The following is a 109,346-nucleotide window of genomic DNA, read 5'->3' on the forward strand; positions in this document are numbered from 1 at the left end:
ATTAAGAGCAGCGCTCGGCCAGTCCCGCTTAGCAGCGCCCGCCAGCATTTGCCCCGAGCTAAATTCCCGCTGCTCACAGCTCCAGCATCTCCCCGCCCCGGGGCAGGGGTAAGCGCAGCCCGCCCTCCGCCCCGCCCCGCCCCGGGAGCCGCCCCGCGCCTGAGGAGCCTTGGCAGTGCCCTGGCCGTGCCCAGCCCTTGCACCGGGCCCCGCTTCGGGCCCGACACTGAGACCTAGACGGCTCCTCGCTCAGCAGGGGCCGCCCGCTGCCCGGCGGGGGAGGGCAGGGCCGTAAGCCCGCGCCGCTAGGGCGGGGAGGACGGCCCATATCCTCGGAGCGGAGCCGCTGGGGCGCAACGAAAGGTGACGCGTCGCGTCCCGATGACGCCCGCCGGCGGAAAGGGCGTGATGCCTACGCAGCGCTGATTGGTTCGGCGAGCGGAAGCGGCGGCGGCAGGCGGAAGTGGCGGGTGGGGAGGGGGCATGGGCCGGCGGCGGTGAGCGAGGAGGGGATGGCGGCGGCCCGCGGCTGCCCCCCGGCGGGCTCCGGGGACCGCGTCCTGGCCGAGCTGCTGCTGGAGTTCTCCCGGGCACAGTACCGCGCCAAGGACGGCGGCGGCGCCTCCGCCGCTAAGGTGAGGGGGCCGGGGCTGCGGGGGGCTGGGCGGCCGGTGGCGGCGCGGCGGCTGCTGACCGGTGGTTGTCCGCAGGTGGAGCGGATCGAGCGGCGGTGCCTGGAGCTCTTCGGCCGCGACTACCGGTACAGCGTGATTTCCAACGTGCATGGCGAGGTTTGCGCCCACTACCCGCGGCACATCGTCCTCCTGGAGCGCGACGCCGTCGCCGGCCGCGACCCGTAAGGCTCCCCGGTCCCCCCGCCCGCCCCCCGTCCTACCCGGCTGAGAGCTGCTGGAGGCGGCTTCGCGTTTTGTCCCGAGGAGTTTCCGCGCCTGCCGGGACTCGCTGCCGCTCCGGGGTTCCCGCCAGCCGGGGGAAGCCCCGTCATGCAGCGCCCTGGCTAATTATAGCCGGCGGTGTCAGGCGCTGGGTACGCCGCTCCCGGGGCACCCCTCGCTGCCTGCCAGTGCTTCGCTTCCTTGCTGAGCTCCCGCGGGGCTTCTCTGAGCTCCCCAAGTGTCCTGGGTTTCCTTGGCGAAGGCTGCTAAGCCAAGCCTGTGATCCAGGGGACAAGGAGCAAACGGGGAGCCCCAGGGCAGTGCTAACTCTGCAGCATGTGGTCCTGGAGCAGACATGAGCACGGCGTTGGCACCCAACAATTGCCGTGCTGTGGCTGACCCAGAGACTTGAGGGGTCCCTGGTTGGGAGCAGGACTGTGTGATGCTTGCTCTGCCTCGAAGTGCCCGTGGTGTGGCTGGAAAGCCTCTGATTCGAGAAGTTTTAGTCTGGAAGGCATCTCCAGGGGGGTCGGGGGGCTGATAGGGGCTGGACAGGTAAAGTAACCTTGACAGAAAGTCTGTCCCCAGCATGGTAGGTGGGGCAGCAGGCACTGAGGTTTAGTGAGTGAAGGGGAAAGGCTTGTAGTGCAGTGCGAGTCTAAACCAGTGTGTTTCTGGACTTTGACCCACAGGCTCAGAATCACATTGGTCTTGCTTCTGGCTGAGCATTAGCTGCTCCCTGTGGCTCTAACCACAGCCTCTCACTTGTTATTTTCTTTTCCAACAAAACACAATGCAGTTTTTCAGTCTTAACTGTGTCTGTGACAAGAGTGACATGTTCAAAAAGACGGTGGTCACCTTGTTCCCCTCACAGGAGTGTTGTGTCTGGCTGCTTTGCCAGAGGAAGGTAAGCCATCAGCTGCCGTGCTGGCGTGCAGGCCAGGTGCTATAGGAGGGGTCTTGAGAAAACAGCCCCAACTGATTATCAGGTGGGAGAATTTCTGCTTAACCATTAGACCAGAGTAGAAAAGATTAAACCTAAAAAAGGAGGGGGGGGGGAAAAAGAGGAAGCTGAAGCATGAAGCTTCAAATGTGACCATGACTGTCTTTCAGGAAGAGAAACTGAATGTTTCTGCCTTTCCTGCTCTTGTAAGAGCAAAGGGGGTTTAACTTTTCTGATGAGTGTTCAAAGCAAGTGTACTGACACTCAGTGTGTCGTTGACTCTCAGGACTTTTGCAAGCCAGCAGTGGCAATTGCACTTTAAATATCGATGCTTTCCAAGTCTTGATGCTCTCCCAAGGAGTCATGGAAACAGGCTACCCTTTGCATCCCTCTCCTGACTTTTGGGGGGTAATCTCTCTAAAAGCTGCTAAATAATTTTAGATGAATGCAGGTTTTAGTTGTGTTGCTGTGCTCTGTGGAATAATCATGAAGTGGAAACTGTTGCACTTCCAGTTAACGGGACACTGGGAGTGTCTTTGTCTGCCTTTCATCTTTCTAGCATTCTTAATCAGCTGATAAAATCTGCTTGAAGCTTGCACAGCACCTCACGCTCCTGGTAATGAGTTTTTTGGAAGCAGTTCTCGTTTATACCACCTCTGTGCTGCCCGGTGGGTTCTGCTGGTACAGCTGCTCCTGAGCTGTGTGGGGAACCACCAAAAAAATGGGTGTTCTCAAGCCAGCTGGGTTTCCTCATCCTGTTCCTTCTGTGGCTGGGCAGCTGGAAGACAGGATGTTGCTTCATCGAACTTTGCTAACGGCATTCTGAGATCCAGGCAGGTGCAGGAGGTAGTGGGAGGAATTTGGTGTCGTGGTTTTGGCTATGGGCGAAAGAAGCCGTACACCCCGCGGCTGGGTGCTGCTCGGGAGGAGCCACGGGAAGGAGCAGAACACATCCACCAGCCAGGACTGTGCTTGGAGAACTCTGGTGTCCCCCCTAGAAGGGGCAGGCAGGTGCTGCAGGGAGTGGAAACGGGGGGATGTGCTCAATTCTTCGTTTGCTGTGACTGTGCCTAATCAAAGTCTCCAGATCTCAGGCACCCACCTCTCTGCTCTCAGTTGCAGCTCCTGTTCTGGGCCTGCACCCCAAACAAATGCAACTACAGTCGCACCTATTCTGACAACATGAGAGGAACCCTTGGGTTCCAGTGCAGTTACAGCTACCCAAAGAGAAGCATCTTTGCTTCAGGTCTGTGTAAAATACACACTTGCAAAACCAGGTGCTTGCTCTTACAGGGAATGATTCCCCGGCGTTTAAAAAGATGAATTCAGGTTTTGGGGGCTGATCTGGTGGAGAGAGCTGGGGGGATTAGGGCAGAGGTAATGTTGCCCAGCAATATCTTCTGGGGAAAAAAAATCTTATGGAGGAAAATAAACCTCTCTAAAGAAGTCCAGACAAATTAGTTAAGGTACACGTAATTCCTTCTACCTCTTTCTCTACCTTGTTCCAGGCAGCCTTAATGATGTTCTCTCCTCACACTGCTGAAGAGCTGTTTTCTGAACCTTTTTCAGTAGGCTTTACTCCTGCTGATGCTGCACTGAATCCCCTGTTCTTCAGAGCAGCCCTTCCTCTTGCTACAGAAGTCTCTGTTTACTTGCCATGTTTACCTGTGGTTCATCTTTAGTTCTAGCTCTACAGATCATGGTTCTTGAAGATCTTAGAGCGCTGTTTGTGGCAAAGCCATGATGGATAGCAGAGCAGACTTCTGGCTTCCTAGGGAGCAGGCACAGGAGCCAAGGAGAGGGGTTCATCCTTTCATGTGCACAGTGGCACACTGGGCTTGCCCTGTGTCCCAGGTTCTACCAAGCTGCTTGGACTCACTCCCCAGTGCTGTGATGCCTGCTGAAGGCAGCATAGTTAATGTGCTGAGAGGAGAAACCTTCTGGCTTGTCTCCACTCCTGGAGATCTTCCAGGCATTTATTTTTTAGAATCCCAGACTGGTTTGGGATGGAAGGGACCTCAAAGCCTATCCAGTCTCACCCCTGCTGTGGGCAGGGACACCCTCTGCTAGACCAGGGTGCCCAAAGCCCCATCCAGCCTGGCCTTGAACCCTGCCAGGGATCCAGGGGCAGCCACAGCTTCTCTGGACACCCTGTGCCAGGGCGTCACCGCCCACACAGGGTAGAATTTTTTTCCTTGTATCTAATATAAATCTGCCCTATTTTAGTTTAAAGCCATATTTGCTGAATCCCATCTTCTGGACTGAAGCTGCGCCACAGGCCTATTCTGGTAACTCTCTATTAAAGTTCTTGTTTCCCTCTGTAGTTCCTTTTAGAAAGGAAACATAAAGACAGCTGGAGCAGAGTGCAGGATGCATCTCTTAGCAGCATGTGTTCCTTCCAAAGCAGCCCCAGGAACAAATCTGTACGTCAGAATCCCCGAGTCTCAGAAACCAGTTTGGTGTTGGGAGTTGCAGGCCGAGGCGCCTCTTCTCAAGCTGCTCGCGGGCCGTCCCTGCGGTGCGTGTGTTCCACGTGCTCTCTGTGGAGGGAGGCAGATGGCAGCGTGGAGCTCCTGGCTGTTTGCAGTGGCAGCCATGGGCAGAGCTTGGATTGCGTCAGTGGGGCGCGTGCTCCTCTAGCCTGGGCACAGTCTCACCTGCTCCTTTGCGTTGGTGTTTTCCTGCCTCTGCTCTGAGGGCCGTCATGTCCACAACATGTAAAAAAGGTTAGTTTGGGTTCTTGTTCATTAAATTCTGGTATATACCAAAGCTCTTTGGAGCTGGACAGCCAAAGTAGTTGTGTGTGTAGGGAAACGTTAAAAATCTTGAGCCTCTGCTATGAGCTCTGAGAATTGAGGCCTTTTTAAAAAAAAGGAAAAAAGGAAAAGCAGGGTTTGAAGGTATTGTGTGTCCTTTCCCTGCTTCTACAGGCACCGCTTTGTATAATCTTTTCCATAAACAGATCAATTTCCCTGTCAATAATAGATGAATTTTTTAATCCTTCCCAGAGTGGCAGCTGCAGGTAGATTGCTCCACACTCACAATGATCCTGAAGCTTAGCAACTTTCTTTTGACTTCCAATGTAAAGGTATTCATTTGTTCTTCGGCCAGCATCGTCCTTTGCCTTTGAGTTCTCCTCCCTCGCCACTCTAGGTTCTCTCCTTCACCCTAATCGCATATTGTTGTGTCCCCACTTCATCTTCATCCCCTCTGCCAGTCAGCCTGTGATGGTTTCTCTTGCAGCATAGACCCTGGCCATCCTAATCATCTTGCCGTGTCTTTTCAGGCGTGGGTAGGTCACTGGAACCAGGTGCCTTAGCTGAGATCTTGTGCTCTGCACAGTGATGCTGGTACTTCTCCATCCCAGTAGAGAGTTTCCTGTGATTTTACTTGTCCCTTTTTTCATATCTAGGTGTTGATAATGCACGACCATCAACCAGTTCATCCAGGCTCTTGTGTTGAGCTCTGCTACTGGAAAGGGCTGACTGGAAATTCCTGTTAGTCACCTCTGAGTGCCTGACCAAGCAGTCTTTTATGTCCAGACTTCATCTGGTTTCAGTCATGTCAGTCTGTGTGTTTCTTCAGTGCCTTGTGGAATCTGTAGTCCTCCCTGCACTGACGGTTCTTCCCAGAGGTCTGTGTAGTTCAGAATTCAGTTTGGATTCCTATCGAATGTCAACTGGTATTTGGACAAATTGCAACAATTTTAATGTGTCTCCAACTCAGAACGTGTTTCTGCTTCAGCTTTAACCAGAAAACCAAACAAAATTTACTTTGCAGATGCAGCTGATGTTAATCTAACTGCTCTGCTCAACCCACCAGCTGATTCACACATAGTTGTCTTAATTACCCAGCAACACAAATGCTCAAGTGACCAGAACTAAAGTCCATTGACTCTTCAAGCTTTTATTCGCTGCTTTTTTTTTCCTTGCAAAATGATCACTCTGTGAATTCACCCTGATAGCAGTGCTGAGCTGCTTTTTGGTGGCAAAGTGGTGGGGAGAAAAGCAGAACACATGTGTATATATATTTCTGTAGACTCCAGCTCGCTCTGGTATCCCATCATAAGGAATCTGCATGTTAGTCTCTAGCAGACCGCTCTGACAGTACTCACGTTGCCAGCTCCTGAAGATGCTTCCTGTCAGGTACTGTGCAGCTGGCCTTTCAAAATGAAGGAAAGGAAACAGAAAAGCCTCTGTACCTGTTGTACAGCAGCAGAAGCAATTCTTAAAGAAGCGTCTTCTTGTTTGCTAACTGCAGAGCTGGCTTCTAGGTGAAAGGGATGGGGGTTGCAGCCCAGGGTGTCTGCTGCGGCTTCGCTGAGCGGCGCGTGAGAAGATGCTCTGTGTACTGAACCGAATCTCTGTCCACTAGGTTTGAGAGCACTGTGCAGGTTGGCAAACTGCAGGACCTTATCAACCGAAGTAAGATGGCGAGGTGTAGAGGACGATTTGTTTGCCCAGTCATTCTGTACAAGGGAAAGGTAAAGCTCCACGGGTTACCTGTCTTAATGTAGAAAATGACCTTTCTCCCTGCTGTTTGAACTGTGCAGCCACGTCTTCAGGCGGTTGTCACCATTCTGAATGCTGTAACAATCTGTTCTTAGGTACAAGCAGGCAGCCTGTAGTAGTAGGTAGCATTTGCTATCTAGGCTGCAAAAGTCATCTGTGGGGGCTTCAGGCTGTTTCACCCCACCACGTCATGAGCATTGCACCAGAGAGCTAACATTTTCTCCACGTGTATGTTCCTTCTGAAGGACCAAAGTTATTTGGTCTTTGAGAGGGGAAAGACAATTATTGTCACTTTCTGCCCCTTCCTCTTCCCAGCAGTGAGCTCCTCTGATTAACTTTGCTCTCTGAAGTTTCCCTCGTCGGTTCCCTGGGGAGGCAAGATTGCATAAATGGTCTTAGGAATGTGTGGGCTCATCTGCAAGGGGATTTATGAGAAAGTGAAATTACATTTGTTTTTATGTGGATTACTTAAACTGCATTGAAGCCCTGTAGGAGTAGGCTCATTTAGAATTTAAGTAGCTTAATTCAGTTTTCTTAGTTCATTTTAGAAACACTGTATGAACAGCAAAATCATACCTGTGACAATTTTAATCTAGCTTGACTAAAGCCATTATGGGCTGAACCTGCTGACCCTTTCCCACAGGAGTGAACTGCCTGGAGTCGTACTGGGACCGTCCATAATCTTATCCACAGGAAAGTGGCAATAAGGCTCAAGCAGGGTATTAACAGAGCATGGACGTTGCTAACTTGGCAGGAACTGGCTGTGTGAGTGAATTTGGAGAACTGGAGATGAAAATGTGATTTAAAAACTAGCTACAGATAAAGTCATTTGGCAGTTGGATGTGTTTGGAGAACTCGATCTGGACCAGGGTTGCAGGGGAGGCTGTGGAGAGGTGGTAGCTGTAGTTACTAGCTGTCTGTGTGCAACATGACAGCAGATAGGTCAGAGAGCTGGTAAGGGAGAGACTCCTGGAGCATGTGTGGTTAATAACAGAATCTTCCTCCAGCATATTTGCAGATCAGCAACACTGGCCGGATGGGGAGAGCTCTATGGGCGCACTGGCTACAACTATATCTTCTCAGGTGAGTGAGGAGCCCTCTGACCAGCTGCCTGGCTAGGCTGGAACAGTCTTCTAGCTGGAAGACCAGGCTATTCCTCAGAGCAGGTGCAGAGTCTGGCATGGACCCGCATGTATCAGGCCCTGCTTAGTAGAGCAAAGACTGAACTCTCGTGTCCATTTCCAAGCACCATACTGAAGGATAAAGTGCTGTACCTCTTAGGAAGCAGCAGCAAGGGAATTAGAGGGTGAGGAATGAGTAATGGGAAGCACGTAGGCAAGTAAGGCAGCCCAAAGGAGTCAGGCTACTGATCCCCAGACATTGGAGTGGGAATAATTTAAGAAAGGCAATAAGAACTTGCTGTTGCCTGGCTAATCATTGGGAATCAAATCCTGCTACTGGTGAGGTGTACTGGACTCTAGGGAAAGCTCATCAGGGGAGTGTTGGTTGTCTGTAGTGTGGGAGCTGAAGCTTGGTATAGCAAAGCACTGTGCAGCACTATGGGATGTCCTTCTGGCTATCAGTCATGGGTTTGATCTGCCTAGATCCTTTGCAATGACATGGGAAAGATGGGCTACTTAGAAAACAGGCTCTTCAGAAAGAGATGTGGGGAGCCACTGAGAGCACTTACATGTGGAGAGAAGACATGCCAATCCATGGCTTTTCTGGTCATGTGCATGTCTTGTCAGATTGGGGGTTGAGTTGGTTTGCATCAGTTTCAGTTCTTAATGCCTTCTTTGCAGGGGGTTCTGATGATGCTTGGGCAGATGCAGAAGACATTTCAGAGGAAGATTCCGCGCTTAGGTTTGTATGGATCACTGGGATAAGGAAAAGGGAGTTTGGGCCACAGCTGCCTGGCTCAGCCACTCAATTCTGACTTGGCTGGGCTTTGGGTACAGGCTTGAGACCGTCACCAAGCTTGGAGTCTCATTTCCTTGCTTTTTCAAGTCTTGAATGCTAGTCCCTGGCTGAACCAGTCAGTGTAGCTGGAGCCTGCTAAACTATTGCCAGAGGGAAAGGCTGGAGACAAGAATTTATAGAGCCCATTAAAAAGGTGTTTGAATTGCACAGATGTGTTTACTTCATCAAAAAGCACATCTCCAGGCTGGAGAAATTGTTCTATATCTTATGTGCTTGTTGCAGCACAGAATGAGATGTGGGGAGGGACCTTACCTAAGCATGAAGCTTGTGCTGTCATTTTGCTGCAGGGTCTGACTCTGACCTGTGGAGACAAGGCTTCTGCTGTGCAGCTTAATGCAAGAAGCAGTTCAGGGAAGAACTGTGGCAGTGTTGTGCAAAGAATCAGAATCAGCATAGTCAGGCTTCCACGCTCATCTTGCTTTGTTTTGTCCTGTCTCACAGGAATGCAGACTCCCAGCTGTTTGACAAGGTCAGAGGGCATGACATCAAACTGCTTCGATACCTGTCTGTCAGGTATATCTGTGACCTGATGGTGGAAAACAAGAAGGTGAAGTTTGGCTTGAAGTGAGTCTGGGTTCCTTTGTTTTTCTGCAGGCTTTAGGTTGCAGCTAGCGTAGCCCTTCCGTGGGAATTCTTATTGGGCATGGACTCAGCAACCTGGGAGTACTCCCTGGAAGAGTCCTACAGCAGGATCAGTTAGTGTTGTAATGAGAACTCCAAGGTTTTCAGCCAGAGAAGGCTGGGTCAGTGGGCAAGATACCTGCTTTCATCGGTCTTCTGCAGTCTGGGTAGATTTTTCTCTCTAGAGCCTGCGGTGATGTGACAGTCACCCCTTCAGAAAGGGGGAGAGCAAAGGAGCCCTCTGCTTGTGTATAGAAACAGATAGAGGTATTTTTCCTTTTCAGAGGAAAGCTTTAGTATTTTGGGACTGTGCTTGTTCGTTTGGATGTGTTGAGTAAGTTCTGCCTCTGCTTACTCCAAGTCAAGTCACTGTGCAGTGAGATGTGACAGGTAGCTTTTCACATGCTAGTGTCTCCATGAAAGATCCTTTACAAATGCCTGTTTTCTTCTTGTCCTGCACAGTGTGACATCTTCTGAGAAGGTGGACAAAGCTCAACGTTACGCTGATTTCACGCTTCTCTCCATCCCATATCCAGGTACAGGACTGATGTCCAGAGGGACTCCCAAGGGACAGGTGACAATCTGTTTCTGCGGACTGGGAACTACCTGTGTGTGTGGTGAAATGACTGTGGCTTGCTGAATGCTTCCTATGCTCCCTCTGGAGAGAAGCTCTTTTAAACTGAGAGCAGCGCAAGGAATGTGGATGCTCTGGCAGTGTGAGTCAGCATTAGGCACCCTTTGAGGTTACAGAATAATTTCTCAGTGGTTCTAATCAATTCAAGTCCCAGAGGTGGAGCCAGGGTTGAGGTGGCCTTTGACACCCCCGCAACTCCAAGCTAGTACTTTATGCAAAATATATAGCTTGTTCTCTGTTATGTAAAACCCTAATTCCTCAGAGTATTTACTAGGCCTGGTGTTCCAGAGCACCCCTGGAAGATATCCTCAGTGCTAAGCAGAACTGTTAACCTGAGCCAGCAGTGTATGGCTGAGATGCAGACCACTCCAGCCTGTCTCCCTGGCTATATTAGTCTCTGTGCCTAGCAACCACTGCTGGGTCACTTGCTGCACTCTTCAAGATGAGCTGAATATTGCTGCCTGCTTGCTGATGTCTGCCTCAGTAGGGTTGGATAAGAGAATGCCATGCTCAAGGTCTGTCTGCAAAACCTTGCACACAAAGAAAGGGAGAGGAGGAGAAAAATACCACCCATCACTCCCCCCCAAAAAAAAACCCCACCCAGAATAATCTAAACCCAAACTTTTTTTCCTTTTTCTTTGTATTACTAATTGTTGCCCTTTAAGCAACTCTTTTTTTTTTTTTTAAGGGTGTTTGTCATTTCATGCAAATATCAGTGAAAATTTGTTGAAGCTGTGTTAAGATTTCTGTCGAGTTTGCCCTGCATATTGCAGAGGAGTACAGAAATAAGAGAGTTCTCTAGCATGTGGCACAGGTGTACGTTGCTGAGTATGCCTCACTAATCTTCAACCATGGGAGAGAAGAGCCTATGTAGGTCTTTTGTAGGGTTTGTAATGAATGAGGAAGTAGTGACTCTGAGTTAAGCTGTAGAGTTGTTGCTGTAAGAAGGTTCTGTACAGTTGTTAGTCTCTGGGGATCTGCATGCTGTATGCAGTGTTCAGTGATGGTGCTTCTTGTGTGCCACCTGGGACAGCTGCTGTATTTTAGCAGCTCTTCACTGCTATGCCATAGGTAAACCTTACAGGACTGGAAATTTTCCCTGCAGATGCTGCCTGGTTTCAGCAGTGCTGGTCCACAGAGGAATGTTGCCATTCTGTTAAATCTCAGGCATACACATCTAAGGATCAGCAGCCCCTCTAGTGACTGGCCAGACGCTGTGATACATTCTTACTGGTGTTTTCAGGTTTGCATTGAAACAACTTCTGTTTTGTAATCTGCCTTTAAAGCTCTCCTGAGATTCTGTTGTTCAGGCAAGTGAGGCAGTGTCCAGATATGAGTGTCTAGGGTGGAAAAACTTGGGTTGAGGTGGGGTATCTGTAGCAGCTTTAGTGCTCTCCAGCACAGAAAAACCCTCTTTTCCATTTGACTGGTGGTTGGTGTTTGCAGATGCCAATACTTAGTGCCATAATCCCCCATTCTTTGCTTTAAGCTGTTGTTTAATTGGAGTTAAATCTCATCTGACAGATTGCTTCCTGACTCTGAGATTTTGAGGACTAGTCCTGTCCTTGTGCAAAGCTCATTTCTTTTCCGCCATTGTGACTTGCAGGGGAGGAATCTTCCCCTGCTTTCCTTCGGTGTCTGGCACAGGGGTGTCACCTGCTTTCCTTCAGTGCCTGGCACAGGGGGGTCTTGGTAAGGTGGGTGCTGTGGGGCATACACACAACGTTGGGAGAGGTGTTTCGCGTAGCCTGCGGGCAGCCGCAGTGCTAATGGTGCTGCTGAGCTGTGACTAAGTGACTGCAGTTTGCTGCAGAGACTTCAAATAGTTGTTTGAGGAGAACAGAGCTGAACAGTGGATTTCAGGAGGGAGAGGGCTTGGGGGAAAACCTTGGAAGTGGTTGTGTACCTGCTTCCTTCAGATAGGGCAATTCACGTGTTTGAAAGAGGAGACTTAAATGTGAGAGAAATCACAGCTGCCTCTGACAGAGCCCCTTCTTGTTACATGTGGCAGATGCCCTGTGAAAGTTGGCTTTCCCCAGGGCTCTGCCAACACTTCCTTTTGCTGGTTCTTTCTCAGCGTGCCAGGCTGATGCCTTAGATCTCTGCAAGAAGCCAGTGGCCCTGGAAAGTGCAGCTCCTTGGTGAAACCTCTTGTTTACAAGAGAATAAAACCAGTCCCTCAAACTCCATGCTTGCTGTGTGTTTGGAGTTTCCCCTTTGCTGTGTGAGTGCTGAGTTCTCTGGGTTGCTGCTGCCAGGAGGCTACACTGCACGCAGTACTGATGATTGCTGCTCTTCTCTTCCTGCAGGCAGCAGTTTTGATTGTCTTGGTGCTCTGGAGCCTGGGGCTGCCAGCACTTCCAGTCCCACAGGGCACTTCAGTTGTTAGGTATCAGTCAGGTGAATGGTTGTTCGTTGTTTCTTTCTTGCAGGCTGTGAATTTTTTAAGGAGTACAAAGACCGGGATTATACAGCTGAAGGGCTCATATTTAACTGGAAACAGGTATGTTACAAATTGGAGAGCTCTGGGCTTCAGTCTTGCCTCAGAGTTCCTGACTGATGGTGTGTGTGTCATGTGCTTATTTCTGGTCACAGGGAGGAAACCAACAGGTCAAACAAAGCAGATAGAGAGCATGCTAAATCATTCACTGTAAAACTTGTTTGTAAAACAAATGAATCGTTATCCTGCAGTCTGGGATACTGGACCTGTCTCAGGAGACGTGGGTTGCTCCTGTTTGTGCATTTGTTATCTTACTGATAGCCAGTGTGCAGTCCTGTCTTTGTATTCAGTTTCCTGCTGAGGGAGGCAGTTGAGCAAAGCAGCCTACAGGAGTTCAGAAACTAACATGCCTTGTCCCTGGCTTTCGCTGTTAGGAGCACAGAAGAGCTCCCCTTGCCCCTAGTCCTCCTGAGAGGGTACAAGTTCAATCTTAACCACTGCAGGTTTCTGCATTCAAAGACACTTTGCTGAGGCACTTTCTTCTAGATGCACTGTTTGGTGCTTGTTTTGGTTTTTTTTTTCAGGAACTCTCTGCCTTCAAGTCACGGCTTTTCTCTGACCAGTTGTTTGTGTTTGGTTTTTTTCAGGATTATGTAGATGCTCCATTAAGTATCCCAGTCTCTCTGACCCAATCTCTCAATATTGATTGGAGCGAATACCAGGTGAGCGATGTGGGTCTCTCTGTGGGAGATCAGAGATCGGGTCAGGAAGGATCAGTAAAGATCAGAAGTCTGACTTGCAGTAATCTGTCTTGTTTCTTACTGTTTCACTGGGAATGGGGCTGCAGGCTTGAGTGTTCAGAAGGGCAAAGGAAATTCTCTACCCAGAAGTTTCCTGGCTTGCTGTGTCCCAAGGCAGCTTACCGTAACATCAGATCTTTTTCTGTAGCTTGTGTAAACTTTGCAGCCCATTAGGGAGTCCTGCCGGTAGCAAAGATAAAGGACGTGCCAGCAAACACTCGTATTGGTTGTCCACAGCCTGAGCTGCAGTGGGCAGGCATCCCTGGCTGCGGAGGGTCTTGAGAGAGATCAGCCTTCCCTTAGGTGAGCAGCAGTCAAGTGACTGGGGCACCTCTTCACGGGCACGTAAGGCACCTGCCCTATGGGAGGAGAGTAGAAAATCACGACTGACCACAGCGTGTCTCCATTCCTCGTTACTGTGGCAGCATCACAGACAATAACTGAACACTTAACATTTGCCCAAGCTTTGAGTTTTACCTTTGTTCACACCAGGAGCATCACCATGTACTGCTGATTAGTGTGCTCCATTTCACACATCGGTGCCCCTACCAATCTCCCCAGGTTTTGGGATGATTGGCTGTGCCGGAGCACGTCGTGCTCCTGTGTGCTGTGGCTGGAAGCACCACAGGACTAGCAGAGCTCCCTGTGCTGGGTAGAGCTAATGGGATCACAGCTTGTTTATGGCTAGAAACTTGTTCACTAGAATACTGAGCAGACGGTATTTTAAAAAGGATATTAAAAATTGAAGAGGGTGTAATAAATAGATGCAGAAATGATCTGAGGACTGGAGAAGGTGCTTCACATAAAGCTGAAGTTCTTAGTCTGTTTAGCTAATCACAAAGGTGATGGAGGGTTGACTTGATTAATGTGTAAGTACGTTTGCAGGGAGAAAATACTAATTCTAAAGCACTCTTCAATCTGGGGAAGCAAGGCTGCGCAGGAAGCAATATCTGCAGTCTGAAACCAGACCTTCAAATAAGGAAAAGCAGTCCTGCATGCTGTTCTTGAGGATGATCTGTTAGACCATGGCTGTTAAAGGAGCAATGAACTGTTGTCCCTTCTTGAGGTGCTTTTTCTGGGCAGAGATGTTGCTAAGTGTAAGCTTCAGGCTATATTTGAGGCAACTGAACAGAACTTTCTGGCTTGTGATATAGAGAGATCAGACTGGATGATTCCTTCTTGCATAAGCACAAGATTGGGTTGACTTGGGCAGATAAAAGACTTTTGAAATGTGTTTGGGTTTTCCTGCCCTGGTCTGAGTGTGTTCCCCATTTCCCTACTTTTTTGTTGCTGTGCAGGCGTCATGGCAGAGCAGTGTGTTCTTTGTCTTGACAGGAGTCATAAGTGTGTTTACACACACGCATGTGTGCACGCAAGCACGCAGCAAGTGTTCTGTTGCTGGCAGTCAGGTGTCATTTATACCACTAACACTGTCACAATGAAATGTGTGTCCCTCTCCTTGCCTCTTCCTTGGCAGTATGATCCTGTTTTCCTAGAGCTAGTTCTGGCTCTGATCAACCTGCTGAAATTCCCTGCATCTTCTCATGACATAGTGATGGAGAGTGACAAGCTTGAGCTTGTTCTGAGGTTTTCCACCTGCATCTTGTGTAGTGCTGGAGGTCTCTGAGTTCAAAGCCCTTCTGCAGTGATGCTGCTCCTTGGGTGTTACCACACAAGTCCAGGGCCTGTCCAGAGCAGCTGGGAGTGGGGCAGCCCTCTGTGGACAGCCTGCTGGGGCCGTGTACAAGAGCCAGCGAGATTTGAGCTAAAGGCTGTGCTGACCTGGGCCTGCTCACCCCAGTGCTGCTTGTATCGCGTACGCAGCTGTAACGTGGCTGCTGAGCCATTTGGTGAGGCACACGCATGTATGCAGGGGTATGGGGGGTGGGGGGGGGGCTGCAGAACTGGGTCAGTGCTCTGCAGGTGTTTGCTGGCTTGTGTCAGTCTCTCTGAGCATGGTCTGCTTAGAGCTGTGGGGCTGTAGGCAAGCAAGTTCTGTGCCAGACAGGCAGACAGGAGAAATAGGCTTTTTTTTAATTATTATTTTTATTTTTTTCCTCCTGTCTGGTTTCTCATCCTGGTGTCCCAGAGGAGGGGGGCATTGATTAGAGCACCAAGGGAGTCTGTCATTCTGAGGAATGGCTGCAAGGGTTACTTCTGCTTTGCTCTTGTTCTGGATAGAGAAGCCAAAAGTACAGTGGGCTCTGAGCCGCTGAGCGGCCTTTTGCTGTGGGCAGACCCTTACCATCAACATTTCTCTTTCTGCAGAGCTGGGACCTTGTGCAACAGACACAGAACTACCTGAAGCTGCTGATCTCTATCATCAATAGTGATGGTAAGGCAAGCTCCTTGCTCCCCGTGGTGTAACTGGAGCAGTTGCCATATCCAGAAGAACAACTGATGGTATTAGTGCCACTCTTTGTAGGGAGCTCTTACAGAGAGCTTCGCTTGTCTTCCTTCAAAATAGGGTGATGTTCCTAGTGTCTGAGGGCTCTAGCTCCCTTTAGAGAGGGGCATGAGACTGGAAATGTGTTCAGGTGGAGCAGGTTTCTTTCTGATGTGGAGATAGATTGTGATAGTGGGTTGCAACTAAGTAGGTGTATGTTCTGGGTAGCAAAGTGATGTTCATACCTAGTGACATCATGTCCTGAGCAGCTGTCAGGAACAGGACAACACATCAGCTGGGCTGCTGACAGCCCAGGACACCCTGAGCAATTTGTGGGCTGCCGTATTCAAGACAAAATGTTCTTACTTGGTGGCTGAGCTCTCTGCTCTTGAGGCTGGGCTGTGGGACGGACAGTGCTTGTCTCTGCAGATTTGCCATAGAAGTCATCGCTGTCGTTGCAATATCCTTTTTTTTCCCCTTCTTCCTACCCTTACCTGGAACAGATGACAGCGGGCTCCTGGTGCACTGTATATCCGGCTGGGATCGAACTCCTCTCTTCATCTCCTTACTGCGCCTCTCCTTATGGGCTGTGAGTACCTGGCCAAACTGCTCTGCTCCTGGGGGTGATTGCTGGGAGGGTGAGTGACTGTGTTGCCAGGAGATGGTGGTGGAACACTTAATGAGGGTGTGGATTGGCTTTGGTGTGGAGCCCAACGTGCTGTCCTGCCATCAGGCATGCTATCACACGCAGGTAGAGCGCGTTGGGCATCTTGAATCACCATTACTGTTTTCAATAGATCATGAATCCCCAAGTCCCGATCCCCAAAGCTGCTGCCTGAAAGTTGTTCTCATTTGCTTGGCAGGATGGACTAATCCACACATCCCTGGAGCCATCTGAGATTCTCTACCTGACAGTGGCCTATGACTGGTTTCTCTTTGGGTAGGCACACTTTTTTACTCACATACGCACCCCTGAGCAGGAAGGAAGAAGCTTTCAGGGGGTCCATCTTTGGTGTTTGCTCACAGCCAAAGATTGATCTTCGGGCAGCTTCCAGTGAGAAGGCTGATGCCTTAGCTTTTTTTACCTGGAGGCTCAGGCATCTGGCTGTTCTTGCCAGCTTGTGTTCTTGTGCTGATTGTGGCTTCCCACGTGTGACTGTGCTTTCGTTGCTCTCTTTACAGGCACATGTTAGTCGATCGACTCAGTAAAGGAGAAGAGGTGAGTGTCTGCTCTGGGGAGGTGGATGAGCATTGCTTTATGTTCTCAGGGTACCTATTCACGGTAGCAGCATTCGCTGCCTGCTTTTGGTCATACCAGTGGGCTGGCTGGGCTCTAAAAAGATTGTTCAGGAACTGGAAATATGAGGTAGGAGCCTTGCTCTGTCACTTCCTGATGCACGAGGTATGAGAATAGTACAGCTTGGTTGTTGAGAGCCAGTCCTACCAGTTCGCTGCTGTGGTGTTGGCATGCAGGCCCCTGGGAAGAGGGGGCCAAGGGCTCGCTCTTCAGTCCAGCAGTGAGAAGAGATGCTTAAGGCATGTGACTGAGACCTTGGAAATAAAGCTGTATAGTCGTGTATTTGTCCTGGGTGCCAGCCCTGCTGCTGGGGTGCTGCAGCTGCATGTGATTTGCATGTAATCATAGGCTCGTGGAGCAGCTTGTGCTGGTTCCAGGGTGTGTGTGTTCGGTGGGGTGTGTCTGTGGGTGCACAGACGGGTCTGGAAGGCAGTTTGGATTAGCAGAACTAGCTCTCTTCGAACGTTTCACCGCTTAACAGCAAAAGATGATTGCTCTGACTGTAGCTGCAGTACAGTGCAAAATCGTTTTTGGATAGAAATCAAGAGGTGGGGAGCATGTCTAACCCTGTTGCTAATCCCCTGCTCCTCAGACTCTCACCTCTCTAGGGAATCCCCTGCCTCTGAACAGCAGAGCCAGGACCCCTGGCCCATTTTTCAGGGGTCCTGGACCCCAATATTAGTACCACTCCTCCCATTCATTCCTTTCCCAAAGCTTTGCTGGCTTGAGCCTCCCAGCTTTCCTCTGCTCTGCTGCCTCCTTGACTAAGGACAGAGTCAGAAGCTGCAGCAGGAGAGGGAGCACATGGCTGCCTTTAGCGCTCCCCTCTGCGGGAGGAGGGGAGGGCTCAGCGCTGTGCAGGTAGCTGGGGTGAGTGCCGATGGATAGCAGGGCAAGAGCTTGGGACCACAGAAGCTGCGGGTACCACGTGCTGCCAGGTGTGATGCAGCTGTGGGGCCGGGGCAAAGCATGTGGGTCTGAGCCTGCTGGTCCTGCTGGGTTTGCTGCTTACCTGGGTGTATAAGCAGCTGCCGGGGGCCGTCCCTTTTCCACTCGGTGCTGATGGCATAAGTACCTGCCGAGTGCTTGCGGCATGTGTGCAGCACGTTGATAAGGAGACTTGTACAAGTTCCTTTCTGGGCCTCCCCGTGGCAGGGAGCAGAGGGTCAGGTTAATTTGTAAGAAACGGCCCAGGATGGGATGGTGGCAGCCCATGGCGTGCTGGGGACTGGTAGCTGCGGATTTCTTGCTATCTCCTTCCTGCCAGCTCCTCCACACCGAGATAAGAGGCTGCATGGAGCCTCGGGTTCGTTCCTGAACCACTCTTCTCTCTCCCTTTGCTCAGATTTTCTTTTTCTGCTTCAATTTTCTGAAGCACATCACCTCTGAGGAGTTCTCTGCTGTGAAGTCGCAGAGGTAAGAAGCCTGTGCCTGCTGCTGCATGGGCTGCAGAGCCAGGAAGCTTGTTAGTGCTTTTCCTTTGGGGAGATGGAAGCCCTGGTGTCCTGGCCCAGTTTTCTCTTAATTTATTCTGCACTCTGAAGGCTGCAAAACGGGGCCGAGGCTTGTGAGGTGCCACGTTGTGCTCTGAAAAACTGTCCATGCTGAAATGTGCTCTTTGCTTAATGACTGTCCGTGGCTGCTGAAGCACAGATGAACCCAGAGATGTGTGCTCTCGCTCAGGTGGGCTGCCCAGAAAGCTCAAAAAAGCACTGCTGGGGGAGTGGGGGGGCTGGATTTTCACAGAACAGCTAAATAGTAACCCCTTCCTATTTCAGGAGGGGTAGAAAGAAACAAAGCCCATCCTGCAGGCTCTGAATAAGCACTTGTCTGCCTGCAGCCTGTTGCAGGCTCGCAGCACAGGGAGTCTGGGCTGGGACTGCTAGGAGGGTCAGATGCTGCACACCCATCCTGTCCCCTGCCCTCTGCCCCTGCACAGCTGATTCCTCTCTGCTCTGATCTGCTGTGTGCTACAGAGATCTGGCTACAGCCAGCCTCCACACAGCCCTGTAGCCTGCCTGAGGTAACCTTGTCTCTTCTTCCCCAGAAGGAAGAGTTTGCCCCCTGGCTTCACCCTGGAAGAGATCTGCATGCTCAGTGAGTGCTGCTGCCAAGCATCAGCGCCCCTGGGTGCTGGTAATGGGGATAACTTGAGGGCTTGGGTTACTGGCATCAAGGTGACTACAAGTGGGTGTGTTTCCCTTGGGACCTTGAAAAATGTGGTCCCAGGGCATCTGGGAAGTGTGTTGCCTACAGGGAGAGAAAGTGAGCAAGACCAAGCTGGTCTTCAGGCACCTCTGTTTTGTTTTCTCTAGAGCAGAGAGACCGAGGCAGCACCACGAGTCTGAGCAGCGACTTCTCCCTGGGGATAGAAAGTTCCCCTGGAGCAGCTGGGAGCTTCACCTATGAAGCAGTGGAGCTGATGCCAGCAGGAGCACAGGCTCAAGCAGCATGGTGAGGAGATAACCACTCATTGGGCTGCAGAACAAAAGGGGCAGGCTCTGTGCAGATAGTTCTGAAGTCCCTTGGCCTCCAGGTCTGCTCTCTGTAGCATGGGCTCTTTACAGTGAAGGGAGGAATTTGGCTGTCAGAGGCTTTTCTGCAGCTTGTGCTACAGAACTTCTGCACCAAAAAGTGGAGACTACCCCAAGCACAGGGCTTGCCAGGCTTCTGCAGGGGTGCTCCTGGAGTTTGTCCTGTGCTGAGAGCAAAGCAGCTTTGTTTCATTTTCATCAGTTTTTCTGTTAAAAGTAATGAAATCCTTTCAGGATGAAGTTTAAAAGATGATTCCAAACTACCAGAAAAATGACATTTGGCAGCAGCTTCCCCAGGGAAAAGTGGAGATGGTTTAGCTGCCCTAAAATAAAGCTTAATCATTTTACAGAAGAAACTATACAGGGGAGTGTGTGCAGCTAGTGGTTGGTGGGCTGGGTGGCCAAGAATCCCCTCTAAAGTTTTGCTCTGGTAAGAGCACAGTGTGTGCAAGTGGGAAGCAGACTGCTGCCTGCAGTGCTGCTTAGAGATACTTTAGGGGAGAATATGAAATTTTCAGTGCTCCCCACTGATAGAGGGTCACATAGGACTCACCTGGGGATGCGGGCAGGAAGTGGGGACTGGGGAAAGTGACTGGCAACTCTGCTGCTTTGGGATGGGGTTTGTGCTTGCTTGTGGAGTTTCTGGTGCTGTTTGGGGATTTCAGAACCTTGCTGTAGGGTTGCCCCTCTCAGTTTAATTTTTCTCTCTTCTCCCTTAGCACATGTGAAGATGCTATTTTATATTGCAATTATTTTAAATTAAATCTGGGTTGTGCTGGAGGCAGTTGGAAGTCCTCTGGGACCGAGCTCGCAGCCATGCTAGTGGCAGCAGCCTTTCTAAAGCACATTACGATTCAATTTATAAAGTGCTGAAGAGGGGATGAGAGAATCTTCCTGCAGAATTGCAAAATGGAGATGGGGAGTCCTAAACTGTGTCTGCCAAGTGAGTAGCACAGCTCTCTTCAACACACAGAGCCCACCCACCCACAGCAAAACGACCATAGCAAGTAGAGAATAACTTTCCGCTTGTCCCAACTGCAGGGTAGTAAAATGGAAACATTTCTGTTGCTCTGAGTGCTCAGGATGTACAGACTAGATCCTGCAGAACCAAAACCTACACCTGATTTTCACAAGGTGGGAAGTGGCCAGAGTGTGTTGGAAGAGATCTGCTGCTGCCACAGTGATGGTTCAAGCCCATGCTGAGGGGAAGAGAAGGCTGTGAGCCTTGCCAGGAGGGCTTGGGGAGGGCACTGAGCAGAGGTGTCTTGCTGCAGGCTGTTGTGGCTGTGTAGGCTGGAGAACAGGGAAAGCTGGTTACCAGGTGGGTAAGCTGGCCTGCATGAATTGTGAGGGGGAGAGGATGAGATGTGTTTCATTGTGTTGTCCTGAAACAGGTGGCCTCTAGGTCTCCTTGCAAGGAGAGGCATTTAGTTTTCAGCCATACAAGCCTGTCTCCGCAGGCTGTGCTTGGAGATGTTGGCAGCTATGATAACATGAGATGAATAATGCTTGAGAGAGGCTGTGGTGTGATGTTTGAGGGTGGACACCCTTCAAGAAGTGAAGAGAGGATATCGTGCTTCCCACTGTACAAGGAGCCTGTCTTTAGCTGCACTTGCTGACAGTGCTTGAGATACCAGTCCAAACGGCGCTGCCCTCACAGATCCCAGGGAGAACAGCATCTTTTCTCCTTGAGTTTGTTTGCTTCAGACTTTTCCTTTTAACTTGTGTACATAGGGAGGTCTTTGTCCAGTTCAGCATGGTTATGGAAGGGGAAAAATTCTTGGGGGTCTTCCAGAACAACAAAAAAGAAGTGGTGTAAGAAAGAAAACCTGCACATGGAGCAGTGGTGATGTGAACTGGTCCCAGATATGTGTGCCTGGACAGTACTTTGAGCCAAGGCCTGGTGCGGCAATGGACAGTGAATCGTGCCCCTGTCAGCGTGCTGGCCAGAGAAGTTGCTGGCTGTCAGCACAGAGAGAGGGCTGAAATGCACCTACACCTAGAGTGACTGTGAGCTGTGAGCACAGGGTCAGAAGTGTGGTTGGTGGTGCCTGAAGGGAATCACTAAAAGGGAAAATAACACAGGCATTGTGTCCCTGTCACCCTTGTCAGCGTGTGCGAACACCCACCTGGGCGGAGCTCGAGGCTGATATGCTCTGTATTAGAGCAGATTGAAATGGTCTTTCCCTGCTGGGAGGCCCCTTGCTCGAGGCGTTTTTACAGCTAGACTAAACAAAGCAGTGCTGTACATGTGTGGGCTGATGCATTCTCCTGTCTCTGATTTCCAGGTCATGTGGATGCTGATCTATAGAAGAACGGGCTAAGATGGGTTGAGCTCAGTGTACCCCTGTCACTGAGCAGTTACCCGTGACTCATGGCTCTGTGCGAGGGAGGAGGGCAGGTTCAGTGGGAATAAGAGCTTCCAGCTGCTGGGGTAAAACTGGGCTTGTTGTGGAAAGGCTTCCTAGTTGGAGTATGTGGGAAAGCCAGCTTTCTCACCCAAGTCCTCCATCCTGCAGGAGGAAGAGCTGTGCATCATCACCACAAGCCGTGCTCTGGAGCAGGGCGCAGCAGTCTGAAGACAGGCTGCCTTCCACGGGGATGGTTGAAGTGAAGTCCTCCAGCTCCTCCTCGTCAACCCATTCTGATAACTTCCTGAGGACTGGAAGCAGCCCCCTGGAAGTGCCCAGATCCAGGTGAGATGGGACAGAGTTTCTCAGCAAAGCAAGTGTCTGGTAAAGGGAGCACAGGGCTGTGTGGCTCTAAGAGCCCTGGAGCATGCGGGTTTGTACCTACAAACAGGCCTCAGGAGGTCAGTTCCTCTGTAGCCTGAGCTTGTGTGAAATGATGGCCATTAAACACACAAACTCCTGCCTCAGCCCGATAAGAGAAGCAAGGAACCATGCCGATAACAGCTGGGAGCCTGTTCTGCCTGTCCTCAGCGCATGCCTCAACACCACGAGCTCTGGCACCTCCGCATCCTGCATGCTCGGAGTGCACAGCACTTTCTCTGTCAGATGCATCCAGAGGGGGTTGAAATGGCTGTGCTGTGTGGGGGAGGCAGCCTCTCAAACCAAGCACACCTCACTCTACATCTATCCTGTCCCCTTTTCTGCGTTCTGACCTTCCTCACACTGCAAGGGTGGAAAACTTCTGGGTGCTGGTGGCTTGCAGAGGTGGACTCTGCGGGGAGCAAGCTGTGAGCGTTGTGCTGGCACCAAGGATTTTGCCCAGAAGGTTGCTTGTTCCCGCTGGGCAACCGAGGAATGGGGACCCTGGGCCTGAGCCTAATCTCATGCCATAACAGGGGATATTCTGGCACCCTTCTGGAGTCTGATGCTGTGGTAGAGCAGAGCAGTGAGCAAAGCTGGGGAAGAAAGGACAGAGCCTGTGGAGCAAACACCATGTGTTTAGGCCGACAGGGGATAAAGAAGCTCTTAGATAAGAGGTTGCTGTTAACAGCATCAAACGCTTGTGTAGTCTCTGCAGGTTTTCTGATGAGTCTTTTTCTAGTGATTCCCTTCAGAAACAGCCACCAGCTAAATTTTAGTGTTCTCTCATCACAAGGAAAATGAAATGACGAACAAGTAAAGCATTGAAAATTTATAAGACTTTCTTACCAAGTTTCTTGATTCCAGAGGAAAATCACTGTCTGACAGTTTTCATAAACGATGCTAACTGTTCTCCATGGCGAAAGATCAGTAGGATGGGTTTGAGTTGTTGCAGGGGCCCACCTCTACATTCTCTGCAAGATGAAACAAATCTCCCAAGAAGAGAAGAAAATACTGTAGAGAAAACAGCTTGTCTTGAGGGGCTGCTTTTGTTCACGACAGCAGTGCCACAGTTCCTGTGTGTGGTCTCGTGCCATTCCCAAGACCTAACAGGCTGTTCAGCACTGGGCTGGTAGCGAGCTTGCAACAGTGATCTGGACAAAGTGGTCTCTGAGCCAGACTCTGCTCCATGAGAGTGAAGAATAGAAACAGAGTAGGCAGAAGAGCACCGTGGAATGGAACTGAACACGCAGTCTGTGGGATTTGCGTGCCAGGGGCTCAGTGTTGGTAAAGCCAGCAATTGCTTCCTCTGGCTGTGCCTGGTTGAGATGTCTGGGAGCTTTAGGATGATTAGTGCAGAACCACATCCTCGGGTCTCAAGGCAGCAGGCAGGTGCGGTGGGGAAGCTTGTTACTTCCAGGTGGGGAGGCTTTTGCCTATGCCCAGTAAATGTCCCTGAGAGGGAGTTGCAGTATGCTGCCTTTGTAAGAGGTAAATGCTCTGAATTCCACTATAAACATTTTTCTAACCTTTATGATAGCTTCTGCTATGGCACAAAGTCTTTGTAACCCTTCAGCACAGCAAGGTCATAGCAGCCGCTCCTGATCCTTGTTGACTTTGTGAACGAGGCACTGTGAATCATAGAATGGTCTGGGTTGGAAGGGACCCTAAGGATCATAGAGTTCCAACCCCCCTGCCACAGGCAGGGCCACCAACCTCCAGGCCTGGATCTACCAGTGAAGGGCTGGGCTAGGAAAAGGTACCTGATGGGGAAAGTGGGTAAAAGGAGAGCAAACGCCTTTTATGGCCTGGAAGCAAGGGGACAGGAGAAAGGGAATCAGTTGTGAAGCCAAAGTGGTGAAATCAGCTGCACAGAAAGATGGTTAACCTGCTGCACTCATGCTGGGTGGAGAATGTACAGCTGTGTGCTCTGGTGTTGCCTGGGATTGCCCTGCTTCTCTGTGTGAAGACCCTGCAGGGAAGGGGTGGGATTGCCAAGGCAATGGCTGAACTGAGCTTCTCTTTCAAACCAAGTCTTCTGGCACGTTTGTGCTTCTTTGCCTCCTAGTCCGTTGTCAGATCAGTCAGACTGTGCCCTGCCTGTCTTCCCTGGGGTAACACTGTTAACAGCTTTGCTGGGACTTGAACAGCATGTTGCCGTGTCACACACTGACATGGCAACGTTTTGGGACCTGAATGTGGTGTGTTTTCTCCAGAGAGAGGGGTTATGTTGCTCTGCTTGGCTTTGGTCTCTCTGTTTGGACTATGTTAGGCCACATTTGTCCGGTGAGCTCCATGCAGGTAACAGGTATCACAGTACCTTTGGCCACCATTTCCCATCCTGAAGGAAAGGATGAGTCCTGCATTGGGAGGGGGAGGAGTGTTATCTTTGATGGAAGGAGGAGGTAAATTCTGTCACTTCGATCCCTGAAAGCTGGAGCACAGAGACTGATCAGGATGCCAAAAATACCTTTATCTCCACAATGCTGCTGGCAGGTTAACACCCAAGGCTTTTAAAATGAAGAAACCACTGTCCTCGACTTCCTGATCCTCTGGTTGTGTGGCCATAGCAACAAAGCACTTAACCACTGCAGCAGCACTTGAGGAAAAATGGTTGCTTGTAAAATGCCAGCAGGCACCCTCCAGGTAGTTCAGGTAAACAGCCCCATCCGGCTGGCAGGCAGGCAGGGGAGCTCCAGAGGGATTGTGAAGACAAGCCAGCAGAGAGCTGAGCAGGGCCTGACACAGAAACTGGGGTGTCCTGAAGGAAGGTGTCAGCTGTTGGGAGCCAAGTCCCTCTTATGGCAGGGCCATGTCAGCAGTCTGCTGCTGACACTGCCTCACCAAGCCATCTTGAGTCCTGCTCTGATCCAGAGGTCCTGGGTACCTGTAAATCCCGGGATGGTTTTTGATAGGCAAAGCAATACAAAGGCAAAGTCGTAGCAGTCTTTCTAGCTCATGGTGAGATCACATCAGCTGAGGGCTGATGAGGATCCTGCATAGGCTATTTGCAGGGTGGTACAAGGTGCTGCTTGTTACACAAACTGAGAGCTCCAAGTATGGCAGGTAGTGTGCATTCAGGTACCCTGCAAGCGAGTGGGTAGCAGCTTCCAACTCATGTCCTGTGTTTGCATTTGATACTAATAGCCAAAGCATGCCATGACACTGCAGAAAACCCCTCTATCTGTGTGAGGGATTTAGCGTGTGTACACATAGCACTAATGTGGATTAGCAGCTGGATAATCTTTGATTGGATGTGCTTTTGCTAAGTCAATTAAACAAACCCCAAAGTGCTGTGATCTGAAGAGTCAAGATCTGCAGGAGTTAAATCGTGGATGATCTGCTTTGGTCAACAGCCACAGAGATCTCCCTCCCTTAGAGGGCTGCAGATGGTTCAGCTGTGGGTCTGGAGGGAGCAGAGTGAGCTCAGAGAAGCTGCTGTGCCTTGGCTTTGGGCGTTTTGTTGATAGCGACAAGGCTGCACGTGGACCATGTGTCTCGCTCCCACCTGGCTTGAAAGCTGTGCCTGCGATGTGACAGCTTGGGATAGCAGCCACAGCAGGATGGGAATTATTTACAGGAATGTTTTCTGGAATGATTGCACAGCTATGCCACAAGACTGGCTTGATGGCCAGCACATGACTGTGCTGCAGTCAGACGGCTGTGCTCGCAGAGGACCGGGCTCAGGCTGTTATGGCACTGACACAGCCTGTAGATCGCAGCCAAGGCTCAGCACAGCTCTCTGCCAGGTATCCCTTGCCAACACTTCCCACGCAAAGGTGGGAAGGGCTGCCCTTTCCTCCAGGTTGCCACAATCTGCCTGTGTGTACAGTACCTACTTAACACTTCGATTTGAGGCACGGAGCATATGCTGGCAAACGAGCTGCTTCCCAGAGCCCTGGGTGTGTAGAAACACGGCGGGTGGGCGGGGGCAGCGCCGTGCAGGATGAGAGCCTCGCTGCTGGCGCTTGGCGCTCATCTCGGTTACGTATTGAGGGAAGGAGCCCTGACTGTTGCTCTGCCTCCGGTATTGGCTCTTCTCTGGTAGGTGAGTGTCCGTGTGCTGTGAAGTACTTTGTCTTGTGCAGCATGTTGCATGGGAAGCACTGACCTATTTACAGGGAGCTGTTTCAGGCTAGGAGTTGCCAGTTTACGGCCTGCTAGAGGTCCTTCCTTGTGTGAAGGAACAGCTTGCAGCTCATCTCTGTTTTGCTAATCTAATTTTGTCAATCTTGCACTTTTGAGGGAGTTCTTCCCACTCGTGGACCTGAAGAGGTGGGTGTGTGAAGCTCACTTTCATTCTCTTTCTGTCTGCCATTAGATGTCTGTGGCAGAGACAGTGACTTGAAGACCTGCTGTATCTCATCTCCCCTAACCATGTCAGCTTTCTGTAGTCACCCGGCTCCTTCCCAAGACCCTCCGCGCTGTTCACACAGCTGGTCAGCCTCTGACATGGCTGTAATGCATTCCAAATGTGTTCTTACAGGCATGAGGACTGGGCCTGGTGTCCCAGCAGCCCCAACTCTGGGAGCCTCCCTGAAGCCTTCTTGGGGCTTCTGCAGCAAAAGTTTACAAGGGGTCTTCAAGGGTAGAAGTAACAGGAAGACTTTCACCTCTGGCATTGACTGGATTGCACTGGCATGCAGTCACCTTAAAGATCTAGTTTTGGTCTCAAGCCAAGCTCAGCTTTTAAGAGGCTCTGCTGCCTTTGCAGTGCCAACATGAGATTCCTTGTGCCACACCTTCCCTGCCTGTCTGGCCCAGTCTTGGCCCCTGATGTCTCCCAAGGCTGTTCAAGATGCTTGTGGGTTGTGATGTTTCTTCCTTTGGGAAGGTATTTGGGCTAGAGGGGAAAGTCTGCCACAGTGTCTCAGTTCTGCTGGCTGGGCTCAGAGATCTAAGCCAGGAGAGACAGATGACCTGGACTTGTTGCAGAGTCAGTCAGTTTATTCAATTAATCGACAGGTGTTTATTCTGCTGCCTGGAGGTGAAAGAGAGAGAGAATTGGCTGCCTTGAGCTCTCAGACTCCTGTGCTATTAGGTTAGATGTAACTCGACTAATTCCTAGCTACCTGGAGCAGCCTGACAGCGAGGAGCAGTGCCTGTTCAGCACTGATAGACCCAGGCATGGTACCTCTGGGGTCTCTGCTTTGGGATCAAGTTCCCCATTGCTGCAGGTGGACCTAAAACTCAGGCGGAGCCATGGGAGCACGTGGCCCTCTTTGCAGGAGCAGTCACAGAGCCGTGTTCCCTGCACACCTCCACTTCTCTGCAGGGTGGCCAGTGCTGAGATGGGCTTGCCCTGTTCGCGTGATGTTTCAGCATTGCCAAGTCTGCGTGGCTGCTTGACAGGGTCAGGGACCCCTGGAGGGGTTAGAGAACCACCAAGAGTCAGTCTTGCAGGAGGTAAATGATACTTTTATCAGCTTGTCCAAGAAAGGATTCAAGAGGTGACTTGATCCACCTTCAAGACATGGTGTAAGATCAGTCTAACCCTAGCTGACAACCATGGAAGGTGACCAGCAGCTGGAAGCTGAGGCCACACACCCAACACAGGAAACGATTTTCTGCTCCCCACCTTTAGCACAGACTCATCTGATGTGTGGTTGATAATGCTGGAGAGAGGGGAGGGACACTTTTACTGTCCATGGTGCCGTGGTTCATGTCTTGCTCCTTCACTGGCCATGTGGGCAGAGTCCTTTAGGCAGGCTCTGACACTATACTCTCCCTTGATGAGAACAGCAGAGCTCTTCTTGGTTCTCCTCCCTTGGAGACCCTGCTATAGCTCAAGCCCTTCTCTCCCATCCAAATTTACCTTCTTCAAAACTTTTGTTTCTGCCTGGCCCCAAACATGTCCTCTCTTCTGCAGCTCATGACTCTTTTTTTTTTTTTTTTTCTTGATAGCAATGATGCATTGGAGAGCTCTTACCTGCTCTAGCTCAGACCCTTTCCCCTGTGTGTGACACTCCTATTTTTCCTGCCTGGCTGTGCTTGCTGTGTTCTCAGGGAGGTGACACCATTCCCTTCCCTCTGTACTGAAGCTGTGCTCCTCTGTGCCTCTCCTATGCTTCTCCCTGGCTTCCTGCACTGTCCCTGACGTGCTTCCAGCATGGCATCATGCTCTGGCCCTAAACACTCTCCCTGCTCTCCTCCTCCACGCTGCCTTCCTCAGCTTTTATCTTCCAGAGGCAGGGAGAGGGGATAGCTGTTGCTGAAGATCCACTCCCTTTATGAATTCCTTGCATCCCAGGGAAGGTTATCCCTGGCTGATCTCCAAAAGGTCTTTCTAAGAGTATATGCTGCAGTTCTGCTTTCAGTGGCGTGCCCTCGTTCCCGCTGCAGCATTGCGTGCTCTAGGAAAAAAGCCCCTTCCAAGGAGGAGTTTATGCTCAGCACCTCCCTGAACCTCAGCTCCTCAAGCAGCCAGAAAACGAGAGCTATACAGGGCAGTCAAAGCTCTGCTCTTCCCATTACCTGCTGTGATGTCCTCCTGGAGCCTGGATTTCCAAACATTGGTGTTACCCCCAAACTGCAGCTGCAGGAGCGTCAGCACTGTGATGGGAAGCTGACATTCAAGGAGCTGTGTGACTTCCCCTTCTCTGCTTGTGCAGCCAGCTCAGGACCACATTTCAGACTTCTCAAACATGGCCACATCGATTGGGCTGGTTAAATGGCAGGCTTGGAATTAGAGAGAGATTGCAAATAGGTTTCCTGCTGTGCATCTTCCCCCACCCTCGCCTTCCAGTCTCACGGAGGTCCTTCTTGCTGTGGGAGATCCTGTCTTTCTAGCTGTTCTCCTGGTCTCTTGGGGAGCAGCTGCAGTGCGCCACTGCTATTCTTAGCTGTGAAGACAGTGTGCAAGTACCTGGCCCAGCAGAGCTGGAGCTGGTGCGCTGCTCTCTGCCCAGCAGATCTCAGATAAATTATCCAGAAGATCTTGGTAGTGTGTAATTGGGTAGCTCTGCCACAGGCTGTGCTTCCAGCTATGTACGCTCTGCTGTGCAGCGGGGCACAGTAATTGCTTGCTCCCTGGAAGCCAGGAGCTCTGGGTTTGTCTCAAGTGATTGTGCTGCCTTTGAGATTTCGGAGGGACTCCTCCGATTCACTTATCAGATTTCATGCTTCCTCCTTTCCTGGTGGGAGGCTGCATGCATCAAACAATCATCCTCCTTTGGCTGTTTTTCCTGTCCTAAAGATGTTTTGCCACCTGGCTTCTGGCGCAGTCCATCCTTCTGACACAGGAATTAAAAGATCTTCAGATGCTGGGGGAGGCGTGCCCTGGGGTGTCTTGAGCAGTGACTGTCTCTGTTCAGATCTGGAGTTAATGCCTTAGGAGTGATCTGCTTTCTAACGGCTGCTGGACACAGGATCTCTAAGTTTTCTTCAACACTAACCAATTCACAGCCTTGATTCTCTTTCGGGCCTTGCTGCTGCCCTGGGATGTGCTAACAGCTACAACAAGCAACAGGGGATGCCCCTCACGCAGCACAGCATCCACATCCGCGAGGAATTCGGGGCAGGACGGTGCCGTTGCATCTCGCTAACAGGTTTCACAGTTCTGCATGGCCATCTGCTGCTCGCTGGCTCTGTCCCGTCCGGCTCCCGGTGTGCTCCTGCTGCTCTGTCAGCCCGAGGCAGCTTGGCTCTCCCTTCGCTTTCAAAGGAACGGCTTGGCCTGGGGCCCAGGCAGAGCTGCATGTTGCACCCTGGTCCCTGAGTGTCGAAGCTGTTGGCAGAGGCGCTGCTGGCGGCCAGCCCGGCGGGTCCCTGGCACCGGTGTTAGCGACAGGCATGTGGCTGAATGACCTGACTGATCGCGCCGTCTCCCTCTCTCTCTGCCCCAGATCGGCCGACCATTCTCTGCCCGGATCTTCCGTTTCCACAGACTTTGGCAGCTGGCAGATGGTGACAGGGTGTGGCAGTATTCGGGAGCAGGCAATCCTGAGCGCAGACGCCTCTCTCCCTTGCAGCTTCCCGGATGAGTTCCCTAGCACTTGCCTGTAAGTGTCTCACACACAGGATCTCTCCTTGGGTCTCTCGCCTGGCTGCGAGCACTGGAACTTTGTCACCCAGGCACTTTCGAAGAAGCCTGGGAGCGCATAACAAGCTGTCCCCTCTTCCCTCCTTTGATGCTTTTCATCCACAGATTCAGTCACTGAGTGCTCTTTGCTGAACTCTGAAAGAAACCAGCATCATCTCTGCCTAATGGCGGGGGGGCACTTTGCTCTCCGTAGGAAGAAGAGGCTTTTCTCTCTTCCCTGAAGACACAGAATTTGGGCATAATTGAGTGCATTTGAGGATGCGTGCTTGTCAGGGCAGGACTTGTAACCCAGATTCTCTTGCTTTTGGATCTTGCTCGTTTCTGTCTTCCTGCTGGGGTCAGATCCTTGCTGCAGTAATACAGGGGCTTTCCATCACCCCGATTTTTGTCTGCCCATTTTGCGAGTGCTTTGCTGGGCCAGTGCACAGCAGCAGAGACCCTGCATCCTTCTGCATCCTGCCATGTAAAATGGCTGGGAGGCAAATGTTCCTCCCTAGATAGAAAGTCACCTCTGTGGGAGCTTGAAAGATGGGAGATGAGCTTTTATTGCTGTTAGAAGAGAACCTTGGCTTGTGCCTTCAGGCTGCAAACTCTTGACCAGGAAACTGAAATGGCAGATGAGGGGCTGCCGCTAGCTAGCTGTGCTAGAGTTGCGCTGCCAAACACTCACAGTCTCTTAGCAAGGGGTGAGTACGTGCTTTGGAGGCAGAGGGCAAGCGACATGAAAACCAACATCTCCTGTGAGACAGGCTAGCTGCCCTGGCTCGCCTTCTGCTGTGGCTGTGCGCTGCACAGCTGAGCAGAGCAGCTGCTCCCGAGTTATGATTAAGCCACAAGACCCATGAATTGGCAGATTGAAGAATTGCGAGGGATGTCGGACATGGCCTGGCTGGGATTTGCTCTCCTCCTTTCACAAGGACGTGCTGTGCCGCTTCTGTAGTTGTGTGGAGGTAGTTAAAGGAGTAGACGGGACTGAAGGACGGGTGGCTGAAGTAGTGACTGCTTTAAGGTGCACTGAACCTGGCAGTGTTTGGTGTCTGCTGATTACCGGAAAGTTGTTGCTGCCCTTGGAGCTGGATCTAAGGTCAGACTAGGGAATTCAGTAGAGGGAAACACCATGTGAACTTGAGCTCTGAATCTGTTGGTGCTGAGACCATAGGCTCAGGTGGTTTGGAGTCTAGCTGCTTAGGACAGCTGGGTTCAGAGGGAGGGGAACAGCAGTGGCATTTCTTCCTTGGGTGCACAGCAGACACGCTGTGGGTGCTGGGACCAGGCGTTGTTTGGAAGGGATGAAGAGTTCCCAAGGATGTTGTGTTGAGCTTGACCCAGGACCTCAGCTCCCTGCTCTGCATCATCTCTGTTTGCGCAGGAGCCCGTTGCGGTTTTATCCCAGTTTTTTCACAGCCCAGCACAGTACAAGTTTTTGAAGAATTCCATTTGAGTTCCCACTTTACATAGCTGGCAGCAGCTCGATGAAGGTACGCTTTTCACAGCCCACTTCTTGTGCTTGTGTGGGGCTTGTCAGGGCTTACTCTGAGCTGGGGCTTTGACAGCCTCCTCTCATCCTGCACCCCAAGCTGCAGACGAGCGGGCAGGCTGTAGGAAGTGTAGTGGGGCAGAGCATTTGGCAAGGAAGTGCAACCTGCCTCCCTGGATGAAGTGCTCAGAGTGCAACGGTGCAGCCAGTGTGCAGGGCTTGGTGTTGGGCAGCAGCCACCTGCTTCACCCTGCACCTTGGAGTCTCTTGGATCGCGAAAGCAAGATAGATATCTCAATACAAACCCTGCCCCACAAAGAGGTGCGAGAGCCAGCAGACACGGGACCTGACTGCTGCACGACCTCACTTACCTCGGTGTGTGACATTTAAGATCACTGTACTTGGGTGCAAGTAAGTCCTGCTTTCATGCAGCTTATTTTTAATGCTAGCAGGTTTGCGAGTTCCACATCCTAATTAGGTTGCCAAAAAAGCATCTTTTTAATGTGTTTAGATACGTTGCCTTTTTCCTTTGCCCTCTGGCTTCTCTTTATTATCAGACACTGTAAACAGCGGCCTGGTTGGCTGCCTCGGCATCGCTTGCTGTTTATAGGCCTCCCACCATATCCTCTTGCTGCTGTTTCCGGACCGAAGCTGTTGGCTGTGGGTGGTTAACGCTTCCATTCAAATGAGCTGTGCCAATTTATAGCCAGCCCAGGCGCTGGAGAGATTAAAGAGAATTTTTTATGGGGAAGGTTCGCGCTGTGCCCTTGGAGTGACCTTTGAGGAGCGTCTTATTCTCTCTGGGAACCGCCAGCACGTTGCAGGAGCACACAGCAAGGACCATTTCAGGCTGGAGTGCTTGGAACAGCTGCCTCTGGACCCTAGTCTTGCTTTTCTCTGCTACCTCTGCTGAATTATCACCTTCCCTCCTCTCTCTTCTCCCCCACCCCTCACCAGGTGCGTCGATCAGCTGGAGAGGAGAGCAGGTCCCGGGGGTAGCAGTGCCCTACTCTGCGTGCAGCCCTCCTGCTTCCAGAGAGCTGTGCCGGGGAGCAGAAGTAAAACACTGCTCAGCCCTTCTCTTTCCATGGTGGCAGCAGTCCTTGGGGTTTTTGTCACCTTGTCTGCCCCCTGTCATCCCCCTTTCCCCAAAGCTCTCTGGTCTGAAGCCAGGGGAAGTGAGGGACAGGCACCAATAGGGTGAAAGTGACTGTCCAGGCATGGCACGTCTGTGAAGGCTGTGCAACGAGGGGAGGGAGCTGGGCCAGGGGCTGATCTCATCCAGCACGTGCTTGCCGAAAGCAGCACTTTCTTTATGAACTGTGGCTGTGGGAGAAACTTGGGGTGTGGGGAGGAGGTGGTGAAGGGGAGACCGAGGGGAAGAGCAGCAGTCTAGGCTGCATAGGCACCATGGGAGTGTGCTGGGTTAGGCTGGGCAAGGAGTCAGCAGTACCAGCTGCTCTAGTTGGAATTTCTTGGGGTGCTGCCTCTGCCACTGGAGCCAGCTGAGCCCCCGCCCCAGCTATGTGGCCAGCCTCCTGCTCCACTTTCAGGAGCAGGGATGGGGAGAGAGGTGGCTGCAGGTACTGACCTCTCCCTTCTCTCTTGTAGGCTGGTGTCAGCGAGCGACCGTGAGTCCCGGCTGGAGGAAGTGCGTTCTGCCTTTCTGGCCAGCTACAGCCGGACCATTGGCCTGAAGGCCGTGCCCCCCAGCCCCTCGGGGGCCATCGGCGGCCTCCTGGAGCAGTTCGTGCGGGGCGTGGGACTGAGAGGCAGCAGCACGCTCTAAGCATGGCCTTCCCCAACGGCTGCCTGGAGAACCAGGACCTGGCGAGTCCCCCCTCTGTGGCCAAGCTGGGCCCCCATTCCTGGTGCGGGCACCTGTGGCACCCGATGCCCACTGCCGGCCACCCCTGCCTGGGGCTGGGGGAGCACGGGGTGCTCCGCGGCGTCTCTGCAGTAAAGACACCCGACCTGTGCCCTCCTTTGCCTCCTGTCTGGGCTGCGGGTGGGGGGGCGGGCAGCAGGGCTGAGCCGGGGGCGGCGGGAGCTGCTCTGCCGGGGGCGCCGCTCGCTATAAATAGCCCGGCCCACGCTCCGGGAGCGGTGGCACCGAAATAGCACTGAGGCGGGACCGGGAGGGAGCCCCCGGCGGGGCGGGAGTCAGGGCTGAGCCTCTGCCGCACCGGGCTGGGGAGTGGAGCTCCGGACGGGAGGTCCCGTTGGGGCTGGGCCGGGACGGGACGCGGGCCCGGGGCTGAGTCCCCGCCGTTTCCCCCACCCCTCACCCAGGACGAGCCGTCGAGGGTCGGGCCGGTCCCCGGTACCGAGCCTCCTCCGGTGCCCGGGGCGGCGCCGCCGGCGGGGCCGGAGCCGCCGTGCCCGTGCCCGTGCCGTGCCCGCCCCCGGGCGCGCCCGCCTCGGCGGCGCGGGAGGAGGCGGCGCGGAGCAGCGGCGGCGCCCGGGCGGGGATGGCGTCTCCGGGAGCGCTGGAGCCGGCGACCGGCAGCGTGCCGGGCACCAAGGTGGAACTCACCGTGTCCTGCCGGTGAGCCGGGAGCGGGGCGAAGGAGCGGGCGGGGACCGGCGCTCGGACACGGGTGGGTGCGAAACGCGTGGGGCTGCGTCGCGGGTTGCCGGTGTCCCGCAGCATCCCGCTGCCCGCCGGTCGGCCCCCGGCCCCGGGGGAACGGGCTGCGGGTCCCCCTCTCTCCCGGGGTAACCGCTCGGTGTAGCGGTGGGTGCCCAGCGCCCTTCTGCTCGGCGGAGACAGGTACCGTCCCCTCCGCGGGGTTCCGGGGGATGCTGGCACCGGGCACGGCTCCGCGGCTTGGACGGACTCGATGCCCCTACACGGGGCTGGGGTGCGGGCCGACCCCGCTCGGCGTGATGCATGCGGGTCGCAGTTGGCGGGACGCAGGGTGCCTGTGCTGCCCGGCTTCGCGACCCCCCGGCAAGGCAGCAGAGCCGGGAGCGGGTCAGCGTTGGCCCATGGCGGGACGGGGGCTGCGGGAGAGGGGCTGCTCGGTGCCTCCGGTTCCCGGTAGGGTCTGCGGGGTAAGAGCCGCCTGCTGAGCCAATCCGTCTGTGGCTAAATATAGCCCGGCCGAGACCGCTGCCCTCCTTCCCCGACCGGGGGGTCCTGCCTGCAGGTACTGGGCTCCTGGGCAGCAGCAGATCCTGTATCGGAGGGTCAGGGACAGCCTGTGGCTGGCCCCGCGAAGCCCCCTGCCCGGCTGGGCAGCTCTAGTGGGGCCCCGAGCTCTGCAAACTCCGGTCTGGGCCAGGGGCTGCCGTGCCCCCTCCCTGCGGCTGAGCCCCTGCCCTCCCTGCCAGCCCCCTTGGGCAGTGGGGCTGTGCGGCCTGGCATCTCTGGGCAGGGGGCAGGCTTTATCTTTGCAGCCCCCCAAGAGCTGACCCCCTTCCAGGGCTGCTGTGAGAGCCTTGGGGGTCTCTCCCCTGTGCCCCCATCCCTGTGCGGTGGGACTAGGGCAGCTGGCTGAGCCCCACAGCCCCCTGCTGTACCCTAGCCCACCCTGTGAAGCCACCACGGGGGTGCAGGAAGGATCCCAGCGGAGCTGGCTGCAGCCCCCAGCACTTCCCAGTGTCACACAGCGCACAGAATGAGGATCAATCGCTCTGCTGGTGACTGTGTTGGGGGTGCGAAGCTGGTCCCCGCCAGCTGCCCAGCCCCTGCTCTAAGCATCTCCTTCCTTCTCGTTTCTGCACCCCGCCATTAGCCACGCTTCTGCTGCAGGGGTGCGGTGGGCACTCAAGCCGGCGCTGGCAGCACAGGAAAGGTTTCATCATCTAAATGGGTTCCCTGTCATGTTCAATCATCATCAGCGCTGGAAATGCTGCTCTCTGCTCACCCCGCTATCCCACCAAACCTTGCAGTGGGAGCCAGTGCGTCTCCCTGGGGTACCGGGGCTCTTGGCCCTGGGTGCTGGCATGGCCTTGCCACATGGTGCAGTCCTCTGGTTGGTGGGGAGGACATGGGGACCCACTGCAGAGTCAGGTGGGTGGTACCCAGGATGGCTCATGCCTGGCTCTGTTCCCCTAGGAACCTCCTGGACATGGACACCTTCTCCAAATCTGACCCAGGTGGGTGATGGGATCAGGCAGGGGACATGGCACAGCACAGACACAGCACGGCACGGGCACAGCATGGCAGTTTAGCTCTTCTCCTCTCTCCGCAGTGGTGGTCCTCTTCGTGCAGGGCTCAGGGAGCAGCGAGTGGAAGGAGGTGAGCACAGCCCCTTACGCTGGGTTCCTGGGGAGGCTCCCAGCCCTGTGCCGGGGGTGCTGCTGCCCCCAGTGCCCCCGTTCCTGGCTAATCCCTGGCTGGGTTAAACAGGCCCATATGGCCACTCGTGTCCATGCTAATGATCCCTCCACGTCCACGCTAATGATCCAGCCCCGCCAGCAGTGCTAATCCCCCTGACGGGATTAGTGCCGGGGCCGGATCATGTGAAGGGGAGGGGTCCCGGGGGGGCCACCCTCACCCCTCTCCCCACAGTTCGGGCGCACCGAGGTGATTGACAACACCCTGAACCCCGACTTCGTCCGCAAGTTTGTCCTCGACTACTACTTTGAGGAGAAGCAAAACCTCCGCTTCGATGTGTGAGTAGGGCAGGTGGGGGGGGGCTCAGCCCCGGCTCTGGGTGGGACAAAGCCCCGAGTCAGAAATAACCAGTGACAATGAACAAGAACAAGCGTTAGACTGTGGCGGGTGGGGGGAGCGGGTGTGCATGCCGGGGCACCCCCAAGGGCACCGGCTCAGGGCTCTGCTCTCCCATCACCAGCTACAACGTGGACTCCAAGAGCTGCTCCGTTTTAAAGCAGGTGAGTGCCGCCCATGCCAGGGGTACGTGGGACACCCCAAGCCTGTGCCCCATATGGGTGCTGGCGGGGGGTTACTCGGGGGGGGTTCTAACCCACTCTCCATCTCTCCATGCCCCACGGGAACTGGCAGAAGGTAGGTGCCTGTCACACACTAGCCCCTGCTCTGTGCTGAGAACCCAGCCCTTCATGGGGGTTCCTGGTGGGGCAGGATGGGGCCTGGACACCCCAAAGGGCTGGCTTTTGGGGTGTAGGATGGGTGTAGGGTGGCCAGAGGTGTGTAGGATGAGTTCAGCACACATGGGGTGGCTCTGGGTGGGGGCACAGGGTGGACCCAGGGCACCTGGGTGGGGACCTGGGATGCAGGATGGGTTGGTGGCCTGGGGGGTGGCTCTTAGAGCAGACGGTGGGTTCAGGACACGTAGAGTGGTCCCGAGGCAAAGTGGTAGCAGGTCCCATGGGTACATTGGGAGGATGAGGGGTGGGGTGCTGGGGCAGGAGCCCCAGGGTCTCACAGTGCTGTGCTCGGAGTGCAGGATTTCCTGGGGCAGGCGTTTGTGGCACTGGGAGAGGTGATTGGGTCCCAGCGGGGCCGTCTGGAGAGAGCCCTCACGTGAGTCATGTCCCATGGTGGGCCAAGGTGGGGTCCCACCCCATGTCCCCAGCCCCATGGGATCCCTCCCTGCACATCCCCTGCTGGGAACACTGGCAAGCCCCACCCCCACCTCCTGTCCCTGTGCCATCCACCCTTGTCGCCAAGCTGACTGGGTGCCTCTGGTCCCAGAGGGGTCCCAGGGAAGCGGTGCGGGACGATCCTGCTGCTGGCTGAGGAGCTGAGCAACTGCCGGGTGAGTGCCTGTGTCCTGGCAGTGGCAAGATGTGGGCTGCATAGCCCCCCTCCCACCCAGCTTGGGTGGCTGCTGGGTGAGGAGGTGGCAATAGTGACAGTCCCCATCCCCAGGACATTGTCACGATGCAGCTGTGTGCCAACAAGCTGGACAAGAAGGACTTCTTCGGAAAATCCGACCCCTTCCTCGTCTTCTACCGCAGTAACGAAGACGGCACGTGAGCACGGGACCTGGTGGGGTGGGCAGGGTGCTGGTGTCAGTGTGTGGTGTGCCCCAACCCTGCCCCGTCCCCGCAGCTTCACCATCTGCCATAAGACAGAGGTGGTGAAGAACACGCTCAACCCGGTGTGGCAGCCCTTCACCATCCCCGTGCGCGCCCTCTGCAATGGCGACTACGACCGGTACGGGCACAGGGACGGGGCAGGGGCAGAGTGGTGGGGATGAGGTCAGGGGCAGCTGTGGGGCCAGAGCATCTGCCATGCAGGTCTGGCCCTGCCGTGACCAGCAGCTCAGAATTGGGTCCTCCTTGGGTTGGGGTTTTTCTCCTCGTTTACAACCCAAATTACATAAAGGCATCCCCCCTCCTTTCCAGGGCCCCCCCTGTGACCCAAATTTTCCACTTCCCTCCCGGCGGAGGCGTGGGCTGGGCAGGTGGGGTGGCTCTGCCAGCAGCTGGCAGGCAGGGTGCTTGCTAAGGGGTGGGCTGTGGGGCTGGGTGTCCCCAAAGTAGGGGGACTGGGGGCGCCATGCCAGCTTAGCCGATGACTCACCCCCTGCCTGCCTTCGCTTTCAGGACAGTGAAGATAGATGTGTATGACTGGGACCGGGATGGGAGGTGAGGCTGTGCATGCAGGGTGACAGGGGACACTGGGGTGCTGTCAACACCTCCCTGGGTGCCCCGCGTGCTGACCATGCAGTCCTCCTGCAGCCACGACTTCATCGGGGAGTTTGCCACCAGCTACCGGGAGCTCTCCCGAGCACAGAGCCAGTTCACAGTGTATGAGGTAAGGTGGGGATCCTGGGGGGATAACTGGGGGACACCCCACACTGGGGCCGACCCACCCCTGCACCTGCAGGTGCTGAACCCCAGGAAGAAATGCAAGAAGAAGAAATACGTGAACTCTGGCACCGTGAGTGGGGCTGGGTGCTCCTGGGGCGGGTCTGACGCCTCCCCCCAAGCAGTGCCTGCTGGGGGAGTCCGGGTCTGACTCCCCTGTGCCCACAGGTGACACTGCTCTCCTTCTCCGTTGAGTCTGAGTTCACCTTCGTTGACTACATCCGGGGCGGGTGAGTGGGGGGCTGGGTGCCCCCCAGCCTCTTGAGACTCCCCCATGGGGGTGGGTCTCGGGGCCAGGATGGCGCAGGTGCAGCCTGGGGGTTCGGATGGGGTGGTGGGGTGGGGGAGAGGGTACAGAATGGCAACCCCGGGCTGCGGGGGTGCTGGCTGGGGAAGGGGGCACCATGGGTGGGCGGTAGGACACGGCACGCCGGGGGCTGGAAGACAGCATCCTTGCGCCGTGGGGCCGGCAGCCTCCTTCGCTCTCCCCTCCAAGGACACAGCTGAATTTCACCGTCGCCATCGACTTTACGGCCTCCAACGGTGAGGGCAGCGGGTGCAATGGAGGGGTCCCTGTCAGCACAGCCATGGGGCTGGCTGTGGGGTGGGTGCTGATGGGCACTGTGCCGCAGGGATGCCATCACAGCCCACCTCGCTGCACTACGCGAGCCCCTACCAGCTGAGCGCCTACGCCCTGGCGCTCAAGGCGGTGGGGGAGATCATCCAGGACTATGACAGCGACAAGCTCTTCCCTGCCTACGGCTTTGGCGCCAAACTCCCACCTGATGGCAAGATCTCCCACCAGTTCCCCCTGGTGCGCCCTGGGAGGGGGTTGTGGGGAGGGTGAACATCGGGGTTGGGGTGCCCACAGAAGCTTGGCAGCACCCGCCCTGGCTGCATCCTGCCCTGGCATACTGCAGCCAGGGAGAAGACATGGGGAGCTGTGGTTCCCTGCCAAGCACCCATCCCCATTCCCCAGAACAACAATGCAGACAACCCCAGCTGTGCCGGCATCGAGGGCGTGCTGGAGTCCTACCTCCAGAGCCTGCGCACTGTCCAGCTCTATGGTCCCACCAACTTTGCCCCCGTCATCAACCAGGTGGCTGGGTGAGCGCCAAGGGACTCTGTCCCCTTTGCTGTCCCCAAATGCCATTGCTACCACAGTGGGGCCAGCTGCTCCATACCAGTGGGGCTGTTGGACGGACCCTATCCCTTGTCCCCATAGGGCAGCTGCCCAGGTGACCGATGGTTCACAATACCATGTCCTCCTCATCATCACTGATGGTGTCATCTCTGACATGCTGCAGACCAAGGAAGCCATTGTCACTGTAAGTGCACCCACATCACCATGAGCTCACCCCACACCAAGTACTACCCTGGCTGCCACCCTGCCTCTGCTCCACAGGCTTCCGCCCTGCCCATGTCCATCATCATCGTGGGAGTGGGTCCGGCTGAGTTTGAGGGTGAGTTGGGGCTTGGGGACACCAGGGAGAGGGTCTGGAAACACCATCCCCAGTGGCCACCCCACTGAGGCTTGGTGACACTGGCTGTCACCCCTCAGCCATGGAGGAGCTGGACGGTGATGAGGTACGAGTGTCTTCCCGGGGACGCTATGCCGAGCGGGACATTGTACAGGTAACACCAGCACTGAGCCCAGCCCTGCCACGGGTCAGCCCCTCACTGTCCCCCAAGGCCGGGGGATTGTTTCCAACCCGGCTGCAAACTTCTTTCCCTCAAAGTTTGTGCCGTTTCGGGATTACGTGGACGACTCAGGAAACCAGGTGCTGAGCATGGCCCGCCTGGCCAAGGACGTGCTGGCTGAGATCCCCGAGCAGCTGCTCTCCTACATGAAGACCCGGGACATCAAGCCTCGCCGGGCAGACCCCCAGTAGCTCCTCCACGGACTGGTGGGGCGAGGACACGTGTCACTTCTGCCGGTGGCCAAGGCCTAACCATGGAGATGTGCCCCTCTCTCCTCCCCCTCCACCCCCTCCCACGGGCGACGATCGGCTGCTGTAGTTGATGAACGGGGCTGGGACCTTGTGGCAGCGAGACCCCGGGGCTGGACGTCCCCGACTGACTCCTCCTCCTGCCCGACCTTACCCGTGCTCCGGCTCGGCGGGACTGGCCGCCGTCCTTCGGCCGCGGCAGCGCGGGCAGCGCCAGCGCCCAGGACCCGGCCACGGCGTGTTCCCCTCGGGAGAGCGCCCGGCCCCGGGGCTGGGTGCGGGGGGGGGGGGGGGGGGGGCGGTACTGGTCTCACAAGGGCCTTGGGGCAGGGGGCTTCGCCTGCGCCCCATCCCTGCCTGCACCCTGCCCCACGGCGGCGGCTCCACAGCCGGGGGGGTGGAGTGCGGCGATGGCGTGGCGCGGCGGGAGGGCAGGTGGAGTTTGTACCGCGGTCCGACTGTAAATAAACTACTCTGACTGGGGCAGCTGCCGTGCCATGCCGGAGCAGCCGAGCCGAGCCGTGCCGAACCAAGATGATCAAGCGGTGCCAGGCGGGCCCGTTCCGTGCCCACCCCGGCCGCAGGGGGCCGGTGTCAGCGGGGGCCGAGGGGGTGGCGGGGCGGGGGAAGGGGGCGGCAGGGCAAGGAAACCGAGCCCTGCCGAGCCGCCCAAGCTCTGCCGGGCCGAGTCGTGCCGGGCACGATACAAGCATTTCTCCAACTTTATCCAAATCCCAACCAATAATGGGGCTTCCATCAAATTCACAAAATAGGATTCATCTGTGTACTCAGCACTGGTCCTCAATCCGCTGAGAACGTGCCACTCACGCACCGCATTAAGCGTCCAGTGTCACTGGACTAAGGTGTTTTTGCACAGGGAATGCAGACACGGCACGGCTAACCCGGTAGGAAGGCTGAAGAGCAATTCAAGCCCGCAGCCCGCGTTATTACCCTGCCACCCCATGGACATTCCAAGCACTGCCACTTCTCAACGACCGCGCATGGAACACGGGGGCTCCTCAACGGGGTCAGGGAGTTCCAGCAGTACCTCAGCATGCTCCTTTTCTGCTTGAACAGAAGATTCCGCACACTATTCGCCCTGCTTAGAGCAGCGTGGAAGCTTCTTTCTAGGCTCTCTCACAGCTTTAAATTGAGGAGCAACAATTTCATTCCACTGAGGGATGATGAAGAGTCTTTGTTACCAAGAACATGTAACATTTACAGTCGCAGCGTTCTGTCTGCAAGGATGTGCTGTTACCTAAAGAAATATAAACCCACAAAACTGTCCATTGACATTCCTCCAGCATATATTTGCTTTCAAACTGTAGCAATTTTGCACCAAATTGATACCAACAATCGGTATACAAAAATTCACAGACAAATTCTCTTACTAGAACACCTAGTCTCTCTCCCAGCTACAGAGAAAAAAATAGCTCACAGCATTATGTGCTTATTTTCTTGACCTGATTTTATGCTGAGATCAGAGGCTGATTTTGCAAAATGTATCTCCCAGCTGAAATTTGCCCAAGGTATCTGTAACTCAAACCCCACAGTACATGAGTGTGCCCTTCCATGATGGGGCAACAAAGAATGAGAAAAATTAGGTCTTCAATCAATTATTCAGAACTGAAGGTTACTTAAATAGGCAAGATCTCTTTAAAATTCTGACATTAAATCAAAATAATTTAGTTCCAAGAACTGAGTTTCAACTCTTCCACAAACAGCAAATTTTAATTTATGTTATAAAAGCTGATAAAAAATAGGATACTGGGAAATATCCCGTGAATTTTATATTATGTTGCAATAAACATTCTACATTTGTGATATGGAGTTTAGAAGATGTTCTCATTCTTAATACATACAGTATTAATTGTGCGTGCATAAGAAAATAGCACATGACAATCAGCCCTTCTGTGAATAATTCAAGTGCAGATTAAGTTTTAAATGCTTCCATTTAAATTATGTGATGGTGTAACATAATAATCACTATGAAGGAAAAAAACCACCACTATAGGCCATCATATATATATATATAAAATATATATACTATATATATAGCCTTTTCTGTTTCTGCTATTCAAGCCTGGTCAACAGGGCAGGCTGATGTTTCCCCAGTTTAAATTCAAAATTATTTCTCTTAAAAAGTTTACAGTCACACAAAAAATTTAACATACATTTTAACAGCATAAACCCTGTTCTTGTGTCACCACCTCCCTATGCACACAATTTTCTAGTTCTCATACATCACAACTAAAAGATCCAAAGATCTTTTATACAAGATTCTCATAAAAATAGATGGACCATGCTTTTACTACTTTCAAGAAAAAATTAGAAAAAAAATACTAAAACACAGTAATGCCTCACTCAGCCACCAGTACTTAAGTACTGACATGCAAATGCACAAGGAATCAAACACATCTGGAATAAAGCCTAAAAAACCCCAAACACCACACAACCCCAAACCAGGAGGCTATTCATTGAGCATTCAGATTGCTTTAAAGAAAGTGGAAAGCCCTTTTCAATTACTTAATACACAGTTTACACTACTTTTCATGGCGTTGTACTGATACATTACCTACCACTAAAATAACCACACCTCCCCAGTTTCCCAAAAGGCATCTATAACTCCAAGCTCTTATACACCAAAAATAGCCAAACTCTACTCCTCAACAGCCACCTTCAGAATGGCAACCCAGCTGTTTTACATTTCTCTTGCTGACTTTCTAAACACCTTGTTCTACTGGCTTTCATTAAGCACTGGTGCACTGCTGCTGTTGCCCTCTGAACTTCACAGCATCAGCCAGGTAGACTGCAAGGGAAGGCATAGGTCACTGGATGACTCCAGCTACCAACAGCCAGACACACCCACCCTGCTCTCTGCGAAGGAGTAGCTGCTCAGAGTGGGGTGCCTGGGCTGTGTCTCAACCAGAAAGGGGCTCCCACCAGAGGTTACATCTGCACCCGCTGTCCCCACTGCATCAACAACCACAAATGCACCTGAATGAGTTGTCTTCCTACGGCTCTTCTCTACTCCGTTCCTGACCCAAGGATGGGCTGATGGACAATAAACTTGGTAATGTAATGCTACCCTCAATTTTTAATCACACCTTTTAATTCTCAGGCTTTTCTGTGAAGAACTTAAATATGGAAATAAATAATGTGACTCTAAGTACTTAAAAATAGTTATAAATTCTAAATTTTTCGTGTATCACTTTTATTCAAACCAATTGCAAGTGATTACTTTGCCACTGTTAAGTACTGGGACATGTTTTCTTGGAAAAATAAAACTTAGGTGTACACACTACACACACACACACACACACACACGCTACTACTCTCAATTTTAAAAGTGTATTTCTTTATTTTCATTCACCAAAAATACCTTCCACAGAGAAAGTCTGCATTGTAATTGTATAACATTAGGGCACTGAGAAATATTTTTTATGACATCATTAATAAAGAAACCTCCTTTATCTTACTGCCATTATCTTCCCATTGCCATCCTCCCTCTTTTTTTCTCTTCTTGGTACATGTTCTAACTACAACTTGTGCCATAGTTCCTTAAACATGTTTATTTGCTGTTTTGTCTCAAAGTCTAGTAAAAAAAAACACCCAAAACAACAGAGGATGTTTATAAAAGTAATTTAGAAAACAGAACTATGATTTGAGTATTTATTATTTGACAAGACCTTTTAAAAACAATGTTTTCACTTCCCATATAAACTTAATATTTGTATCAGAGTATCACCTAAGACACAATATCAGATGTACGATGCCTTCTATAAATTAGAGTGTGCGCGCGCGCCATCCCGCCCCGCCCGCTTCCCCTCGGCCCCAGCCGGAAGCACGGCAGCTTCCGCGCCTGCGCTCCGCGCCCGCGCAGTGGAGCTGCGGCCGGGTGACGGGGCAGCGGCTGAGGCCCGCCGCGATGGTGTACATCTCGAACGGTGAGGGGCCGCAGGGCCGGGGCGCTGCGCCTTTTCCCGGCACCGGGGCGGCGGGGGACAGGTCGGAGTCTGGGTAGCGAGTCGGAAGGGCGGCTGGGGGGAGGGCATCGGGCCTGCGCTGGGCAGAGCTGCTTCCGCGCACCGCCGCAGCCCGGGAGAGCCCAGCGCGGCGGCCGGAGCCGAGCGGCGCGTCCCGCCCCTGGCCGGACCTGCCCCACTCGCAGTCGGCTCCCTGCGGGCCGGGTCTGAGCCTCGCGTCCTCCTGAACGGGTTTAAGGAGTTCTGAAAGTCCGGGCGCGTTCAGCGGACACCGGGAGCGTCAGAGAAAAGCGGCTTCACCGCGTCTAGGGAGGGACAGGGCGAGCGAGGCGCTGCGTCTTGCGGGGCTACCCGGGCACCGTGCCTGGTGGCGCCGAGCCGCTTATTTCAAGTGCCCGGACGGTAGATACACCCCGCAGGGGCTGGAACTTGCCACCGCTGCCCGGGAGGCGTAGTTTCTCCTCCCTGTTTGCAGTCTCCGGGCTCGGCAGGTGTTCGTGTCACACACCGCGCAGCGCCACGTACTGAACGTCGCCGGGTGTTTTGCGTCCTGCAGGACAAGTGCTGGATAGCCAGAGTCGGGCTCCTTGGCGACTGTCATCTATCACAGATTTCTTCTGGTCCATAGCGGATTTTGTGGTTCTGTTGTAAGTAGAAATCAATTCTTTTGATGAGCTTTGTTTTAGATTTGTCAGAGGTAGGAGCTGCTCAGTGCTAGATTTACTCTTTAGCATTCTTACCTCCTGTCCCCAAAACATACATAAATGCTTTACCACAACTGTGTAGCTTTGGTTATTAAGCACTATAGTATATTTAATAAAAAAGCGTGTGGAAAGGGATTCTAACTTTCTGGCAAGTTCAAATGAGTGTTCATAACGTTTCTTCCATTTCACTACTGGAAAAAAGAAAAAGCATATACTTTTGTTAAACAGCTACTTTCTAATGGCTGATCAAAGAATTCAGATATTATTTGAAGAGTTTCTACTGGCCACAATAGATTTTTGGCTATGTAAAAATAACCCAACAGCTGCAATCACAGGTTTATGGACTCTGATGTCAGATAAGAAACAAAGCTTACTTTGCTGTAGTCAACAGTCCATTCTTTCAGTTACAGGTTCACTTGATGCTTTTCTTGCACTTCATTAAAATAATTAAAATTATGGTTTGAGCCTTACTGTAATTTGGAATTAGTTTGTTTTTTTTTTTCTTCATACATAAGAAAAAAGTTGCAAAGATTTATTAAACAAGGGTAACTTTGAGATGATACACAGTTCATTCCTGAACAGGGCTTACTGTTTTTCAGCCCTGAAAAACTGTTTTGCAATCCAAACAATCAGAAACTTTATCTAACAACCAATTCACCTGATTCATGTTTTGTTTCTCAGTTTCCAGAGCATTATCCAACCAGATTTAAGAAGAAGAGGTTACACATCTTCCTCCTATTCAGGATACAATGACAGAAGAGGGTATTTTTTTTCCTATCTTAGCAAAATGACAACGTACTCATATCACAGTTGTAATTCGTGTTGAATGGGGTCATGTAAAAAGATTAAGATGTTGTTTACCTATAGTACTTGGTCTGAAATTAATTGCTAACAATACATAACCTCCAATACCTGTAATAACAGTATAACCTAATGCTCACTGAAACAATTTTTCAAACCTGCCTAGTAAGACAATACGGATCTTTGAAATTATTGTGTTACACTTCCTAATAGATAGAACAAGGGGAAATGGCCTCAAGCTGTGCCAGGGCAGGTTTAGATTGGATATTAGAAAAAATTTGTCAGGGCCTGGAACAGGCTGCCCAGGGAGTCACCATCCCTGGATGTGTTTAAAAGATGGGTAGATGAGGTACTTAGGGATTTGGGTTAGCATAGGATGGGAATGGTTGGATTTGATGATCTTCAAAGGTCTCTTCCAACCTAGTGATTCTGTATTCTGTAATACTGGTCAGTTGATTTACAGTACATCAGTCATTTCACATATTAGATGACCTACAGATACAGCAAAACACTTTGTTACTGTGCTTCTTTGTTCTTAATGGTTTGCCTAACTTATATAGGGCTCTGTAAAGCCCACTAGTTGTAGCTTCTTGTGAGGCAGGAGTAGTTAGAACCGTTAGCATGAGAGAATTGTGAAAGCAGAGTTGGGGTTGGGTGGGATTTTTACAGCTTTTCCCATGAAATTTAAAACAACTTTTCCAGAGCTTCTAACATCCTACCATTAAAAGACAGTGCTGTGAGATTTCTAGTTTAACACTCTAATGCTGATTGATACATGTTTTCTGTGCTTCCTTGTCAGGCCTCCAGCACAGCCTCGCCGTAGGATGGGTCGAATAAATCACTGTGGTGGAGGCCCCAGTCCACCACCAATGGCTGGAGGTGGATGAGGAAGGTAATTCCAGATCTGCTATATCCTGCCTTGAACTTCTTTTTGTAAAAAAATAATTGAAGGTTAAGGTAAAATTGAGTGTTTTGTCCTCCTTTTGCAAAAGTTACCAAAACAGGGAGAGAGTTGAAGTAGTTAGATACTTTGAATAAAGGGGGGAAAGGGCACATGTGGGGTGTTAAGATTTTGGCTCAGAAATGGTGAACTTGCATAGAAGTGAGTATACAAAGCATAGCAACGATTTTTGAACACAGCTGACAAGCTGTTCAGAACTTTTAATCTTTTTTGGCTGCTAATTTGAAGTCCAGATAGGCAGCGACAGAAACTTTGTTTGCATTCCTGATAGTTACACAACACGAGTTCAGTACGTACTTGCTAACAGAACACAAAGTTAAGTTGCTAAAGACTATTAATAACAATCTTGTTTCCTGTTGCAGTGATATAGCTACGCAAATCTTGAATTCTAGTACAGAATTCAGAATTGCTTAAAAGGGGAGCAAGAACTATTTAAACAGCCCTGATCATTAAATTCCTTACAGCTGCCTGAACTTTAGTTCTGTTTGTATTCACTAGTTTGGCTGGTGGGAGTTTTGTCTAACAACTTATACCTACATAGAACAGTTTAATTTACTCTAAAACTTAAGTAAACAATCCTTTTTCTATTTTGTTTAATCAAGGCCCTTTTGTTACCATAACAAAAGTTACAAGGACAGGGAACCCACACATCTGGGTGGTTAATACCTGTCAATCTTGGGCGTGGGGAGGGGGGAATCATATTCCAAAAAGTGCATACACTAGTATTTTGGTTCCCTAGAAAGAGGAAACTAATAATGGAAGAAGTTTATTATTTGGATGCCTTTTTTCTTTTCAACTAGAAAAGAGGCCAAAAAAAGGTGTGTGTGGGAGACGGGCAGCTTTTGGGCAATAAAGGCAATGTATAGTCTGCTCACCAATGGAAGTTGGCAAGCCTTTAGCATGTCTCACTTATAATTTTTTTTACAATTTAACTAAGTTTTAGCTATTTTAAAGTTAGATAATTGTCTGTCTTGAAAAAAGGTCTTGTCTTTAAGTGTGCTGTAATTACTTTATCTTTTAGGTAAACGCCTGCTGAAGAGGCAGGCAGAACAACATACACACTTGCAAGAGGAAAGGAAAGAAGAATTTAGTGGTGGACCAAATGAGTTTGAATGTTGCAAGTGTGTGTGGATAACTGGAAACTGTTCTGTGATACAAACAGATTAATGAAGTTGTACTGGGAATTCCTTCAAGGATCCAGTGTAACTGAACCACAGTTTTATTAAATATATGTTTACTGTCTAAAGTCTTTGTATAGTTCCTGAACATTTTACTGTAGTTGCAGATAAGTAAATTATATTTGGCTTGTCACAAGGCTGACTTTCTCATTTTTAGAGAAAATTGTGTGAAGTAAACTGTTGTGTTCAAATGAGAAAGAACACATACTTGATAAGAAAGTCCTTCAAGAGTCAAGGCAGTGTTTCCAAATAGGTTTTGTATTTATTTTTGTCAGTACTAGCATTATGTACCTTGCTGTATTTTATGATGGTAATACTCTAAAGATATTTAAAATGCAGTTTTCAAATTTCTGTTTTACAGTTCTTGCTTTTAACTTCCTTCAGACCCAGCATAGTTTTTATAACACAGCTGTAGAGTACCTAACCTTACAGAGTGCTGCACAGTGTCCCAGCCACAGACTGCTCTGGAGGTGCCCAGGAGCACCCCTCCCTGACCAGCCCCTTTTCTTGAGGAGTGATGTCAGGTGGTATGGGAACAGCCCAGGCTAACTCAGCTCACCTGGGCTCACTCAGCTGCTTGAGGAGGCTGCCTCTGGCCTGGCCAGAACCAGGACATTGCTGTACAGATTTTGGCAAGACTTTTTTCAATAAAGTTAGGCTTTCTTTTTATTACAGGTATAAAAAGTACCAAACTCTAATAACAGAGTGCTAACACAGAGGAGTTATTTTGTTTCAAATTATAACTACCTTTTAACTAATTCACCCCATTTGAGGGTAGGGGTCTCAGTCTGTTCCTCTTGGGCGTTATTTGGGATGGTGGTGAGGGGGGTGTGGCAGCTGGGGAGAGCTGTGTCTACTTGAGACAAGGTCCAGACTGAATTTTTTTTTTTTACAAGGTGCCACTGAATTTTAATTTTTTCACTTAAACCTCTCGAATCACCTAACAGGACACGTTAGCACCCAGCAGCGTCTCTTAGTTAACGTCGCTGGCTTTTGCCACTCCTGCTCCACCCACCCAACACAGCTACACCTTCTAACGGTGCAGCGCGGCGGCTTCCTCAGCTCCGCTCCCAGGGCTCGCCTCACCGCGAGCTTCCCGACCGCGGGTCGGGGGGCCGCTCACCGTTAGATCCTCGCGGGTCTGTCACACGCGTACCGCCCGGCCGCGTATAAACAGCATTTTTGGGGCTGCTCGGGAGGCTGCACCGCCCTCCTGCCAGCCCCGCCCGCAGTAACGCCGCAGCTGACGGGGTTTGCCGCTCCGCAGCGATGGATGTGCCCTCCCCGGCTCTGTGCTGCTCGCCCCCCGGGCGCAGCCGCTGCTACCCCGCCGCGATCTGAGATGCCCCGAGGAGGCGCCCGAGCCAACCTGCCTCTTCCCACCGAGGGCTCCCCCCCCCGCCCTCCCGGTAGTGCCTGCCTGAGGGGGCGGCGCCGGACGCGTGCCCTCCCGCTTCCGCCTCGCGCGAAGGCGGGGCTCGGCCGCCGGAGGAGCGGCTTCCGCACGGAGCCGCTCGCCTGGCGGGGAGCATGACCCAGGCGGAGAAGGGCGAGGCGGAGAACGGGAAAGATAAAGAGCGGGACCGGGAGCGCGAGCAGCGCGGCGTCAAGCGACCCATCGTCCCCGCCGCCGTGCCCGAGTCCCTGCAGGAGGTGAGGCCAGGCCCGGCCCGGCGCGGGCCCTCAGGGCGGCGCCCCGTTCCCGCCGGCGGAGCGGCTGCGCGGGGCCGGCGGGGTGCCGGGCTCGGCGTTTCAAAGGCCCGGGCGCGGGGACACGGCGGGGTGGGTTCCGCGGGGACAGCCGCTCACTCCCGTGTGCGCTTTCAGCAAATACAGAGCAACTTCATCGTGGTGATACACCCTGGCTCGACGACTCTGCGGCTCGGCAGGGCCACGGACACGCTGCCCGTGGGCATCCCCCACGTCATCGCGCGGCGGCACAAGCAGCAGGGGCAGGCGGCCTACCGGGACAGCTGGCTCCTCAGGGACGGGCTCAACGTAAGCCGGGCGCGGGCGGCGGGGCGCGTCCTCCGCCCTGGCCGCAGCGCACATGTGCTCGCTGCGCCTTTCTGTGGCGTTTTCGTTACCGTCCCCCGGTGCGTTACGCGTTCCCAGGGAGGGATACGGCTCAAGACAAAACTTGTTTCCCCTCCTCATGTCACGTAACCCTCCTGACGCCGGTAGATTTGCGCCAGGCTGTTAGGGCGTTGATTTGTTTGCCTTGAGTTAAATGCATGAGTTGATAGGTCGAGGGTGCGTAGACACGGATCGCTGCGGGGCCGGGTGTCACGCCGGGCATTGCTATTCACAGGATCGCAGCTCTAGCGATGGGACCGAACTGTTCTGTTCGGGAATATGTTGGTTACAAGTTGGCCTGTTACTTGGATAACATAACCAGCAATTTTAGTCTAACCTGCTCAAAAGATATACTTCAAATCTTTACCAAAAAAAAGCCAATCTAATTATTGTTTCTAATCTTAGACCTCACCTTTAAATAACTGAGGTCTATTTAAACATTTTTTTTCTCCTACTTAATATTTGTTTAGTTAGATAGAATGTCCTGAGCTCATCGCTTTGGAGATGAAGTCCAGCACCCATTACAGCGAGTTAAAAGATTCAAGTTGACTTAGGCGAATAGGTGTTGGGAGCTTTAATATAAACTAGAATTTCTTTAAGTATAAGCCTATGTTCATCATACGATGTACAAGCCATCTGTTGTTTATACAGTCTTACCACTGCAGTCATGATTTCATTGTTTAGTAATAGCTACAGTATCACCAGCACACAGACATGTATTGAGAGAGAATTCATGTTGCATATTTTTGTGTTCTGTGTAGAAACCTGAAAGTACAGAGCAGAGACAAAATGGCCTTAAAATGGTGGACCAAGCAATATGGTCCAAAAAGATGTCAAATGGTGCAAGGCGTATACCTGTGTCACCTGATCAGGTAATTCATTCTTAAGATGTCATTAAATTGTTCATTCATACATAGTCATTTAGTGCCATGCTCTGATTTAGCAGAAAAGAATAAATATCCTTTATACAGCAAATATGGGTAGTGTTATTGTGTGGCCTGACTCTGAAGATCTGAGAAAGTGAAGATGAGGGGTGGTGGTGGGGTTTCATGTGTAAAAAGTGACTGGTAAAATATTTATCAACAGCATTTATTTTGGGTACATTTCAGGCCAGGTCATACAACAGGCAGATGAGGCCAGCTATTTTGGATCACAGCTCTGGGGCCAAGTGGACAAACACATCAAATCATCCTGAATTTTTGGTAGGAGAAGAGGTAAGACCATTTTCCTGCTGAAATGAGGCTTAGTATGTGTTAATGCAGCTGTGTAATCAGTAGCAGTTTGCTGTATGCTATTGTAAGACATATACAATGCATATATTTCAACATGGATGTATTGAAAGGCATATGCATTTAGTCAAGCAATACATGAGAAGCTTTACTGTGGACTAACTGAATATTTATTGTCAGTCAGCAAGATGAAACAGTTTCTCTCATTTGCCTGCAAAGTAACCTTGACCCTTTGCTGCTATAAATCAGTGTTTCTGCAGGGACTAGGTGAGAACTTTGCCCATGTGTATCATTGGGAAAGAAGGCAGGAAACCAAAAAAGGATCAGTGCATGGAGTTACTGCTGAGGAATTAGGTATTCATGAGCTTCAAAGAGTCTGTAAGTTATTTTAGTCAGTAATTTGAGATAATAGAAAAATATACTGTTATGTTCATAGTAGATGTCAATGGATATATTTAATGTCTTTTATTTTAATGTTTTATAACCAAACCCTTTTAGAAAGAAACCTTCTGTATTGCTGTCGCGTCAGTCTGAGAGCTGCTCTATGTCTTGTGTCTGCTTCTGAAATATTTTTTCTGGTATTTGTTACTGGGATTTTCAGAAAAACAAAGCACAGAACATTGTCTCTATTTTTTCAGGCACTGTATGTTAATCCACTAGATTCTTACAATGTGCACTGGCCCATTAGAAGAGGGCAGCTGAATCTCCACACAGGACCTGGTGGCTCCCTCACCGCAGTTTTAGCGGACCTTGAAGTTATATGGTCACATGCAATCCAAAAGTATCTGGAAATACCACTGAAAGACCTAAAGGTGAGCTCTGCACATGTTCCTGTGGGCTGTATCCACTTCTGGAAACCTTACTGTACAAAAGCAGCAACCTGCTGTTATTGTTAGCCTCTTATAGGTGGTTTTCTTGAGGAGTAAGCTCTTTCTCCTGGTGAGAATGGTTCCTCAGCATTCATTTAGAATTTTGTGCATGTCTTGGCAAAAATTGTTAATGGAATTTCTACCAGGGAGGTTTGGAAATCCCATTACAGAAGTTTCAGTCTTAGCTTGCTTGGGATTTTTTTTTTTTTGTTGAGTAAAAAGGAGGCAACTGAGGAATGGGTGCCTAATAATTGCATAATTTCTTCTCCTTGTGAAGTGTTTTTCTCATAACTGGTGTAGTTTTTAACATTTTGGTGATCTATGATCTCTTAACTTGGTAGTTACTCTAAAATATTTTTTTAATTATTAAAACCCTTCCTCCTTTTCATATTTTTTTTAATAACTTAAATATGCTTCTTTCCTTAGCATCAGGTATTGAAGAATGCAAAAAGAAACTCAATTTGAGAACTGGCTTTAATTTTCTGTTCTTATCTTCAGTACTACAGGTGCATTTTACTAATTCCAGACATCTACAATAAACAACATGTGAAAGAACTGGTAAATATGATACTGATGAAGATGGGTTTCTCAGGTAAAACCATAAATAAGGGAACACTTAATGATTAATAAAGTTGTTGGGCTTTTTACCTTTAAGGCACATTTTTGCACATCAATCCCAGTTTGGCTGGGGCTAGCACCTTCCATATTTTGCTATTCCCATAACATACCTCTTATAATCAAGCAAAATAGCATTGAAACAAGGTCCTTGGTTTGCTATTAGGTATTCCAACCACGGGCTTCTCACCTCTGTTGAGAGAAAAGTAGCAACAGTATGATTACTTAAGTATTTCTGAAATCCATGATGTGAGCTCCACAGAGTATTAAGATTCTTAGACTTCAAAACAAATGTATATGATGTAAGGGGCTGCTGTTGTCCTCTCTAGTTGCAACTAGAGTTGCTGAAGTGCATATACTAAATATAGAAAAGTAATACAGTTTTTAAAAATCAAACAAGCAATTGTTAGCTGCATCTGCATATTTATTTTTAGACTGGAAAGCTCTCTGATGTGAAAGAGTAATGCTGTTTCCTTTCAGCTAAACTGCTGGAAGTTTCTGGCCAGTCTTCTGAAAGAACTGCTGTAGTCTTAGCCAACTCCTCTGATTTCACGTTTAGAGAAAAGACAGCAAGTCACAGGAAACCACCATATAGAGCATATTTGATGTGAAATAATCAAAGCAGTACCACTTTTGGTGCTGCAAAGTCCTTTTTTTGTATTAGGTATGCAAGGGAAGAGGCTTAAAAAGATTAGTACATTCAATGATATAGACTAGTCAAACAGTAAGTCAGTTGTAAGATGTTGGAAATTAATAGTGCTGTCTATTAATTGATCAGTACAAAATAAGTGCAAGCATCAATAAGTGATCTAAATTTTGCTTACATGCATGTAAATACTTATGAATTGTTTCATTGTGTTAAAAAGAATGTTCAGATTTTCTATTAGTTTTATGTTTTGAGCAGAATGTCTTGAAATCATCCTCAGTTGTTACATAGGAGCAATATGAACAGTACCTGATAATACGATGTAAAAATGTCCTGGTACTAAGGTAGAAGAATTTCCGGTTGAAAAGAGTTAGTTTCAGAGGAACAGGAAGAATACTAAGGAAATAACACAAAGTGATACACTTTCATTTATCACTTCATTGATACATGAAAGTGAAAATCAAAAAGCATCATTAGTAAAGTATCATTAATCAGCGTGCCATTTCCTAAATAATAATTTGGTGAAGAACTGAATTATAGAGTGTAAATAAATTCTCCTAATCTATTTAGAACCATTTGCCTTTAAAAAACTAATTCTACCTAGTTTTTGTCTACAAAGCACAGCTCAGTTGAGCTGTTCTTTTCCTTCGTTGGCTAGAGGAGTATACTGAAACCTCCAGTACTTCTCAGGTTTAAGTATGAACTGGTGACACAAGTACAGAGGTGCTCTTTTTACAGGGATAAAGGAGGATTGAAAGGAAACCAGACAGTGAAATTAGAGTTTGTTTCATAACTATTTAAGGAACATACCTAAAATGCTAATAGTAATGATACTTGACTAAAGCTAGAAAAACTTAGGAAAATGCTTCATGTGCACTTTATAACCAAGGCCCTGCAATGCTGGCTACAAAAAAAGGTCAAGGCTGGAGGCAGTGTCTTTAAACTTGCAAAAATAAGAATGTTTGAGTATAGGCATCCACACAGCGCTCAGCTTTTGTCAGGACTCTAAGGGCCCACTCAACACTGCAAGTAACCCACTCCCCCATCTTCTCTAAATACACAAACTTTCAGTGCAGAGTCAGGCCAGTATTAGATTTTAAGATATTAGGATGTCCCTTAAATGTCAGCATCATGGCTCTGAAGCTTGGCATAAGTTTGATACATTTTTTTTTTCCCCATATTGCTAGGAATTATTGTACACCAGGAGTCTGTCTGCGCTACGTTTGGAAGTGGTTTAAGCAGCGCCTGTATAGTAGATGTGGGAGATCAGAAGACAAGCGTTTGCTGTGTAGAAGATGGTGTTTCCCATCGCAACACCAGGTATATAAATACACAGTGTTGTTATAAGCCTGTGCAGAGTTGCTTACCAAAGACCTGACTTGAAAAACAAATTATTGTTTACTGTGAGCTGCATGACAGGGCATCACGTTACAGTATGAACCTCAAAGGATTCTGACATCTTTAAAAGAACAGGACAGACAGATCTGACACTGTGCTTTGCAAACCATGTGGTCATAATCACAGCATGTCTAAAATCTTGCTTGGATTCCTGTGTATGCTACTGTAAAAGGCCAGTGTTTCAGCACGTTAATAATATAATCTTTTTCTCCACTGTGCTTCAGGCTGTGCCTTGCATATGGAGGGTCTGATGTATCAAGATGTTTTTATTGGCTTATGCAACGAGCAGGATTCCCATACAGAGACTGTCAGTTAACTAATAAATTGGACTGCTTGCTCCTTCAGCACTTAAAGGAGACATTTTGTCATCTCGACCAGGTGAGAAAGGAAGTTGTTATATTCTCCGAGCACTTTTCTTCCCCTTTGCAGAATGCTATTCTGGCAAGCTCTTTTGCAAATCTACAACTGCTTATACATAAAATGTAATATTTTACTCAGTAGAATTCTGGTAGAAGCTGGAGAAGCTTTAGACTTGAAGTATTTGTAACCTGTCTTATTTTTCTTCTTCTGGTTGAAAGAATATGAACTCTTAGAAAGGTAGTTTCTTTGCTCTTACTACTGAGTAAAGAAGCTGATAGTACCTGCATATTTGCTGGTTTCCAATGTAAGTTTTGTAAAATCTGCCAGCAGGCCTATTCTTTCTGCACAGATCCCCATTTTAGAGGCTTAAGCACATAATAAAACTCTCACCAGCTTGTGCTACAATGAATTTAAAAAAGAGTTCAAGGATAGGTAAAAGAAATTCACACTCTGAAGAGTTCTGTTATTTTTTGTTGTTTCCTACAGTTTAAGTTGATTATGCAGCTCGATAAGAGATATGAGAGAGACTTTTTTTTTTTTTAAACACTGCTTTTGGCCTTAGGATATTTCTGGATTGCAAGACCATGAGTTCCAGATTCGTCATCCAGATTCACCAGCTTTATTATACCAGTTCCGATTAGGAGATGAGAAACTACAGGTGATTATTCTTTCTTTACAAATTACAGGAATTATGTCTTGCATTCAGGCTTGGGGCTTCACTTTGTAGCAGTCCAGTACTATTAAGCCAACTGGTTTCATGGATTGTTCTTAACATATGCTTGTTGATAGTTTTAAAATTAATTCCTGTATGTGTGAATGGGCCTAATGCAGCACTAGTGGATGCACAAGCAAAACTGGCCTTGGCCAGAATGGTTGTAGCTCCAATGCAGTATGACATTTATCCTTCAAGGGCAAGAAATAAATGCTGATTTTGTAAGTTTTTCAGCTCACCATTGAATTACCTAATTATGTACCAAACCGATTTGAACTGCATTTATCGTACAATGCAAGTATCTATAAAGAAACCTATACACCCATACAACTGTAGCGTTTGGGTTTTTCAGTTATATGGAGCTGAACACACTTCAGCCTTTTATAAAACTACTTTTTAAAACGCGTGTTTAATTTTTATCATCATCATAGAATGGCTTGTGTTAGAAGGGATCTTAAAGATCATCTAGATCCAGCCCCTCCTGCCCCCAGTTTTCAACTGCAAGTAAAACAAAACATGCTTTTTTATAGCGGATACCAAAGACCTCACAACTAGATACTAAAACCATGTCAAATCTCTCCTTCTTCAGGCTCCAATGGCTCTATTTTATCCAGCAACTTTTGGAATTATTGGACAAAAAATGACAACTTTGCAACACAGGTCACAAGGTGACCCTGAGGATCCTCATGATGAACACTATCTGCTAGCCACACAAAGTAAGCAGGAGCAGGTGTGTGAATGCTCATTTTATTTTCATCGAGTATTGGGGAATAAAATTAGGGCTCACTAGTACATCTCAACAAACTCTGGTTTCTATCAGGGCCAGGAGCATTAAAAATTAAATTTAGAGTAGTAATTACGGGTGTCTAGACAAGTCCTTATTTAGAACTATTTTCAGAGTCTGAGGGCTTCATATTGTGGCGTTGATATATCTGATGGAATGCAAATTAAATCTCTTATTTTGAAAGTGAGGATTAAAATGAAAAAATGCAGTGCTTAACCTTTCTGTGCAGAAAGGTGCCAAGAAGTACACTGGTGTTTAATGAAGACTTTATATTGTTCTGTAACCTGCTGGAGATCTGTTTGCATGTTTAGTAGTTAAACTTGTTTTCTCATTTTTTAAGTCTGCAAAGGCTACAGCCGATAGAAAATCCATGTCGAAGCCTGGTACATTTGAGGGAGAGTTGAGAGGCCAAGCCTCAGACATTTCAGAGAGGATCTACCCACAAGAAGTGGAACTGGGATCTTCCCAGAGCGATTGTATAACTGGAAATGATTCAGAGGAACCTTTAACTGCCCACATGTCCAGAAAAACAGCTATTTCTCAATTTGAAGGCAAAGCCTTAGGCCTTGACAAAGCCATTCTTCATAGCATTGACTGCTGCGGTAAGACTTGCTTTTGTAATCGGTTCTGTAATCTGTGCATGTCAGTGTGGATTTATGTTGACCACTGTATCTTATCAAAGTAACATCTGTGTCCCAAAGTTTTCATTACCTCTACAGCAGCTGCACCGCTCCTTATACTTGCATCTTTGTTGAGGTTTCTTGACCTAGCGGGTTTGAATCTCCAAGGAATCCAAAAAGAATTAGGAAAGCAACCACTCACCATTTTCAATGTGGTTTGACTTGCACTAAATTCTTTATAATATAAATACAGGCTATAATAACTTTTAAAACCAGATGTATTTCTATATGTTCGCTCATTCCAGCATCTGATGATACAAAAAAGAAGATGTACAGCTCCATTTTAGTAGTAGGAGGAGGTCTTATGTTTCATAAAGCTCAAGAGTTTCTTCAACACCGAATTCTCAACAAAATGCCACCTTCTTTTAGAAGAGTCGTTGAAAATGTTGAAGTTATCACAAGACCAAAGGTATGAGCTAAATGATTAATAATAAATGATAGCTAAATGGTTAATTATAACTGGTTGAAATCTTTAAAGGATTAATATATATATATATTCTTTCAAAATTATAGATAAGTCATATCTGAGGAGATTTAGGAGAGCTCTCAGTTCATGACATAGCACTTTCCAGCCATAGGCAGGAAATATGAGGTATAGCACCAGTACGACTAGTATTGTTCATTGAAGTGTTTATTAGCTGAGGGTCATGTTAAAGAAGCAGTTACTGGCCCAGGAAGGTTTAGGGGGGTTTATTATGATTAAGGTAAAAGAAAATATGGCATTAAAATGCAGTTTTCGTTTGGGATTAGGCATATTTTTTAAAATCAAAACACACCTAGAGACATCTTAAAAAAAAAAAAAAAAAAAAAAAGTAACTTCTCTAACCACCTTAAATATCTCTATATTCTTCATCTCCCCATTTTTTTCTTGAGTAATTTTAAGAAGCTTCTTTCTCTTCCCTCACCCCAGAGATGCTAAGTGGTGAATACTGTTGGAAAAATTAGGATACAAGTTTTGAAAATGATGCAGGTGTACACCAGTGGTTATGTACAGTCTGTGTTCTGGATTTAGGATATGGACCCCCGCTTAATCGCCTGGAAGGGAGGTGCAGTTTTAGCCTGTCTGGATACAACTCAGGAGCTGTGGATCTATCAGCGAGAATGGCAGCGGTTTGGTGTCAGGATGCTACGAGAGCGAGCTGCCTTTGTATGGTAATGGATATGTTTACAGAGTGACATGACTGACTAAAGGTTCCTTTCCCCAAAGGTCCCCTGTTTCCAGTGCAGGTGTATTGATCTTTTTCTGATAGATATTTTTGTATTTTACTAAAACTTCAACTGAGGTTTTTTCAAAAGCCATGCAAAAGCCTTCAGCATTGCTGTGCTTCATCTTTTGAATTGTATGCATCGAATTCTGTGTATGGAGTATCAGAGGCATCTCCAAACTCACTGCATTCATATTATATAGCTTATGTATATTAAAATTGCAGTGTGTGGGAATTTGAGCCATAAAGTATTGATATGGCAGGTGTTAAGCCAAGATTTATTCCAGATACACATACACAGAAGCAGTAGCTGAGGAGTGCAGGCTGTGGGTTTAGTACCTTATTCCGATTCAAACTCTGATGTTACTGGGAGATGAAATTGTTATATAAGCAATCATCATTGAAAAAGTGAAATGAAGAACCCAAACTACAGTTGCTGTTGGTATTTTGCTTATTTAATAAACTATATTATTCAGTGGAAAGAATTTGAAAGTGGAGTGTTTTTTCTTGCCTGTTCTTGTCAGAAGCTCTCGCTAGCTTATCATCACCATCCTCCCTTTTCGCTACACACTCAAAAGAACCAGATGCATTTCTATAGCGCCAGCACCAGCCTCCAATTGGTGGCGCAGGCACATGGACTTCTTCTCCCAACAAAGAATCCTTAGCTACTGAAGTGTCATTTGTTGGTTTTTTTTCTTCTATAATAAAGGCTCCTGCCACCCTCAGATCACACCTCGAATCTGTATCTGAAAGTAAAACTATTAACACACTCCTAACATGATAATAAATATCAAATATCGATGATTGTATTTTCTACAAAGCATATGAGAAACAACTGATTTCCTTTTAATCTGGTTTCATTAAAATTTCTAAGGTGAAAGGATATTTCTCCCCGAAGTGTGCTGTAAACTTACCTGAAAGATTCTACCCTGCAATATGAATGTACTGATGCCAGTGGGCAATTCCCTTCAGAAGCACAATAGCGATTCAAATTAAAATACTGACCTGGAGTTTCCTAAACAAGTGAGTTTCTATCATAATGATCCCTAAAAGGTAGTCTCTTTCATATGATCTTATGTCATCTAAAAAGATGCTTGCAGAAAAACCTCAAAGAACGGGAATTACAGAACCTAGAGTTCAGAAAGTTAAAACTTTTACCTTGTTCTGCAATGACACAAGCTACCACAGTTATAAAACTTAGTACCACAAGTAGAGCAACAAAGGGGAAACACACAAACCTTCCACCTGAATTGGCTGTGAGGATGTCTAAAAACAAACAACCACTTTGAAACATGACAGCTGCACAACTACGCTTTACTGTATTAAGGATAAAACTTCAATTTTGAAGAGGAGGAAGATGAAAGGCAACACTTGCCAAGACTGGTGTGCATAAAGTCATCTAAGACTAACTGCTTTTTAACAGAATCCTGGCAATCAAACGTCTGTTTACCAAAACGCTTATTTTCCCAGTTTTTGCAAACATACAGGGAGATATATTCTGAATATACAGAATCCATAATGCAACAGAGACATTGAGTCGTTTCTGTTTAGCTTGCACTGAATGTTGACTCAAAGATAAATACTCAGCTACCCATTGACTTTCATCTGCACACACTGTTAGGTTGTCTGTAGGCCTTGGGCAGTCATAGCCACATTGAGCAATGTAAGGAATTACCTGGAGGGGAAAAAAAAATCCACTGCACAGTTAAATGGGATTTCTGTGCAGTCCTTTCATTTCCTTCAGTACTGCGGATTGGGCTCCTGACAAGAGTACTGTGTTTCATAAAACTGCAACCAGGATTTCATTGACAGTTTCCTTACAATGACTATGAATAACAAAAAATTGAGATCCGTAAGATTAGTAAGAATCTAAGAAAATTCAGTATAAACCTGACAAGTATGTTTAAGTTTGCTTTAAGCTGTATAGCACAGGGACACGCTACAGAACAATACAGACTTAAATTACCATGAGAAGAAGCTTGACATCTACAAATTCATAAGTAAAAAAAAAAAAAAACCTAGGAAAAAAATAGGTGATACGCAATGCTATGCTTGTATCTTGTTTGTTAGTATTGGTACAATTCTTCACATCACTTAACTATGGAAGAGTAAATACTTTTTTCACAAAAAAAAAAATAAAAAATGTGAGTACCTCTACAAAGATATCCTTGCTCCCTGGTAGCCTCACAGAAATCCTCATTTCCTTTATCTAATAATGAAATAAAATCCCAAAAGACAGTATGAGGGAGAAAAAAGTTAAAGGCGTTTATCACAAAAGGAGTAAATACTAACTTAAATCACATGCAGTATTTAATTGTGTTTGAAACTGCATTTAATATGCTTTAAAACCATATTCTTAAGATCAGAATTACAGAATGTGCATGTATTATCTTTAAATCTCTAGCCTAATACAACAAAACAGGGTGAATGTCAGTAGGAATCACAAGCACAGTACATTTTGCATTAGTGAAGTCTAACTACTGTTTATTTTCTTACTCTTACATTTTCATGGATTAATCTCTTTCTGAACAAAACAATACTGTTTAAAAACATTTTAAAATAGTATAATCTCAAAAGTAAAATAACATATTGTAAGAGTGGAATACAGCTCTTCTGACAGCCACAACCACAGTTCTTTCAGACCATTGCCTGTTTCCTGGCCAGCTCTGCTGATTTGTTTTCAGTGGAAGCATATGCTTCCTGATCTCCTAATACAGGGGAACTTCCATATCTGCTTTCATCTTACTGTGATCTGCAAAAAATTAGCTTTGCTTCAAGAAAAGCTTTTTTTTTCAAGAAGCACTTGATACTTTTCACACTCATAAAGCAGTATTAAATATTCAAGCCCAAGCCTGCTTGCTGAAAAATTCACTTCTAATTCTGTCTCTATTTCAAACAGTTATATTTGGATTTCACAAACTTCTGAGGACTGAAACGTTTTCAGTATAAACCTGTTAACAGCTAAGTGATGAAATGCATTTCTGCTGTCACTGTGCTCATACTAGGCACCGTACACCCTGCAGGTGGCACCTTAGGACCTAAAAGCAGAGTGTTCGTGCATTTGAAGGGGCAAGCCAGAAGCGTTTGTTAAAACAGGGACTCACCCCTGCAGTTGTTTGAATTCAGACACTGTTGCAAGAAAATGTGGTAAAAATAAAACCCCCAACAGTTTTAGAAACAGTACTACTTGGCATTAATTTAGTCTGCTAAAAGTACTTTTCTTCATGTCATAGTGTACCAACCAGTAACTAGATTAAATTCATCATCTCTGACAATCCAGGAAACTTCTTCCCATATTCCCAGATTAGCAGTTTCAAAATTTTCCACGTACTTGATCCCTTGGCCTGTTTTACAGAACTAACACCAGAGACTCTAGTATCATTCTCAATTTGTTTTATCCTAATTCATGCCATGCTTACCACTCTAAAGCAAAGTCCAAGTTATTAAAGCACAAAGCATCTCTCTAATACTCCCTGCTCTCCTGCTCCCCACTCAGTGACAGGCATACTTCCATTGTGTCTTTGTACTCATGCCTGTCCTTGCAGATCTAATCAAGTGATTTTAAGTCTTTTCACTGCAGACCTGGAAACATCCCACTGAAAGCAGAAAATCTTATACAAAAATATCTGTCGTTCTAACAAGAGTCCCAGATCTGGAAAACACAAGTCATAATTTTGCTGGGGAAAAGTGGACTCTCAAATGTTATAGGATACTATAATTTCTTACCCTCTCCATGTCAACAAGCTATAAGCTACCTTTATGTCCCCTGCACTCCACAAATAACACCTCCTTTACTTTTTGTGAGAAGATCACTAAGATACTCTCTTCCTTAGATTCCAAACAATATTTCCCAGCTTATATTTCTCTCTGACACCCACTGCATTTGTTCCTAACATAAAAGTAGGTTTGATGTCCAAAAGTTTGCCTGTTTTTTCTCAATATAGTACTTTAGCCTACAAGCCCTGTCCTGTCCATGGCTCCAAAAGGCACAGTATCTTGCAAATTTATGACTGCAACCATGTCATTAACAAATCAAAAGCTTTACTGAAGATGTACATGCTCCTGAGATGGGCCAGCTGCATTCACTGCAACAATTCACCCAGCAGCAAAAAGTCAGTGAATATATTGGTCAACCCAGGAGAAAATACCTCTTGATTTGGAAGCATGTAAGTTTATACAAAGCAATCTCATCAGTGTGCGCAAGCAGCCAGGAGGGCCAACCGCATCCTGGGGGGCATCAAGAAAAGTGATTCAGGAAGGTGATTGTCCCACCATACATTCTGCTGGTGTGGCCTCACTTTGAGCTCTGGGTGCAGTTTTGGGTGCCACAATACAAGAGGGACTTAAAAATATTGGAGAGCGTCTATAGCATTGCAATGAGAATGGTGCAGGGTTTGGAGGGAAAGAGCGTCTCTCTTAGGAGGGAAAGAGCGTCTCGAGGGAAAGAGCATCTCTCTTAAGAGGGAAAGAGCGTCATCTCTTAAGAGGGAAAAGAGCATCTCTAAAGAGGGAAAGAGCGTAGATAGTTGAGGCAAAAGTGAGTCACGCTTAAGGGGGGAAAGAGTGTCACGCTTAAGAGGGAAAGGAGCGTGCCTTTAGAGGCGAAGAGTGTGCTTCTTTACAAAGAAAAAAGCAACTCTTAGATGGGAAAAGAGCGACTCTTAAGTGGGAAAGTGCATCGCGCTTAAGAGGGAAAAGAGCGTCTCTATAGAGGGAAAGTGCATCGCGCTTAAGAGGGAAAAGAGCCTCTTTATACAGGGAAAGTGAATCGCGCTTAAGAGGGAAAAGAGCGTCTCTTAAGTGGGAAAATACATCGCACTTAAGAGGGAAAAAACGTCTCTATAGAGGGAAAGTGCATCGCGCTTAAGAGGGAAAAGAGCCTCTATAGAGGGAAAGTGCATCGCGCTTAAGAGGGAAAAGATCCTCTGTATAGAAGGAAAGTGTATCGCGCTTAAGAGGGAAAAGAGCATCTCTATAGAGAGAAAATGCATCGCGCTTAAGAGAGAAAAGAGCATCTCTGAAGTGGGAAAATGCATCGCACTTAAGAGGGAAAAGAGCGTCTCTTAAGTGGGAAAATACATCGCGCTTAAGAGGGAAAAGAGCGTCTCTATAGAGGGAAAGTGCATCGCGCTTAAGAGGGAAAAGATCCTCTGTATAGAAGGAAAGTGTATCGCGCTTAAGAGGGAAAAGAGCATCCCTATAGAGAGAAAATGCATCGCGCTTAAGAGAGAAAAGAGCATCTCTTAAGTGGGAAAGTGCATCGCACTTAAGAGGGAAAAGAGCGTCTCTTAAGTGGGAAAATACATCGCGCTTAAGAGGGAAAAGAGCGTCTCTATAGAGGGAAAGTGCATCGCGCTTAAGAGGGAAAAGAGCGTCTCTTAAGTGGGAAAGTGCATCGCGCTTAAGCGGGAAAAGAGCATCTCTATAGAGGGAAAGTGCATCGCACTTAAGAGGGAAAAGAGCGTCTCTTAAGTGGGAAAATACATCGCGCTTAAGAGGGAAAAGAGCGTCTCTATAGAGGGAAAGTGCATCGCGCTTAAGAGGGAAAAGACCGTCTCTTAAGTGGGAAAGTGCATCGCGCTTAAGAGGGAAAAAAACGTCTCTATAGAGGGAAAGTGCATCGCGCATAAGAGGGAAAAGAACGTCTCTATAGAGGGAAAGTGCATCGCGCTTAAGAGGGAAAAAAACGCCTCTATAGAGGGAAAGTGCATCGCGCTTAAGAGGGAAAAGAGCATCTCTTAAGTGGGAAAGTGCATCGCGCTTAAGAGGGAAAAGAGCGTCTCTTAAGTGGGAAATTGCATCGCGCTTAAGAGGGAAAAGAGCGTCTCTATAGAGGGAAAGTGCATCGCGCTTAAGAGGGAAAAGAGCGTCTCTATAGTGGGAAAGTGCATCGCGCTTAAGAGAGAAAAGAGCGTCTCTTAAGTGGGAAAGTGCATCGCGCTTAAGAGGGAAAAGAGCCTCTTTATACAGGGAAAGTGCATCGCGCTTAAGAGAGAAAAGAGCGTCTCTTAAGTGGGAAAATGCATCGCGCTTAAGAGAGAAAAGAGCGTCTGTTAAGTGGGAAATTGCATCGCGCTTAAGAGGGAAAAGAGCGTCTCTATAGAGGGAAAGTGCATCGCGCTTAAGAGGGAAAAGAGCGTCTCTATAGAGGGAAAGTGCATCGCGCTTAAGAGGGAAAAGAGCGTCTCTTAAGTGGGAAAGTGCATCGCGCTTAAGAGGGAAAAGAGAGTCTCTATAGAGGGAAAGTGCATCGCGCTTAAGAGGGAAAAGAGCCTCTTTATACAGGGAAAGTGCATCGCGCTTAAGAGAGAAAAGACCATCTCTGAAGTGGGAAAATGCATCGCACTTAAGAGGGAAAAGAGCGTCTCTTAAGTGGGAAAATACATCGCGCTTAAGAGGGAAAAGAGTGTCTCTATAGAGGGAAAGTGCATCGCGCTTAAGAGGGAAAAGAGCGTCTCTATAGAGGGAAAGTGCATCACGCTTAAGAGGGAAAAGAGCCTCTATAGAGGGAAAGTGCATCGCGCTTAAGCGGGAAAAGAGCGTCTCTATAGAGGGAAAGTGCATCGCGCTTAAGAGGGAAAAAACGTCTCTATAGAGGGAAAGTGCATCGCACTTAAGAGGGAAAAGAGCGTCTCTTAAGTGGGAAAGTGTATCGCGCTTAAGAGGGAAAAGAGCGTCTCTATAGAGGGAAAGTGCATCGCGCTTAAGAGGGAAAAGAGCGTCTCTATAGAGGGAAAGTGCATCGCGCTTAAGAGGGAAAAGAGCCTCTTTATACAGGGAAAGTGCATCGCGCTTAAGAGGGAAAAGAGCGTCTCTTAAGTGGGAAAATACATCGCGCTTAAGAGGGAAAAGAGCGTCTCTATAGAGGGAAAGTGCATCGCACTTAAGAGGGAAAAGACCGTCTCTTAAGTGGGAAAGTGCATCGCGCTTAAGAGGGAAAAAAACGTCTCTATAGAGGGAAAGTGCATCGCGCTTAAGAGGGAAAAGAGCGTCTCTTAAGTGGGAAAGTGCATCGCGCTTAAGAGGGAAAAGAGCGTCTCTTAAGTGGGAAATTGCATCGCGCTTAAGAGGGAAAAGAGCGTCTCTATAGTGGGAAAGTGCATCGCGCTTAAGAGGGAAAAGAGCGTCTCTTAAGTGGGAAAGTGCATCGCGCTTAAGAGGGAAAAGAGCGTCTCTATAGAGGGAAAGTGCATCGCGCTTAAGAGGGAAAAGAGCCTCTTTATACAGGGAAAGTGCATCGGGCTTAAGAGAGAAAAGAGCGTCTCTTAAGTGGGAAAATGCATCGCACTTAACAGGGAAAAGAGCGTCTCTTAAGTGGGAAATTGCATCGCGCTTAAGAGGGAAAAGAGCGTCTCTATAGAGGGAAAGTGCATCGCGCTTAAGAGGGAAAAGAGCGTCTCTATAGAGGGAAAGTGCATCGCGCTTAAGAGGGAAAAGAGCCTCTTTATACAGGGAAAGTGCATCGCGATTAAGAGAGAAAAGAGCATCTCTGAAGTGGGAAAATGCATCGCACTTAAGAGGGAAAAGAGCGTCTCTTAAGTGGGAAAATACATCGCGCTTAAGAGGGAAAAGAGTGTCTCTATAGAGGGAAAGTGCATCGCGCTTAAGAGGGAAAAGAGCGTCTCTATAGAGGGAAAGTGCATCACGCTTAAGAGGGAAAAGAGCCTCTATAGAGGGAAAGTGCATCGCGCTTAAGCGGGAAAAGAGCGTCTCTATAGAGGGAAAGTGCATCGCGCTTAAGAGGGAAAAAACGTCTCTATAGAGGGAAAGTGCATCGCACTTAAGAGGGAAAAGAGCGTCTCTTAAGTGGGAAAGTGTATCGCGCTTAAGAGGGAAAAGAGCGTCTCTATAGAGGGAAAGTGCATCGCGCTTAAGAGGGAAAAGAGCGTCTCTATAGAGGGAAAGTGCATCGCGCTTAAGAGGGAAAAGAGCGTCTCTATAGAGGGAAAGTGCATCGCGCTTAAGAGGGAAAAGAGCCTCTTTATACAGGGAAAGTGCATCGCGCTTAAGAGGGAAAAGAGCGTCTCTTAAGTGGGAAAATACATCGCGATTAAGAGGGAAAAGAGCGTCTCTATAGTGGGAAAGTGCATCGCGCTTAAGAGGGAAAAGAGCGTCTCTTAAGTGGGAAAGTGCATCGCGCTTAAGAGGGAAAAAAACGCCTCTATAGAGGGAAATTGCATCGCGCTTAAGAGGGAAAAGAGCGTCTCTATAGAGGGAAAGTGCATCGCGCTTAAGAGGGAAAAGAGCGTCTCTATAGAGGGAAAGTGCATCGCGCTTAAGAGGGAAAAAAACGTCTCTATAGAGGGAAAGTGCATCGCGCTTAAGAGGGAAAAGAGCGTCTCTTAAGTGGGAAAGTGCATCGCGCTTAAGAGGGAAAAGAGCGTCTCTATAGAGGGAAAGTGCATCGCGCTTAAGAGGGAAAAGAGCGTCTCTATAGAGGGAAAGTGCATCGCGCTTAAGAGGGAAAAGAGTGTCTCTATAGTGGGAAAGTGCATCGCGCTTAAGAGGGAAAAGAGCGTCTCTATAGAGGGAAAGTGCATCGCGCTTAAGAGGGAAAAGAGCCTCTTTATACAGGGAAAGTGCATCGCGCATAAGAGAGAAAAGAGCGTCTCTTAAGTGGGAAAATGCATCGCACTTAAGAGGGAAAAGAGCGTCTCTTAAGTGGGAAATTGCATCGCGCTTAAGAGGGAAAAGAGCGTCTCTATAGAGGGAAAGTGCATCGCGCTTAAGAGGGAAAAGAGCGTCTCTTAAGTGGGAAAGTGCATCGCGCTTAAGAGGGAAAAGAGCGTCTCTATAGAGGGAAAGTGCATCGCGCTTAAGAGGGAAAAGAGCCTCTTTATACAGGGAAAGTGCATCGCGCTTAAGAGGGAAAAGAGCATCTCTGAAGTGGGAAAATGCATCGCACTTAAGAGGGAAAAGAGCGTCTCTAAGGTGGGAAAATACAGCGCGCTTAAGAGGGAAAAAAACATCTCGATAGAGGGAAAGTGCATCGCGCTTAAGAGAGAAAAGAGCATCTCTTAAGTGGGAAAATGCATCGCACTTAAGAGGGAAAAGAGCGTCTCTTAAGTGGGAAAGTGCATCGCGCTTAAGAGGGAAAAGAGCGTCTCTTAAGTGGGAAAGTGCATCGCGCTTAAGAGGGAAAAGAGCGTCTCTATAGAGGGAAAGTGCATCGCGCTTAAGAGGGAAAAGAGCCTCTTTATACAGGGAAAGTGCATCGCGTTTAAGAGAGAAAAGAGCATCTCTGAAGTGGGAAAATGCATCGCACTTAAGAGGGAAAAGAGCGTCTCTTAAGTGGGAAAATACATCGCGCTTAAGAGGGAAAAGAGCGTCTCTATAGAGGGAAAGTGCATCGCGCTTAAGAGGGAAAAGAGCCTCTATAGAGGGAAAGTGCATCGCGCTTAAGCGGGAAAAGAGCGTCTCTATAGAGGGAAAGTGCATCGCGCTTAAGAGGGAAAAGATCCTCTGTATAGAAGGAAAGTGTATCGCGCTTAAGAGGGAAAAGAGCATCTCTACCGAGAGAAAATGCGTCACGCTTAAGAGAGAAAAGAGCATCTCTTAAGTGGGAAAATGCATCGCACTTAAGAGGGAAAAGAGCGTCTCTTAAGTGGGAAATTGCATCGCGCTTAAGAGGGAAAAGAGCGTCTCTATAGAGGGAAAGTGCATCGCGCTTAAGAGGGAAAAGAGCGTCTCTTAAGTGGGAAAGTGCATCGCGCTTAAGAGGGAAAAGAGCGTCTCTATAGAGGGAAAGTGCATCGCGCTTAAGAGGGAAAAGAGCCTCTTTATACAGGGAAAGTGCATCGCGCTTAAGAGAGAAAAGAGCATCTCTGAAGTGGGAAAATGCATCGCACTTAAGAGGGAAAAGAGCGTCTCTAAGGTGGGAAAATACAGCGCGCTTAAGAGGGAAAAAAACATCTCGATAGAGGGAAAGTGCATCGCGCTTAAGAGAGAAAAGAGCATCTCTTAAGTGGGAAAATGCATCGCACTTAAGAGGGAAAAGAGCGTCTCTTAAGTGGGAAATTGCATCGCGCTTAAGAGGGAAAAGAGCGTCTCTATAGAGGGAAAGTGCATCGCGCTTAAGAGGGAAAAGAGCGTCTCTTAAGTGGGAAAGTGCATCGCGCTTAAGAGGGAAAAGAGCGTCTCTATAGAGGGAAAGTGCATCGCGCTTAAGAGGGAAAAGAGCCTCTTTATACAGGGAAAGTGCATCGCGCTTAAGAGAGAAAAGACCATCTCTGAAGTGGGAAAATGCATCGCACTTAAGAGGGAAAAGAGCGTCTCTTAAGTGGGAAATTGCATCGCGCTTAAGAGGGAAAAGAGCGTCTCTATAGAGGGAAAGTGCATCGCGCTTAAGAGGGAAAAGAGCGTCTCTTAAGTGGGAAAGTGCATCGCGCTTAAGAGGGAAAAGAGCGTCTCTATAGAGGGAAAGTGCATCGCGCTTAAGAGGGAAAAGAGCCTCTTTATACAGGGAAAGTGCATCGCGCTTAAGAGAGAAAAGAGCATCTCTGAAGTGGGAAAATGCATCGCACTTAAGAGGGAAAAGAGCGTCTCTAAGGTGGGAAAATACAGCGCGCTTAAGAGGGAAAAAAACATCTCGATAGAGGGAAAGTGCATCGCGCTTAAGAGAGAAAAGAGCGTCTCTATAGAGGGAAAGTGCATCACGCTTAAGAGGGAAAAGACCGTCTCTTAAGTGGGAAAGTGCATCACGCTTAAGAGGGAAAAGAGCGTCTCTTAAGTGGGAAAGTGCATCGCGCTTAAGAGGGAAAAGAGCGTCTCTATAGAGGGAAAGTGCATCGCGCTTAAGAGGGAAAAGAGCCTCTTTATACAGGGAAAGTGCATCGCGCTTAAGAGAGAAAAGAGCATCTCTTAAGTGGGAAAATGCATCGCACTTAAGAGGGAAAAGAGCGTCTCTTAAGAGGGAAAGTGCATCGCGCTTAAGAGGGAAAAGAGCGTCTCTAGAGGGAAAGTGCATCGCGCTTAAGAGGGAAAAGAGCGTCTCTATAGAGGGAAAGTGCATCGCGCTTAAGAGGGAAAAGAGCGTCTCTATAGAGGGAAAGTGCATCACGCTTAAGAGGGAAAAGACCGTCTCTTAAGTGGGAAAGTGCATTGCGCTTAAGAGGGAAAAGAGCGTCTCTATAGAGGGAAAGTGCATCGCGCTTAAGAGGGAAAAGAGCGTCTCTTAAGTGGGAAAGTGCATCGCGCTTAAGAGGGAAAAGAGCGTCTCTTAAGTGGGAAAGTGCATCGCGCTTAAGAGGGAAAAGAGCGTCTCTTAAGTGGGAAAGTGCATCGCGCTTAAGAGGGAAAAGAGCGCCTCTATAGAGGGAAAGTGCATCGCGCTTAAGAGGGAAAAGAGCCTCTTTATACAGGGAAAGTGCATCGCGCTTAAGAGAGAAAAGAGCATCTCTGAAGTGGGAAAATGCATCGCACTTAAGAGGGAAAAGAGCGTCTCTTAAGTGGGAAAATACATCGCGCTTAAGAGGGAAAAGAGCGTCTCTATAGAGGGAAAGTGCATCGCGCTTAAGAGGGAAAAGAGCCTCTATAGAGGGAAAGTGCATCGCGCTTAAGCGGGAAAAGAGCGTCTCTATAGAGGGAAAGTGCATCGCGCTTAAGAGGGAAAAGATCCTCTGTATAGAAGGAAAGTGTATCGCGCTTAAGAGGGAAAAGAGCATCTCTACCGAGAGAAAATGCGTCACGCTTAAGAGGGAAAAGAGCATCTCTTAAGTGGGAAAATGCATCGCACTTAAGAGGGAAAAGAGCGTCTTTTAAGTGGGAAAATACATCGCGCTTAAGAGGGAAAAGAGCGTCTCTATAGAGGGAAAGTGCATCGCGCTTAAGAGGGAAAAAACGTCTCTATAGAGGGAAAGTGTATCGCGCTTAAGCGGGAAATGAGCGTCTCTAGAGGGAAAGTGCATCGCGCTTAAGAGGGAAAAGAGCGTCTCTATAGAGGGAAAGTGCATCGCGCTTAAGAGGGAAAAAACGTCTCTATAGAGGGAAAGTGCATCGCGCTTAAGAGGGAAAAAACGTCTCTATAGAGGGAAAGTGCATTGCGCTTAAGAGAGAAAAGAGCATCTCTTAAGTGGGAAAATGCATCGCACTTAAGAGGGAAAAGAGCGTCTCTTAAGTGGGAAAATACATCGCGCTTAAGAGGGAAAAAAACATCTCGATAGAGGGAAAGTGCATCGCGCTTAAGAGAGAAAAGAGCATCTCTTAAGTGGGAAAATGCATCGCGCTTAAGAGGGAAAAGAGCGTCTCTATAGAGGGAAAGTGCATCGCGCTTAAGAGGGAAAAGAGCGTCTCTATAGAGGGAAAGTGCATCATGCTTAAGAGGGAAAAGACCGTCTCTTAAGTGGGAAAGTGCATCGCGCTTAAGAGGGAAAAGAGCGTCTCTATAGAGGGAAAGTGCATCGCGTTTAAGAGGGAAAAGAGCGTCTCTTAAGTGGGAAAATACATCGCACTTAAGAGGGAAAAGAGCGTCTCTATAGAGGGAAAGTGCATCGCGCTTAAGAGGGAAAAGAGCGTCTCTTAAGTGGGAAATTGCATCGCGCTTAAGAGGGAAAAGAGCGTCTCTATAGAGGGAAAGTGCATCGCGCTTAAGAGGGAAAAGAGCGTCTCTATAGAGGGAAAGTGCATCGCGCTTAAGAGGGAAAAGAGCGTCTCTTAAGTGGGAAAGTGCATCGCGCTTAAGAGGGAAATGAGCGTCTCTATAGAGGGAAAGTGCATCGCGCTTAAGAGGGAAAAGAGCCTCTTTATACAGCGAAAGTGCATCGCGCTTAAGAGAGAAAAGAGCGTCTCTGAAGTGGGAAAATACATCGCACTTAAGAGGGAAAAGAGCGTCTCTTAAGTGGGAAAATACATCGCGCTTAAGAGGGAAAAGAGCGTCTCTATAGAGGGAAAGTGCATCACGCTTAAGAGGGAAAAGAGCCTCTATAGAGGGAAAGTGCATCGCGCTTAAGTGGGAAAAGAGCGTCTCTATAGAGGGAAAGTGCATCGCGCTTAAGAGGGAAAAAAACGCCTCTATAGAGGGAAAGTGCATCGCGCTTAAGAGGGAAAAGAGCGTCTCTTAAGTGGGAAAGTGCATCGCGCTTAAGAGAGAAAAGAGCATCTCTTAAGTGGGAAAATGCATCGCACTTAAGAGGGAAAAGAGCGTCTCTATAGAGGGAAAGTGCATCGCGCTTAAGAGGGAAAAGAGCGTCTCTTAAGTGGGAAAGTGCATCGAGCTTAAGAGGGAAAAAAACGCCTCTATAGAGGGAAATTGCATCGCGCTGAAGAGGGAAAAGAGCGTCTCTATAGAGGGAAAGTGCATCGCGCTTAAGAGAGAAAAGAGCATCTCTTAAGTGGGAAAATGCATCGCGCTTAAGAGGGAAAAGAGCGTCTCTATAGAGGGAAAGTGCATCGCGCTTAAGAGGGAAAAGAGCCTCTTTATACAGGGAAAGTGCATCGCGCTTAAGAGAGAAAAGAGCATCTCTGAAGTGGGAAAATGCATCGCACTTAAGAGGGAAAAGAGCGTCTCTAAGGTGGGAAAATACAGCGCGCTTAAGAGGGAAAAAAACATCTCGATAGAGGGAAAGTGCATCGCGCTTAAGAGGGAAAAGAGCGTCTCTATAGAGGGAAAGTGCATCACGCTTAAGAGGGAAAAGACCGTCTCTTAAGTGGGAAAGTGCATCACGCTTAAGAGGGAAAAGAGCGTCTCTTAAGTGGGAAAGTGCATCGCGCTTAAGAGGGAAAAGAGCGTCTCTATAGAGGGAAAGTGCATCACGCTTAAGAGGGAAAAGAGCCTCTTTATACAGGGAAAGTGCATCGCGCTTAAGAGAGAAAAGAGCATCTCTTAAGTGGGAAAATGCATCGCACTTAAGAGGGAAAAGAGCGTCTCTTAAGTGGGAAAGTGCATCGCGCTTAAGAGGGAAAAGAGCGTCTCTATAGAGGGAAAGTGCATCGCGCTTAAGAGGGAAAAGAGCGTCTCTATAGAGGGAAAGTGCATCACGCTTAAGAGGGAAAAGACCGTCTCTTAAGTGGGAAAGTGCATTGCGCTTAAGAGGGAAAAGAGCGTCTCTATAGAGGGAAAGTGCATCGCGCTTAAGAGGGAAAAGAGCGTCTCTTAAGTGGGAAAGTGCATCGCGCTTAAGAGGGAAAAGAGCGTCTCTTAAGTGGGAAAGTGCATCGCCCTTAAGAGGGAAAAGAGCGTCTCTATAGAGGGAAAGTGCATCGCGCTTAAGAGGGAAAAGAGCCTCTTTATACAGGGAAAGTGCATCGCGCTTAAGAGAGAAAAGAGCATCTCTGAAGTGGGAAAATGCATCGCACTTAAGAGGGAAAAGAGCGTCTCTTAAGTGGGAAAATACATCGCGCTTAAGAGGGAAAAGAGCGTCTCTATAGAGGGAAAGTGCATCGCGCTTAAGAGGGAAAAGAGCCTCTATAGAGGGAAAGTGCATCGCGCTTAAGCGGGAAAAGAGCGTCTCTATAGAGGGAAAGTGCATCGCGCTTAAGAGGGAAAAGATACTCTGTATAGAAGGAAAGTGTATCGCGCTTAAGAGGGAAAAGAGCATCTCTACCGAGAGAAAATGCGTCACGCTTAAGAGAGAAAAGAGCATCTCTTAAGTGGGAAAATGCATCGCACTTAAGAGGGAAAAGAGCGTCTTTTAAGTGGGAAAATACATCGCGCTTAAGAGGGAAAAGAGCGTCTCTATAGAGGGAAAGTGCATCGCGCTTAAGAGGGAAAAAACGTCTCTATAGAGGGAAAGTGCATCGCGCTTAAGCGGGAAATGAGCGTCTCTAGAGGGAAAGTGCATCGCGCTTAAGAGGGAAAAAACGTCTCTATAGAGGGAAAGTGCATTGCGCTTAAGAGAGAAAAGAGCATCTCTTAAGTGGGAAAATGCATCGCACTTAAGAGGGAAAAGAGCGTCTCTTAAGTGGGAAAATACATCGCGCTTAAGAGGGAAAAAAACATCTCGATAGAGGGAAAGTGCATCGCGCTTAAGAGAGAAAAGAGCATCTCTTAAGTGGGAAAATGCATCGCGCTTAAGAGGGAAAAGAGCGTCTCTATAGAGGGAAAGTGCATCGCGCTTAAGAGGGAAAAGAGCGTCTCTATAGAGGGAAAGTGCATCATGCTTAAGAGGGAAAAGACCGTCTCTTAAGTGGGAAAGTGCATCGCGCTTAAGAGGGAAAAGAGCGTCTCTTAAGTGGGAAAGTGCATCGCGTTTAAGAGGGAAAAGAGCGTCTCTTAAGTGGGAAAATACATCGCACTTAAGAGGGAAAAGAGCGTCTCTATAGAGGGAAAGTGCATCGCGCTTAAGAGGGAAAAGAGCGTCTCTATAGAGGGAAAGTGCATCGCGCTTAAGAGGGAAAAGAGCGTCTCTTAAGTGGGAAAGTGCATCGCGCTTAAGAGGGAAATGAGCGTCTCTATAGAGGGAAAGTGCATCGAGCTTAAGAGGGAAAAGAGCCTCTTTATACAGCGAAAGTGCATCGCGCTTAAGAGAGAAAAGAGCGTCTCTGAAGTGGGAAAATACATCGCACTTAAGAGGGAAAAGAGCGTCTCTTAAGTGGGAAAATACATCGCGCTTAAGAGGGAAAAGAGCGTCTCTATAGAGGGAAAGTGCATCACGCTTAAGAGGGAAAAGAGCCTCTATAGAGGGAAAGTGCATCGCGCTTAAGCGGGAAAAGAGCGTCTCTATAGAGGGAAAGTGCATCGCGCTTAAGAGGGAAAAAAACGCCTCTATAGAGGGAAAGTGCATCGCGCTTAAGAGGGAAAAGAGCGTCTCTTAAGTGGGAAAGTGCATCGCGCTTAAGAGAGAAAAGAGCATCTCTTAAGTGGGAAAATGCATCGCACTTAAGAGGGAAAAGAGCGTCTCTATAGAGGGAAAGTGCATCGCGCTTAAGAGGGAAAAGAGCGTCTCTTAAGTGGGAAAGTGCATCGCGCTTAAGAGGGAAAAAAACGCCTCTATAGAGGGAAATTGCATCGCGCTGAAGAGGGAAAAGAGCGTCTCTATAGAGGGAAAGTGCATCGCGCTTAAGAGAGAAAAGAGCATCTCTTAAGTGGGAAAATGCATCGCGCTTAAGAGGGAAAAGAGCGTCTCTATAGAGGGAAAGTGCATCGCGCTTAAGAGGGAAAAGAGCGTCTCTATAGAGGGAAAGTGCATCGCGCTTAAGAGGGAAAAGAGCGTCTCTATAGAGGGAAAGTGCATCGCGCTTAAGAGGGAAAAAACGTCTCTATAGAGGGAAAGTGCATCGCGCTTAAGAGGGAAAAGAGCGTCTCTTAAGTGGGAAAGTGCATCGCGCTTAAGAGGGAAAAGAGCCTCTCTATAGAGGGAAAGTGCATCGCGCTTAAGAGAGAAAAGAGCATCTCTGAAGTGGGAAAATACATCGCGCTTAAGAGGGAAAAGAGCGACTCTTAAGTGGGAAAATACATCGCGCTTAAGAGGGAAAAGAGCGTCTCTATAGAGGGAAAGTGCATCGCGCTTAAGAGGGAAAAGAGCGTCTCTTAAGTGGGAAAGTGCATCGCGCTTAAGAGGGAAAAAAACGCCTCTATAGAGGGAAAGTGCATCGCGCTTAAGAGGGAAAAGAGCGTCTCTTAAGTGGGAAAATACATCGCACTTAAGAGGGAAAAGAGCGTCTCTATAGAGGGAAAGTGCATTGCGCTTAAGAGGGAAAAGAGCCTCTTTATACAGGGAAAGTGCATCACGCTTAAGAGGGAAAAGAGCGTCTCTTAAGTTGGAAAGTGGATTGCGCTTAAGAGGGAAAAAATGTCTCTATAGAGGGAAAGTGCATCGCGCTTAAGAGGGAAAACAGCGTCTCTATAGAGGGAAAGTGCATCGCGCTTAAGAGGGAAAAGAGCGTCTCTATAGTGGGAAAGTGCATCGCGCTTAAGAGGGAAAAGAGCGTCTCTATAGAGGGAAAATGCATCGTGCTTAAGGGGGAAAAGAGCGTCTCTATAGAGGGAAAGTGCATCGCGCTTAAGAGGGAAAAAACGTCTCTATAGAGGGAAAGTGCATCGCGCTTAAGAGGGAAAAGAGCCTCTTTATACAGGGAAAGTGCATCGCGCTTAAGAGGGAAAAGAGCGTCTCTTAAGTGGGAAAATACATCGCGCTTAAGAGGGAAAAGAGCGTCTCTATAGAGGGAAAGTGCATCGCACTTAAGAGGGAAAAGAGCGTCTCTGAAGTGGGAAAATACATCGCGCTTAAGAGGGAAAAGAGCATCTCTAAAGAGGGAAAGTGCATCGCGCTTAAGAGGGAAAAGACCGTCTCTTAAGTGTGAAAGTGCATCGCGCTTAAGAGGGAAAAGAGCGTCTCTATAGAGGGAAAGTGCATCGCGCTTAAGAGGGAAAAGAGCCTCTCTATAGAGGGAAAGTGCATCGCGCTTAAGAGGGAAAAGAGCCTCTATAGAGGGAAAGTGCATCGCGCTTAAGAGGGAAAAGAGCGTCTCTGAAGTGGGAAAATACATCGCGCTTAAGAGGGAAAAGAGCATCTCTTAAGTGGGAAAATGCATCGCACTTAAGAGGGAAAAGAGCGTCTCTGAAGTGGGAAAATACATCGCGCTTAAGAGGGAAAAGACCGTCTCTTAAGTGTGAAAGTGCATCGCGCTTAAGAGGGAAAAGAGCGTCTCTATAGAGGGAAAGTGCATCGCGCTTAAGAGGGAAAAGAGCGTCTCTATAGAGGGAAAGTGCATCGCGCTTAAGAGGGAAAAGAGCCTCTCTATAGAGGGAAAGTGCATCGCGCTTAAGAGGGAAAAGAGCCTCTATAGAGGGAAAGTGCATCGCGCTTAAGAGGGAAAAGAGCCTCTCTATAGAGGGAAAGTGCATCGCGCTTAAGAGGGAAAAAAACGTCTCTATAGAGGGAAAGTGCATCGCGCTTAAGAGGGAAAAGAGCGTCTCTTAAGTGGGAAAGTGCATCGCGCTTAAGAGGGAAAAGAGCGTCTCTATAGAGGGAAGATGCATCGTGCTTAAGTGGGAAAAGAGCGTCTCTATAGAGGGAAAGTGCATCGCGCTTAAGAGGGAAAAAACGTCTCTATAGAGGGAAAGTGCATCGCGCTTAAGAGGGAAAAGAGCCTCTTTATACAGGGAAAGTGCATCGCGCTTAAGAGGGAAAAGAGCGTCTCTTAAGTGGGAAAATACATCGCGCTTAAGAGGGAAAAGAGCGTCTCTATAGAGGGAAAGTGCATCGCACTTAAGAGGGAAAAGAGCGTCTCTGAAGTGGGAAAATACATCGCGCTTAAGAGGGAAAAGAGCATCTCTAAAGAGGGAAAGTGCATCGCGCTTAAGAGGGAAAAGACCGTCTCTTAAGTGTGAAAGTGCATCGCGCTTAAGAGGGAAAAGAGCGTCTCTATAGAGGGAAAGTGCATCGCGCTTAAGAGGGAAAAGAGCCTCTCTATAGAGGGAAAGTGCATCGCGCTTAAGAGGGAAAAGAGCCTCTATAGAGGGAAAGTGCATCGCGCTTAAGAGGGAAAAGAGCGTCTCTGAAGTGGGAAAATACATCGCGCTTAAGAGGGAAAAGAGCATCTCTTAAGTAAGAAAAAGGCATCGCACTTAAGAGGGAAAAGAGCGTCTCTGAAGTGGGAAAATACATCGCGCTTAAGAGGGAAAAGACCGTCTCTTAAGTGTGAAAGTGCATCGCGCTTAAGAGGGAAAAGAGCCTCTCTATAGAGGGAAAGTGCATCGCGCTTAAGAGGGAAAAGAGCCTCTATAGAGGGAAAGTGCATCGCGCTTAAGAGGGAAAAGAGCCTCTCTATAGAGGGAACGTGCATCGCGCTTAAGAGGGAAAAAAACGTCTCTATAGAGGGAAAGTGCATCGCGCTTAAGAGGGAAAAGAGCGTCTCTATAGAGGGAAAGTGCATCGCGCTTAAGAGGGAAAAGAGCGTCTCTATAGAGGGAAAATGCATCGTGCTTAAGGGGGAAAAGAGCGTCTCTATAGAGGGAAAGTGCATCGCGCTTAAGAGGGAAAAAACGTCTCTATAGAGGGAAAGTGCATCGCGCTTAAGAGGGAAAAGAGCCTCTTTATACAGGGAAAGTGCATCGCGCTTAAGAGGGAAAAGAGCGTCTCTTAAGTGGGAAAATACATCGCGCTTAAGAGGGAAAAGAGCGTCTCTATAGAGGGAAAGTGCATCGCACTTAAGAGGGAAAAGAGCGTCTCTGAAGTGGGAAAATACATCGCGCTTAAGAGGGAAAAGAGCATCTCTAAAGAGGGAAAGTGCATCGCGCTTAAGAGGGAAAAGACCGTCTCTTAAGTGTGAAAGTGCATCGCGCTTAAGAGGGAAAAGAGCGTCTCTATAGAGGGAAAGTGCATCGCGCTTAAGAGGGAAAAGAGCCTCTCTATAGAGGGAAAGTGCATCGCGCTTAAGAGGGAAAAGAGCGTCTCTGAAGTGGGAAAATACATCGCGCTTAAGAGGGAAAAGAGCATCTCTTAAGTGGGAAAATGCATCGCACTTAAGAGGGAAAAGAGCGTCTCTGAAGTGGGAAAATACATCGCGCTTAAGAGGGAAAAGACCGTCTCTTAAGTGTGAAAGTGCATCGCGCTTAAGAGGGAAAAGAGCGTCTCTATAGAGGGAAAGTGCATCGCGCTTAAGAGGGAAAAGAGCGTCTCTATAGAGGGAAAGTGCATCGCGCTTAAGAGGGAAAAGAGCCTCTCTATAGAGGGAAAGTGCATCGCGCTTAAGAGGGAAAAGAGCCTCTATAGAGGGAAAGTGCATCGCGCTTAAGAGGGAAAAGAGCGTCTCTATAGAGGGAAAGTGCATCGCGCTTAAGAGGGAAAAAAACGTCTCTATAGAGGGAAAGTGCATCGCGCTTAAGAGGGAAAAGAGCGTCTCTTAAGTGGGAAAGTGCATCGCGCTTAAGAGGGAAAAGAGCGTCTCTATAGAGGGAAAGTGCATCGCGCTTAAGAGGGAAAAGAGCGTCTCTTAAGTGGGAAAGTGCATCACGCTTAAGAGGGAAAAGAGCGTCTCTATAGAGGGAAAGTGCATTGCGCTTAAGGGGGGAAAACAGCATCTCTATAGTGGGAAAGTGCATCGCGCTTAAGAGGGAAAAGAGCATCTCTTAAGTGGGAAAATACATCGCGCTTAAGAGGGAAAAGAGCATCTCTTAAGTGGGAAAATGCATCGCACTTAAGAGGGAAAAGAGCGTCTCTTAAGTGGGAAAATACATCGCGCTTAAGAGGGAAAAGAGCGTCTCTATAGAGGGAAAGTGCATCGCGCTTAAGAGGGATAAGAGCCTCTCTATAGAGGGAAAGTGCATCGCGCTTAAGAGGGAAAAGAGCGTCTCTATAGAGGGAAAGTGCATCGCGCTTAAGAGGGAAAAGATCCTCTGTATAGACAGAAAGTGCATCGCGCTTAAGAGGGAAAAGAGCGTCTCTATAGAGGGAAAGTGCATCGCGCTTAAGAGGGAAAAGAGCGTCTCTTAAGTGGGAAAGTGCATCACGCTTAAGAGGGAAAAAACGTCTCTATAGAGGGAAAGTGCATCGCGCTTAAGAGGGAAAAGAGCCTCTTTATACAGGGAAAGTGCATCGCGCTTAAGGGGGAAAACAGCGTCTCTATAGAGGGAAAGTGCATCGCGCTTAAGAGGGAAAAGAGCAACTCTATAGAGGGAAAGTGCATTGTGCTTAAGGGGGAATACAGCGTCTCTATAGAGGGAAAGTGCATCGCGCTTAAGAGGGAAAAGATCCTCTCTATAGACGGAAAGTGCATGGCGCTGAAGAGTGAAAAAAAGTCTCTATAGAGGGAAAGTGCATCGCGCTTAAGAGGGAAAAGAGCGTCTCTTAAGTGGGAAAGTGCATCACGCTTAAGAGGAAAAAAACGTCTCTATAGAGGGAAAGTGCATCGTGCTTAAGAGGGAAAAGTACCTCTCTATAGAGGGAAAAGTGCATCGCGCTTAAGAGGGAAAAGACCGTCTCTATAGAGGGAAAGTGCATCGCGCTTAAGAGGGAAAAGAGCGTCTCTATAGAGGGAAAGTGCATCGCGCTTAACAGGGAAAAAAAGGTCTCTATAGAGGGAAAGTGCATCGCGCTTAAGAGGGAAAAGAACGTCTCTTTAAGTGGGAAAGTGCATTGCGCTTAAAGGGGAAAACAGCGTCTCTATAGAGGGAAAGTGCATCGCACTTAAGAGGGAAAAGAGCGTCTCTTAAGTGGGAAAGTGCATCGCGCTTAAGAGGGGAAAAAAGTCTCTATAGAGGGAAAGTGCATCGCACTTAGGAGGGAAAAGAACGTCTCTTAAGTAGGGAAGTGCATCGCGCTTAAGAGGGAAAAGAGCCTCCAGTCACTTTGCGGCCATGGATGCTCACAGTGTCGGCATGCAGGGGCTGGGCAAAGGGCTGCTCCAGCCACTTTGGAGATGGACTTGGGTGATGGACATCTGTGAGCGGTGCCCAGGCTGGGGAAAAAGCAGAAGGGGAGAGCAAGGTTCAGGTGTCCCTTGAGAACGCCTCGGGCTGTGGGAGCTGGCCCGGCAGCGAGGGAGGGTTGGGGCTGGCGCTCTCTGCTGCCGGGATGGCATTTGTCTGTGTCCCTCGAAGGAGCCAGTGAGTGCTGAAGCAGCTGAGGTCCGCCACGTGCTCTCCTCCTGGCAACCTGTGTTTTTTTGGGTGGGACGAGCTGTCCCAAGCGCGGAAGCGTGCCTCCAGGCACCGGCACGGGAAGAAAACCGAGGACTGCTGGCCGTGCCCAGCAAAGGCGCCGCAGAGCTCACCACTGCTGCACAGGATGGACTAACCTCCCTACTTGCTCCTCCAGATTCGCTAAGAAGGGGCTGAAAAGCTTGGGAATGAGAACCTTTAGGGAGATCTCATGGTACTTCGAAATTCCATTGTTGTGATAAAGACCTGATACGGTGCAGATGGCCTTTCCCCCCCTATTCTGGCCCCTAGTTATGTAACCCTCAGATGTGTAAAAGAAGCTACCGGCTTGAATAAGGTGTGCTGATCGCTTTTAACCACATCGGTGTGCAGTCTGTTCCGAGCGCCTCTCCGCGCTTGTGGGGCCCTGTATATAACTTATTTTCCAAAACATGGATTTTGGACACGGGACCTCGCAACAGGTCTGTTTCCCAGCCCTTGGAGGCAGCTACCCAGCGGGACACGCTCCCCTCCCCACCAGGGTCCCAACTGTGCTCAAGCTGCTGTCCATGAGCACCCTGAGAGCCCTCTGCACGCAGCACTGGCGCAGCCAAAGGCATCACAGAGAGTCAGTGAGGTCACAGAGCCCAGCCATGATACGCCAGCCATAAAAACCAGACTCTCAGCCTCTGGCCCACACTTTAGTTGCAGCAGTTGCCGCGACAGCAGCAGCAGCAGCAGCAGGAGCAACAGCAGCAGCAGCACTGCTACTACACACATGTGGGGCAACATGGCCCTGAACCACAGCGTTATCCTTGTCCTCCTCCTCGTGGCCCTGCGTGCCAGGACTGCCTGGGCTCCTCCCATCTATCCAGCGCAGGGAGCAGGTGAGCAGGCGGCGCTGGTGCAGCCTTTCAAGGGCTGGCGGGCTCTTCTCCCAGAGAAGCGTGGGTGGTGGGCTTTTGCCTCGAGGGCTTTAGCCGCTTGCCTCTGTGGTAAAAAAGCCCTGAGGAGCTGTTATGTTGGTGCGTCTGCTCCCTGAGGGTGTTGCACGTGGCCTGGAAAGAGGATTTGCAGAGCTGCCAGGAGCCCGGTGAGAGGTCACCAGCAAGCTCGGTCTATGTCTGGCTCCCACATTGTTACCTGGCCCCCTTCCAGGGGGGAGCCTGGAATTCGCCAAGGCAGCAGTGGAACCCAACCAGCAATGGAAACGATTCTCATCTGTGCTTGCTTGTAGATGAGGATGGTGGCAAGGGCGGCAATGCTGCGGCTTGGACTGGTGTGGATTCAGAGCCCTCATGGCATCCTGGAGGTAAGTCCTCAATGTCCCTTTCCTTCAAGGAAGAAAGCTTGACAATGTGGCAAGAGCTTTTTCAGTCGGGGTCACTTTGCCTTCCAAAGCTCCTTGCCCACCCCTCAGAGCCTGAGCTGCACTGGGTGCTGGCTTCCAAGCCAGAGGGCGTGTTGGTCTTTAATTGATGCTGAGAGTGCCCGGGAGTCCTTTCTCCCGGCTGCTCCCGGCGTGGTTCCTTTTGTCCCAGCACGGTGCCGCTGCAGGCACACAGTGACTCTCTGCACCGTGCTGCGGAGGGGAAGGGAGAGACAAGGGCCGTGCCGGAGCCTCCTCTTGGACTTGCACTCTGAGTGCCGCTCTGATGGGAAGCATCCTCTAAAACTGTGTCACGGGAGCTATTCTGGCCTCTGCTTGTTTGCAGCTCTGCCCGTGGGGGAAGGGGATCCATCTGCCCGGCTGGCTTCCCACACTGACACTCCGGCAGATCCCATGGGTATGTCAAGGCTTTTTCCGCCCGCCCTCTGAGAGCTGCCAGCTCAAAGCCCCAAGGGCAGCCAGGCGGGCGCCTCGGTGGCTGTGAGGATGGAGACCTGCACGCGTGTGCCCTCTCCTCGCGCGATCTCCCCTCACCGCTTCTGCCCATGTGGATCGCAGTACGTGACAGAACCTTCTCTGCTGGCTCTGTTACAGATGTGTCTGTACGAAGAACTGTTCATGCTGCTGGTCAGGATGCTGTGCCCCAGCCTGGCTGGCATCGCAGGGGTGAGTCAGTCAGTCTCTGCTGGCCTCACTGGCTAAGCACTGGTTTTCCAGAATGTAGTGGTGTGAAACGGACCCGCATGCTTTCTCTTAAGGTCCTCCAAGAGGGCGGTACCAGCCCAGGGGAGGCAAAAAGAGCCCGGAGGCCTCTTATCTCCTAAAGAAAATGCTAAATGAACTGGAGAGACAACACGGTGAGTGTGTTTCATTCTGCCTTAGTCGTGAGACTCGGCAGCTGGAGGTTTTAGATACACGCTGGGACACGCTGTGGCCTGTGCCGCAGGAAGGGATTGATCGGAGCCTCGCAGCAGCCGTGCTGGGTTTCAGGCCTTGAACTTGTGTTGAGCTCACGTGCAGCACCACTCGCCCACTGGGCCGGCTGCAGGCAGGAGCGAGGTCCCAAACGATGCCGGCTGCCCCTTCCTGGTGCTGGAAGTCAGGTGGCGATGCTGATTCAGCAGGCTTTCTGGGCTGTGCTCCATTTCCCATCTGCCTCTTGACAGCCGGGGTGGGACAAATGTGCGTGGTGCTGATGCTTACAGGGAGAGGCAGAAGGGCCCTTCTTGGGAGGGCTGTTTCCCCATCTGGCCTGGCTGCAGCTTCTGGCCGCCCCCTTTGAAGGCAGGCGTTTAGCATCCCCTTACAGCGTGCCAAAAACACACCCCATGCCACGCACACTGCAACATCACATGCCATTTCCTGGCCTCCCAGCAGGTCAGGGGTGACTGTGGGCTGGAGCAGTGACTAGACACAGCCCCAAAAGCCCAGGCATTCCTTCTAAATCATATGGGTGTCTTGGAGAAGCCTTGCCTCCTGAGTATACCATCTCCCTAATGGGGAACACGTCCATCTAATCCAGCTGTCCTGCTTGCTTTCTCAAGAGACAGATCGGGAGGCTGCCAGAGAGCTGTTCTCTCCAGAACGAAGCAGAGGCTTACTCCCGGTCCGGAGGGGAGAAACGGAGGTGATGCGAAACACCAGTGTGTCAGGTAGTATCTGTCATGTGCGGTCAGCCAGTGTCACCCGTCAGTGTGGCTGTGTGTCAGTGGGCTCTTCCCCCTCGTGCCGGCTCTTGCCCGTCACAGCAGCTGCCAAAGCCAAAAGGGTTTTGGGGTTCGAGGCATCTGGACCACATTGTGCAGCTGATGGGAAACATGATTTTTGGCTGTAGCTGCACCCATGAACTTCTTGTGAGCCCCAGAAGGCCCGAGAGCAGCACAAGTGGGATCCCTTCCCTGATCGGAGGTCCATAGCAAAGCCCTGACTCCCACCTGGCATGGACAGGGGCTTTGGGGAACCTCTGGGTGGTCCTGCATCCTCCATGCCTGAGCCATGCTGAGGCTTTACCAGTCATCTCTTCTATTTGGCAGCGCGCTCCAAGTCCAGAGAAGACCACCACGGCAAAATATATGAATTCTTTCCAGTGCACTCAGGTACTGAGCAGTCTTGCCGGGGTGCCAAAGTGGGAGACACCTCCCGAAACCTGGGAGCATCTGTGAGCGGTGCCCAGGCTGGGGAAAAGGCAGAAGGGGAGAGCAAGGTTCAGGTGTCCCTTGAGAAGGCCTCGGGCTGTGGGAGCTGGCCCGGCAGCGAGGGAGGGTTGGGGTTGGCGCTCTCTGCTGCCGGGATGGCTTTTGTCTGTGTCCCTCGAAGGAGCGAGGCTGTGTCCAGAAAAGACGCCGCGAGCTCACCACTGCTGCACAGGACGGACTAACGCCCCTACTTGCTCCTCCAGATGCAGACAGGGAGAGGACAAGTGCTGACAGTCCCCCAAAGACGGCTGGTGTACTATGCCCCGAAGAAGTGCGCTGGAAGTGTGTGATCGGCACAGCGGTTGTGGTGGGGTTCCTGATTATTGTAGTTGTGGTTTGCTGTGTGATGCGGTGGCGGAAGCGGCAAAAGAAAAAACAGTGAGTTGTGCAGCTATTCTACCTCCCTGCTGAGCAGGGACCCTGCCCACAGGAATGCCGCTGCTCGGTGGTGCCGTGAGGGGCAGTGTCCACCTCGGCCCAGGTGTACCAGCAGCTCCGCCCGTGGCAGTGAGCCTTGCCGGCTCTGGGCCACCTGTGAAAGGGGAGGGCCTGAGTCCCATGAGTGGCCAAGGGCCTGAGCCGCCTCCTCTCTGCTTAGGTACACTTCTGCTGCTTCAAGAGCCCGGCATGAAACGGGCGGCCGCCCCTCACACATGGACAGCGGCTACTTGTACAACACCCATCCTGGAGTGCCAGAGGCACGGCCCCAGTACCACCAATAGCAACAGGTGCCGGAGCAGCCTGCCAAACCGGCACGGCCGCCTCAACCAGGGTGTCCATTCCCGGCTTCACCGTAGCCTCCACGGACACCGTACCACCTTGGACCACCTCCCCCACCCGGACTGCTGCCACTGCCCTGACTGCCGCCTCCATCCGGACCGCCTCCTGAATTCCACAGGGTGCAGGGGGAGACTCGAACCCTGCACCTCATACCAAAAGGGCTCCCCATGCCACAAGTTCACTGACTCAGCTGTTGAAGGTGGACTTGCCAAGACAGAGGTCTGGGCATACCAACAGGGTCCAGCTCTTTCAATAAAGTCATATGGGGCTGTTTCAAAAGTGCATGAGTATCAACAGCAAACCCTGCGAGCCACCAGTCCCTTTGCGGCCATGGATGCTCACAGTGTCGGCAGGCAGGGGCTGGGCAAAGGGCTGCTCCAGCCACTGTGGAGATGGACTTGGGTGATGGACATCTGTGAGCGGGGCTCAGGCTGGAGAAAAGGCAGATGGAGAGAGCAAGGTTCAGGTGTCCCTTGAGAAGGCCTCGGGCTGTGGGAGCTGGCCCGGCAGCGAGGGAGGGTTGGGGTTGGCGCTCTCTGCTGCTGGGATGCCTTCTGTCCGTGTCCCTCGAAGGAGCCAGTGAGTGCTCGAGCAGCTGAGGTCCGCCACGTGCTCTCCTCCTGGCAACCTGAGTTTTCTTGGGTGGGACCAGCTGTCCCAAGGGTGGAAGCGTGCCTCCAGGCACCGGCACGGGGAGGAAACCGAGGACTTCCTGGCCGTGTCCAGCAAAGGTGCCACGAGGTCATCCAGTGGTGCACAGGCGGGAGTAACATCCCTACTTGCTCCTCCAGATGCGGACAGCAAGAGAAGAAGAGAAGTGCTGACAGGGCTGTTCGCCCAAGGAGAACAGGGGTATGCCCTACAGATGTGCGCAGGAACTGTATGATTGGCACAGCGGCTCTGGTGATTTGTGTTCCACTTGCACTCCTGGCGTGCTATATTGGAATCAAGTTGCACTTCGCAGCTTGTAAAAAGTGAGACATGGATTTAATCTACCTCCCCCCAGCAAAGACACGCACCCACGCTGCGTGCTTTATAGGCTGCTCCTAGCCACGAAGGACTTGTAGTCAGGCTGCTGCAGAGTGGCCAGTTAGTGCTGGGCAAAGAACTCTGCTGAGCTTTCTGGTACCATCAGATGCTTCAACCTAACTCCTGGACGGCCAGCTCAGGAGCCTGCTCTGACTGGAGCCAGTGTCAGCTCAAAGTGACCCCCGTCTGGACAAGAGCAGCCCCAGGAGCAGGCTCAGGAAGAGAAAGAGCGGGGCTGAGGTCGCTCCGCAAAGCGAGACATGCACCGGCACCCGGTGCTGAGCAGGGACCCTGCCCACGGGAATGCCGCTGCTCGGCGGTGCCGTGAGGGGCAGTGTCCACCTCGGCCCAGGTGTACCAGCAGCTCCGCCCGTGGCAGTGAGCCTTGCCGGCTCTGGGCCACCTGTGAAAGGAGAGGGCCTGAGTCCCATGAGTGGCCAAGGGCCTGAGCCGCCTCCACTCTCCACAGCCATGCCTTTCAGCCTTCAAGAGACCACCCTCAGACATCGACAGCCGTTACATGTACAGCACCCATTTCAGACTGCCAGAGGGCTGACCCCGTCCCCCCTTGGACCGCCACCCCACACACTCTCCCAGACCACCCCCAACCTTCCACAGGGCAATACCACCATGCACTGCAGTGCCCTGCCAACATGCCTGCCTCTGTCACAGTCTCCGTGCCCAGCTTCACCGCAGCCTCCACAAACCCCGTCCTCCCTTGGACCATTGCATTCCCCTGGACCGCCGCGTCCCGCTGGATCACCCCCACCCTTCCACAGCACGCAGGACCGGACTCGCACCTTGCACCCCTAACCAAAAGGCCCCCCCATGCCACAAGCTCAGTGGCTCAGCTGTTGAAGGTGGACGTGCCAGGACAGAGTTCTGGGCATACCAACAGGGTCCAGCTCTTTCAATAAAGACAGATGAAGCTGTTTCACATGTGCCTGAGTGGTATCAACAGCAAACCCTGCGAGGCACCAGCCCCTTTGCAGCCGTGGATGCTCACATTGTCAGCAGGCAGGGGCTGGGCCCGGGGCTGCTCCAGCCTCTGTGGAGAGATCGATTTAGGGGCCATCTTAGGGGTGCTCACAGCCAGCCTGGCAAAATCGCAATCCCACCTTGCCCAGGCCCCTGCACCCGGCTTCTTAAAAGCCTGCACTGCACACATGGCCCTCGCGCCAGGCTTCACCACAGCCTCCAAAGCCCCGGAGCTTGCCTTCACCACAGCCTACACAGCCCATGCTCTCTCCCAGCCTGCCCCCAACTGTCCTGCGGCCTGCACTGCTCCCCTGCTTGGCTTCTGCAAAGGCTCCATGCCACCCGACCCAGCTTGTCCACTGCCTCTGTGGCCCCCTGCTTGCCTTCACTTCAGACCACACAGCCCCCATGGCCAGCTTCTCCAATGCCTCCACGGCCCCTGCACTCCCCGGCTTTCTCCCAACCCTCCTGCATCTGTAGGATCAAACCTGCGGGGCATTCCAGCCCCAGTCAAAATGGGCCTCCTGCCCCCCAAGCCCACTGCATTGGGCCTTAGGTAATCGCTGAAGGTGGCCGCCCCAGAGTTTCGTTTGGCCTACCAAACGCAGCACGAAAGGAAGGGTACAGCTAACAGGACCCAGAGAGCTGGGCCCAATGCCTGCAGCCATCACACCAGCCTGGCAAATCCGTATGCCCGGCTTCTCCAAAGGTTCCATGGACCCCCTGCCCGCTCCACCACACCTTTGCAGCCCCCCAGTCGGGTACTTCATAGGCCACGCAGGCTCATCGGCCTGTCCACGGCCTGCATGAACAGCCCCAGCGCCCGGCTTCACCACAGCCTCCAGAGTCCCCACTCCCTCCCAGCCTCCCCCTAATTGTCCTGCTGCTGCAGCTGTGGACCGGCACATTATGGCCCCAAACAAAAGTGTCCCCACACCTCGCTAACCCCCCTGGCTTGGCCATTTGGTAGCTGCTGAAGTTTCCAAGCCAGAGTAGGGGTCATCTTATGAACTGCAGGACGAAAGATTAAGGATAGGAGAACCCAGAAAGCTGGACACAATGCCAGCAGCCACTGCAGCAGGCTCACAAACCAGCACACCTGCACTTGCTATGGCCCCCACACTTGGCTGCTCCAAAGCCTGCACAGTCTCCAAGCCTGGCTAGACCACAGCCTTACCACAGCCTGCAAGGCCCTGTGGCCATCTTCACTACCTCTACTTGACATCCGGGAGCCCCAGAGAGATCGATCTGTTGCCAGCAGGCACCACACCAGCCTGGAAAATGGGCACAGCTGCCCTCCCCATGGTCCCCACCCCTGGTTTGCCAAATCCTTCACGGCCCCCCACGCTCAACTTCTCCAAGGATTCCAAGGGCCCCGCATAACCCCAGCCCTCCACCAACCCTCCTGCAACTGCAGGACGTGACTGGCGCATGCCAGCCCCAACCAAAAGGCCCCCCCGGCCCCAAAAGCCCGCTAGATTGGTCCTTGGGTACCTGCTGAAGGTGACCGCCCAAGGGTAGGAGTCGGCCTACGAAAAGCAGCACGAAAGATTATATGGCCAACAGAACTTCAGGTTCCGTTAACCGACACCTTCAGGTTCTGCTAACAGACAGCTTCAGGACCTGCCGTTTGTCTCCAAATAAAGATGGATGGAGCTGTTTCACCTGTGTCCACTGGGACAGAAACAGAAACTCAAATGTCACAGCAAAGGCCTTTGTCAGCTGGGGTTTATGAGCAGGATTGGAGCTTCCAGAGATGTCGTGACTTTCCGGTTAGCACTGCCAGCTCTGCAGCGCTACTGGCCTGTAAAAGGGACTGCTCTTTGGCTGCTGTGTTTCTGTGCTAAGAAACTCAGCACGTTTCCGCAAGCAGCCTCAGCTGCGAAAGCACATTGTGCTTTGCAGGCAGCAGTCTAAGCTGGCCTTTGGTTCTGGGTTAATCCCACCCGGTACGGAAGGCTGTGAAAGCCAAAGCTGCTTGTTTCAGAGCACCACTGTAAATGAGCCCTGTGAGGCTGGAAAGGGCTGGCTCTGGCAGACTGCAGCCACTGTCCCCGCGGCAGGCTGGGACACCCTGTGCCTGCAAAGGCCTGGGGAGCTGAGTGTCACCAGAGCCAAGTAAAACTACAGAACACCCCTGCAGAGGGATATGGAGGGCTTTTGGCAGAGGCCTCCCGCATCCTCTCCCCGTGGCCAGGGACAAGGCCACACAGTGGCAGCCCTCATGGAAAGGCTTCCGCAATATTGAAGGACTTTCAAGGAGTTCAGCAGTGCTGATGGGCTGGCGGCTTTTGCCAGTAACTTCTGATCCTGCAAGAGGGTGGATGTTCCAATGTTGATCACTTGCAGAGGGAAAAAAGGAATATCCCTGGGGAGCTACAGAACCTTGAAACGTTTGGCCCTTCGAGAAACTGGGAGTTGCGGTTGCAACAGCTGCTACTGGCACTTTCTGAGCAGCTGTGCCTGACTTTCCCATGGCCTCCATGGGCCCCGTGCCCAGCTTCTCCGCAGCCTCCAAACGCCCATGATCTCTCAGCCTGCTCCAAACACTCCTGCAGGTGCAGGATCGGAGCACCACATTCCAGCCGCAAGCAAAATGGTCCCCAAGAGCTCGGGCCACCAGACTCGCACCCTTGCAGGCCCAACCCAAAGGGCCCCCTTGCCCCACAAGCCCGCTGGCTCAGCCGTTGAACATGGCTGTGCCTCATCGGCCTGTCCATGGCCTGCATGGACAGCCCCAGAGCCCGGCTGTTCCAGAGCCCGTGCAACCCCATGCCCGGCTTCAAAGCAGCTCCCAGAGTCCCCACGACCCCCAGACTACACCCAACCCTCCTAGAGTTGCAGGACTGTAGGCATATCGTGGCCCCAAACAAATGGGTCTTCGTGGCTCAGCCCTTGAGTAACAGCTGACCGGGAGCACCCCAGCTTCAGGTTCACATTGATCACACTGATCCTGAGTACGCAAAACTTCAGCTCCTCGTCAAATCAGCACTAACCCCTGGAGCAGCAGCTGCTGCTGCATTAGAGGAACTAACAAACTTCGGCTGTTGGCTGAGTAAACAAACCAATGCTACATCTCTTGCTCTTAGTGGCCTGCTTACTGATGTAGATAGTGTGAGACATGCTACTTTGCATAACAGAGCTCCTGCTGATTTCTTGCTTTTCACACAAGGTCATGGGTGTAAGGACTTTGAGGGCATGTGCTGTATCAGACCACTGGGAGTCGATTCATACGAGCGCTGATTTATTGCAGCAACAAAAGGTGAAGCTAAAGTATGAGAGTAGCTGGCTGGATAGATGGTTTAACACCTTGGGAATTGCTGGTTGGTTCAGAGATGATATTAAGGCTGGATTTGTCATCCTACTGATAATATTGTCTGTGCTCATTATAGTACCTTGTTTGATTCAAAGACTTAAACAATTAATTAACAAAGTCCTTAATTCCGCTGTTTTGCTTGCGCAAAAAGAAAAAGAAGGAATTGTGGGAGCCTGGCTAGCTGCTCAGGGCCACAGCTACTCGGCTTGCAAGAAGAGCCTTAAGAATTCACTAACAAGGGGCTGAAAAGCTTGGGATTGAGAACCTGTTAGGAGATCTCATGGTACTTTGAAATTCCTTGTGGTGATAAAGACCTGATACGGTGCAGATGGCCTTTCCCCCCCTATTCTGGCCCCTAGTTATGTAACCCTCAGATGTGTAAAAGAAGCTACTGGCTTGAATAAAGGTGTGCTGATCGCTTTTAACCACATCGGTGTGCAGTCTGTTCCGAGCGCCTCTCCGCGCTTGCGGGGCCCTGTATATAACTTATTTTCCAAAACCTGGATTTTGGACACGGGACCTCGCAGCAGATCTGTGTCCCAGCCCATGGGCAGAACTGCCCAGCGGGACACGCTCCCCTCCCCACCAGGGCCAAAACTGTGCACAAACTGCTCTCCGTGAGCACCCAGAGACCTCTCTGCATCAGGTGGCCAGCAGGGACAGGGAGGTGACTGTCCCTCTTTACTCTGCTCTTGTGAGGCCCCATCTGGAGTACTGTGTCCAGGTCTGGGACCCGCAATACAAGAAAGATGAAGAACTCTTGGAGAGGGTTCAGAGGAGGGCCAGAAAGATGATCAGAGGGCTGGAGCACCTCCCCTGCAAAGGGAGGCTGGGGGAGCTGGGCTTGTTCAGCCTGGAGAAGAGAAGGCTGCGCGGGGACCTCATTGCAGCCTTCCAGTACCTGAAGGGAACACACAAACAGGAGGGGAATCAACTTTTTAAAAGGGTAGACAATGTCAGGACAAGGGGGAATGGATTAAAAGTAAAGGAAGGGAGGTTTAGGTTAGATATTAGGGGGAATTTTTTTACAGAGCGAGTGGTGAGGTGCTGGAACAGGCTGCCCAGAGAGGTGCTGGATGCCCCGTCCCTGGAGGTGTTCAAGGCCAGGTTGGATGGGGCCCTGGGCAACCTTGTGTAGATCCAGGCTGGAGGTTGGTGTCCTTGCCTGTGGCAGGGGGGTGGAGCTCTATGGTCCTTGGGGTCCCTTCCAACCCATGCCATTCTACGATTCTATGATTCTATGAAGCTGCTCTCCATGAGCACCCTGAGAGCCCTCTGCACGCAGCACTGGCACAGCCAAAGGGATCACAGAGAGTCGGTGAGGTCACAGAGCCCAGACATGATGCGCCAGCCATAGAAACCAGACTCTCTGCCTCTGGCCCACACTTCAGCCGCCACAGCAGCAGCAGTAGCAGCAGCAACAGCAGCAGCAGCAGCAGCAGCAGCAACAACAGCAGCAGCAGCAGCAGCACTGTTATTAGACGTGTAGGGGGGAACATGGCCCTGACACAGCACGTTCTCCTCATCCTCCTCCTCGTGGCCCTGCGTGCCAGGGCTGCCAGGGCTCCTCCCATCTATCCAGCGCAGGGAGCAGGTGAGCAAGCGGCGCTGGTGCAGCCTTTCAAGGGCTGGCAGGCTCTTCTCCCAGAGAAGCGTGGGTGGTGGGCTTTTGCCTCGAGGGCTTTAGCCGCTTGCCTCTGTGGTAAAAAAGCCCTGAGGAGCTGTTATGTTGGTGCATCTGTTCCCTGAGGGTGTTGCACGTGGCCTGGAAAGAGGATTTGCAGAGCTGCCGGGAGCCCGGTGAGAGGTCACCAGCAAGCTCGGTCTATGTCTGGCTCCCACATTGTTACCCGGCCCCCTTCCAGGGGGGAGCCTGGAATTCGCCAAGGCAGCAGTGGAACCCAACCAGCAATGGAAACGATTCTCATCTGTGCTTGCTTGTAGATGAGGATGGTGGCAAGGGCGGCAATGCTGCGGCTTGGACTGGTGTGGATTCAGAGCCCTCATGGCATCCTGGAGGTAAGTCCTCAATGTCCCTTTCCTTCAAGGAAGAAAGCTTGACAATGTGGCAAGAGCTTTTTCAGTCGGGGTCACTTTGCCTTCCAAAGCTCCTTGCCCACCCCTCAGAGCCTGAGCTGCACTGGGTGCTGGCTTCCAAGCCAGAGGGCGTGTTGGTCTTTAATTGATGCTGAGAGTGCCCGGGAGTCCTTTCTCCCGGCTGCTCCCGGCGTGGTTCCTTTTGTCCCAGCACGGTGCCGCTGCAGGCACACAGTGACTCTCTGCACCGTGCTGCGGAGGGGAAGGGAGAGACAAGGGCCGTGCCGGAGCCTCCTCTTGGACTTGCACTCTGAGTGCCGCTCTGATGGGAAGCATCCTCTAAAACTGTGTCACGGGAGCTGTTCTGGCCTCTGCTTGTTTGCAGCTCTGCCCGTGGGGGAAGGGGATCCATCTGCCCGGCTGGCTTCCCACACTGACACTCCGGCAGATCCCATGGGTATGTCAAGGCTTTTTCCGCCCGCCCTCTGAGAGCTGCCAGCTCAAAGCCCCAAGGGCAGCCAGGCGGGCGCCTCGGTGGCTGTGAGGATGGAGACCTGCACGCGTGTGCCCTCTCCTCGCGCGATCTCCCCTCACCGCTTCTGCCCATGTGGATCGCAGTACGTGACAGAACCTTCTCTGCTGGCTCTGTTACAGATGTGTCTGTACGAAGAACTGTTCATGCTGCTGGTCAGGATGCTGTGCCCCAGCCTGGCTGGCATCGCAGGGGTGAGTCAGTCAGTCTCTGCTGGCCTCACTGGCTAAGCACTGGTTTTCCAGAATGTAGTGGTGTGAAACGGACCCGCATGCTTTCTCTTAAGGTCCTCCAAGAGAGTGGTACCAGCCCAGGGGAGGCAAAAAGAGCCCGGAGGCCTCTTATCTCCTAAAGAAAATGCTAAATGAACTGGAGAGACAACACGGTGAGTGTGTTTCATTCTGCCTTAGTCGTGAGACTCGGCAGCTGGAGGTTTTAGATACACGCTGGGACACGCTGTGGCCTGTGCCGCAGGAAGGGATTGATCGGAGCCTCGCAGCAGCCGTGCTGGGTTTCAGGCCTTGAACTTGTGTTGAGCTCACGTGCAGCACCACTCGCCCACTGGGCCGGCTGCAGGCAGGAGCGAGGTCCCAAACGATGCTGGTTGCCCCTTCCTGGTGCTGGAAGTCAGGGGCGATGCTGATTCAGCAGGCTTTCTGGGCTGTGCTCCATTTCCCATCTGCCTCTTGACAGCCGGGGTGGGACAAATGTGCGTGGTGCTGATGCTTACAGGGAGAGGCAGAAGGGCCCTTCTTGGGAGGGCTGTTTCCCCATCTGGCCTGGCTGCAGCTTCTGGCCGCCCCCTTTGAAGGCAGGCGTTTAGCATCCCCTTACAGCGTGCCAAAAACACACCCCATGCCACGCACACTGCAACATCACACGCCATTTCCTGGCCTCCCAGCAGGTCAGGGGTGACTGTGGGCTGGAGCAGTGACTAGGCACAGCCCCAGAAGCCCAGGCATTCCTTCTTAACCATATGGGTGTCTTGGAGAAGCCTTGCCTCCTGTGGATGCCACCTCTCTGATGGGGAACACGTCCATCTAATCCAGCTGTCCTGCTTGCTTTCTCAAGAGACAGATCGGGAGGCTGCGAGAGAGCTGAGCGGCTTACTGCCGGTCCAGAGGGGAAAAACGGAGGCGATGCCAGGCGCCGGTGTGCCAGGTAGTGTCTGTCATGTGCAGTCAGCCAGTGTCACCCGCCAGTGTCACCCGTCCTCCATGCCTGAGCCATGCTGAGGCTTTACCTGTCATCTCTTCTATTTGGCAGCGCGCTCCAAGTCCAGAGAAGACCACCACGGCAAAATATATGAGTTCTTTTCAGTGCACTCAGGTACTGAGCAGTCTTGCCGGGGTGCCAAAGTGGGAGACACCTCCCGAAACCTGGGAGCATCTGTGAGCGGTGCCCAGGCTGGGGAAAAGGCAGAAGGGGAGAGCAAGGTTCAGGTGTCCCTTGAGAAGGCCTCGGGCTGTGGGAGCTGGCCCGGCAGCGAGGGAGGGTTGGGGTTGGCGCTCTCTGCTGCCGGGATGGCTTTTGTCTGTGTCCCTCGAAGGAGCCAGTGAGTGCTGAAGCAGCTGAGGTCCGCCACGTGCTCTCCTCCTGGCAGCCTGAGTTTTCTTGGGTGGGACGAGCTGTCCCAAGGGCGGAAGCGTGCCTCCAGGCACCGGCACGGGGAGGAAACCGAGGACTTCCTGGCCGTGTCCAGCAAAGGCGCCGCGAGCTCACCACTGCTGCACAGGACGGACTAACATCCCTTCTTGCTCCTCCAGATGCAGACAGGGAGAGGACAAGTGCTAACAGTCCCCCAAAAACGGCTGGTCTACTATGCCCCGAAGAAGTGCGCTGGAAGTGTGTGGTCGGCACGGCGGTTGTGGTGGGGTTGCTGATAACTGCAGTTGTGGTTTGCTGTGTGATGCGGTGGCGGAAGCGGCAAAAGAAAAAACAGTGAGTTGTGCAACTATTCTACCTCCCTCCCGGCAAAGCCACGCACCCACGCTGCTTGCTTTGGTCCTGCTGCTGGCCGGGGGTCAGGCTGCTGCGGAGTGGCCAGTTAGTGCTGGGCAAAGAACTCTGCTGGGCTTTCCGGTGCCGTCAGATGCTTCAACCTAACTCCTGGGCAGCCAGCTCAGGAGCCTGCTCTGACTGGAGCCAGTGTCAGCTCAAACTGACCCCGTCTGGACAAGAGCAGCCCCAGGAGCAGGCTCAGGAAGAGAAAGAGCGGGGCTGAGGTCGCTCCGCAAAGCGAGACATGCACCGGCACCCGGTGCTGAGCAGGGACCCTGCCCACGGGAATGCCGCTGCTCGGCGGTGCCGTGAGGGGCAGTGTCCACCTCGGCCCAGGTGTACCAGCAGCTCCGCCCGTGGCAGTGAGCCTTGCCGGCTCTGGGCCACCTGTGAAAGGGGAGGGCCTGAGTCCCATGAGTGGCCAAGGGCCTGAGCCGCCTCCTCTCCCCTCAGGTACACTTCTGCTGCTTCAAGAGCCCAGCACGGAACGGGCGGCCGCCCCTCACACATGGACAGCGGCTACTTGTACAACACCCAGCCTGCAGCGCCAGAGGCACGGCCCCAGTACCACCAGTACCACCAGGCGCCGGAGCAGCCTGCCAAACCGGCACGGCCGCCTCATCCACAATCTCCGCGCCCGGCATCACCGCAGCCGCCACAGACACCGTCCCACCTCGGACCGCCGCCCCCGCCCGGACCGCCCCCAAACTTCAGCAGGGGGCACGAACGGACTGACACATTGAATTACCAACAAAAAGGGCGCACAAGACAACTGGTTCCGCCCCCACCCGGACCGCCGCCTCCCCCCGGACCACCGCCTCCCCCCGGACCTCCACCTCCCCCTGGACCACCGCCTCCCCCCGGACCTCCACCTCCCCCCGGACCGCCGCCTCCCCCCGGACCACCGCCTCCCCCCGGACCTCCACCTCCCCCCGGACCGCCGCCTCCCCCCGGACCACCACCTCCCCCCGGACCACCGCCTCCCCCCGGACCTCCACCTCCCCCCGGGCTGCCTCCAGCTTTCCGCTGGATGCAGGAGCGGAGTGGATCGCTGAACCCCAAACCAAAAGGGCCCCCCAGCCCCACAATACCCCTGGCTCAGCCCTTCGGTCAACGTTGAAGGTGGCTGTGCCACGACAGAGTTCTGGGCATACCAACAGGGTCCAGCTCTTTCAAATAAAATCAGATGGGGCTGTTTCACAAGTGTCTGAGTGGGATCAACAGCAAACCCTGCGAGGCACCAGCCTGGCAACGTGGCAACCCCGCCTTGCCCAGGCCCCTGCAGCCGGTTTATTGAAAGCCTGCACTGCACACACGGCCCTCACGCCAGACTTCACCACAGCCTCCAAAGCCCCCGAGCATCGCTCCTCCCAGCTTATGGCTGGATCCCAGGGCTCAGCCAAGGCAGTTGATGGGTGCAGTTCACTGCTCCCAACTTCTCTAGCAGCCAGCAGTCCCTTCCTGAGATCCCTGGCCCTCCAAGCCATCCCCTTGCTCCTTCGCAGCCGTGTGGGACCAGGGCAAACGTTTTTTGGCTTAATACCAACGGCATTGCACTGACGGCATTCAAACGGATCTGATGAAATGCACAGTCTTCATTTAGGCTCATGAGCTGCTGGTGGCAGCAGCCAAGGAGGCCAGGAATTCTGCCGAGAGCAAGATGTCCTGGGGCACACCGTCCATTTATTTAGCCTGCTCCAGCAAGAGGCATGCAGAAGCCAAGGGGATGTGCCAGGCCCCCTCTCCCACCCCAGGCCAGCCCTTCGTTTTTTCATTAAATGGTGAGGAAAGCGATTCTCAGGTCCCTGGCTCTCTGCTAACGTCTGCAGAAGCAGGCTGAGGCTGGACACCTCACGCCAAGGCAGCTGCAAGAAGGGAGAGCTCCTACGGTCTCGAGACGTTGGGCTGTTGCTTCTTGCAGGCCCAAAAGCCGTGGGCTGACTTTCCCTGTTGCTCTGGGGTGTGCCAGTTCCTCACTCCCCCTGTGACAGCGCAGGCTCAGCCTGTGTGGGTCTCTGTGGGAGCCTGGCTAGCTGATCAAGGCCACAGCTACTTGAGCTTGCAAGAAGAGCCTTAAGAATTCACTAACAAGGGGCTGAAAAGCTTGGGAATGAAAACCTGTTAGGAGATCTCATGGTACTTCGAAATTCCTTGTGGTGATAAAGACCTGATATGATGCAGATGGCTTACCCCCCTGCTCCCCACCCCACCCCCCTCCCCCATTCTGGCCCCTAGTCATGTAACCCTCAGATGTATAGAAGAAGCTACCGGCTTGCATAAAGGTGTGCCGATCGCTTTTAACCATATCGGTGTGTAGTCGGGGTGGCTTTTAGATTTAGTTAAACAAGGGCTTATCTTTTTGTTAGTTATTTTTGCCTTAGTGTTATTTTTGCCGTGTATGTCACAGTGTTTCTCTTGCAGGATGGATAATGCTCTTCGCAAAAATCCGGCTGGTCCATAAAAAAGAAGGGGGAATTGTCGCAATGCATTTTGAGAGGAATGGTGTTTTTGGCCCGTCCAGATTTATTTCTGACCCCCATATAATCAGAGCTGGGGAAGCTAACAGAGACATGTCAGTGTGCAGTAACAGGAGAGCAGATAACTGAGAACAGGAGCTTGTCAGAAACTCCACGAAATAACAAACTGGCAAGAATGTGAACTGCCCTAAGTGAAGGAGCTCAGCACTTGATCACATTGATCCTGAGTACGCAAAACTTCAGCTCCTCCGTCAAATCAGCACTAACCCCTGGAGCAGCAGCTGCTGCTGCATTAGAGGAACTAACAAACTTCGGCTGTTGGCTGAGTAAACAAACCAATGCTACATCTCTTGCTCTTAGTGGCCTGCTTACTGATGTAGATAGTGTGAGACATGCTACTTTGCATAACAGAGCTCCTGCTGATTTCTTGCTTTTCACACAGGTCATGGGTGTAAGGACTTTGAGGGCATGTGCTGTATCAGAAAGTATGAGAGTAGCTGGCTAGATAGATGGTTTAACACCTTAGGAATTGCTGGTTGGTTCAGAGATGATATTAAGGCTGGATTTGTCATCCTACTGATAATATTGTCTGTGCTCATTATAGTACCTTGTTTGATTCAAAGACTTAAACAATTAATTAACAAAGTCCTTAATTCCGCTGTTTTGCTTGCGCAAAAAGAAAAAGAAGGAATTGTGGGAGCCTGGCTAGCTGCTCAGGGCCACAGCTACTCGGCTTGCAAGAAGAGCCTTAAGAATTCACTAACAAGGGGCTGAAAAGCTTGGGATTGAGAACCTGTTAGGAGATCTCATGGTACTTTGAAATTCCTTGTGGTGATAAAGACCTGATACGGTGCAGATGGCCTTTCCCCCCCTATTCTGGCCCCTAGTTATGTAACCCTCAGATGTGTAAAAGAAGCTACTGGCTTGAATAAAGGTGTGCTGATCGCTTTTAACCACATCGGTGTGCAGTCTGTTCCGAGCGCCTCTCCGCGCTTGCGGGGCCCTGTATATAACTTATTTTCCAAAACCTGGATTTTGGACACGGGACCTCGCAGCAGATCTGTGTCCCAGCCCATGGGCAGAACTGCCCAGCGGGACACGCTCCCCTCCCCACCAGGGCCAAAACTGTGCACAAACTGCTCTCCGTGAGCACCCAGAGACCTCTCTGCATCAGGTGGCCAGCAGGGACAGGGAGGTGACTGTCCCTCTTTACTCTGCTCTTGTGAGGCCCCATCTGGAGTACTGTGTCCAGGTCTGGGACCCGCAATACAAGAAAGATGAAGAACTCTTGGAGAGGGTTCAGAGGAGGGCCAGAAAGATGATCAGAGGGCTGGAGCACCTCCCCTGCAAAGGGAGGCTGGGGGAGCTGGGCTTGTTCAGCCTGGAGAAGAGAAGGCTGCGCGGGGACCTCATTGCAGCCTTCCAGTACCTGAAGGGAACACACAAACAGGAGGGGAATCAACTTTTTAAAAGGGTAGACAATGTCAGGACAAGGGGGAATGGATTAAAAGTAAAGGAAGGGAGGTTTAGGTTAGATATTAGGGGGAATTTTTTTACAGAGCGAGTGGTGAGGTGCTGGAACAGGCTGCCCAGAGAGGTGCTGGATGCCCCGTCCCTGGAGGTGTTCAAGGCCAGGTTGGATGGGGCCCTGGGCAACCTTGTGTAGATCCAGGCTGGAGGTTGGTGTCCTTGCCTGTGGCAGGGGGGTGGAGCTCTATGGTCCTTGGGGTCCCTTCCAACCCATGCCATTCTACGATTCTATGATTCTATGAAGCTGCTCTCCATGAGCACCCTGAGAGCCCTCTGCACGCAGCACTGGCGCAGCCAAAGGGATCACAGAGAGTCGGTGAGGTCACAGAGCCCAGACATGATGCGCCAGCCATAGAAACCAGACTCTCTGCCTCTGGCCCACACTTCAGCCGCCACAGCAGCAGCAGTAGCAGCAGCAACAGCAGCAGCAGCAGCAGCAACAACAGCAGCAGCAGCAGCAGCAGCACTGTTATTAGACGTGTAGGGGGGAACATGGCCCTGACACAGCACGTTCTCCTCATCCTCCTCCTCGTGGCCCTGCGTGCCAGGGCTGCCAGGGCTCCTCCCATCTATCCAGCGCAGGGAGCAGGTGAGCAGGCGGCGCTGGTGCAGCCTTTCAAGGGCTGGCAGGCTCTTCTCCCAGAGAAGCGTGGGTGGTGGGCTTTTGCCTCGAGGGCTTTAGCCGCTTGCCTCTGTGGTAAAAAAGCCCTGAGGAGCTGTTATGTTGGTGCATCTGTTCCCTGAGGGTGTTGCACGTGGCCTGGAAAGAGGATTTGCAGAGCTGCCGGGAGCCCGGTGAGAGGTCACCAGCAAGCTCGGTCTATGTCTGGCTCCCACATTGTTACCCGGCCCCCTTCCAGGGGGGAGCCTGGAATTCGCCAAGGCAGCAGTGGAACCCAACCAGCAATGGAAACGATTCTCATCTGTGCTTGCTTGTAGATGAGGATGGTGGCAAGGGCGGCAATGCTGCGGCTTGGACTGGTGTGGATTCAGAGCCCTCATGGCATCCTGGAGGTAAGTCCTCAATGTCCCTTTCCTTCAAGGAAGAAAGCTTGACAATGTGGCAAGAGCTTTTTCAGTCGGGGTCACTTTGCCTTCCAAAGCTCCTTGCCCACCCCTCAGAGCCTGAGCTGCACTGGGTGCTGGCTTCCAAGCCAGAGGGCGTGTTGGTCTTTAATTGATGCTGAGAGTGCCCGGGAGTCCTTTCTCCCGGCTGCTCCCGGCGTGGTTCCTTTTGTCCCAGCACGGTGCCGCTGCAGGCACACAGTGACTCTCTGCACCGTGCTGCGGAGGGGAAGGGAGAGACAAGGGCCGTGCCGGAGCCTCCTCTTGGACTTGCACTCTGAGTGCCGCTCTGATGGGAAGCATCCTCTAAAACTGTGTCACGGGAGCTGTTCTGGCCTCTGCTTGTTTGCAGCTCTGCCCGTGGGGGAAGGGGATCCATCTGCCCGGCTGGCTTCCCACACTGACACTCCGGCAGATCCCATGGGTATGTCAAGGCTTTTTCCGCCCGCCCTCTGAGAGCTGCCAGCTCAAAGCCCCAAGGGCAGCCAGGCGGGCGCCTCGGTGGCTGTGAGGATGGAGACCTGCACGCGTGTGCCCTCTCCTCGCGCGATCTCCCCTCACCGCTTCTGCCCATGTGGATCGCAGTACGTGACAGAACCTTCTCTGCTGGCTCTGTTACAGATGTGTCTGTACGAAGAACTGTTCATGCTGCTGGTCAGGATGCTGTGCCCCAGCCTGGCTGGCATCGCAGGGGTGAGTCAGTCAGTCTCTGCTGGCCTCACTGGCTAAGCACTGGTTTTCCAGAATGTAGTGGTGTGAAACGGACCCGCATGCTTTCTCTTAAGGTCCTCCAAGAGAGTGGTACCAGCCCAGGGGAGGCAAAAAGAGCCCGGAGGCCTCTTATCTCCTAAAGAAAATGCTAAATGAACTGGAGAGACAACACGGTGAGTGTGTTTCATTCTGCCTTAGTCGTGAGACTCGGCAGCTGGAGGTTTTAGATACACGCTGGGACACGCTGTGGCCTGTGCCGCAGGAAGGGATTGATCGGAGCCTCGCAGCAGCCGTGCTGGGTTTCAGGCCTTGAACTTGTGTTGAGCTCACGTGCAGCACCACTCGCCCACTGGGCCGGCTGCAGGCAGGAGCGAGGTCCCAAACGATGCTGGTTGCCCCTTCCTGGTGCTGGAAGTCAGGGGCGATGCTGATTCAGCAGGCTTTCTGGGCTGTGCTCCATTTCCCATCTGCCTCTTGACAGCCGGGGTGGGACAAATGTGCGTGGTGCTGATGCTTACAGGGAGAGGCAGAAGGGCCCTTCTTGGGAGGGCTGTTTCCCCATCTGGCCTGGCTGCAGCTTCTGGCCGCCCCCTTTGAAGGCAGGCGTTTAGCATCCCCTTACAGCGTGCCAAAAACACACCCCATGCCACGCACACTGCAACATCACACGCCATTTCCTGGCCTCCCAGCAGGTCAGGGGTGACTGTGGGCTGGAGCAGTGACTAGGCACAGCCCCAGAAGCCCAGGCATTCCTTCTTAACCATATGGGTGTCTTGGAGAAGCCTTGCCTCCTGTGGATGCCACCTCTCTGATGGGGAACACGTCCATCTAATCCAGCTGTCCTGCTTGCTTTCTCAAGAGACAGATCGGGAGGCTGCGAGAGAGCTGAGCGGCTTACTGCCGGTCCAGAGGGGAAAAACGGAGGCGATGCCAGGCGCCGGTGTGCCAGGTAGTGTCTGTCATGTGCAGTCAGCCAGTGTCACCCGCCAGTGTCACCCGTCCTCCATGCCTGAGCCATGCTGAGGCTTTACCTGTCATCTCTTCTATTTGGCAGCGCGCTCCAAGTCCAGAGAAGACCACCACGGCAAAATATATGAGTTCTTTTCAGTGCACTCAGGTACTGAGCAGTCTTGCCGGGGTGCCAAAGTGGGAGACACCTCCCGAAACCTGGGAGCATCTGTGAGCGGTGCCCAGGCTGGGGAAAAGGCAGAAGGGGAGAGCAAGGTTCAGGTGTCCCTTGAGAAGGCCTCGGGCTGTGGGAGCTGGCCCGGCAGCGAGGGAGGGTTGGGGTTGGCGCTCTCTGCTGCCGGGATGGCTTTTGTCTGTGTCCCTCGAAGGAGCCAGTGAGTGCTGAAGCAGCTGAGGTCCGCCACGTGCTCTCCTCCTGGCAGCCTGAGTTTTCTTGGGTGGGACGAGCTGTCCCAAGGGCGGAAGCGTGCCTCCAGGCACCGGCACGGGGAGGAAACCGAGGACTTCCTGGCCGTGTCCAGCAAAGGCGCCGCGAGCTCACCACTGCTGCACAGGACGGACTAACATCCCTTCTTGCTCCTCCAGATGCAGACAGGGAGAGGACAAGTGCTAACAGTCCCCCAAAAACGGCTGGTCTACTATGCCCCGAAGAAGTGCGCTGGAAGTGTGTGGTCGGCACGGCGGTTGTGGTGGGGTTGCTGATAACTGCAGTTGTGGTTTGCTGTGTGATGCGGTGGCGGAAGCGGCAAAAGAAAAAACAGTGAGTTGTGCAACTATTCTACCTCCCTCCCGGCAAAGCCACGCACCCACGCTGCTTGCTTTGGTCCTGCTCCTGGCCGGGGGTCAGGCTGCTGCGGAGTGGCCAGTTAGTGCTGGGCAAAGAACTCTGCTGGGCTTTCCGGTGCCGTCAGATGCTTCAACCTAACTCCTGGGCAGCCAGCTCAGGAGCCTGCTCTGACTGGAGCCAGTGTCAGCTCAAACTGACCCCGTCTGGACAAGAGCAGCCCCAGGAGCAGGCTCAGGAAGAGAAAGAGCGGGGCTGAGGTCGCTCCGCAAAGCGAGACATGCACCGGCACCCGGTGCTGAGCAGGGACCCTGCCCACGGGAATGCCGCTGCTCGGCGGTGCCGTGAGGGGCAGTGTCCACCTCGGCCCAGGTGTACCAGCAGCTCCGCCCGTGGCAGTGAGCCTTGCCGGCTCTGGGCCACCTGTGAAAGGGGAGGGCCTGAGTCCCATGAGTGGCCAAGGGCCTGAGCCGCCTCCTCTCCCCTCAGGTACACTTCTGCTGCTTCAAGAGCCCAGCACGGAACGGGCGGCCGCCCCTCACACATGGACAGCGGCTACTTGTACAACACCCAGCCTGCAGCGCCAGAGGCACGGCCCCAGTACCACCAGTACCACCAGGCGCCGGAGCAGCCTGCCAAACCGGCACGGCCGCCTCATCCACAATCTCCGCGCCCGGCATCACCGCAGCCGCCACAGACACCGTCCCACCTCGGACCGCCGCCCCCGCCCGGACCGCCCCCAAACTTCAGCAGGGGGCACGAACGGACTGACACATTGAATTACCAACAAAAAGGGCGCACAAGACAACTGGTTCCGCCCCCACCCGGACCGCCGCCTCCCCCCGGACCACCGCCTCCCCCCGGACCTCCACCTCCCCCTGGACCACCGCCTCCCCCCGGACCTCCACCTCCCCCCGGACCGCCGCCTCCCCCCGGACCACCGCCTCCCCCCGGACCTCCACCTCCCCCCGGACCGCCGCCTCCCCCCGGACCACCACCTCCCCCCGGACCACCGCCTCCCCCCGGACCTCCACCTCCCCCCGGGCTGCCTCCAGCTTTCCGCTGGATGCAGGAGCGGAGTGGATCGCTGAACCCCAAACCAAAAGGGCCCCCCAGCCCCACAATACCCCTGGCTCAGCCCTTCGGTCAACGTTGAAGGTGGCCGTGCCACGACAGAGTTCTGGGCATACCAACAGGGTCCAGCTCTTTCAAATAAAATCAGATGGGGCTGTTTCACAAGTGTCTGAGTGGGATCAACAGCAAACCCTGCGAGGCACCAGCCTGGCAACGTGGCAACCCCGCCTTGCCCAGGCCCCTGCAGCCGGTTTATTGAAAGCCTGCACTGCACACACGGCCCTCACGCCAGACTTCACCACAGCCTCCAAAGCCCCCGAGCATCGCTCCTCCCAGCTTATGGCTGGATCCCAGGGCTCAGCCAAGGCAGTTGATGGGTGCAGTTCACTGCTCCCAACTTCTCTAGCAGCCAGCAGTCCCTTCCTGAGATCCCTGGCCCTCCAAGCCATCCCCTTGCTCCTTCGCAGCCGTGTGGGACCAGGGCAAACGTTTTTTGGCTTAATACCAACGGCATTGCACTGACGGCATTCAAACGGATCTGATGAAATGCACAGTCTTCATTTAGGCTCATGAGCTGCTGGTGGCAGCAGCCAAGGAGGCCAGGAATTCTGCCGAGAGCAAGATGTCCTGGGGCACACCGTCCATTTATTTAGCCTGCTCCAGCAAGAGGCATGCAGAAGCCAAGGGGATGTGCCAGGCCCCCTCTCCCACCCCAGGCCAGCCCTTCGTTTTTTCATTAAATGGTGAGGAAAGCGATTCTCAGGTCCCTGGCTCTCTGCTAACGTCTGCAGAAGCAGGCTGAGGCTGGACACCTCACGCCAAGGCAGCTGCAAGAAGGGAGAGCTCCTACGGTCTCGAGACGTTGGGCTGTTGCTTCTTGCAGGCCCAAAAGCCGTGGGCTGACTTTCCCTGTTGCTCTGGGGTGTGCCAGTTCCTCACTCCCCCTGTGACAGCGCAGGCTCAGCCTGTGTGGGTCTCTGTGGGAGCCTGGCTAGCTGATCAAGGCCACAGCTACTTGAGCTTGCAAGGAGAGCCTTAAGAATTCACTAACAAGGGGCTGAAAAGCTTGGGAATGAAAACCTGTTAGGAGATCTCATGGTACTTCGAAATTCCTTGTGGTGATAAAGACCTGATATGATGCAGATGGCTTACCCCCCTGCTCCCCACCCCACCCCCCTCCCCCATTCTGGCCCCTAGTCATGTAACCCTCAGATGTATAGAAGAAGCTACCGGCTTGCATAAAGGTGTGCCGATCGCTTTTAACCATATCGGTGTGTAGTCGGGGTGGCTTTTAGATTTAGTTAAACAAGGGCTTATCTTTTTGTTAGTTATTTTTGCCTTAGTGTTATTTTTGCCGTGTATGTCACAGTGTTTCTCTTGCAGGATGGATAATGCTCTTCGCAAAAATCCGGCTGGTCCATAAAAAAGAAGGGGGAATTGTCGCAATGCATTTTGAGAGGAATGGTGTTTTTGGCCCGTCCAGATTTATTTCTGACCCCCATATAATCAGAGCTGGGGAAGCTAACAGAGACATGTCAGTGTGCAGTAACAGGAGAGCAGATAACTGAGAACAGGAGCTTGTCAGAAACTCCACGAAATAACAAACTGGCAAGAATGTGAACTGCCCTAAGTGAAGGAGCTCAGCACTTGATCACATTGATCCTGAGTACGCAAAACTTCAGCTCCTCCGTCAAATCAGCACTAACCCCTGGAGCAGCAGCTGCTGCTGCATTAGAGGAACTAACAAACTTCGGCTGTTGGCTGAGTAAACAAACCAATGCTACATCTCTTGCTCTTAGTGGCCTGCTTACTGATGTAGATAGTGTGAGACATGCTACTTTGCATAACAGAGCTCCTGCTGATTTCTTGCTTTTCACACAGGTCATGGGTGTAAGGACTTTGAGGGCATGTGCTGTATCAGAAAGTATGAGAGTAGCTGGCTAGATAGATGGTTTAACACCTTAGGAATTGCTGGTTGGTTCAGAGATGATATTAAGGCTGGATTTGTCATCCTACTGATAATATTGTCTGTGCTCATTATAGTACCTTGTTTGATTCAAAGACTTAAACAATTAATTAACAAAGTCCTTAATTCCGCTGTTTTGCTTGCGCAAAAAGAAAAAGAAGGAATTGTGGGAGCCTGGCTAGCTGCTCAGGGCCACAGCTACTCGGCTTGCAAGAAGAGCCTTAAGAATTCACTAACAAGGGGCTGAAAAGCTTGGGATTGAGAACCTGTTAGGAGATCTCATGGTACTTTGAAATTCCTTGTGGTGATAAAGACCTGATACGGTGCAGATGGCCTTTCCCCCCCTATTCTGGCCCCTAGTTATGTAACCCTCAGATGTGTAAAAGAAGCTACTGGCTTGAATAAAGGTGTGCTGATCGCTTTTAACCACATCGGTGTGCAGTCTGTTCCGAGCGCCTCTCCGCGCTTGCGGGGCCCTGTATATAACTTATTTTCCAAAACCTGGATTTTGGACACGGGACCTCGCAGCAGATCTGTGTCCCAGCCCATGGGCAGAACTGCCCAGCGGGACACGCTCCCCTCCCCACCAGGGCCAAAACTGTGCACAAACTGCTCTCCGTGAGCACCCAGAGACCTCTCTGCATCAGGTGGCCAGCAGGGACAGGGAGGTGACTGTCCCTCTTTACTCTGCTCTTGTGAGGCCCCATCTGGAGTACTGTGTCCAGGTCTGGGACCCGCAATACAAGAAAGATGAAGAACTCTTGGAGAGGGTTCAGAGGAGGGCCAGAAAGATGATCAGAGGGCTGGAGCACCTCCCCTGCAAAGGGAGGCTGGGGGAGCTGGGCTTGTTCAGCCTGGAGAAGAGAAGGCTGCGCGGGGACCTCATTGCAGCCTTCCAGTACCTGAAGGGAACACACAAACAGGAGGGGAATCAACTTTTTAAAAGGGTAGACAATGTCAGGACAAGGGGGAATGGATTAAAAGTAAAGGAAGGGAGGTTTAGGTTAGATATTAGGGGGAATTTTTTTACAGAGCGAGTGGTGAGGTGCTGGAACAGGCTGCCCAGAGAGGTGCTGGATGCCCCGTCCCTGGAGGTGTTCAAGGCCAGGTTGGATGGGGCCCTGGGCAACCTTGTGTAGATCCAGGCTGGAGGTTGGTGTCCTTGCCTGTGGCAGGGGGGTGGAGCTCTATGGTCCTTGGGGTCCCTTCCAACCCATGCCATTCTACGATTCTATGATTCTATGAAGCTGCTCTCCATGAGCACCCTGAGAGCCCTCTGCACGCAGCACTGGCGCAGCCAAAGGGATCACAGAGAGTCGGTGAGGTCACAGAGCCCAGACATGATGCGCCAGCCATAGAAACCAGACTCTCTGCCTCTGGCCCACACTTCAGCCGCCACAGCAGCAGCAGTAGCAGCAGCAACAGCAGCAGCAGCAGCAGCAACAACAGCAGCAGCAGCAGCAGCACTGTTATTAGACGTGTAGGGGGGAACATGGCCCTGACACAGCACGTTCTCCTCATCCTCCTCCTCGTGGCCCTGCGTGCCAGGGCTGCCAGGGCTCCTCCCATCTATCCAGCGCAGGGAGCAGGTGAGCAGGCGGCGCTGGTGCAGCCTTTCAAGGGCTGGCAGGCTCTTCTCCCAGAGAAGCGTGGGTGGTGGGCTTTTGCCTCGAGGGCTTTAGCCGCTTGCCTCTGTGGTAAAAAAGCCCTGAGGAGCTGTTATGTTGGTGCATCTGTTCCCTGAGGGTGTTGCACGTGGCCTGGAAAGAGGATTTGCAGAGCTGCCGGGAGCCCGGTGAGAGGTCACCAGCAAGCTCGGTCTATGTCTGGCTCCCACATTGTTACCCGGCCCCCTTCCAGGGGGGAGCCTGGAATTCGCCAAGGCAGCAGTGGAACCCAACCAGCAATGGAAACGATTCTCATCTGTGCTTGCTTGTAGATGAGGATGGTGGCAAGGGCGGCAATGCTGCGGCTTGGACTGGTGTGGATTCAGAGCCCTCATGGCATCCTGGAGGTAAGTCCTCAATGTCCCTTTCCTTCAAGGAAGAAAGCTTGACAATGTGGCAAGAGCTTTTTCAGTCGGGGTCACTTTGCCTTCCAAAGCTCCTTGCCCACCCCTCAGAGCCTGAGCTGCACTGGGTGCTGGCTTCCAAGCCAGAGGGCGTGTTGGTCTTTAATTGATGCTGAGAGTGCCCGGGAGTCCTTTCTCCCGGCTGCTCCCGGCGTGGTTCCTTTTGTCCCAGCACGGTGCCGCTGCAGGCACACAGTGACTCTCTGCACCGTGCTGCGGAGGGGAAGGGAGAGACAAGGGCCGTGCCGGAGCCTCCTCTTGGACTTGCACTCTGAGTGCCGCTCTGATGGGAAGCATCCTCTAAAACTGTGTCACGGGAGCTGTTCTGGCCTCTGCTTGTTTGCAGCTCTGCCCGTGGGGGAAGGGGATCCATCTGCCCGGCTGGCTTCCCACACTGACACTCCGGCAGATCCCATGGGTATGTCAAGGCTTTTTCCGCCCGCCCTCTGAGAGCTGCCAGCTCAAAGCCCCAAGGGCAGCCAGGCGGGCGCCTCGGTGGCTGTGAGGATGGAGACCTGCACGCGTGTGCCCTCTCCTCGCGCGATCTCCCCTCACCGCTTCTGCCCATGTGGATCGCAGTACGTGACAGAACCTTCTCTGCTGGCTCTGTTACAGATGTGTCTGTACGAAGAACTGTTCATGCTGCTGGTCAGGATGCTGTGCCCCAGCCTGGCTGGCATCGCAGGGGTGAGTCAGTCAGTCTCTGCTGGCCTCACTGGCTAAGCACTGGTTTTCCAGAATGTAGTGGTGTGAAACGGACCCGCATGCTTTCTCTTAAGGTCCTCCAAGAGAGTGGTACCAGCCCAGGGGAGGCAAAAAGAGCCCGGAGGCCTCTTATCTCCTAAAGAAAATGCTAAATGAACTGGAGAGACAACACGGTGAGTGTGTTTCATTCTGCCTTAGTCGTGAGACTCGGCAGCTGGAGGTTTTAGATACACGCTGGGACACGCTGTGGCCTGTGCCGCAGGAAGGGATTGATCGGAGCCTCGCAGCAGCCGTGCTGGGTTTCAGGCCTTGAACTTGTGTTGAGCTCACGTGCAGCACCACTCGCCCACTGGGCCGGCTGCAGGCAGGAGCGAGGTCCCAAACGATGCTGGTTGCCCCTTCCTGGTGCTGGAAGTCAGGGGCGATGCTGATTCAGCAGGCTTTCTGGGCTGTGCTCCATTTCCCATCTGCCTCTTGACAGCCGGGGTGGGACAAATGTGCGTGGTGCTGATGCTTACAGGGAGAGGCAGAAGGGCCCTTCTTGGGAGGGCTGTTTCCCCATCTGGCCTGGCTGCAGCTTCTGGCCGCCCCCTTTGAAGGCAGGCGTTTAGCATCCCCTTACAGCGTGCCAAAAACACACCCCATGCCACGCACACTGCAACATCACACGCCATTTCCTGGCCTCCCAGCAGGTCAGGGGTGACTGTGGGCTGGAGCAGTGACTAGGCACAGCCCCAGAAGCCCAGGCATTCCTTCTTAACCATATGGGTGTCTTGGAGAAGCCTTGCCTCCTGTGGATGCCACCTCTCTGATGGGGAACACGTCCATCTAATCCAGCTGTCCTGCTTGCTTTCTCAAGAGACAGATCGGGAGGCTGCGAGAGAGCTGAGCGGCTTACTGCCGGTCCAGAGGGGAAAAACGGAGGCGATGCCAGGCGCCGGTGTGCCAGGTAGTGTCTGTCATGTGCAGTCAGCCAGTGTCACCCGCCAGTGTCACCCGTCCTCCATGCCTGAGCCATGCTGAGGCTTTACCTGTCATCTCTTCTATTTGGCAGCGCGCTCCAAGTCCAGAGAAGACCACCACGGCAAAATATATGAGTTCTTTTCAGTGCACTCAGGTACTGAGCAGTCTTGCCGGGGTGCCAAAGTGGGAGACACCTCCCGAAACCTGGGAGCATCTGTGAGCGGTGCCCAGGCTGGGGAAAAGGCAGAAGGGGAGAGCAAGGTTCAGGTGTCCCTTGAGAAGGCCTCGGGCTGTGGGAGCTGGCCCGGCAGCGAGGGAGGGTTGGGGTTGGCGCTCTCTGCTGCCGGGATGGCTTTTGTCTGTGTCCCTCGAAGGAGCCAGTGAGTGCTGAAGCAGCTGAGGTCCGCCACGTGCTCTCCTCCTGGCAGCCTGAGTTTTCTTGGGTGGGACGAGCTGTCCCAAGGGCGGAAGCGTGCCTCCAGGCACCGGCACGGGGAGGAAACCGAGGACTTCCTGGCCGTGTCCAGCAAAGGCGCCGCGAGCTCACCACTGCTGCACAGGACGGACTAACATCCCTTCTTGCTCCTCCAGATGCAGACAGGGAGAGGACAAGTGCTAACAGTCCCCCAAAAACGGCTGGTCTACTATGCCCCGAAGAAGTGCGCTGGAAGTGTGTGGTCGGCACGGCGGTTGTGGTGGGGTTGCTGATAACTGCAGTTGTGGTTTGCTGTGTGATGCGGTGGCGGAAGCGGCAAAAGAAAAAACAGTGAGTTGTGCAACTATTCTACCTCCCTCCCGGCAAAGCCACGCACCCACGCTGCTTGCTTTGGTCCTGCTCCTGGCCGGGGGTCAGGCTGCTGCGGAGTGGCCAGTTAGTGCTGGGCAAAGAACTCTGCTGGGCTTTCCGGTGCCGTCAGATGCTTCAACCTAACTCCTGGGCAGCCAGCTCAGGAGCCTGCTCTGACTGGAGCCAGTGTCAGCTCAAACTGACCCCGTCTGGACAAGAGCAGCCCCAGGAGCAGGCT

General features: G+C 51.4%; 4 protein-coding genes across 6 annotated transcripts; all 4 read left to right on the forward strand.

Annotated features, from left to right (window-relative positions):
• Window positions 1-512: 512 nt before the first annotated feature.
• Window positions 513-33,308, forward strand: MTMR14 (myotubularin related protein 14; the record flags this gene model as incomplete). 2 transcript variants are annotated; one of them, XM_084269797.1, is made up of 19 exons in its annotated part: window positions 513-635; window positions 711-856; window positions 6,214-6,322; window positions 7,358-7,433; window positions 8,153-8,213; window positions 8,772-8,894; window positions 9,414-9,487; window positions 12,018-12,088; window positions 12,673-12,747; window positions 15,094-15,160; window positions 15,715-15,800; window positions 16,075-16,151; window positions 16,394-16,430; window positions 17,854-17,924; window positions 18,556-18,605; window positions 18,824-18,962; window positions 21,562-21,738; window positions 29,658-29,813; window positions 32,943-33,308. In XM_084269797.1, 19 exons carry the CDS (start codon window positions 513-515, stop codon window positions 33,118-33,120), a joined length of 1,896 nt encoding a protein of 631 aa, XP_084125923.1. In that variant the 3' UTR covers window positions 33,121-33,308. The 2 variants fall into 2 exon arrangements, with proteins under 2 accessions (XP_084125923.1, XP_084125924.1); XM_084269798.1 differs by lacking the exon at window positions 29,658-29,813.
• A 494-nt stretch (window positions 33,309-33,802) lies between these two features.
• CPNE9 (copine family member 9) lies at window positions 33,803-39,970 on the forward strand (the record flags this gene model as incomplete). Of its 2 annotated transcripts, none has more annotated exons than XM_084269842.1 (20): window positions 33,803-33,879; window positions 35,395-35,435; window positions 35,531-35,577; window positions 35,851-35,954; window positions 36,137-36,176; window positions 36,710-36,786; window positions 36,958-37,021; window positions 37,135-37,238; window positions 37,318-37,452; window positions 37,815-37,856; window positions 37,950-38,025; window positions 38,098-38,151; window positions 38,247-38,308; window positions 38,575-38,621; window positions 38,711-38,892; window positions 39,058-39,185; window positions 39,304-39,406; window positions 39,484-39,541; window positions 39,640-39,713; window positions 39,818-39,970. In XM_084269842.1, the coding sequence occupies 20 exons, from the start codon at window positions 33,803-33,805 to the stop codon at window positions 39,968-39,970; spliced, it is 1,668 nt and encodes a 555-aa protein (XP_084125968.1). The 2 variants fall into 2 exon arrangements, with proteins under 2 accessions (XP_084125968.1, XP_084125969.1); XM_084269843.1 differs by having other exon boundaries at window positions 37,318-37,422.
• A 3,889-nt stretch (window positions 39,971-43,859) lies between these two features.
• On the forward strand, window positions 43,860-47,998 carry SELENOK (selenoprotein K). The gene is made up of 5 exons (XM_084269687.1): window positions 43,860-43,974; window positions 44,570-44,660; window positions 45,399-45,479; window positions 46,318-46,410; window positions 47,501-47,998. Exons 1-4 carry the CDS (start codon window positions 43,956-43,958, stop codon window positions 46,403-46,405), a joined length of 279 nt encoding a protein of 92 aa, XP_084125813.1. The 5' UTR covers window positions 43,860-43,955; the 3' UTR covers window positions 46,406-46,410; window positions 47,501-47,998.
• A 1,187-nt stretch (window positions 47,999-49,185) lies between these two features.
• Window positions 49,186-58,710, forward strand: ACTR8 (actin related protein 8). The gene is made up of 13 exons (XM_084269810.1): window positions 49,186-49,310; window positions 49,485-49,655; window positions 50,495-50,605; window positions 50,843-50,947; window positions 51,601-51,774; window positions 52,330-52,423; window positions 54,280-54,412; window positions 54,715-54,868; window positions 55,413-55,508; window positions 56,152-56,292; window positions 56,687-56,948; window positions 57,272-57,435; window positions 58,039-58,710. The coding sequence occupies exons 1-13, from the start codon at window positions 49,188-49,190 to the stop codon at window positions 58,180-58,182; spliced, it is 1,872 nt and encodes a 623-aa protein (XP_084125936.1). The 5' UTR covers window positions 49,186-49,187; the 3' UTR covers window positions 58,183-58,710.
• The last annotated feature ends 50,636 nt before the right edge of the window (window positions 58,711-109,346 follow it).

The sequence above is a fragment of the Gallinula chloropus genome, assembly GCF_964237585.1.
Source record: "Gallinula chloropus genome assembly, chromosome: 12".
In the NCBI taxonomy this organism is placed as follows: Eukaryota; Metazoa; Chordata; class Aves; order Gruiformes; family Rallidae; genus Gallinula; species Gallinula chloropus.

Excerpts from the sequence above, each read along its gene's own strand:
- SELENOK (XM_084269687.1), top strand. Across the intron at positions 44,661-45,398 it reads GCGGATTTTGTGGTTCTGTT|TTTCCAGAGCATTATCCAAC; the intron begins GTAAGTAGAAAT and ends TTTGTTTCTCAG. Across the intron at positions 45,480-46,317 it reads GGATACAATGACAGAAGAGG|GCCTCCAGCACAGCCTCGCC; the intron begins GTATTTTTTTTC and ends CTTCCTTGTCAG.
- ACTR8 (XM_084269810.1), top strand. The coding sequence starts at position 49,188 with ATGACCCAGGCGGAGAAGGGCGAGGCGGAGAACGGGAAAGATAAAGAG. Across the intron at positions 50,948-51,600 it reads AATTTTTGGTAGGAGAAGAG|GCACTGTATGTTAATCCACT; the intron begins GTAAGACCATTT and ends CTATTTTTTCAG. Across the intron at positions 54,413-54,714 it reads GTTTCCCATCGCAACACCAG|GCTGTGCCTTGCATATGGAG; the intron begins GTATATAAATAC and ends ACTGTGCTTCAG.